General features: G+C 41.5%; 24 pseudogenes; all 24 read left to right on the forward strand.

The window, feature by feature from the left end:
• Nucleotides 1–32,072: 32,072 nt before the first annotated feature.
• Nucleotides 32,073–32,191, forward strand: LOC142672985 (5S ribosomal RNA; annotated as a pseudogene).
• Nucleotides 32,192–38,937: 6,746 nt separating this feature from the next.
• On the forward strand, nt 38,938–39,056 carry LOC142710538 (5S ribosomal RNA; annotated as a pseudogene).
• Nucleotides 39,057–46,561: 7,505 nt separating this feature from the next.
• Nucleotides 46,562–46,680, forward strand: LOC142708188 (5S ribosomal RNA; annotated as a pseudogene).
• A 17,360-nt stretch (nt 46,681–64,040) lies between these two features.
• LOC142686941 (5S ribosomal RNA) lies at nt 64,041–64,159 on the forward strand (annotated as a pseudogene).
• A 253-nt stretch (nt 64,160–64,412) lies between these two features.
• Nucleotides 64,413–64,531, forward strand: LOC142696654 (5S ribosomal RNA; annotated as a pseudogene).
• Nucleotides 64,532–65,155: 624 nt separating this feature from the next.
• LOC142684263 (5S ribosomal RNA) lies at nt 65,156–65,274 on the forward strand (annotated as a pseudogene).
• A 1,290-nt stretch (nt 65,275–66,564) lies between these two features.
• LOC142738472 (5S ribosomal RNA) lies at nt 66,565–66,683 on the forward strand (annotated as a pseudogene).
• A 67-nt stretch (nt 66,684–66,750) lies between these two features.
• LOC142692940 (5S ribosomal RNA) lies at nt 66,751–66,869 on the forward strand (annotated as a pseudogene).
• Nucleotides 66,870–70,177: 3,308 nt separating this feature from the next.
• LOC142672974 (5S ribosomal RNA) lies at nt 70,178–70,296 on the forward strand (annotated as a pseudogene).
• A 67-nt stretch (nt 70,297–70,363) lies between these two features.
• LOC142737189 (5S ribosomal RNA) lies at nt 70,364–70,482 on the forward strand (annotated as a pseudogene).
• An 8,762-nt stretch (nt 70,483–79,244) lies between these two features.
• Nucleotides 79,245–79,363, forward strand: LOC142669781 (5S ribosomal RNA; annotated as a pseudogene).
• A 253-nt stretch (nt 79,364–79,616) lies between these two features.
• Nucleotides 79,617–79,735, forward strand: LOC142708988 (5S ribosomal RNA; annotated as a pseudogene).
• Nucleotides 79,736–79,802: 67 nt separating this feature from the next.
• Nucleotides 79,803–79,921, forward strand: LOC142737976 (5S ribosomal RNA; annotated as a pseudogene).
• A 2,600-nt stretch (nt 79,922–82,521) lies between these two features.
• On the forward strand, nt 82,522–82,640 carry LOC142675046 (5S ribosomal RNA; annotated as a pseudogene).
• A 2,263-nt stretch (nt 82,641–84,903) lies between these two features.
• LOC142674542 (5S ribosomal RNA) lies at nt 84,904–85,022 on the forward strand (annotated as a pseudogene).
• A 1,371-nt stretch (nt 85,023–86,393) lies between these two features.
• LOC142736160 (5S ribosomal RNA) lies at nt 86,394–86,512 on the forward strand (annotated as a pseudogene).
• Nucleotides 86,513–101,416: 14,904 nt separating this feature from the next.
• LOC142683210 (5S ribosomal RNA) lies at nt 101,417–101,535 on the forward strand (annotated as a pseudogene).
• A 1,732-nt stretch (nt 101,536–103,267) lies between these two features.
• LOC142738164 (5S ribosomal RNA) lies at nt 103,268–103,386 on the forward strand (annotated as a pseudogene).
• An 8,825-nt stretch (nt 103,387–112,211) lies between these two features.
• Nucleotides 112,212–112,330, forward strand: LOC142706866 (5S ribosomal RNA; annotated as a pseudogene).
• Nucleotides 112,331–112,769: 439 nt separating this feature from the next.
• On the forward strand, nt 112,770–112,888 carry LOC142702173 (5S ribosomal RNA; annotated as a pseudogene).
• A 1,295-nt stretch (nt 112,889–114,183) lies between these two features.
• LOC142697284 (5S ribosomal RNA) lies at nt 114,184–114,302 on the forward strand (annotated as a pseudogene).
• Nucleotides 114,303–125,572: 11,270 nt separating this feature from the next.
• Nucleotides 125,573–125,691, forward strand: LOC142690030 (5S ribosomal RNA; annotated as a pseudogene).
• Nucleotides 125,692–131,429: 5,738 nt separating this feature from the next.
• On the forward strand, nt 131,430–131,548 carry LOC142677776 (5S ribosomal RNA; annotated as a pseudogene).
• A 4,707-nt stretch (nt 131,549–136,255) lies between these two features.
• On the forward strand, nt 136,256–136,374 carry LOC142710516 (5S ribosomal RNA; annotated as a pseudogene).
• The last annotated feature ends 7,805 nt before the right edge of the window (nt 136,375–144,179 follow it).

Here is a 144,179-nt window from a genome sequence, read left to right on the forward strand (position 1 = left end):
GAGATGTAGGAGGGCGGACGATAGAAGAAGATTATTTCACATATCGCTTTTTTTCAAAGCTGGTTTTACAAAACTCAACAGAGTTTCTATAACACTTCCAAAATATCTGCTCGTCCACACTTACATTCTGCTCAGGGGTGTAGAGTTGCAGAAATAAATTATTCAGGGAATTTATTAGCGGTCTTATTTTGAACAACCGATCCCGGTTTGCATCGGTACTTGGGGGGGCCTGTGCGTTGTCATTGAAGTGGAGGAACCTCATTATTGTCTCATAACGAGACCTGGGCATTACTGCAGAATATACTGGGGTGGCTTGGGCGGGTCTTGTTGACCAGTAAGACCTAATGGAGGGCTTTTTGACAATACCCATATTTAGGGTGAGCCCCAATTTTTTTTTTAATTCCTGCAAATTGGTGGGCGTCCAATCTCTGGCATGGGTGGATGAAGGTTTCTGCCTTATATATTGCGTGGCATATAAATTTGTTTCGTGGACAATCTGATTTAGGATGTCGTCCGTTATAAATAAATGGAAGTAATCTATTTGGACAAAATTTGTATTGTCCACGGTTATGCCAGGAGTGGTCGTAAATCCGTGGATTCTAGGCCCAAAAGATGGGGCAGGTGCCCATACAAGAGCCTGGACTGGAGGGACCAGGCTGTCCCGTGCTACAGCGCTACTTGGCCCTGCGCTTTCATGTTCTGCAGTTTCGACTGCATCAGGGACAACGTCCCCTGAAGATGAACCTGAAGTGACGCTGTCATCGTCACTACCTAAAACAGGTTCCATCTCGGACGCCATCTCTGATGCGGTCTCCGACTCAGACCACAGCATGGCGTATGCCTCCTCGGCGCTAAACAACTTCCTCGCCATAACGTAACTAACACTAACACTAACTAAACAAATTTTATTTTTTTATTTTTTTTATAAAACACACAAACTAAGGCCCCATGCACACGACCGTGCCCGCAATTGCTGTCCGCGATCGCGGGCACGGCCGGCCGCTGACTGACAGTCGCATTTTCGGGCCGTGCTCCCATACAAAGTATGGGAGCACGGCCCGCAAAATGCGAAAGAACGGACATGTTCCATAATTCCCGGAACATTTCCACGGCACTGACACCCTTCCGTAGTGCTACTGAAAGGTGTCAGCGTTCAATGAAAGTGAATGGCTCAGTTTTTGCGGACCGCAGTTGCGGTCCGCAAAAACGGAGGTTTTTTGCTGTCGTGTGCATGGGGCCTAACTGCTATATATATCTACACTACCGCTAACAAAAAAATAAACCGCTATTGCTATATATATTATATATATGTGGATATATATATAATTATATACTCCCTACCTGCCTATTCTAATAGAATAAAAGAAAGAAAGGTAGATAGATAGAAAAAAAGATAGATGGATAGATAGATTGTATAGATAGATAGAAATCTATCTATACAGAGAATGTTTTATAGTGTAACTGTTTTTTTTTTTTTCACTGTAATCTTCTGGCAGCAATTCTCCCGAGTCTCTTTTTCTCCTCAAACTGAAACAATATTTGAGGAGAAGAAAAGAGGCAGGAGATTTACTGCCAGAAAACTCAAAATAAAACAAATGTGGTCGCTGTGATTTTCACAGCGACCACATGTTCAGGGACCATCAGATTGGTCCCTGATACTCTGCCCAGTGCCCAGAGCTGTTGGTAACAGCGAGGGCACAGGGCTGTGTGCACGCGATCGCGGGCACAGGGCTGTGTGCACGCGATCGCGTGCACACTGTTTTATAAGCAGAAATGCATGTGATCGCTGTGATTGGTTGTCACAGCGACCACATGTTCAGGGACCATCAGATTGGTCCCTGATACTCTGCCCAGTGCCCAGAGCTGTTGGTAACAGCGAGGGCACAGGGCTGTGTGCACGCGATCGCGTGCACACTGTTTTCTATGCAGAAATGCATGTGATCGCTGTGATTGGTTGTCACAGCGATCACATGTTCAGGGGCCAAAAGATTGACCCCTGACATTCTGCCCAGTGCCCATGGCTGTTAGCAACAGCCAGGGCATAGAGCTGTGTGCACGCGATCGCGCGTGCACAGTCTCTGAAGTGCGGCCGTATATATACTATACGCCGGACTTTAGAGACCCTGACCGCTGGCCGTATATTTACGGCCAGCGGTCGGGAACCTGTTAAAAAAGCATGAAAAACGCATGTGGTGAAAAACAAAAATTTGCTTACAAATCGCAAAAAAAAAAATTGCATAAAAAACGTATGGAAAACGCATGAAAAACGCATGAAAAACGCATGTGGTGCAAGACAAGAATTTGCTTAAAAATCACATAAAACGCATGAAAAACACATTAAAAAAAGCATGAAAAACGCATGTGGTGAAAAACAAAAATTTGCTTACACATCGTAAAAAAAAAAATTGCATAAAAAATGCATGTAAAATGCATGAAAAACGCATGAAAAACATGAAAAACGCATGTGGTGAAAAACAAAAATTTGCTTACAAATCGAAAAAAAAAAATTGTATAAAAAAAAATTGCATAAAAAACGCATGGAAAACGCATGAAAAACGCATGAAAAACACATGAAAAATGCATGAAAAACGCATGAAAAACATGAAAAACGCATGTGGTGAAAAACAAAAATTTGCTTACACATCGCAAAAAAAAAAAAAATTGCATAAAAAACGCATGTAAAACGCATGAAAAACGCATGTGGTGCAAGACAAGAATTTGCTTAAAAATCACATAAAACGCATGAAAAACATAAAAAACGCATGAAAAACGCATGTGGTGCAAAAAAATAATTTGCTTAAAAATCACATAAAACGCATGAAAAAAGCATGAAAAAAGCATGAAAAACGCATGTGGTGAAAAACAAAAAATTGCTTACAAATCTCAAAAAAAAAAATTTATAAAAAAAAATTGCATAAAAAACGCATGGAAAACGCATGAAAAACGCATGAAAAATGCATGAAAAACGCATGTGGTGCAAAAAAATAATTTGATTAAAAATCACATAAAACGCATGAAAAACACATAAAAAACGCATGAAAAACGCATGTGGTGCAAAAAAAAAATGTGCTTAAACATCGCAAAAAAAATAAATTGCATAAAAAAGCATGGAAAACGCATGAAAAACATGAAAAATGCATGTGGTGAAAAACAAAAATTTGCTTACACATCGCAAAAAAAATTGCATAAAAAACGCATGGAAAACGCATGAAAAACGCATGAAAAACACATGAAAAATGCATGAAAAACGCATGTGGTGCAAAAAAATAATTTGCTTAAAAATCACATAAAACGCATGAAAAACACATAAAAAACGCATTAAAAAAAAAGCATGAAAAACGCATGTGGTGCAAAAAAATAATTTGCTTAAAAATCACATAAAACACATGAAAAACGTATTAAAAAAAAGCATGAAAAACGCATGTGGTGAAAAACAAGAATTTGCTTACACATCGCAAAAAAAAATTGCATAAAAACCGCATGGAAAACGCATGAAAAACGCATGAAAAACGCATGAAAAACGCATGAAAAACACATGTGGTGAAAAACAAAAATTTGCTTACAAATCGCAAAAAAAAAATTGTATAAAACAAATTGCATAAAAAACGCCTGGAAAACGCATGAAAAATGCATGAAAAACGCATGTGGTGCAAAAAAATAATTTGCTTAAAAATCACATAAAACGCATGAAAAACACATTAAAAAAGCATGAAAAACGCATGTGGTGAAAAACAAAAGTTTGCTTACACATCGCAAAAAAACAAAATTGCATAAGAAACGCATGGAAAACGCATGAATAACGCATGAAAAACATGAAAAACGCATGTGGTGAAAAACAAAAATTTGCTTACACATCGCAAAAAAAAAAATTGCATAAAAAACGTATGGAAAACGCATGAAAAACGCATGAAAAACGCATGTATTGCAAGACAAGAATTTGCTTAAAAATCACATAAAACGCATGAAAAACACATAAAAAACGCATGAAAAACGCATTTGGTGCAAAAAAATAATTTGCTTAAAAATCACATAAAACGCATGAAAAACGCATTAAAAAAGCATGAAAAACGCATGTGGTGAAAAACAAAAATTTGCTTACACATCGCAAAAAAAAAATTGCATAAAAAACTTATGGAAAACGCATGAAAAACGCATGAAAACCATGAAAAACGCATGAAAAACACATTAAAAACGCATGAAAAACGCATGTGGTGCAAAAAAATAATTTGCTTAAAAATCACATAAAACGCATGAAAAACGCATGAAAAACGCATTAAAAAAAGCATGAAAAACGCATGTGGTGAAAAACAAAAATTTGCTTACACATCGCAAAAAAAAATTGCATAAAATACACATGGAAAACGCATGAAAAACATGAAAAACGCATGTGGTGAAAAACAAAAATTTGCTTACAAATCGCAAAAAAAAAATTGTAGAAAAAAAATTGCATAAAAAACGCATGGAAAACGCATAAAAACGCATGTGGTGCAAAAAAATAATTTGCTTAAAAATCACATAAAACGCATGAAAAACGCATTAAAAAAGCATGAAAAACGCATGTGGTGAAAAACAAAAATTTGCATACACATCGCAAAAAAAAAAATTGCATAAAAAACGTATGGAAAACGCATGAAAAACGCATGAAAAACGCATGTGGTGCAAAAAAATAATTTGCTTAAAAATCACATAAACGCATGAAAAACGCATAAAAAAGCATGAAAAACGCATGTGGTGAAAAACAAAAATGTGCTTACACATCGCAAAAAAAAAAATTGCATAAAAAACGTATATGGAAAACGCATGAAAAACGCATGTGGTGCAAGACAAGAATTTGCTTAAAAATCACATAAAACGCATGAAAAACACATAAAAAACGCATGTGGTGCAAGAAAAAAAATTTGCTTACAAATCGCAAAAAAAAAATTGTATAAAAAAAAATTGCATAAAAAACGCATGGAAAACGCATGAAAAACACATGAAAAATGCATGAAAAACGCATGTGGTGCAAAAAAATAATTTGCTTAAAAATCACATAAAACGCATGAAAAACATGAAAAACGCATGTGGTGAAAAACAAAAATTTGCTTACAAATCGCAAAAAAAAATTGCATAAAAAACGTATGGAAAATGCATAAAAAACACATGAAAAACACATGAAAAATGCATGAAAAACGCATGTGGTGCAAAAAAAAAATTTGCTTAAAAATCACATAAAACGCATGAAAAACGCATTAAGGGCGGGTTCACACATGGCGGAATTGCACTTAAATTCCGCTGCGGACACTCCGCAGCGTTAATCCGCAGCGGAGCCGTTTCTACATTGACTTTCACTTTAATTTAGCAGTGTTCGTTTACACGATGCGTACAATTCCGCTGCGGAGCATAGGCTGCGGAGCGGAATTTGGTGTCCGCAGCATGCTCTGTCTGTTGCGGAGCAGTGGCGGACTCATGGCGGAATTTCTCCATTGACTTCAATGGAGATTCAAAGTTCCGCAATGAAGTCCGCAGCTGTCATGCACATGTCATGTGTGCTGCGGATGCGTCTTGCTTTTTTTACTTGACATTTCTTCATTCTGGCTGGACCTATGTATTTCTAGGTCTACAGCCAGACTGAGGAAGTCAATGGGGCTCCCGTAATGACGGGAGCGTTGCTAGGAGACGTCAGTAAATAGTCACTGTCCAGGGTGCTGAAAGAGTTAAGCGATCGGCAGTAACTGTTTCTGCACCCGGGACAGTGACTACCGATCCCAATATACATGTATCTGTAAAAAAAAATGAAGTTCGTACTTACCGAGAACTCCCTGTTTCTGTCTCCAGTCCGGCCTCCCAGGATGACGTTTCAGTGTAAGTGACGGCTGCAGCCAATCACAGGCCAAGCACAGGCTGCAGCGGTCACATGGACTGGCGCGTCATCCAGGGAGGTCGGGCTGGATGCCGAAGGAGGGACGCGTCATAAAGACAACGGGCGGTAAGTATGAATTTCTTTTACTTTCACTAGGGAAAGTGCTGTCCCTTCTCTCTATCCTGCACTGATAGGGAGAAGGGAAGCACTTTTCCCGCAGTCCGCAGCAGCTAGTCCGCATCAATTTTCTGCACATTTTGTGCAGATCCGCAGCCGTAATCCGCAACCCGGATTAGGTGCGGCATTGATGCGGACAGTTGCGGAGGAATTCCGCCATGTGTGGTCATGCCCTAAAAAAGCATGAAAAACGCATGTGGTGAAAATCAAAAATTTGCTTAAAAATCACATAAAACGCATGAAAAACGCATTAAAAAAAAAAGCATGAAAAACGCATGGAAAAAGCATGAAAAACGCATGAAAAACATGAAAAACACATGTGGTGAAAAACAAAAATTTGCTTACAAATCGCAAAAAAAAAAAATTGTATAAAAAAATTGCATAAAAAACGCATGGAAAACGCATGAAAAACGCATGAAAAACACATGAAAAATGCATGAAAAACGCATGTGGTGCAAAAAAATAATTTGCTTAAAAATCACATAAAACGCATGAAAAACGCATTAGGGCGGGTTCACACATAGCGGAATTTCACTTAAATTCCGCTGCGGACACTCCGCAGCGTTAATCCGCAGCGGAGCCGTTTCTCCATTGACTTTCACTTTAATTTAGCAGTGTTCGTTTACACGATGCGTACAATTCCGCTGCGGAGCATAGGCTGCGGAGCGGAATTTGGTGTCCGCAGCATGCTCTGTCTGTTGCGGAGCAGTGGCGGACTCATGGCGGAATTTCTCCATTGACTTCAATGGAGATTCTAATTTCCGCAATGAAGTCCGCAGCTGTCATGCACATGTTATGTGTGCTGCGGATCCGTCTTGCTTTTTTAACTTGACATTTCTTCATTCTGGCTGGACCTATGTATTTCTAGGTCTACAGCCAGACTGAGGAAGTCAATGGGGCTCCCGTAATGACGGGAGCGTTGCTAGGAGACGTCAGTAAATAGTCACTGTCCAGGGTGCTGAAAGAGTTAAGCGATCGGCAGTAACTGTTTCTGCACCCGGGACAGTGACTACCGATCCCAATATACATGTATCTGTAAAAAAAAATGAAGTTCATACTTACCGAGAACTCCCTGCTTCTGTCTCCAGTCTGGCCTCCCAGGATGACGTTTCAGTCTAAGTGACGGCTGCAGCCAATCACAGGCTAATAAAAACGCATGAAAAACGCATGAAAAACGCATGAAAAACACATGTGGTGAAAAACAAAAATTTGCTTACAAATCGCAAAAAAAAAATTGTATAAAACAAATTGCATAAAAAACGCCTGGAAAACGCATGAAAAATGCATGAAAAACGCATGTGGTGCAAAAAAATAATTTGCTTAAAAATCACATAAAACGCATGAAAAACACATTAAAAAAGCATGAAAAACGCATGTGGTGAAAAACAAAAGTTTGCTTACACATCGCAAAAAAACAAAATTGCATAAGAAACGCATGGAAAACGCATGAATAACGCATGAAAAACATGAAAAACGCATGTGGTGAAAAACAAAAATTTGCTTACACATCGCAAAAAAAAAAATTGCATAAAAAACGTATGGAAGACGCATGAAAAACGCATGAAAAACGCATGTATTGCAAGACAAGAATTTGCTTAAAAATCACATAAAACGCATGAAAAACACATAAAAAACGCATGAAAAACGCATTTGGTGCAAAAAAATAATTTGCTTAAAAATCACATAAAACGCATGAAAAACGCATTAAAAAAGCATGAAAAACGCATGTGGTGAAAAACAAAAATTTGCTTACACATCGCAAAAAAAAAATTGCATAAAAAACTTATGGAAAACGCATGAAAAACGCATGAAAACCATGAAAAACGCATGAAAAACGCATGTGGTGCAAAAAAATAATTTGCTTAAAAATCACATAAAACGCATGAAAAACGCATGAAAAACGCATTAAAAAAAGCATGAAAAACGCATGTGGTGAAAAACAAAAATTTGCTTACACATCGCAAAAAAAAATTGCATAAAATACACATGGAAAACGCATGAAAAACATGAAAAACGCATGTGGTGAAAAACAAAAATTTGCTTACAAATCGCAAAAAAAAAATTGTAGAAAAAAAATTGCATAAAAAACGCATGGAAAACGCATAAAAACGCATGTGGTGCAAAAAAATAATTTGCTTAAAAATCACATAAAACGCATGAAAAACGCATTAAAAAAGCATGAAAAACGCATGTGGTGAAAAACAAAAATTTGCATACACATCGCAAAAAAAAAAATTGCATAAAAAACGTATGGAAAACGCATGAAAAACGCATGAAAAACGCATGTGGTGCAAAAAAATAATTTGCTTAAAAATCACATAAACGCATGAAAAACGCATAAAAAAAGCATGAAAAACGCATGTGGTGAAAAACAAAAATGTGCTTACACATCGCAAAAAAAAAAATTGCATAAAAAACGTATATGGAAAACGCATGAAAAACGCATGTGGTGCAAGACAAGAATTTGCTTAAAAATCACATAAAACGCATGAAAAACACATAAAAAACGCATGAAAAACGCATGTGGTGCAAGAAAAAAAATTTGCTTACAAATCGCAAAAAAAAAATTGTATAAAAAAAAATTGCATAAAAAACGCATGGAAAACGCATGAAAAACACATGAAAAATGCATGAAAAACGCATGTGGTGCAAAAAAATAATTTGCTTAAAAATCACATAAAACGCATGAAAAACATGAAAAACGCATGTGGTGAAAAACAAAAATTTGCTTACAAATCGCAAAAAAAAATTGCATAAAAAACGTATGGAAAATGCATAAAAAACACATGAAAAACACATGAAAAATGCATGAAAAACGCATGTGGTGCAAAAAAAAAATTTGCTTAAAAATCACATAAAACGCATGAAAAACGCATTAAAAAGCATGAAAAACGCATGTGGTGAAAATCAAAAATTTGCTTAAAAATCACATAAAACGCATGAAAAACGCATTAAAAAAAAAAGCATGAAAAACGCATGGAAAAAGCATGAAAAACGCATGAAAAACATGAAAAACACATGTGGTGAAAAACAAAAATTTGCTTACAAATCGCAAAAAAAAAAATTGTATAAAAAAATTGCATAAAAAACGCATGGAAAACGCATGAAAAACGCATGAAAAACACATGAAAAATGCATGAAAAACGCATGTGGTGCAAAAAAATAATTTGCTTAAAAATCACATAAAACGCATGAAAAACGCATTAGGGCGGGTTCACACATAGCGGAATTTCACTTAAATTCCGCTGCGGACACTCCGCAGCGTTAATCCGCAGCGGAGCCGTTTCTCCATTGACTTTCACTTTAATTTAGCAGTGTTCGTTTACACGATGCGTACAATTCCGCTGCGGAGCATAGGCTGCGGAGCGGAATTTGGTGTCCGCAGCATGCTCTGTCTGTTGCGGAGCAGTGGCGGACTGGTTGCGGACTCATGGCGGAATTTCTCCATTGACTCAATGGAGAGTCACAATTCCGCAATGAAGTCCGCAGATCTTATGTGTGCTGCGGAGCGTATTGTTTTTACTACCATGATATTTCTTCATTCTGGCTGGACCTATGTATTTCTAGGTCTATAGCCAGACTGAGGAAGTCAATGGGGCTCCCGTAATGACGGGAGCGTTGCTAGGAGACGTCTGTAAATAGTCACTGTCCAGGGTGCTGAAAGAGTTACGCGATCGGCAGTAACTGTTTCTGCACCCGGGACAGTGACTACCGATCTCAATATACATGTATCTGTAAAAAAAAATATAAGTTCATACTTACCGAGAACTCCCTGCGTCTGTCTCCAGTCCGGCCTCCCAGGATGACGTTTCAGTGTAAGTGACGGCTGCATCCAATCACAGGCCAAGCACAGGCTGCAGCGGTCACATGGACTGGAGCGTCATCCAGGGAGGTCGGGCCGGATGCCGAAAGAGGGACGCGTCACCAAGACAACGGGCGGTAAGTATGAATTTCTTTGACTTTCACTAGGGAAAGTGCTGTCCCTTCTCTCTATCCTGCACTGAATAGGGAGAAGAGAAGCACTTTTCCTGCAGTCCGAGGCGGCCAGTCCGCATCAATTTTCTGCACATTTTGTGCAGATCCGCTGCAGAATCTGCAACGCAGATTCTGTGCGGCATTGATGCGGACAGTTGCGGAGGAATTCCGCCATGTGTGGTCATGCCCTTAAAAAAAAAAGCATGAAAAACGCATGGAAAACGCATGAAAAACGCATGAAAAACATGAAAAACACATGTGGTGAAAAACAAAAATTTGCTTACAAATCGCAAAAAAAAATTGTATAAAAAAATTGCATAAAAACCGCATGGAAAACGCATGAAAAACGCATGAAAAACACATGAAAAATGCATGAAAAACGCATGTGGTGCAAAAAAATAATTTGCTTAAAAATCACATAAAACGCATGAAAAACGCATTAAAAAAAAAAGCATGAAAAACGCATGTGGTGAAAAACAAAAATTTGCTTACACATCGCAAAAAATTGTATAAAAAACGTATGGAAAACGCATGAAAAACACATGAAAAACGCATGTGGTGCCAGACAAGAATTTGCATAAAAATCACATAAAACGCATGGAAAACGCATAAAAAACGCATGAAAAACGCATGTGGTGCAAAAAAATAATTTGCTTACACATCGCAAAAAAAAAAAATTTGCATTAAAAACGTATGGAAAACGCATGAAAAACGCATGAAAAACGCATGTGGTGCAAGACAAAAATTTGCTTAAAATCACATAAAACGCATGAAAAACACATAAAAAAATGCATGAAAAACGCATGTGGTGCAAAAAAAAATTTGCTTAAAAATCACATAAAACGCATGAAAAACGCATAAAAATCGCATGAAAAACGCATGTGGTGCAAAAAAATAATTTGCTTAAAAATCACATAAAACGCATGAAAAACGCATTAAAAAAGCATGAAAAACGCATGTGGTGAAAAACAAAAATTTGCTTACACATCGCAAAAAAAAAAAAATTGCATAAAAAACGTATGGAAAACGCATGAAAAACGCATGTGGTGCAAGACAAAAATTTGCTTAAAATCACATAAAACGCATGAAAAACACATAAAAAAACGCATGAAAAACGCATGTGGTGCAAAAAAAAAATTTGCTTAAAAATCACATAAAACGCATGAAAAACGCATTAAAAAAGCATGAAAAACGCATGTGGTGAAAAACAAAAATTTGCTTACACATCGCAAAAAAAAAAATTGCATAAAAACCGCATGAAAAACGCATGAAAAACACATGAAAAATGCATGAAAAACGCATGTGGTGCAAAAAAATAATTTGCTTAAAAATCACATAAAACGCATGAAAAACATGAAAAACGCATGTGGTGAAAAACAAAAATTTGCTTACAAATCGCAAAAAAAAAATTGTATAAAAAAAATTGCATAAAAACCGCATGGAAAACGCATGAAAAACGCATGAAAAACACATGAAAAATGCATGAAAAACGCATGTGGTGCAAAAAAAAAATTTGCTTAAAAATCACATAAAACGCATGAAAAACATGAAAAACGCATGTGGTGAAAAACAAAAATTTGCTTACAAATCGCAAAAAAAAATTGCATAAAAAACACATGAAAAACACATGAAAAATGCATGAAAAACGCATGTGGTGCAAAAAAAAAATTTGCTTAAAAATCACATAAAACGCATGAAAAACGCATTAAAAAAGCATGAAAAACGCATGTGGTGAAAAACAAAAATTTGCTTACACATCGCAAAAAAAATAATTGCATAAAAACCGCATGGAAAACGCATGTAAAACGCATGAAAAACGCATGTGGTGCAAGACAAGAATTTGCTTAAAAATCACATAAAACGCATGAAAAACACATAAAAAACGCATGTGGTGCAAAAAAATATTTTGCTTAAAAATCACATGAAAAACGCATTAAACGCATCACATGAAAAACGCATTTAAAAAAAAAGCATGAAAAACGCATGTGGTGAAAATAAAAAATTTGCTTAAAAATCACATAAAACGCATGAAAAACGCATTAAAAAAAAAAGCATGAAAAACGCATGGAAAAAGCATGAAAAACGCATGAAAAACATGAAAAACAAATGTAGTGAAAAACAAAAATTTGCTTACACATCGCAAAAAAAAATGGGATAAAAAACGCATGGAAAACGCATGAAAAACGCATGAAAAACGCATGTGGTGAAAAACAAAAATTTGCTTACACATCGCAAAAAAAAAATTGCATAAAAAATGCATGGAAAATGCATGGAAAACGCATGAAAAACGCATGAAAAACGCATGTGGTGCAAGACAAGAATTTGCTTAAAAATCACATAAAACGCATGAAAAACACATTAAAAAAAGCATGAAAAACGCATGTGGTGAAAAACAAAAATTTGCTTACACATCGTAAAAAAAAAAATTGCATAAAAAATGCATGGAAAATGCATGAAAAACGCATGAAAAACACATGAAAAAAGCATGAAAAAACGCATGTGGTGCAAAAAAATAATTTCCTTAAAAATCACATAAAACGCATGAAAAACGCATGTGGTGCAAAAAAATAATTTGATTAAAAATCACATAAAACGCATGAAAAACACATGAAAAATGAATGTGGTGCAAAAAAATAATTTGATTAAAAATCACATAAAACGCATGAAAAACACATGAAAAATGCATGAAAAACGCATGTGGTGCAAAAAAATAATTTGCTTAAAAATCACATAAAACGCATGAAAAACGCATTAAAAAAAGCATGAAAAACGCATGTGGTGAAAAACAAAAATTTGCTTACACATCGCAAAAAAAAAAAAATTGCATAAAAATCACATAAAACGCATGAAAAACGCATGAAAAACGCATTAAAAAAAGCATGAAAAATGCATGAAAAACGCATGTGGTGCAAAAAAATAATTTGCTTAAAAATCACATAAAACGCATGAAAAACGCATTAAAAAAGCATGAAAAATGCATGAAAAACGCATGTGGTGCAAAAAAATAATTTGCTTAAAAATCACATAAAACACATGAAAAACGCATTAAAAAAGCATGAAAAATGCATGTGGTGAAAAACAAAAATTTGCTTACACTTCGCAAAAAAAAAAAAATTGCATAAAAAATGTATGGAAAACGCATGAAAAACGCATGAAAAACGCATGTGGTGCAAGACAAGAATTTGCTTAAAAATCACATAAAACGCATGAAAAACACATAAAAAACGCATGTGGTGCAAAAAAATAATTTGCTTAAAAATCACATAAAACGCATGAAAAACACATTAAAAAAAGCATGAAAAACGCATGTGGTGAAAAACAAAAATTTGCTTACACATCGTAAAAAAAAAAATTGCATAAAAAATGCATGGAAAATGCATGAAAAACGCATGAAAAACACATGAAAAAAGCATGAAAAAACGCATGTGGTGCAAAAAAATAATTTCCTTAAAAATCACATAAAACGCATGAAAAACGCATGTGGTGCAAAAAAATAATTTGATTAAAAATCACATAAAACGCATGAAAAACACATGAAAAATGAATGTGGTGCAAAAAAATAATTTGATTAAAAATCACATAAAACGCATGAAAAACACATGAAAAATGCATGAAAAACGCATGTGGTGCAAAAAAATAATTTGATTAAAAATCACATAAAACGCATGAAAAACGCATTAAAAAAAGCATGAAAAACGCATGTGGTGAAAAACAAAAATTTGCTTACACATCGCAAAAAAAAAAAATTGCATAAAAAACGCATGGAAAACGCATGAAAAACGCATGAAAAACACATGAAAAATGCATGAAAAACGCATGTGGTGCAAAAAAATAATTTGCTTAAAAATCACATAAAACGCATGAAAAAACGCATGAAAAACGCATTAGGGCATGACCACACATGGCGGAATTCCTCCGCAACTGTCCGCATCGATGCCGCACAGAATCTGCGTTGCAGATTCTGCAGCGGATCTGCACAAAATGTGCAGTACATTGATGCGGACTAGCTGCTGCAGACTGCGGGAAAAGTGCTTCCCTTCTCCCTATCAGTGCAGGATAGAGAGAAGGGACAGCACTTTCCCTAGTGAAAGGAAACGATTTTCATACTTACCGGCCGTTGTCTTGGTGACGCGTCCTCTTTCGGCATCCAGCCGACCTCCCTGGATGACGCGCCAGTCATGTGACCGCTGCAGCCTGTGCTTTGCCTGTGATTGGCTGCAGCCGTCACTTACACTGAAACGTCATCCTGGGAGGCCGGACTGGAGACAGACGCAGGGAGTTCTCGGTAAGTATGAACTTATATGTTTTTTACAGATACATGTATATTGGGATCGGTAGTCACTGTCCCGGGTGCAGAAACAGTTACTGCCGATCGCTTAACTCTTTCAGCACCCTGGACAGTGACTATTTACAGACGTCTCCTAGCAACGCTCCCGTCATTACGGGAGCCCCATTGACTTCCTCAGTCTGGCTGTAGACCTAGAAATACATAGGTCCAGCCAGAATGAAGAAATGTCAAGTTAAAAAAGCAAGACGTATCCGCAGCACACATGACATGTGCATGACAGCTGCGGACTTCATTGCGGAACTTTGAATCTCCATTGAAGTCAATGGAGAAATTCCGCCATGAGTCCGCCACTGCTCCGCAACAGACAGAGCATGCTGCGGACACCAAATTCCGCTCCGCAGCCTATGCTCCGCAGCGGAATTGTACGCATCGTGTAAACGAACACTGCTAATTTAAAGTGAAAGTCAATGGAGAAACGGCTCCGCTGCGGATTAACGCTGCGGAGTGTCCGCAGCGGAATTTAAGTGGAATTCCGCCATGTGTGAACCCGCCCTTAAAAAAAGCATGAAAAATGCATGAAAAACGCATGTGGTGCAAAAAAATAATTTGCTTAAAAATCACATAAAACGCATGAAAAACGCATTAAAAAAGCATGAAAAATGCATGAAAAACGCATGTGGTGCAAAAAAATAATTTGCTTAAAAATCACATAAAACACATGAAAAACGCATTAAAAAAGCATGAAAAATGCATGTGGTGAAAAACAAAAATTTGCTTACACATCGCAAAAAAAATTGTATCAAAAAAATTGCATTAAAAAACGCATGGAAAACGCATGAAAAACGCATGAAAAACATGAAAAACGCATGTGGTGAAAAACAAAAATTTGCTTACACATCGCAAAAAAAAAAAAAATTGCATAAAAAACGCATGAAAAACGCATGAAAAACACATGAAAAATGCATGAAAAACGCATGTGGTGCAAAAAAATAATTTGCTTAAAAATCACATAAAACACATGAAAAACGCATTAAAAAAGCATGAAAAATGCATGTGGTGAAAAACAAAAATTTGCTTACACTTCGCAAAAAAAAAAAAATTGCATAAAAAATGTATGGAAAACGCATTAAAAACGCATGAAAAACGCATGTGGTGCAAGACAAGAATTTGCTTAAAAATCACATAAAACGCATGAAAAACACATAAAAAACGCATGTGGTGCAAAAAAATAATTTGCTTAAAAATCACATAAAACGCATGAAAAACGCATTAAAAAAGCATGAAAAACGCATGTGGTGAAAAACAAAAATTTGCTTACACATCGCAAAAAAAAAAAATGGCATAAAAAACGCATGGAAAACGCATGAAAAACACATGAAAAACATGAAAAACGCATGTGGTGAAAAACAAAAATTTGCTTACAAATCGCAAAAAAAATTGTATCAAAAAAATTGCATTAAAAACGCATGGAAAACGCATGAAAATCGCATGAAAAACATGAAAAACGCATGTGGTGAAAAACAAAAATTTGCTTACACATCGCAAAAAAAATTGCATAAAAAACGCATAGAAAACGCATGAAAAACGCATGTGGTGAAAAACAAAAATTTGCTTACAAATTGCAAAAAAAAAATTGTATAAAAAAAATTGCATTAAAAAACGCATAAAAAACGCATAAAAAACGCATGAAAAACACATGAAAAAAGCATGAAAAAACGCATGTGGTGCAAAAAAATAATTTGCTTAAAAATCACATAAAACGCATGAAAAACGCATGAAAAACGCATGTGGTGAAAAACAAAAATTTGCTTACACATCGCAAAAAAAAAATTGCATAAAAAATGCATGGAAAATGCATAAAAAACGCATAGAAAACGCATGAAAAACGCATGTGGTGAAAAACAAAAATTTACTTACAAATCGCAAAAAAAAAATGGTATAAAAAAATTGCATTAAAAAACGCATAAAAAACGCATAAAAAACGCATGAAAAACACATGAAAAAAGCATGAAAAAACGCATGTGGTGCAAAAAAATAATTTCCTTAAAAATCACATAAAACGCATGAAAAACGCATGTGGTGCAAAAAAATAATTTGATTAAAAATCACATAAAACGCATGAAAAACACATGAAAAATGCATGAAAAACGCATGTGGTGCAAAAAAATAATTTGCTTAAAAATCACATAAAACGCATGAAAAACGCATTAAAAAAAGCATGAAAAACGCATGTGGTGAAAAACAAAAATTTGCTTACACATCGCAAAAAAAAAAAATTGCATAAAAAACGCATGGAAAACGCATGAAAAATGCATGAAAAACGCATGTGGTGCAAAAAAATAATTTGCTTAAAAATCACATAAAACGCATGAAAAACGCATGAAAAACGCATTAAAAAAAGCATGAAAAATGCATGAAAAACGCATGTGGTGCAAAAAAATAATTTGCTTAAAAATCACATAAAACATATGAAAAACGCATTAAAAAAGCATGAAAAATGCATGTGGTGAAAAACAAAAATTTGCTTACACTTCGCAAAAAAAAAAAAATTGCATAAAAATGTATGGAAAACGCATGAAAAACGCATGAAAAACGCATGTGGTGCAAGACAAGAATTTGCTTAAAAATCACATAAAACGCATGAAAAACACATAAAAAACGCATGTGGTGCAAAAAAATAATTTGCTTAAAAATCACATAAAACGCATGAAAAACGCATTAAAAAAGCATGAAAAACGCATGTGGTGAAAAACAAAAATTTGCTTACACATCGCAAAAAAAATTGTATCAAAAAAATTGCATTAAAAAACGCATGGAAAACGCATGAAAAACGCATGAAAAACATGAAAAACGCATGTGGTGAAAAACAAAAATTTGCTTACAAATCGCAAAAAAAATTGTATCAAAAAAATTGCATTAAAAAACGCATGGAAAACGCATGAAAAACGCATGAAAAACATGAAAAACGCATGTGGTGAAAAACAAAAAATTGCTTACACATCGCAAAAAAAAAAAAATTGCATAAAAAACGCATGAAAAACGCATGAAAAACACATGAAAAATGCATGAAAAACGCATGTGGTGCAAAAAAATAATTTGCTTAAAAATCACATAAAACACATGAAAAACGCATTAAAAAAGCATGAAAAATGCATGTGGTGAAAAACAAAAATTTGCTTACACTTCGCAAAAAAAAAAAAATTGCATAAAAAATGTATGGAAAACGCATGAAAAACGCATGAAAAACGCATGTGGTGCAAGACAAGAATTTGCTTAAAAATCACATAAAACGCATGAAAAACACATAAAAAACGCATGTGGTGCAAAAAAATAATTTGCTTAAAAATCACATAAAACGCATGAAAAACGCATTAAAAAAGCATGAAAAACGCATGTGGTGAAAAACAAAAATTTGCTTACACATCGCAAAAAAAAAAAATTGCATAAAAAACGCATGGAAAACGCATGAAAAACGCATGAAAAACATGAAAAACGCATGTGGTGAAAAACAAAAATTTGCTTACAAATCGCAAAAAAAATTGTATCAAAAAAATTGCATTAAAAAACGCATGGAAAACGCATGAAAAACGCATGAAAAACATGAAAAACGCATGTGGTGAAAAACAAAAATTTGCTTACACATCGCAAAAAAAAAATTGCATAAAAAACGCATAGAAAACGCATGAAAAACGCATGTGGTGAAAAACAAAAATTTGCTTACAAATTGCAAAAAAAAAATTGTATAAAAAAAATTGCATTAAAAAACGCATAAAAAACGCATAAAAAACGCATGTGGTGCAAAAAAATAATTTCCTTAAAAATCACATAAAACGCATGAAAAACGCATTAAAAAAGCATAAAAAACGCATGTGGTGAAAAACAAAAATTTGCTTACAAATCGCACAAAAAAAATTGCATAAAAAACGTATGGAAAACGCATAAAAAACATGAAAAACACATGAAAAATGCATGAAAAACGCATGTGGTGAAAAAAACAAATTTGCTTAAAAATCACATAAAACGCATGAAAAACGCATTAAAAAAAGCATGAAAAACGCATGTGGTGAAAAAAAAAAATTTGCTTACACATCGTAAAAAAAAAAATTGCATAAAAAACGCATGGAAAACGCATGAAAAACGCATGAAAAACATGAAAAACGCATGTGGTGAAAAACAAAAATTTGCTTACAAATCGCAAAAAAAATTGTATCAAAAAAATTGCATTAAAAAACGCATGGAAAACGCATGAAAAACGCATGTGGTGAAAAACAAAAATTTGCTTACACATCGCAAAAAAAAAATTGCATAAAAAACGCATAGAAAACGCATGAAAAACGCATGTGGTGAAAAACAAAAATTTGCTTACAAATTGCAAAAAAAAAATTGTATAAAAAAAATTGCATTAAAAAACGCATAAAAAACGCATAAAAAACGCATGAAAAACATGAAAAAAGCATGAAAAAACGCATGTGGTGCAAAAAAGTAATTTCCTTAAAAATCACATAAAACGCATGAAAAACGCATTAAAAAAGCATGAAAAACGCATGTGGTGAAAAACAAAAATTTGCTTACAAATCGCACAAAAAAAATTGCATAAAAAACGTATGGAAAACGCATAAAAAACATGAAAAACACATGAAAAATGCATGAAAAACGCATGTGGTGAAAAAAACAAATTTGCTTAAAAATCACATAAAACGCATGAAAAACGCATTAAAAAAAGCATGAAAAACGCATGTGGTGAAAAAAAAAAATTTGCTTACACATCGTAAAAAAAAAAAATTGCATAAAAAATGCATGGAAAATGCATGAAAAACGCATGAAAAACATGAAAAACGCATGTGGTGAAAAACAAAAATTTGCTTGCAAATCGCAAAAAAAAATTGCATAAAAAACGCATAAAAAACGCATGAAAAACACATGAAAAATGCATGAAAAACGCATGTGGTGCAAAAAAATAATTTGCTTAAAAATCACATAAAACGCATGAAAAACGCATGTGGTGAAAAACAAAAATTTGCTTACACATCGCAAAAAAAAAAAAATTGCATGAAAAACGTATGGAAAACGCATGGAAAACGCATGAAAAACACATGAAAAATGCATGAAAAACGCATGTGGTGCAAAAAAATAATTTGATTAAAAATCACATAAAACGCATGAAAAACATAAAAAACGCATGAAAAACGCATGTGGTGCAAATAAATAATTTTCTTAAAAATCACATAAAACGCATGAAAAACGCATTAAAAAAGCATGAAAAACGCATGTGGTGAAAAACAAAAATTTGCTTACACATCGCAAAAAAAAAAAATTGCATAAAAAACGTATGGAAAACGCATGGAAAACGCATGAAAAACGCATGTGGTGCAAGACAAGAATTTGCTTAAAAATCACATAAAACGCATGAAAAACACATTAAAAAAGCATGAAAAACGCATGTGGTGAAAAACAAAAATTTGCTTACACATCGCAAAAAAAATAATTGCATAAAAAACGCATGGAAAACGCTTGAAAAATGCATGAAAAACGCATGTGGTGCAAGACAAGAATTTGCTTAAAAATCACATAAAAACGCATGAAAAACGCATGAAACTCATGTGGTGCAAAAAAAGAATTTACTTAAGGGCAGATTCACACGAGCGTTGCGTTTTTGCGCGCGCAAACAACGCGGTGTTTTGCGAGCGCAAAAACCATTTGACAGCTGCGTGTGTCATGCGTGTCTGATGCGCGGCTGCGTGATTTTCGCGCAGCCGGCATCATAGAGATGAGGCTTGTCGACGCCCGTCACTGTCCAAGGTGCTGAAAGAGCTAAATCTTTCAGCACCCTCGACAGTGAATGCCGAACACAACAGCGAAAAACCTGTAAAAAAAAAAAGATAAAGTTCCTACTTAGGGCATGACCACACGTGGCGGATTTCCTCCGCAACTGTCCGCATCAATGCCGCACAGAATCTGCGTTGCAGATTCTGCTGCGGATCTGCACAAAATGTGCAGAAAATTGATGCGGACTGGCCGCTGCGGACTGCAGGAAAAGTGCTTCCCTTCTCCCTATTCAGTGCAGGATAGAGAGAAGGGACAGCACTTTCCCTAGTGAAAGTCAAAGAAATTCATACTTACCGCCCGTTGTCTTGGTGACGCGTCCCTCTTTCGGCATCCAGCCCGACCTCCCTGGATGACGCTCCAGTCCATGTGACCGCTGCAGCCTGTGCTTGGCCTGTGATTGGCTGCAGCCGTCACTTACACTGAAACGTCATCCTGGGAGGCCGGACTGGAGACAGACGCAGGGAGTTCTCGGTAAGTATGAACTTATATTTTTTTTTACAGATACATGTATATTGAGATCGGTAGTCACTGTCCCGGGTGCAGAAACAGTTACTGCCGATCGCGTAACTCTTTCAGCACCCTGGATAGTGACTATTTACAGACGTCTCCTAGCAACGCTCCCGTCATTACGGGAGCCCCATTGACTTCCTCAGTCTGGCTGTAGACCTAGAAATACATAGGTCCAGCCAGAATGAAGAAATGTCATGGTAGTAAAAACAATACGCTCCGCAGCACACATAAGATCTGCGGACTTCATTGCGGAATTTTGACTCTCCATTGAAGTCAATGGAGAAATTCCGCCATGAGTCCGCAACCAGTCCGCCACTGCTCCGCAACAGACAGAGCATGCTGCGGACACCAAATTCCGCTCCGCAGCCTATGCTCCGCAGCGGAATTTTACGCCTAGTCTAAACGAACACTGCTAAATTAAAGTGTAAGTCAATGGACAAACGGCACCGCTGCGGATTAACGCTGCGGAGTGTCCGCAGCGGAATTTCAGTGAAATTCCGCCACGTGTGAACCCGCCCTTACCGAGAACTTCCCGGCCGTTGCCTTGGTGACGCGTCCTTGGTGACGCGTCCTTGGTGACGCGCCTCTCTTGACATCGGGCCCCACCTCCCTGGATGACGCGGCAGTCCAAGTGACCGCTGCAGCCTGTGATTGGCTGCAGCCTGTGCTTGGCCTGTGATTGGCTGGAGCTGTCACTTGAACTGAAGTGTCATCCCGGGAGGTCGGACTGCAGGAAGGAGACAGGAGTAATCGGTAAGTTAGAACTTCGTTTTTTTTTACAGGTTCATGTATTTTGGGATCGCAAGTCACTGTCCATGGTGCTGAAACAGTTTAACTCTTTCAGCACCATGCACAGTGAATGTCTTCGGACGTCGCGGACCGGAAATTTTTTGGCCGGGTTCGGCCAAAACGAGTTTGGCCGAACCCGGTGAAGTTAGCTTCGGTTGTCGGGGTTCACTCCTCGCAAAGACACTCCGTTTGGATGCTTGGAAACAGAAAAGCACGTGGTGCTTTTCTGTTTCCATTCATCCTTTTGACAGCTGTTGCGCAAACACGCAGTTCGTACGGAAGAGCTTCCGTGCGACCTGCCTGGTTTTCACGCACCCATTGACTTCAATGGGTGCGTGATGCGTGAAATACGCAGAGTTATTGAACCTGTCGCGTATTTTGCGCAGCGAACAAACGCTGCGCAAAATACACGGACTGTGTGTACTGCCCCATAGACTTCTATAGGGCATTGCGTGCCGCGCGAAAACCACGCGCCCTACACACTGCCAAATCACGCTCGTGTGAATCCCCCCTAAAAATCACATTAAAAAAACATGAAACACGCATGTGGTGCAAAACAAGAATTTGCTTAAAAATCACATAAAATGCATGAAAAACGCATGTGGTGCAAAAAAACAATTTGCTTAAAAATCACATAAAACGCATGAAAAACGCATGTAAAAAATGCATTAAAAAAAGCATGAAAAACGCATGTAGTGAAAAACAAAAATTTGCTTACACATCGCCAAAAAAAAATGGCATAAAAAAAATTGCAGAAAAAAAATTACAGAAAAAAACGCATGAAAAACTCATGTGGTGCAAGATAAAAATTTGCTTAAAAATCACATAAAAACGCATGAAAAACGCATGAAAAACGCATGTGGTGCAAAACAAGAATTTGCTTAAAAATCACATAAAAACGCATGAAAAATGATTGTGGTGAAAAACAAGAATTTGCTTACAAATCGCATAAAAATGCGCATAAAACAAATCTCACAAAAAACGCATGGAAAACGCATCAAAAGCGCATACAAAAACATGAAAAATGCATGTGGTGCAAAAAAAAGAATTTGCTTAAAAATCACATAAAAGTGCATGAAAAACGCATGAAAAATGCATGAAAAATGCATGTGGTGAAAAACAATAATTTGCTTACAAATCGCATATAAATAAAATCGCATTAAAAAAAAATTTGCATAAAGAAACGCATGGTAAACGCATGAAAAACGCATGTGGTGCAAAAAAAGAATTTGCTTACAAATCACAAAAAACCATGAAAACGCATGAAAAACGCATGTGGTGCAAAAAAAGAATTTGCTTAAAAAATCACATAAAAACGCATGAAAAACGCATGAAAAACGCATGTGGTGCAAAACAAGAATTTGCTTAAAAATCACAAAAAACCATGAAAAACGCATGAAAAACGCATGTGGTGCAAAACAAAAATGTGCTTACAAATCGCAAAAAAAAATAGCATAAAAAAACGCATGGAAAACGCATGAAAAACGCATGTGGTGCAAGATACGAATTTGCTTAAAAATCACATAAAAACGCATGAAAAACGCATGAAAAACGCATGTGGTGAAAAACAAGAATTTGCTTAAAAATCACATAAAACGCATGAAAAACGCATTAAAAAAAGCATGAAAAACGCATGTGGTGAAAAACAAAAATTTGCTTACAAATCGCAAAAAAAAATTGTATAAAAAAAAATTTGCATAAAAAAACGCATGGAAAACGCATGAAAAACGCATGAAAAAGGGCATGCCCCCACGTGGCGGTTTTCCTCCGCAACTGTCCGCATCAATGCCGCACCTAATCCGGGTTGCGGATTACGGCTGCAGATCTGCCCAAAATGTGCAGTAAATTGATGCGGACTAGCTGCTGCGGACTGCGGGAAAAGTGCTTCCCTTCTCTCTATCAGTGCAGGATAGAGAGAAGGGACAGCACTTTCCCTAGTGAAAGTAAACGACTTTCATACTTACCGGCCGTTGTCTTGGTGACGCGTCCCTCCTTCGGCATCCAGCCCGACCTCCCAGGATGACGCGGCAGTCCATGTGACCGCTGCAGCCTGTGATTGGCTGCAGCCGTCACTTACACTGAAACGTCATCCTGAGAAGCCGGACTGGAGACAGAAGCAGGGAGTTCTCGGTAAGTATGAACTTCTATTTTTTGACAGGTTGCTGTATATTGGGATCGGTAGTCACTGTCCCGGGTGCAGAAACAGTTACTGCCGATCGCTTAACTCTTTCAGCACCCTGGACAGTGACTATTTACTGACGTCTCCTAGCAACGCTCCCGTCTTTACGGGAGCCCCATTGACTTCCTCAGTCTGGCTGTAGACCTAGAAATACATAGTTCCAGCCAGAATGAAGAAATGTTAAGTTAAAAAAGCAAAACGCATCCGCAGCACACATAACATGTGCATGACAGCTGCGGACTTCATTGCGGAAATTAGAATCTCCATTGAAGTCAATGGAGAACTTCCGCAATGAGTCCGCAACCAGTCCGCCACTGCTCCGCAACAGACAGAGCATGCTGCGGACACCAAATTCCGCTCCGCAGCCTATGCTCCGCAGCGGAATTTTACGCCTCGTCTAAACGAACACTTCTAAATAGAAGTGGAAGGCAATGGAGAAACGGCTCCGCTGCGGATTAACGCTGCGGAGTGTCCGCAGCAGAATTTAAGTGAAATTCCGCCACGTGTGAACCCAGCCTTCCCGCTAACTCCCGGCTTCTTCCTCCAGTCTGACCTCCCGGGATGACAAGTCAGTCCAAGTGACAGCTCCAGCCAATCACAGGCCAAGCACAGGCTGCAGCGGTCACATGGACTGGCGCGTCATCTAGGGAGGTGGGGCCCGATGTCGAGAGGCGCGTCACCAAGGACGCGTCACCAAGGATGCGTCACCAAGGCAACGGCCGGGAAGTTCTCGGTAAGTACGAACTTTTTCTTTTTTTTCAACAGGTTTTTCGATAGGATGTGTTCGGCATTCACTGTCGAGGCTGTCGACTAGCCTCATCTCTAGGATGGCGGCTGCACGAAAATCACGCAGCCGCGCATCAGACACGGATGACACACGCAGCTGTCAAATGGTTTGCGCGGGCAAAAACGCAACGTCCGTCTGTATCTGCCCTAAATCACATAAATCGCATGAAAAACGCATGAAAAACGCATGTGGTGAAAAACAAGAATTTGCTTACAAATCGCATAAAAAAACGCATAAAAAAAATTGCATAGAAAAACGCATGGAAAACGCATGAAAAAACATGAAAAACGCATGTGGTAAAAAACAAGAATTTGCTTAAAAATCACATAAAACGCATGAAAAACGCATGAAAAACGCATGTGGTGCAAAACAAGAATTTGCTTAAAAATCACATAAAACGCATGAAAAACGCATGAAAAACGCATCAAAAATGAATGAAAAAAGCATGTGGTGAAAAACAAAAATTTGCTTACAAATCGCAAAAAAAAATTGCATAAAAAAACGCATGGAAAACGCATGAAAAACGCATGAAAAACACATAAGGGTATGTTCACACGGCCTATTTACGGACGTAATTCGGGCATTTTTGCCCCGAATTACGTCTGAAAATAGCGCCTCAATAGCGCTGACAAACATCTGCCCATTGAAAGCAATGGGCAGACGTTTGTCTGTTCACACGAGGCGTATATTTACGCGCCGCTGTCAAATGACGGCGCGTAAATAGACGCCCGCGTAGAAGAAGTGACCTGTCACTTCTTTGGCCGTATTTGGAGCCGCTATTCATTGACTCCAATGAATAGCAGCGCTAATTACGGCCGTAATTGACGCGGCGTTCAAGCGCCTGCACATGCCGGTACGGCTGAGGGTATGTTCACACGAGGGCGTCCGTTACGGCTGAAATTACGGGGAAATTACGGGGATGTTTCAGCCTGAAAACATCCCCGTAATTTCAGCCGTACCGGCATGTGCAGGCGCTTGAACGCCGCGTCAATTACGGCCGTAATTAGCGCTGCTATTCATTGGAGTCAATGAATAGCGGCTCCAATTACGGCCAAAGAAGTGACAGGTCACTTCTTTGACGCGGGCGTCTATTTACGCGCCGTCATTTGACAGCGGCGCGTAAATATACGCCTCGTGTGAACAGACAAACGTCTGCCCATTGCTTTCAATGGGCAGATGTTTGTCAGCGCTATTGAGGCGCTATTTTCGGGCGTAATTCGGGGCAAAAACGCCCGATTTACGGCCGTAAATAGGCCGTGTGAACATACCCTGAAATTACGGGGATGTTTTCAGGCTGAAACATCCCCGTAATTTCAGCCGTAACGGACGCCCTCGTGTGAACATACCCTAAAAATGCATGAAAAACGCTTGTGGTGAAAAACAATAATTTGCTTACAAATCGCATAACAAAATTGCATAAAAAAACGCATAACAAACGCATGAAAAACGCATGAAAAAACGCATTAAAAAAAACATGAAAAACCCATGTGGTGAAAAACAATAATTTGCTTACAAATCGCATAAAAAAAAAAAATTGCATAAAAATAAACAGCATTAAAAAACGCATGGAAACGCATGGAAAACGCATCAAAAAAACATCAAAAACGCATGTGGTGCAAAAAAAAAATTTGCTTTAAAAATCACATAAAAAACATGAAAAACGCATGAAAAACGCATGTGGTGCAAAACAAGAATTTGCTTAAAAATCACATAAAACGCATGAAAAACGCATGAAAAAAGCATGAAAAACGCATGTGGTGAAAAACAATAATTTGCTTACAAATCGCATTAAAAAAAAAATTGCATAAAAAAAACGCATGAAAAACGCACTAAAAAAGCATGAAAAACAAATCTGGTACAAATCAAGAAATTTGCTTAAAATCGCATCAAAAACGCATCAAAAACGCATCAAAAACGCATAAAAAAATGCATGAAAAACACATGTGGTGCAAAACAAGAATTTGCTTAAAATCACATAAAACGCATGAAAAACGCATGAAAAACGCATGTGGTGCAAAACAAGAATTTGCTTAAAAATCACATAAACCGCATCAAAAATGCATGAAAAATGCATGTGGTGAAAAACAAGAAATTGCTTAAAAATCACATAAAACGCATGAAAAACGCATGAAAAACGCATCAAAAATGCATGAAAAAAGCATGTGGTGAAAAACAAAAATTTGCTTACAAATCGCAAAAAAAGTAAAATTGCATAAAAAAAACACGTGGAAAACGCATGAAAAACTCATCAAAAACGAATAAAAAAAACATGAAAAACGCATGTGTTGCAAAAAAAGAATTTGCTTACAAAACGCACTAAAAAAGCATGAAAAACGCATCTGGTACAAATCAAGAATTTGCTTAAAAACGAATGAAAAACGCATGAAAAATGCATGAAAAACGCATGGGGTGAAAAACAATAATTTGCTTACAAATCACATTAAAAAAAAATCGCATAGAAAAACGCATTAAAAACGCATTAAAAAAGCATAAAAAAAACGCATGTGGTGAAAAACAATAATTTGCTTTCAAATCGCATAAAAAAAAAATCGCATAAAAATAAACCGCATTAAAAAAACGCATTAAGGGCATGACCACACATGGCGGAATTCCTCCGCAACTGTCCGCATCAATGCCGCACAGAATCTGCGTTGCAGATTCTGCAGCGGATCTGCACAAAATGTGCAGAAAATTGATGCGGACTGGCCGCTGCGGACTGCAGGAAAAGTGCTTCTCTTCTCCCTATTCAGTGCAGGATAGAGAGAAGGGACAGCACTTTCCCTAGTGAAAGTCAAAGAAATTCATACTTACCGCCCGTTGTCTTGGTGACGCGTCCCTCTTTCGGCATCCGGCCCGACCTCCCTGGATGACGCTCCAGTCCATGTGACCGCTGCAGCCTGTGCTTGGCCTGTGATTGGCTGCAGCCGTCACTTACACTGAAACGTCATCCTGGGAGGCTGGACTGGAGACAGACGCAGGGAGTTCTCGGTAAGTATGAACTTATATTTTTTTTTACAGATACATGTATATTGAGATCGGTAGTCACTGTCCCGGGTGCAGAAACAGTTACTGCCGATCGCGTAACTCTTTCAGCACCCTGGACAGTGACTATTTACAGACGTCTCCTAGCAACGCTCCCGTCATTACGGGAGCCCCATTGACTTCCTCAGTCTGGCTGTAGACCTAGAAATACATAGGTCCAGCCAGAATGAAGAAATGTCATGGTAGTAAAAACAATACGCTCCGCAGCACACATAACATCTGCGGACTTCATTGCGGAATTTTGACTCTCCATTGAAGTCAATGGAGAAATTCCGCCATGAGTCCGCAACCAGTCCGCCACTGCTCCGCAACAGACAGAGCATGCTGCGGACACCAAATTCCGCTCCGCAGCCTATGCTCCGCAGCGGAATTGTACGCATCGTGTAAACGAACACTGCTAAATTAAAGTGAAAGTCAATGGAGAAACGGCTCCGCTGCGGATTAACGCTGCGGAGTGTCCGCAGCGGAATTTAAGTGAAATTCCGCTATGTGTGAACCCGCCCTTAAAAAGCATGAAAAACGCATGTAGTGAAAAACAATAATTTGCTTACAAATCGCATAAAAATAAATCGCATGAAAAAAACGCACTAAAAAAGCATGAAAAACAAATCTGGTACAAATCAAGAATTTGCTTAAAATCGCATCAAAAACGCATGAAAAACGCATCAAAAACGCATTAAAAAAATGCATGAAAAACACATGTGGTGCAAAACAAGAATTTGCTTAAAAATTACATAAAACGCATGAAAAACGCATGAAAAACGCATGTGGTGCAAAACAAGAATTTGCTTAAAAATCACATAAACCGCATCAAAAATGCATGAAAAAAGCATGTGGTGAAAAACAAAAATTTGCTTACAAATCGCAAAAAAAATAAAATTGCATAAAAAAAACACGTGGAAAACGCATAAAAAAAACATGAAAAACGCATGTGGTGCAAAAAAAGAATTTGCTTAAAAATCACATAAAAAAACATGAAAAACGCATGAAAAACGCATGTGGCGCAAAACAAGAATTTGCTTAAAAATCACATAAAACGCATGAAAAACACATGAAAAATGCATGAAAAACGCATGAAAAAAGCATGAAAAACGCATGTGGTGAAAAACAATAATTTGCTTAAAAATCGCATAAATCGCATGAAAAACGCATGAGAAATGCATGAAAAACGCATGAAAAACGCATTAAAAGCATGAAAAACGCATGTGGTGAAAAACAATAATTTGCTTACAAATCGCATAAAAATAAATCGCATGAAAAAAACGCATTAAAAACGCATGTGGTGAAAAACAATAATTTGCTTACAAAGCGCATTAAAAAAACGCATGAAAAACGTACTAAAAAAGCATGAAAAACGCATCTGGTACAAATCAAGAATTTGCTTAAAATCGCATGAAAACGCATGAAAAACGCATGAAAAACGCATAAAAAATGCATGAAAAACGCATGTGGTGAATAAAATTTGCTTACAAATCACATTAAAAAAAAATCGCATAGAAAAACGCATGAAAAACGCATTAAAAAAGCATAAAAAACGCATGTGGTGAAAAACAATAATTTGCTTTCAAATCGCATAAAAATAAACCGCATTAAAAAAAACGCATTAAAAAAACATGAAAAACGCATTTGGTGAAAAACAATAATTTGCTTACAAATCGCATAAAAATAAATCGCATGAAAAAAACGCATTAAAAACGCATGTGGTGAAAAACAATAATTTGCTTACAAATCGCATTAAAAAAACGCATGAAAAACGCACTAAAAAAGCATGAAAAACGCATCTGGTACAAATCAAGAATTTGCTTAAAATCGCTTGAAAAACGCATGAAAAACGCATGAAAAACGCATAAAAAATGCATGAAAAACGCATGTGGTGAAAAACAATAATTTGCTTACAAATCACATTAAAAAAAAAAAAAAATCGCATAGAAAAACGCATGAAAAAGGCATCAAAAACGCATCAAAAAAACATGAAAAAATGCATGTGGTGCAAAAAAAGAATTTGCTTAAAAATCACATAAAAAAGCATGAAAAACGCATGAAAAACGCATGTGGTGCAACACAAGAATTTGCTTAAAAATCACATAAAAACACATGAAAAACGCATGAAAAACGCATTAAAAAAGCATGAAAAACGCATTTGGTGAAAAACAATAATTTTCTTACAAATCGCATTAAAAAAAAAAAAAATTGCATAAAAAAACCGCATGACAAACGCATGAATAATGCATGAAAAACGCATTAAAAAAGCATGAAAAACACAGGTGGTGAAAAACAATAATTTGCTTACAAATCGCACACAAAAAAAAAAATCGCATTAAAAAAACGCATGAAAAACGCATGTAGTGAAAAACAATAATTTGCTTACAAATCGCATTAAAAAAATCGCATTAAAAAAATTCATTAAAAAACGCATGGAAAACGCATGAAAAAAGCATGAAAAACGCATGTGGTGAAAAACAATAATTTGCTTACAAATCGCATAAAAAATAAAAAATTGCATAAAAAAAAAATCGCATGAAAAACGCATGAAAAACGCATTAAAAGCATGAAAAACGCATGTGGTGCAAAACAAGAATTTGCTTAAAAATCACATAAAACGCATGAAAAACGCATGAAAAACGCATGAAAAAAGCATGAAAAACGCATGTGGTGAAAAACAATAATTTGCTTACAAATCGCATTAAAAAAAAAATCGCATGAAAAACGCATGAAAAACGCATTAAAAGCATGAAAAACGCATGTGGTGAAAAACAATAATTTGCTTACAAATCGCATAAAAATAAATCGCATGAAAAAAACGCATTAAAAACGCATGTGGTGAAAAACAATAATTTGCTTACAAAGCGCATTAAAAAAACGCATGGAAAACGTACTAAAAAAGCATGAAAAACGCATCTGGTACAAATCAAGAATTTGCTTAAAATCGCATGAAAAACGCATGAAAAACGCATGAAAAACGCATAAAAAATGCATCAAAAAACATGAAAAAATGCATGTGGTGCAAAAAAAGAATTTGCTTAAAAATCACATTAAAAAGCATGAAAAACGCATGAAAAACGCATGAAAAACGCATGTGGTGCAACACAAGAATTTGCTTAAAAATCACTGAAAAACGCATGAAAAACGCATGAAAAACGCATGAAAAACACAGGTGGTGAAAAACAATAATTTGCTTACAAATCGCACAAAAAAAAAAATCGCATTAAAAAAACGCATGAAAAACGCATGTGGTGAAAAACAATAATTTGCTTACAAATCGCATTAAAAAAAAATCGCATTAAAAAAAATGCATTAAAAAACGCATGGAAAACGCATGAAAAACGCATGTGGTGCAAAACAAGAATTTGCTTAAAAATCACATAAAACGCATGAAAAACGCATGAAAAATGCATGAAAAAGCATGAAAAACGCATGTGGTGAAAAACAATAATTTGCTTACAAATCGCATTAAAAAAAAAATCGCATGAAAAACGCATGAAAAACGCATTAAAAGCATGAAAAACGCATGTGGTGAAAAACAATAATTTGCTTACAAATCGCATAAAAATAAATCGCATGAAAAAAACGCATTAAAAACGCATGTGGTGAAAAACAATAATTTGCTTACAAAGCGCATTAAAAAAACGCATGGAAAACGTACTAAAAAAGCATGAAAAACGCATCTGGTACAAATCAAGAATTTGCTTAAAATCGCATGAAAAACGCATGGAAAACGCATGAAAAATGCATGAAAAACGCATGTGGTGAAAAACAATAATTTGCTTAAAAATCGCATAAAAAAATCGCATAAAACAAACTGCATAAAAAAAACACGCATGAAAAACGCATGAAAAACGCATCAAAAAAAGCATGAAAACTGCATGTGGTGAAAAACAATAATTTACTTACAAATCGCATAAAAAAAAAAATCGCATAAAAAAATTTGCATTAAAAAACGCATGGAAAACGCATGAAAAAATGCATGAAAAACGCATGTGGTGAAAAACAATAATTTGCTTACAAATCGCATCAAAAAAATCGCATTAAAAAAACGCACCAGGCGACAGAGGCTACATCGACTTACCTGCAAACACCGATGCTGCTGCAGAATCAACTGTAGCCTCTGTCACCTGGTGCCGATGTGTCCTCGCTCGTCCGACACGATGCAGGACCTGGGGCAGGAAGTGACATCACAGCGTGATCTCTCGAGAACACGCTGTGTGTCTGTGCACTGCCAGAAGCTGGGTGTTAACGAAGAGAAGTGGATGATGCTGATTCGTCAGCATCATACACTTCTATTCACAACGCCCAGCTAGTAACAGAAGTAAAAACGCCCAGATGTACATACACAATACACGCCCACTTGTACATAACTTTAAACACGCCCAGTTGTACTTAAGAAAGCCTCATTTGCATAAATATAAAAATGGTCATAACTTGGCCAAAAATGCTCGTTTTTTTAAAAAAAAAACGTTACTCTAATCTACATTGCAGCGCCGATCTGCTGCAATAGGAGATAGGGGTTGCAAAATCTGGTGACAGAGCCTCTTTAAGGCCTCGCTAGTACCAGTGTGGGAGACTGTCTGAGAATCCATGGTGCAGTTGACTTTTTATTATGTCGTTTAGATTTTGTTTCACAATCGATTAAACAGGACTATGGATTAAAGCATTTAATGTCAATGGCCATTCTAAGCTGAATGTGCCTGCTCTCGTCAGGTTGCAGAAGTTACACAGCTTAAGGCCTCACTAGTACTAGTGTGGGAGACTGTCTGGGAATCCGTGGTGCGGTTGACTTTTTATTATGTCGTTTAGATTTTGTTTCACAATCGATTAAAAAGGACTATGGATTAAAGCATTTAATGTCAATAGCCATTCTAAGCTGAATGTGCCTGCTCTCGTCAAGTTACACAGCTTAAGGCCTCGCTAGTACCAGTGTGGGAGACTGTCTGGGAATCCGTGGTGCGGTTGACTTCTTATTATGTCGTTTAGATTTTGTTTCACAATCGATTAAAAAGGACTATCGATTAAAGCGTTTAAAGTTAATGGCCATTCTAAGCTGAATGTGCCTGCTCTCGTCAGATCACAGAAGTTTCACAGCTTAAGGCCTCACTAGTACCAGTGTGGGAGACTGTCTGGGAATCCGTGGTGCAGTTGACTTTTTATTATGTCGTTTAGATTTTGTTTCACAATCGATTAAACAGGGCTATGGATTAAAGCATTTAATGGCAACAGCCTTTCTAAGCTGAATGTTCCTGCTCTCGTCAGGTTGCAGAAGTTACACAGTTTAAGGCCTCGCTAGTACCAGTGTGGGAGACTGTCTGGGAATCCATGGTGCGGGTGACTTTTTATTATGTTGTTTAGATTTTGTTTCACAATCGATTAAAAAGGCCTATGGATTAAAGCATTTAATGTCAATGGCCATTCTAAGCTGAATGTGCCTGCTCTCGTCAAGTTACACAGCTTAAGTCCTCGCTAGTACCTGTGTGGGAGACTGGCTAGGAATCCGTGGTGCGGTTGACTTTCTATTATGTCGTTTAGATTTTGTTTCACAATCGATTAAAAAGGACCATGGAGGGCGTGGCCTGGCTGTTGACCGAGATGGCTGCTTGAGAGTTTAGCTCTGTGCCCGAGACCCTGTAAAAGCGACGACAGAGACAGCTACATACCTCAAAAGACGCGGTTTGTTCGTGGAAAACAGTTGCCGACATGCCCAAGAAGAAGAAGTTGACATCTAAACCGGAGAAGCTGATGGATTTCTTATTTTCTTCAGCCTCCGAGAGAAGCCAAGATGGCGCGGCCGCAGGCACAGGCGTGGGCTCCTTTCCGTCTGAGCACCCGCTACAACAGGCCTGCCGAGACGCAGCACTTCAGCGCCTCCTCGTCCTCCGGTACTATCTCCTTCAGCCGATCGGAGCCAAGAGAGAGAGGAGGAGAGGGATACCGACACAGACCTACAACTGAGACGCCATTCCAGGGAGATCTCCTCCTCTGCTCCGACGTCGCCATCCCCCACTAGCCCGAAGACCCACATACAGCAGCTGCAACCTCCGTCTGTCCTCATAACTGAGGTAAGCCAAGATGTTCTTCCAGGGCTGAGGGTTCTGGAGACTACAGATATGTTTGAGGGCATCCCTACATCTGACATGGCACTTACTGATTCCAGCATGAAACACATGTTACAAGCATTAAGACAATCCTTACAAACGGACATTGGCCATTTGATTAACCCTCTCCATGTGGCTGTGCAGGAAGTGGATCAGAGGGTTCATGTTGTAGAGTCTAAGATGGGAGAATTTGCAAGCTCACACAATAATTTAATCGATGCCCATTACCAGTTGGATACAGAGGTGCAGTTTCTCCGTACCAAGGTGGCAGACCTGGAGGATAGATCAAGGAGAAACAACATCAAATTTAGGGGTATACCTGAAAGTGTAGCCCCCCAAGAGCTGGAGCAGTTTATTCAGACGTTTATACAAATTATTCTTCCCACGTGCTTGCCATCTGATATGCTGATAGATAGAGCCCATAGGGTTCCTCGCCCTAGACATCTGGAAGAATCAGTCCCTAGAGATGTATTGGCTCGGATCCATTTTTATCAGACCAAAGAGAATTTAATGGCGGCGACAAGAAAGCTAGGAAACCTACCAGAGCCCTACCGGAAGCTGTTGTTATTCACGGATCTATCAGCGGCAACGCTTCAGCTTCGTCGACAATTGAATCCGATTACTTCAGTCTTGAGAGAAAACAAGATTGTATACAAATGGGGATTTCCAGTGCGGCTGATTATATCCAGAAACAACGAGTTCCACACTGCTAGAAATCTGGAAGAAGGGGTGGCCTTACTGCGCAAATGGAACTTACAAGTTACGAATGCAGCTTCCTCACAGCGACAATTTCCGAGACCTATATCGGATGGATGGCAGTCCGTTAAACCGCGGAGAAGGGACAAGAATTGAGGTTCCTAATCGTGATCTCGGGTGAATGGAGTGGTTACTTCCTGCAGACTCGGTACTCAGGGACAATGTTCTCTACACCCGAAGTTTTGAGGTTAGCTAATATGCTAGACCTTTTTGTTCATCTGCCCACAAGGGCATCATTCACAAATACATGTTTATCCATGGTTATGCTGTTTTATTGTTTGTCTATTTTTCCACAAGGTATGATACTACGTCCAAGCATGATGATGACACAATGCTATGTGGCAGCTCATTTGTTGATAGGTGCATCTTTAAAATATATCAAACTCGCTGTATTTTATAATGGTACTTAAAATCCTCTCCTTAAATGTAAAAGGGCTGAACAGCCCACAAAAAAGGGCATCTTTATGGGCTGAAGCTAAAAGCTTATCATGTGATGTTATATGTGCCCAAGAGACGCATTTTGTCCAGAAGGATGCATTTAGGATGAAACATCCAAATTTCAGATTTGTGTTTCACGCACACTATCATTCTAAATCTAGAGGGGTGCTTATTGCCATGAGAGATTCCCTCGCTTCCCAACTTATCACGGAGGTCTCTGACCCCCTGGGTAGATTTGTCATATTGGTCTGCTCCATCAATAATGTGATATACACAATAGCGTCTATATATGCTCCGAATAAAGGCCAAATAAGATTTGTTCATAAACTATTGAGACGGGTGAATAAGGTCAAGCAGGGGAGGCTTATCATTTGTGGAGATTTTAATACTGTATCGGACCCTGCGGTGGATGCAACTTCTTCTGCCAGAGGAAATGCTCGGTCCCTGGGCAGAGTACTGTGGCAGAGGGAGTTGTATGATGTTTGGAGAATGCATCATACCACGGAGCGAGATTATTCATATTTCTCGGCAGCACATAGAACATATTCAAGAATAGACATGTTTGTGGTAGACAAAGAAAGTTTGGTAGTTTCTCAGGCGTCCACGATTGAAACCATTACGTGGTCAGACCATGCCGCCATCACATTGTCGGTAGAGGAGACGTATAATTCCAAACAGACATATGTATGGAGAAGTAATTCGTACATTTTGAATCACTGGAAATATAGACCTATCTTTGAGACCGATTTAACGGAATATTTCGAGGCTAATGTTGACTCTGTAACTGACCCATACATCTTATGGAATGCGCATAAAGCTTTTATAAGGGGAACATTTATTAAGCTGGGGCATAGGGACAAAAAATTAAGGAATGAATAGATCTCTAAGATTCTTGAAGATATCAAACAACTGGAAGTAATTAATAAAGCTCAACAAACGTCAACACAAATAGCTGACCTTGCGAATCTTAGGCAGAAACTCCGTACTTCTCTCCTATTTCGCTATCAACATAATTTAAAAAAGGTGAAAGCCAAATACTATTCCCAGAACGATAAAGCAACTAAACTCTTGGCTTCCCGAATTAAGGTGCAGCACACTAAAAATAGAATTCCTTATCTAAAAAATAAAACAGATACTGGCAAGTTATATAGCCCTAATGACATTGCCAATAGATTCAAGGACTATTGAAGTATGCTTTATGATTTGCGCTCAGATCCTTTTTCCTTCCCAATACTAGAAGCAGATATTCAACAATTCTTGACCAAATTACACCTTAGCAAATTAACTGAAGACCAACTAGGGATGTTGAATTCTCCCATAACAAAGGAAGAGATCTCTAGGATTATTGCTTCCCTTCCTACACATAAATATCCGGGACCAGATGGCCTGGCAAATGATTACTACAAAGTATTCCAATCTATTCTTGCCCCACACCTGCAAGGGGTTTTTGATAAGGCCATGGAATCGGGTTCATTCCCGAGGGAAAACCAAAAAGCACTAATAGTAACATTGCCCAAACCAGGGAAGCCTTCAGATGTTCCACAAAATTTTAGGCCTATATCATTACTTAATTCAGATCTGAAAATTTATGCTAAATTATTGGCTGTTCGGTTAGCTCCTCTGATACCTGATCTGGTGAATCCTGACCAGGTCGGATTTCTTAAAAATAGACAAGCCCCGGACAATACAAGGTGCATCCTAAACATTCTACATTATTTGGAGACGGAGGGCATACCTTCGGTGCTGGTCTCATTGGATGCTGAAAAAGCATTCGACCGCATTAATTGGATGTACGCGTTCTCGGTCCTTAAACACATGGGATTTAGTGGGAACATATTGACAGCCATTACAGCACTGTACTCTGCACCCTCAGCCAGGGTTTTTACAAATGGAGCTCTCTCAGACGCGTTCTCCATCTCTAATGGAACCAGACAGGGATGTCCGTTATCTCCCTTGATATTTGTCCTTTCAATAGAACCACTGGCACAGGCATTACGGGAAACTCCTTTGGTTAAAGGGGTAAAGATAGGGGACCGGGAACATACCGTTTCATTATATGCAGATGATGTGATCCTAACGCTATCAGATCCGGAGGAATCTCTTGAAGCAGCAGTAGAAATCATCACAAAATTCGGATACATTTCACACTATAAATTGAATACCTCCAAGTCACAGGTTCTCCCCATGAATATTCCTGGACACTCGCTTTCTTTCATGAAAAGTCGGTTCTCTTTTGATTGGCAAACAGATGGTATAGATTATCTGGGGGTGGTCCTGACTTCATCTCATAAAGGTCTTTATACCAATGTTAAATGTTATTCAACTTGAGACTCAGAGAATTACCAAATTTGAGATTTCATGGATAGGAAGGATAGCAGCTTTTAAAATGATGTTACTTCCTAAGCTCCTGTACTTATTCCGCAACTCTCCCAATCGCGGTGCCTAGGTCATTCTTTGCTTCTATACAGAAGATTATATCGAAATTTATATGGGCGGGGAGTAAACCTAGAACTTCATATGCATTGCTAACTAAAGACAGGAAAGCAGGGGGGGTTGGTGTACCGGACATATACCACTATTATATGGCTTCTCTAATATCTCCATTGGTGTCATGGTGGCGACTGGACACCCATAAACATTGGGTACAAATTGAAAACTACGGAGCACAACCGTTTAACTTGAAACTGTTGCTGTTGGCTTCATATTGGAAGATACCTATTTCTTCATGCGTCTCTCCATTGACTAAAACTTCCATACATATTTGGTCAAAATTTCACGAGCTCTCATTCCCAAATACCGTTTTAGATATAAACACTTATCCCACAGAATTATTGGAAGTGGCGATCCCAAATTTGAATATGACACCATGGACCCGAAAGGGTATCTCTGACATCTCTAAACTCTGTGTAAATTCCCAAATTTTGCCTTTTGAAAGATTATCTGATATGTATGCTCTCACAGAGGCGGATAGATATAAATATATACAGATTAAACATTTCTTGACAGCTCGACGTCAGGAGGAGATATATGGTAATACATCTATCTTTCAGGTGTTCTCACAGCGAAACAAGGGTTTAAAACATATATACTCTCTCATTGAGGGACAGAATCTCTTTGTTAAGACATAACCGCTCCAGGAATGGGAAAAAGATTTAGGTATTACCTTTGAAAACGGGGAATGGTCCAAAGCTTTTAGATGGATTAACAAATCTCTAAGTTGTAGTTCACATTACGAATCTGCAATGAAGACTATATTGAGATGGTACTATACTCCAGAACGGTTAAGTAAAATGTATCCAATGTCTTCTCACCTGTGCTGGAGGGGGTGTGGTCAAAAGTGTACTTTAATTCATATTCTGTGGACATGCCCTTGCATTTTGAGGTACTGGCGATTAATTTTCAATCTAATCTCTGACGTTATCAAGACAAGTATCGTTGGATCGCCTCAGTTAGCTTTGTTATTTCTGGAGCTTCATGTTGTTCCCCTGAGATTCAGAGCTTTGATATGTAAGATTTTGGTTATAGCTAAAATTGTTCTGTCCAGATATTGGAAATCCATCTTAACTCCCCCTATTGAAGAGGTGATTTCAGAAATAAACAATACATATTTATATGAAAAGATAGTGGCATATGGATCGCCTGATCCTCAACCCTTTTCGAACGTATGGGACGCATGGAGAAATAATTCTAACTGTAATCCTTAACATCCTTAAATGTTTCGGGAGGTCTGGTTTCGGAGGGACACTTGGTACGGAAGAAAGAGAGGAGGAGTTAATTTAGGCTGAGACAGGAATGTTAGAGATATACGCACAATGAACATAATTGTATGCTAAAGGCTACACTGTACTGTCAACTTTGTGGAATATCTGTATGTACGTGTGTTTATTTTATATGTTTCTCAATGCGTTTTTGTTATATATTTCACTTTACTTTATGTATGACGAATTGAGTATCTTGCTTGAGAAATTAATATGCTTAATGTCATGCTTGTTATATATGAAAAACTTTAATAAAAAGATTGAACCATAAAAAGGACTATGGATTAAAGCATTAAATGTCAATGGCCATTCTGAGCTGAATGTGCCTGCTCTCGTCAGATCGCAGAAGTTACACTGCTTAAGGCCTCGCTAGTACCAGTGTGGGAGACTGTCTGGGAATCCGTGATGCAGTTGAATTTTTATTATGTCGCTTAGATTTTGTTTCACAATCGATTAAAAAGGACTATGGATTAAAGCTTTTAATGTCATTGGCCATTCTAAGCTGAATGGGCCTGCTCTCGTCAGATCGCAGAAATTACACAGCTTAAGGCCTCGCTAGTACCAGTGTTGGAGACTGTCCGGGAATCAGTGGTGCGGATGACTTTCTATTATGTAGTTTCGATTTTGTTTCACAATCGATTAAAAAGGACTATGGATTAAAGCATTTAAAGTCAATTGCCATTCTAAGCTGAATGTGCCTGCTCTCGTCAGATCGCAGAAGTTGCACAGCTTAAGGCCTCGCTAGTACCAGTGGGGGAGACTGTCTGGGAATCCATGGTGCGGTTGACTTTTTATTATGTCGTTTAGATTTAGTTTCACAATCGATTAAAAAGGACTATGGATTAACCCCTTAAGGACGCAGCCTAGTTTTGGCCTTAAGGCTCAGAGCCCATTTTTCAAATCTGACATATTTCACTTTATGTGGTAATAACGTCGGAATGCTTAAACCTATCCAAGCGATTCTGAGATTGTTTTCTCGTGACACATTGGGCTTCATGTTCGTGGTAAAATTTGGTCGATATATTCAGTGTTTATTGGTGAAAAATTGCAAAATTTAGGGAAAATTTAGAAAAAATAGAATTTTTCAGAATTTAAATGCATCTGCTTGTAAAACAGACGGTTATACCACCCAAAATAGTTACTAGTTCACATTTCCCATATGTCTACTTTAGATTGGAATTGTTTTTTGAACATTCTTTTATTTTTCTTGGACGTTACAAGGCTTAGAACATACACAGCAATTTCTCATATTTTTAAGAAAATTTCAAAAGCCTTTTTTTTAAGGTACCTCTTGAGTTCTGAAGTGGCTTTGAGGGGCCTATGTATTAGAAACTCTGATAAAACACCCAATTTTAAGAACTAAACCCCTCAAAGTATTCAAAACAGCATTTAGAAAGTTTATTAACCCTTGAGGCATTTCACAGGAATTAAAGGAACAGTGTCACCACAATTTTTTTTTTAATATGTTAAAGATGTTAGTGCTTTATTAAAAACGTTTGGATTAATTTGTGTGTTTGTGTGTTACTTTTTCTTATTTTTACACTTTTTCTTCCCTATGGGGGCTGCCATTTTTTTTTCCATTTCTGTATGTGTCGATTAGGGCCTGCGAACGGGGCCCGTTCCATCCACTAACATGTACGCCGCCGCTGTGTGGGAACGGCGCATGCGCCGCTCCCACACAGTTCAATTTGAAATGCGCGCCGTCCGGCGCCATTTTCCTGTGGACCGGAAGTCGCGGCCGGACAGTAAGATTACTACTTCCGGTCGCGGCTTCCGGACTTGTGCACATGGAGCAGCGGCAGCAGACGGAGCGGATGGACCGGAGGGAGCGGCGGCGACTGGAGCAGGTAAGGGATTTCTATGTATGTTTGTGTTCAGTGTGTGTTTACTACTGTATGTAAACCTTCTACACTGTGTGTTAGCTCAAAAAATGGTGACACACAGTGTAGGAGGTTAGACCGTTCAAACCCCTCGTTTCTCCCGGCACTAGCCAGGATAAAGGAGGGGGGGATGCTGAGAGCTCACTAGAGTGAGGGCTTTTTACCCAAATTTGCAGCATAAAGCAATGTGGTTGCTTTACCACATGCAATGCTGCAATTTTGGGAATGGCTCCATCTAGTGACCAGCAATGGGAAATATTATAAATTAGAATCCAATTGAATCCAATTTATAATATTTCCTGACTCGTGAAAAAAAATAATAAATTAGAACAATGTTTAAACACCTATACACTAATTGTTTAACTAAAAAAAAAAAAAAAACATGTTTTGCTGGCAACACATTCCCTTTAAAGCAAAGTGGAGGTGAAATTTGCAAATTTCATTTTTCTTGCTGAATTTCAATTGTATTCAATTTTTTTTCTGTAACACAGAAGGTTTTACCAGAGAAACACTACTAAATATGTATTGTCCAGATTCTGCAGTTTTTAGAAATGTCCCACATGTGGCTCTACTGCGCTCGTGGAATAAAACACAAGCCCTAGAAGCAAAGAAGCACCTAGTGCATTTTGAGGCCTCTTTTTTATTAGAATATATTTTAGGCAGCATGCCAGGTTTGAAAAGGTGTTGAGGTGCCAAAACAGTAGGAATCCTCCAATAATGACCCCATTTTGGAAACTACACCCCTCAAGGAATTCATTTATGGTTGTTGTTACCATTTTGACCGCACAGTTTTTTCACAGCACGTATTTGAATTGGGCTGTGAAATGAAAACAATTTCATTTTTTCCAATAAAATGTCATTTGTGATAATAATTTCTTATTTTCACAGGGAACAAAATACCCCATTTTGTTGCCCAATTTGTCCTTAGTACGACAATACCCCATTTGTGGTGATAAACTGCCATTTGGGCCTATGGGAGGGCTCAGAAGGAAAGGAGCGCTATGTGTTTGTTGGAGTCCAGATTTTGCTGGATTGGTTTGCGGGTGCCATGCAACATTTTTTTGCCCAATTGCTCCTGAGTGCAGCAATACCTCATTTGTGGCGATAAACTGCCGTTTGGGCCCATGGGAGGCCTCAGAAATGAAGGAGCACTGTGTGTTCTTTGGAGTGCAGATTTTGCTGGTTTGGTTTTCGGGTGCCGTGTCGCATTTGCAGAGCCCCAGAGGTATCAAAGCAATGGAAACCCACCAGAAGTGACCCCGTTTTGGATACTACATCCCTCAAGGTATTCATTTATGGGTAATGTGACCATTTAGACCCCATAGTTTTTTCACAGAACTTATTTGAATTGGGCTGGGAATGAAAACAAAATTATTTTTTTCAAATAATATGTAGTTTTGGCTGAAAATTTCTTATTTTCACAAGAAACAAAATACCCCATTCTGTTGCGCAATTTGTTCTGAGTGCCGCAATATCCCATTTGCGGTGATAAACTGCCGTTTGGGCCCATGGGAGGGCTCAGAAGGAAAGGACCACCATTTGGCCTACTGGGGATTTTGTAGTGCGAAGTAATGTTGCAGAAGCCCCTGAGGTACCAGTACAGTTGAAACCCGCAAGAAGTGACCCCGTTTTAAAAACTACACCCTTAAGGCATTCATCTAGAGGTGTAGTGAGCATTTTGACCGCAGACCTACACCCCATAAACTGTAATGTGGGTTCTCCCGGGTATGGCAATACCCTACATGTGGCTGTTATCAGCTGCCTGGGCACACAGCAGAGCCCAGAGGGGAAAGACGAGGGGGAATAAGTTGTGCGGAGTGCATCAGGGTAAGTAAAATTGGGGTAAATTATAAACCAAGGGATGTATGATAAATTTTAAAACACTCTTTCATACAGAGCTCTGGTTATTCGGGACACGTGTCACATTGATATATTGTGTCATCCCTTATCGCCCTCTTATAGCAGACTTTGAACCTCTTTTGACTTTTTCCCTTCTTGCCAGTTTGGGGAACTTCTCCTGGAAAGTGTTGCACTGGTACGATGCGTGTGGCCTTGCTTCCAGAATTACTGGGTGCCCCCTTCTTGGTCCCTAAAGATTAGGTTCTTGATAACCACCTCTTGAAATTCCAGGAAAGTTCCCCTCTGGCCTGTACATCGATGTAGCACGTACGCATTGTACAATGCCATCTGTATGATGTGCCCGGCCAACTTCTTATACCACACCGAATGGCGCTGTAGGGCTTGATCTGACAAGTCCATCCCTCCCATGTACCTATTGTAGTCCAGGATGCAGTTTGGTTTGGGGGTGGCCTTTTCTTCATATATCCTAAACCTGTAGGTATACCCTGATGCACTCTCGCACAGCTTATACATCTTCACGCCATACCTTGCCCTCTTACCCGGCAGGTACTCCCGGAATTGAACCCTCCCTTTCAAACGTACCAGGGACTCATCAATAGAAATACACTTCTCGGAGGTGTATGCTTGGGAAAACCGGGCACTGAAACGGTCTAATAGGGGTCTCCGTTTATACAAACGGTCAAAACTGGGGTCATCTCGGGGTGGGCACGGCTCATTATCAGCATAATGTAAGAAGCAAAGTATTGCCTAATTGATTTATTTTTTTGGGTTACAGTTCAGTTCTGAAGTTGCTTTGAGGGGCCCATATATTAGAAACCTCTATGAAATACCCCATTTTAGAAACTAGACCCCTCAAAGTATTCACAACAGCATTTAGAAAGTTTATGAACCCTTTAGGTGTTTCACAGAAATTTAGAGCATAGTAGAGGTGAAATGAACATTTTTATTTTTGTCAGAAAATCCTCTTTATACCATTTTTTTTTATAACCCAAAAGGATTTATCAGAGAAAAGCAACTTAATACGTATTGCCCAGATTCTGCAGTTTAGAGAAATATCCCACATGTGGCCCTAGTGCGTTAATGGACTGAAGCACCGGCCTCAGAAGCAAAGGCGCACCTAGCGGATTATGAGGTCTCCTTTTTATTAGGCACCATGTCCGGTTTGAAGAGGTCTTGTGGTGCCAAAACATTGGCAACCCCCCAAAAGTGACCCCAATTTGGAAACTAGACCCCTTGAGGAATACATTGTAGTTTTCTTGGGGTGCATGCGGCTTTTTGATCAGTTTTTATTCTATTATTAGGTGGCGTGGTAACTAAAAAACAGCAATTCTACTATTGTTTTTTTATTCTATTTTTTTTACAGCATTCACCGTGCGCTATAAATGACATATTCACTTTATTCTGCGGGGCGATACAAATACGGCAATACCAGTTGTTTATAGTTTTTTTTTATGTCTTATGGCGTTTGCACAATAAAATACGTTTTGTAAAAAATCATTCACTTTTTGTGTTACCTTATTCTAAGCGCCAAAATTTTTGTATTTTTAAATCAATAAAGCCGTGCGAGGACTTATTTTTTGCGTAACGAACTGTAGTTTCGTTCAGTACCATTTTTAGGTACCTGCGACTTTTTGATCTCTTTTTGTTCCATTTTTTGGGAGGTGAAGTGACCAAACAATTGTGATTGTGGTACGGTTTATTATTATTTTATTTTACGTCGTTCACCGTGCGGGATAAATAACTAAATAATTTTGTAGGTCAGGCCGTTACGGACGCGGCGATACCAATTATGTATAGTTTATTTGTTTGTTTATATGTTTTTATTAATAATAAATGACTGATAAGGGAAAATGGGGGATTTTAACTTTTAATACTTTTATTTTTACACATTTTTTTTCACTTTATTACTTTGTCCCACTAGGGGACTTGAGGGCAGGAGACCCTGATCGCTATTCCAATACACTGCACTACATGCGTAGTGCAGTGTATTAGAACTGTCAGCTACTCACTGACAGCAAGCATAGTGGGTACTGACTAAGTCAGGACCCAATAGGCTTCCGTCTATGGCATAGCCGGACGCCATTGTATGGTGTCCGGTTGCCATAGTCACCATCGCCGGCCGCTGTCGTGTAGCACGCCGGCGATGGCAGTTTAACCCCTAAAAAGCTGCGATCTCTATAGAACGCGGCTTTTAAGAGGTTAATCAGCGGGGACACAGCGATCGGTCCCCGCTGTAGGAGCTGTGACAGCTGCTGTACGAGACAGCAGTTGTCACAGCTCCTGTATGTGTCGGGAGGACGGCCGAAACGGCCGTTACTCCCGAGACATACTATAAGGTCATGGAGCGCGAACGATACAGCTGCCATGACCTAATAGTACGTCCAGGAGCGGGAAGGGGTTAAAGCATTTAATGTCAATGGCCATTCTAAGCTGACTGTGCCTGCTCTCGTCACATCGCAGAAGTTACACAGCTTAAGGCCTCTCTAGTATCAGTTTGGGAGACTGTCTGGGAATCAGTGGTGCGGTTGACTTCTTATTATGTCGTTTAGATTTTGTTTCACAATCGATTAAAAAGGACTATGGATTGAAGCATTTAAAGTCAAAGGCCATTCTAAGCTGAATGTGCCTGCTCTCATCTGTTCGCAGAAGTTACACAGCTTAAGTCCTTGCTAGTACCAGTGTGGGAGACTGTCTGGGAATCTGTGGTGCAGTTGACTTTTTATTATGTCGTTTAGATTTTGTTTCACAATAGATTAAAAAGGACTATGGATTAAAGGATTTGCTGTGCATGGTCTCGTCAGATCGCAGAAGTTACACAGCTTAAAGGAACAGTGTCATCACAAATAATTTTTTTATATGTTAAAGATGTTAGTGCTTTATTAAAAACGTTTATATTCATTTGTGTGTTTGTGTTTTACTTTTTCTTATTTTTACACTTTTTCTTCCCTATGGGGGCTGCCATTTTTTGTTCCATTTCTGTCTGTGTCGATTAACGACACATACAGACATGGAATACGGCAGCCACAGTCCCATAGGGACTGCGAACGGCTCCCGTCCCATTGACTTCCGTGTACGGCGTCTGTGTGGGAACTGCGCATGCGCCGCTCCCACACAGTCCAATTCGAAATTGGCGCCGTCCGGCGCCATTTTCCTGTGGACCGGAAGTCGCGGCCGGACAGTAATATTACTACTTCCGGTCGCGGCTTCCGGATTTGTGCACTTGGACCAGCGGCAGCAAACGGAGCGGACGGGCCGGAGGGAGCCGCGGCGGCAGGAGCAGGTAAGAGATTTCAATGTATGTTCGTGTTTGTGTGTGTTTACTACTGTATGTAAACCTACTACACTGTGTGTTAGCTCAAAAAATGGCGACACACAGCGTAGGAGGTTACACCGTTCAAACCCCTCGTTTATCCCGGCACTAGCCAGGATAAAGGAGGGGGGGATGCTGAGAGCTCACTAGAGCGAGGGCTTTTAACCCATTGTTGCAATGCTGCAATTTTGGGAATAGCTCCATCTAGTGACCAAAAATGGGTAGTATTATAAATTAGAATTAATTTATAATATTTCCTGACTATTTCCTGACTCGTGAAAAAAATAAAAAAAATTTGAACAATGTTTAATCACCCACACACTAAATGTTTAATTTTTTAAAAAAAAACATGTTTTTCTGGCAACACATTCCCTTTAAGGCCTCGCTAGTACCAGTGTGGGAGACTGTCTGGGAATCAGTGAAGCGTTTGACTTTTTATTATGTCGTTTAGATTTTGTTTCAATATCGATTAAAAAGGACTATGGATTAAAGCATTTAATGTCAATGGCCATTCTAAGCTGAATGTGCCTGCTCTCGTCAGGTCGCAGAAATTACACAGCTTAAGGGCTGTCTAGTACCAGTGTGGGAGACTGTCTGGGTATCCGTGGTGCGGTTGACCTTTAATTATGTCGTTTAGATTTTGTTTCACAATCGATTAAAAAGGACTATGGATTAAAGTATTTAATGTCAATGGCCATTCTAAGCTGGATGTGCCTACTCTCGTTAGATCGCAGAAGTTGCACAGCTTAAGGCCTCGCTAGTACCAGTGTGGGAGACAGTCTGGGAATCCATGGTGCGGTTAACTTTTTATTATGTCGTTTAGATTTTGTTTCAAAATCGATTAAAAAGGACTATGGATTAAAGCATTTAATGTCAATGGCCACTCTAAGCTGAATGTGCCTGCTCTCGTCAGATCACAGAAATTACACAGCTTAAGACCTCGCTGGTGCTGGTGTGGGAGATTGTCTGGGAATTCGTGGTGCGGTTGACTTTTTATTATGTCGTTTCGATTTTGTTTCACAATCGATTAAAAAGGACCATGGATTAAAGCATTTAATGTCAATGGCCATTCTAAGCTGAAAGTACCTGCTCTCGTCAGATCGCAGAAGCTACATAGCTTAAGTACTCGGTAGTACCAGTGTGGGAGACTGTCTGGGAATCCGTGGTGCCGCTGCCTTTTTATTATGTCGTTTAGATTTTGTTTCACAATCGATTAAAAAGGACTATGGATTAAAGAATGTAATGTCAATGGCCATTCTAAGCTGAATGCGCCTGCTCTCGGCAGATCGCAGAAGTTACCCAGTTTAAGGGCTCGCTAGTACCAGTGTGGGAGACTGTCTGGGAATCCGTGGAGCGGTTGCCTTTTTATTATGTCGTTTCGATTTTGTTTCACAATCGATTAAAAAGGACTATTGATTAAAGCTTTTAACGACAATGGCCATTCTAAGCTGAATGTGCCTACTCTCATCACATTGCAGAAGTTACTCAGCTTAAGGCCTTGCTAGTACCAGTGTGGGAGACCGTCTGGGAATCTGTGGTGCGGTTGCCTTTTTATTATGTCGTTAAGATTTTGTTTCACAATCGATTAAAAAGGACTATGGATTAAAGCACTTAATGTCAATGGTTATTCTAAGCTGAATGTGCCTGCTCTCGTCAAGTCGCAGAAGTTCCACAGCTTAGGGCCTCGCTAGTACCAGTGTGGGAGATTGTCTGGGAATCCGTGGTGCGGTTGACATTTTATTATGTCGTTTAGATTTTGTTTCACAATCGATTAAAAAGGACTATGGATTAATGCATTTAATGCCAATGGCCATTCTAAGCTGAATGTGCCTGCTCTCGTCAGATCGCAGATGAATAACACTTTAAGGCCTCGCTAGTACCAATGTGGGAGACTGTCTGGGAATCCGTGGTGCGGTTGACTTTTTATTATGTAGTTTCGATTTTTTTTCACAATCGATTAAAATGGACTATGGATTAAAGAATGTAATGTCAAAGCACTTAAAGGGGTTGTCCCAAGTTGATAAATGGAGCTATAAAACTCCCCAATGTAAAAATAAGAAGAATTCTAATTACCTGTCCGTCGTCCAGCGATGTCGTTTTCTTGCTATTCTTGATTGAAGTTGCGGTCGGTCCCTCTTTGTATCCTGCTCGTTGCCTAGGTTCCCGGCCACCGCTATTTACCTTTAGCGGTGGCCGCGCATGCGTAATGACATCCTCTGCGTCCTGAGCAGAGGATGTCATTTGCTCGTGAACGCGCATCTCAGCGCTTCTCGGCGCATGCGCAGAAGATGCAGTGGAAGGCACCCGTCGCAAGGAGAAGTCTGCGCTCCGCTAAAGGTAAGTGTGTATATGTTTGTGTGTGTGTGTGTGTGTGTGTGTGTGTCTCTGTCTGTGTATATATGGGTGTGTTTGTGTATATGTGTGTGTGTGTTTATGTGTGAGTGTATATATGGGTGTATTTGTGTGTATGTGTATATGTTTGTGTAGATTTTTGTGTATATGTGTGTGTGTTTGTGTATGTGTGTGTATATATGGGTGTGTTTGTGTATATGTTTGTGTATATGCTTGTGTGTGTGTGTGTGTGTGTTTTTTGTATATGTGTGGGTTTGTGTATGTGTTTGTGTATATATGGGTGTGTTTGTGTACATATGTTTGTGTGTATATGTTTGTGTGTATATGTGTGTGTTTGTGTATATATGGGTGTGTTTCTGTATATGTTTGTGTGTGTGTGTTTGTGTATGTGTGTTTGTGTATATTTGGGTGTGTTTGTGTACATGTGTTTGTGTATATGTTTGTGTGTATATGTGTGTGTGTGTGTGTGTGTGTGTGTGTGTATATGTGTGCGTGTGTGTGTGTGTGTGTATATATGGGTGTGTTTGTGTACATGTGTTTGTGTATAGGTTTGTGTATATGTGTGTTTTTTGGAGTTTATGTGTGTGTGTTTGTGTATATATGGGTGTGTTTGTGCATATGTATATAGGTTTGTGTGTATATGTTTGTGTGTGTTTTTGTATACATGTGTGTTTGTATATATATATGGGTGTGTTTGTGTATATATGGGTGTGTTTGTGTATATATGGGTGTGTTTGTGTATATATGGGTGTGTTTGTGTATATATGGGTGTGCTTGTGTACATGTGTTTGTGTATATGTTTGTGTGTATATGTGTGTGTGTGTGTATATATGGGTGTGTTTGTGCATATGTGTATATGTTTGGGCAGATACAGACGGACGTTGCGTTTTTGAGCGCGCAAACAACGCAGCGTTTTGCGCGCGCAAAAACCATTTGACAGCTGCGTGTGTCATCCGTGTATGATGCGCGGCTGCGTGATTTTCGCCCAGCCGCCATCATAGAGATGAGGCTAGTCGACGCCCGTCACTGTCCAAGGTGCTGAAAGAGCTAACTGATCGGCAGTAACTCTTTCAGCACCCTCGACAGTGAATGCCGAACACAATATACAGCAACCTGTTAAAAAAAAAGAAAAAGTTTGTACTTACCGAGAACTTCCCGGCCGTTGCCTTGGTGACGCGTCCTTGGTGACGCGTCTCTCTTGACTTCGGGCCCCACCTCCCTGGATGACGCGGCAGTCCATGTGACCGCTGCAGCCTGTGCTTGGCCTGTGATTGGCTGGAGCTGTCACTTGGACTGAATTGTCATCCCGGGAGGTCAGACTGGAGGAAAAAGCGTGAGTTCTCGGTAAGTCAGAACTTCGTTTTTTTTCACAGGTTCATGTTTATTGGGATCGGTAGTCACTGTCCATGGTGCTGAAACAGATTAACTCTTTTAGCACCCTGGACAGTGACTATCTCCGGACGTCGCGTACCGGAATTTTTTTTGCCGGGTTCGGCCAAAACGAGTTCGGCCGAACCCGGTGAAGTTCGGTTCGATTGTCCGGGTTCGCTCATCTCAAAGACACTCCATTTGGATGTTTGGAAACAGAAAAGCACGTGGTGCTTTTCTGGTTACATTCATCCTTTTGACAGCTGGTGCGCTGTTTCAGTCGGTTCGCACGGAAGTGCTTCCGTGCGACCTGCGTGGTTTTCACGCACCCATTGACTTCAATGGGTGCGTGATGCGCGAAATACGCGGAGATATTGAACCTGTCACGCTTTTTGCGCAGCTGACAAACGCTGCGCAAAAAGCACGGACTGTCTGTACTGCCCCATAGACTTGTATTGGTCTGTGCGTGGCGGGTGAAAACCACGCGGCCCGCACGGACCAAATACACGCTCGTGTGAATCCCCCCTTTGTGTGTATGTGTGTGTATTTTTGTATATGTATATTTGTGTGTTTGTGTATATGTGTGTTTGTGTATATATGGGTGTGTTTGTGTACATGTGTTTGTGTATAGGTTTGTGTGTATGTGTGTTTTTTGGAGTTTGTGTGTGTGTTTGTGTATATATGGGTGTGTTTGTGCATATGTGTAAAGGTTTGTGTGTATATGTTTGTGTGTGTTTGTGTATATATGGGTGTGTTTGTGTATATATGGGTGTGTTTGTGTATATATGGGTGTGTTTGTGTATATATGGGTGTGTTTGTGTATATGTTTGTGTATGTGTGTTTGTGTATATTTGGGTGTGTTTGTGTACATGTGTGTGTATATGTTTGTGTGTGTGTTTGTGTATATATATGGGTGTGTTTGTGCATATGTATATTTGTGTGTTTGTGTATATGTGTGTTTGTGTATATATGGGTGTGTTTGTGTACATGTGTTTGTGTATAGGTGTGTGTTTTTTGGAGTTTATGTGTGTGTGTTTGTATATATATGGGTGTGTTTGTGCATGTGTATATGTTTGTGTGTATATGTTTGTGTGTTTTTGTATATGTGTGTGTGTGTGTGTATATGTGTGTGTTTGTGTATATATGTAGGTATAGATCAGCAGCACAGGATAAATTTTTCAAGAGGGTGCACGTCTCCTGGGTCACAGTCCGAGTGACCCCTCAGTCAAGACAAAGAAGAAATGGAGACAGCACTACCGAATTTTCAAAGTGAAGATCCTTTTATTCCACGGTGCAACGTTTCAGCTCAATACGAGCCTTTCTCAAGCATAATAATGTGACACACAGAGCGTATATATATGCAATACAGGGTCATAAAGCCAATTACATACATATAATAAACTTGTGCAATGATGCTACAACAGGTATACAAAATTTTTATATCAATAGGATCCCCTATGGATGTGCTAATACATGTATAGAAAAATAAATTACAAAACATTACATATACATAGTATAAATAGTGCATTCACTGTAATAAGGCCAATCAATCAGATGGGCTACATGTGTATAATGACATGTGATAGTGTAAGAAAGCAGGTGTATAAAATAAAGTTAAAAACATCTTACCCTCGCTGGATCGGCTGATAGCGTTGTGCACTTTCTTACTACATGAAAACTAAGCTTTGCGTAATCCTAGCACCTGTGTGTATGAGTCATCGCATGATACGTCATTATACGCATGCACATTGTCTACCAGAGGCGCTAGTCGCCATATCGAAAGAGGGCTATACACCCACAGATGTTTCCCATGGATGACGTCGGATCCTGTCCGTCTCAACTATGAGTCATTGGACATATCGTAGATTCGCGTCTGCGCAATGCCCATTAAGGATCGTCGGACCCATTTTGAAAGAGGGCAACATCACTCCATAAGTTGCACATACATCCCATCCACTATAGAGTCTAATTGGTGAAATATAAAACGATGTGAACTATATATACTATCCCTGTAAACTGAGAATAAATATTATGTCTCAGACCAATGATCCTTATACCTCATCTATAATGATGGGGATTTAGGAGCACATATGGGTATATATAAAGCTCATAATATACAGACAGAGATTTACACATCGTCTTAAAGATACTGTGGACGGAGGACATGAATAACATATATGAGAAAACTTTTCAAAAAATAGGATGCATATAATCAGGTATAAGAGTATACAGCCTCAACCGATCCTTGAGGCAAATCTTGAGAGTAATATCTAGGATAAAGAGAAAAATATATAAAATAGTTTGTAGGACACTGACAATATATATCAGACCTAAACATTGTAAATAGCATACAAAATATAATTATAATATAGATATGGTCAAATTATTTCCTATTCTCCTAATGCACAGAGGAGGGGGAGGAACAAGGGGAAGATGATAAATGCACGGGCAGATGTTCAAATCAGAATGTACCACTAGGTTATCTAGAGAAACTTGGAAAGATCTTGAAGTCTATATTAAGACCTCTAGGGGATAAGGTGTCTAATTTAAAAATCCATTCCAACTCCAATCTTTTCAGTTTGGAGATCCTATCTCCACCTCGTCTATGGCGCGGTACATGATCAACAATATATAACTTAAAGTCATTCTCGCCATGGTTATTTTCCACAAAATGTTTAGGTAATGGTAGGTCAATTTTCTTGGTACGAATGGTGGACTTATGGTTGTTTATACGTTTTCTACAATCTAGAGAGGTTTCACCTACATACAATAATTTGCAAGGACATTGGATGATATATATTACATGGTCCGATTTACATGTAAGATGATGTTTAATTTTGTAGGTAGAACCTTTAACCCCTTAGTGACCAAGCTTGTTTGGACCTTAATGACCAAGCCAAATTTGTCAAATCTGGTATGTGTGACTTTATCAGAGAATAACTCTGTGAAAGTTTTGAATATCCAAGTAATTCTGACATTGTTTTTTCGTCACATGTTGTACTTTATTTTAGTGGTAAAAGTAGACTGATACGATTTGCGGAAATAACTTAAAAAATAGAAAAATTGAAGAAATTTTGTAAAAATTATCATTTTTCCCTATTTTTAACTGCAATATGTCACATATGTACACACATACTGTACAATTTTTTTTATTAAATATATATTTCCATCTCTTTACTCTATTTTGGCAGCACTTTTGAAAAAAAAAAATAATTTTTGAGCAATTTAGAGGACTTACAAGTTAAGTAATAATTGTATAAATTTTGTAGTACATTTTGTTTTCCTGCACCAAGCCAGGTTTTCATAGGCTCATAGGTGTCAGAATGGTGGAAACCCCCACAAGTGACCCCATTTTGAAAACTAGACCCCTTAAGGTATTTATTAAGGGGTGTTGTAAGTATTTTGACCCCACAGTTTTTTTGTAAGAATTCATGCAAAGCAGGCATAAAAAAATATAATTTAACTTTTTTCATAAAAGTATCACTTTGAAGACCGATTTCTTTGTAAAGCGACCATGAGAATGAAGAAACACACCCAAAAATCTATCACCCTGTTTCTCCTGTTTTCAAAAATGCCCCCATTGTGACCCTAATGCGTTGCCTGGACACACGACAGGGCCCGAAAGGGAGGGAGCACCCGGAGGCTTTCAGGACTCATATTTTGCTTGAAAATGTTTTAGGCCCCACTGTACATTTGGAGAGGTTTTGAACTACCAGAACGATAGAAACTCCCCATAAACGACCCCATTTAGAAAACTAGACCCCTTAAGGTATTTATCTAGGGGTGTAGTGAGTATTTTGACCCCACAGTGTTTTGCTAAATTTAATGCATAGCAGGTGAAAAAAAATAAAAATTCACTTTTTTAATAAAAGTATCACTTTGAAGACCGATTTCTGTGTAAAGCGACTATAAGAATGAAGAAACACACGCCAAAATCTATCACCCTGTTTCTCCTGTTTTCAAAAATTCCCCCATTGTGACCCTAATGTGTTGCCTGGACACACAGCAGGGCCCGAAAGAAAGGGAGCACCCGGAGGCTTTCAGGACTCCTATTTTGCTTGAAATTGTTTTAGGCCCCACTGTACATTTGGAGAGGTTTTGAACTACCAGAACGATAGAAACTCCCCATAAACGACCCCATTTAGAAAACTAGACCCCTTAAGGTATTTATCTAGGGGTGTAGTGAGTATTTTGACCCCACAGTTTTTTGCTAAATTTAATGCATAGCTGGTGAAATAAAATAAAAAAAACACTTTTTATATAAAAGTATCACTTTGAAGACCGATTTCTTTGTAAAGCGAACATGAAAATGAAGAAACACACCCCAAAATCTATCACCCTGTTTCTCCTGTTTTCAAAAATACTCTCATTGTTGCCATAATCTGCTTATTAGACGTGTGGCTGGGCCAAAAAGAGAGGGAGCACCCTTTGGCTTTCAGGGCACAATTGAATAAATTCTAGGCCCCATATCATGCATTTAGAGGCATTGAGCTGCCTGAACAAAAAAAAACCACGCAGAAATGACCCCATTTTAAAAACTAAACCCCTAAAGGTATTCATCTAGTGGTGTAGTGGGCATGCGGACCAAAAATTTTTTAAAGGAGGAAATAATGGGTATCATTTCAGACACTATGGGTATATAATGTTTTCTTCAAGCTTTTATTACGTTTCCACATGAAATAGAGGAGACGTGGTAGAAGGTTATTTTGTTAGAAATATGCCACATTAATAAATTTGTGCGGCACAGAATAGAAGTGAAGCCGTGTATTCATAACGGATACATGTTGCTATAGACGTATTTGCCTGTACTTATGACTATGTCTTGCTGAAGAAGCAGTTGGTGCCATTATGATGTCATTGTGGACAGAATTCTGTCCTAATATAAAATCAGTCAGAGAGGAAAAAATAAACTGTACTGGAGTGACGGGCAATATCTTCAAACAAATGGAGGAAAATGTATCCAACTATGTTGCAAACTCGAGTCTGTTCACTAGATAGAAGAACACCTGCAGGGCTGTCATGACAAGGATTTTTTTTTTCAGTGACTGGTTGTACAACGTCTCTTTAGCTCCATCAATCCTTATGAGGGACGAATGTGCCAAGTGACGCGGTACACCATAACAGACCCCTGCCCGGCAAGGTAGGAACCGCTATGTGCACAAAACAACCAATCACCTACAGAATATATAAAAGGACAGTGTCCAAAACCATCTATAGGAACAGTAAAGGATCACTAATCCCCAAAATGAGTATTTCCAGAAGAACCGTAACAAAGCCCATGGTGTATTGATAAAGAACAGCTCGATTATTAGAGATCCTCCAAATAAAAAAAAAAGATCATGCCCGTATCACGGTACAGAATTAGGAATGTAACAGCCGTATGTGGCAGGACATAGTCATAAGAACAGTCAAAATAAAAAAATTGTGGATGTGGGATTTTGTACTGGACAATTAATTCCAGCACTTGATCACCCACAAATAAATAAAAAAAATCATAAGGGGTAAAATTAGTTTCACGGTCTGAAAAAAATGTGCTCTACAACCTCTCCCACAAGAAATAATCCCTACTTGGAAAGCCCACGAACTAAAAAGAAAATATAAAGAAATTGACTCCCTAAAAAGGCCCCCAACCCATTATTTTTTTTTGTGTTAAATTCTAGTAATTTGCAACCGTGTGAAAGGTTTCGAAACAGGGATAGTTACAAAGGGCTGGTTTTGATGGACACATGGGGCAATAAAAGCAGGTATCCCTCCTCCTGCCATGCCTGCTACATACCCGACACCTTTTTTGGGGATATTTTTGGGTCTCAGTGGAGGGAATAGGGTGTAAAAAGTGGCGCTCTGAAAGCCTGCGCACATCCTCAGATTCGCAGGATTGTGCCGGTATAGTGGACTCAAAAAGGAGATGCTCAATGACCTTCTCCTGAAATTGAAGGAAAGTGAGCGTTCCTTGGGCTTTTTTGAAAATAACAAAACTGTTATAGGTAGCAACCTGGATGAGGTAGATTGCTACCTTTTTGTACCAGGCCTTATTTTTGCGCTTCACCAGGTAAGGCTGAAGCACCTGGTCGGAAAGGTCTACACCCCCCATAAATTTGTTGTAGTGTGTTACACAGACCGGTTTCTGCTTTGCAGTGGTAGCCCCCCTCTCCGTAATTGCCACAGTGGTGTCCGTGTGTACGGTGGACAGCATGTAGACATCCTTCTTGTCGGCCCACTTCACTGCAAGCAATTCCTGACTTGCAAGGGCCATGGATGTTCCCTTTCCCAAACGCCTGGACACCAACTGTTGTGGGAGTCCCACTCTGTTCTTCCGTACTGTCCCACAGGCCCCTGTATTTGCAGCATGGAGGGCTTTATAAAGGGCAACGCTGGTATAAAAATTGTCTGTATAGACGTGGTACCCCTTGTGCAGAAATGGCTCCATTAGGTTCCACACAATTTTGCCAGAGGTGCCAATAGTTTCTGGGCAGCCTGGGGTATAAATTTGGCAGTCCCTGCCTTCATAGATTTTGAAACCGCAGGTGTAACCCGTTGTGCTCTCGCAAACTTTGTACAATTTCACCCCATATCTGGCTCGTTTGGAAGGGATGAATTGACGAAAGGAAAGACGCCCTTTGAAGCTCATGAGCGATTCATCTACTGACAAATTTTTGTCAGGGGTGTACAACTTTAAAAATAAATCATTTAGAAGGGTGATTAATGGCCTTAATTTATTAAGCCGATCATAAGCTGGGTCACTTCTTGGGGGGACTTGGGAATTATCAGTAAAATGCATGAATCGCATTAGGGCCTCATAGCGGTTTCTGGACATCACTGCTGCAAATACAGGGGTAGCGTGGACAGCACTACAAGTCCAGTAGGACCGGACAGAGGGTTTTTTAACCAAACCCATATTGAGGGTAATGCCTAAAATTTTTTTTATTTCTGGGACACTTGTGGGGCTCCACATTCTGGAGTACATAGATGCAGGCTTTTGTAGAACAAACTGCCTAGCATACAGATTAGTCTGCTGGACTATCAAGTCTAGGACCGTATCACATATAAATAAATTAAAAAAATTATAGGGGGTAAAATTTTGGACGTCGACACTAATTCCTGGGGTCGCTTCAAATTGGGGTACTTGGGGGGAAAATGATAGTGCAGGATCCCACATCACGGGAGGGACTGCAACACTCGGCCCTGCACTTGACACCTCTACAGCGACTGACGTATCCACCACCATAGGACTATGGGGTTCAGCGGTGGAATTAGAATCGTCACTGTCACTGTCTGGAACAAATTCTGAAGCGGTGTCTGTTTCGCTTTCAGAAGTGTCGGAACATAGCAAGGCGTAGGCTTGCTCCGCGCTGTACATACGCTGAGACATATTTATAGATGTGTATGTATATATATATATATATATGCCCTATAAGTCCTAACCCTAAAGTAAACCTAAAATCCTAAAAACGACACAAATTTTTTTTTTTTTATATATATATATTTTTTTTATTTTTATATAACAGACGTAAAATTAATTCTAAACGGCCCTAAACACGAACGCTAAACTAGCCCTAACCCTAAAGTAACGCTAAACTAACGGTAAACTAGCACTAACGCTAAACTAGAACTAACGCTAAACTAGCACTAACGCTAAACTAGCGCTGACGCTAATCTAGCGCTGACGCTAATATAGATTTGATATATTATATATATATATATGTATGTATATGTAACGATGATTTTTTATCACTTTTTTTCTTTCTTCACAGCACAGGACTTAGACTGATTTCTCTCTCCTCTCAGAACAACTACAATGGGAGGAGAGAGAAACACAGCCCATGTCCTGGCTGTGTTTTGAAAATAACTGTCAGTGATCTCTGTGATAGGTTTTATCACAGAGATCACCTGATCAGGGACCAGTCACAACGGTCCCTGATTGTTGCTGTGCCAGATGACGACACAGGTAAGTTATGCAAAGCGCACTCGGGCGCCATTTTGGGGGGGGGGGGGAATCGGACCGTGGGGGGGGGATCGGACCGGGGGGGGGGATCGGACATGAAGGGGAATCGGACGGGGGGGGGGGCGCACTATTTACCCGTTCTCTCTCCTCTCTAAGGAGTTATTCCATGAGAGGAGAGAGAAATGGCGATTATCCGCCGGTTTAGCGTGAACGCCGTGAAATAGCGATTCACGGCGATCACGTGACCAGAGACCACTCGTTATGGTCTCTGGTCGTTGCCCCGAACTCTCAGCTACCTCCGGTAGCTGAGAGAACGGAGCCCCGATCATTAATTTCGGCGCTACTTTAGGCTAATGCGATCACGTTAAAAGGCGTCGCATTAGCCTAAAGCCCATTAGTGAGGAACGTAAAAAGGCGTACTGTTGGTCACTAAGGGGTTAACAGGATGGGTGAACACCTCGCTCTTAACCATATTCCTACAATTATTACAACCTAAACACGGGAAGCAACCAAATTTTTGGGGGGCTAAAAAAGACTGATAGTTCTTAGTCAAAGAGCCCACATCGGCATGTACTAAACGATCTCTCAAATTTTTGGTCCTGCGATAGGCTATACGTGGTGGGACCTCAAATTCCGGGATTTTATCAAAAGAACGCCTAAGTATCCCCCATTCTTTTTTAATGATGTTGGCAATATCATTGCTCTTATGAGAGTATGTAGACACCAGTGTTAGTCTATGGGAGGGCGATTGTTTACGATTTTGCAGAAGATCATATCTCGAAATCCCCTCCACTTTAGATTTTTTATTGTCCAATAGTTTTTTAGGGTACCCCCGATTCCTGAATTTCTGAGACATATCACTCAACCTGACGTCGAGAGTTGAAGGATCCTGCACAATCCTTTTCACCCTCAACATCTGGCTATAGGGGAGAGAAGCGATCATAGGGTGGGGGTGACAGCTTTCAAACCTCAGTAAATTATTACGATCCGTAGGTTTACTGTACAAATCTGTGGTAAGTTTATGTTCCTGAATATAAACTCTATTGTCAAGAAAATTTAGAGATGTTGTTGAAGAATCCATAGTGAATTTAATATCATCATCTATGTTATTCAGAAAGCTAAAGAAACACTCCAACTCCACTTGAGTGCCTGTCCAGATGACGAAGACGTCGTCTATGTATCTCCACCACCTCAAAACCTTAGTGAAGTGGGGAGAGACATAGACGGCGCCTTCCTCCAAAGCTGTCATAAACATATTTGCGTATGTGGGAGCCACGTTAGATCCCATGGCCGTACCCCTCCTCTGTGCATAGAAGGAGTCACCAAATAAGAAGTAATTTTCTGTAAGAACAATTTCCAAGAGACACATAAGAAGGTTAATACATTCATGGGTATAATTAGACTGTTGTAACGCTTCAGATACAGTATGAAGGCCTCTCGTGTGGTTGATTGAGGTATAGAGACTGCACACATCAAATGATACAAGTGTGCAGTCCCCCGTCAACTCAACCTCATTCAATTTAGTCAAAAAGTCAGTGGTGTCCTGAATATATGATTTAGCATTGGTGGCAAAATCACGTAACATTTTATCTAAAAAAAATGGCTATCGGTGAAAAAAATGGAACCGCAACCCGATATAATCGGTCTGCCCGGAGGGTCTACCAATGACTTGTGGATTTTTGGAAGACAGTACAGCACAGGAACCACCGGATGCCGCACCGTCATGAAATCCAACAGGTCACCATCAATGATACCCGCATTATGGGCCTCAACCAATATTGTATCAATGGTATTTTTGATTCTAAATTTAGGATCCCCGGGAAGTGGCTCGTAAACATTAATATCTGACAATTGTCTAGCTAATTCAGCCAAATAGCGCGATGTGTCCATGACCACCAAGGCACCACCCTTGTCCGCGGGCTTGATGGTCAGGGACACATCACGAGAAAGGCCATCAACCGCCACTTTGTGTATATATGGGTGTGTTTGTGTATATGTGTGTGTGTTTGTGTATGTGTAGGAGAGTATGAGTATCGGTAATCTTCACATTGATAACTTTTTTTTATGTTGTTGCAGATTTTGATGTACCGATTGGAATACATCTTCGATTCGTTGGACTACTGCGTAGATCTACGTTTTTTGAAAATTTTAATAAAATGGTTAACGAGGGTTTTGTTGGGAATTTCTTATTTCAATAAAAAAAAAATTGTCTGTGTTTTTTTTTCAAACTTTATTAGTGCCTAGATAATGGTAGTTGGCTGATTGACAGCGTCCATTATAAAGGCGGTACTTAGTGTTAGCCGGTGCAGAGGCTAGCACTAACCACCCATTATTACCCCGGTACCCACCACCACCAGGGGTGCCGGGAAGAGCTTGGTACGATCCAGTACCGGACCATCTGTTGTGATGGTCAGGTACTGGGGCGGCCGTAGGCTGGTATTATGAGGCTGGGAAGGGCCAAAAACAGTGGACCTTCCCACCCTTGTAATGCTAGGCTGCTGCTGCTGTGTTGTATCGTGCTGGTTATAAAAATGTGGGGGATCCCCACTTGTTTTTTTTTTTAAATTTCACAATAGACGTTGGGTCCCCCACATTTTTAATAACCAGCCATATACAAGGCCGCAGCAGCCTGGCATTACACGGGTGGGAGGGGCCACTGGTTTAGTACATTCCCAGGCTAATAACACTGTGTTGTTTGTGGCTAGTTATGATAAATTGGGTGGAACCCCATGTCTTTTTGATAAAAATAATAAATAAATAATTAAAAAAAATGACGTGGGGTCCCCCCCATTTTTATAACCAGCCGGATACAACACAGCAGCAGCAGCCTAGCATTACAACGGTGGGAAGGTCCACTGTTTTTGGCCCTTCCCAGCCTCATAATACCAGCCTGCGGCCGCCCCAGACCCCGACCATCACAATAGCTCTTCCCGGCACCCCTGGTGGTGATGGGTACCGGGGTAATAATGGTGTTTAGTGTTAGCCTCTGTACCGGCTAACACTAAGCCTCCCCTTAGTAATGGACCTTGTCACTCAGACAGCGGCCATTACTAAAGTGATAGTAATAAAACTTGAAAATAAAATACAAAGATATAGATAAAATATTTTATTGAAATAAAACACCCCAACACAACCCTCATTAACCATTTTATTGATGGAAAAAAAGCGTCATCTAAGTAGTCCTCGAAACCAACGTATTCCAAACACCAAACCTGTAAAAAAATAAAAAATATAAAAAAAATAAAATAAAACATGTCGTAGGCTTATTTTCACTTTCATGTGTGATACTGACTGTTATACCATGTATAGAAGCCTGCGTCAAAGTTGGCTTAGATACAGGGCGCCAGCAGACAGTATCATACATGGCCATACAGACATTTATACAAACATACATACATGCATGCAAACATACATGCATGCAAACATACATACATGCAAACATACAAGCAAACATACATACAAGCAAACATACATACATGACAACATACATGCAAACATACATACATGCAAGCAAACATACATACATGCAAGCAAACAAGCAAACATACATACATACATGAAACCATACATACATGAAAACGTACATGCACATATACACATACAAACATGACAACATACATACAAGAAAACATACATACATGCAAACATACATACATACATGCAAACATACACATACAAACATGACAACATACAGGTACATATACACATACAAATATACAAGCAAACATACATACATACAAGCAAACATACATACATACACATACAAACATAACATACATACAAACATACAAGCAAACATACATACACACAAACATACACATACAAACATGACAACATACATGCAAGAACACACACATGCAAACATACATACAAGCAAACATACATGCAAGCAAACATACATGCAAGCAAACATACATACATGCAAGCAAACATACATACACATATACACATACAAACATGACAACATACATACAAGAAAACATACATACAAGCAAACATACATACATACACATACAAACATGACAACATACATACAAGCAAACATACATACATGCAAACATACAAACATGACAACATACATACAAGAAAACATACATACAAACATACAAGCAAACATACATACATGCAAGCAAACATACATACATGCAAGCAAACATACAAGCAAACAAGCATACATACATGCACATATACACATACAAACAAGAAAACATACATACATGCAAGCAAACATACATACATACAAGCAAACATACATACAAGCAAACATACATACAAGCATTCAACCATACATACAAACATGTACATATATACATACAAACATGACAACATACATACAAACTGTAAAAGGGCTCTATATACATATAACTAAATATAATATATATATGCTCACTTTCTTACTACACACTCACCCACGTGTGTACAAGGGCTGGTATAATAGCTGGGTTTCACCTACTTGGTCGCCCACTATTACTACCGCCTTTATAATCAGGGTCACTAGGGTTATGCCTAGTTCCCCTACCTTTTCCTTATACTAACGTTGATCTAATTGCTTTAGCGGCTACTCAAGGGAATAGGACCGTACAATAAATACAATTGTATAGTAAATAAAGGGTAATATTTATTACTAACAATAATCACACTTGCATATAAAATGCACCAAACACAGAACACATTAACTGATCACAGTATAGTGTCAGTATACCCGAATACACATAACACGTTAATATATACGGAGTATACTCACACTATACGTAGTACAGTATAAACACGGTATCCTATGTTATGCCTCCACCCACATACCTAAACATACACATGAATACAGTTACGTTACAATCCAATACACGCTAACTATTTCTGTATCACTCCCTCCTAATATAGCTTTCCCTATACTCTAAGGGTTAATAGCAAGGGTTACCAGGGACAGCAGGAGGATAAAGGGTTAGGGGGAGAACATAACGTGTAGCTGCTGCTACACGTGGATACTTAGCAGTCCATGTGGTACACGTTGGTGTGGTCTCTCAGCAAGGGCCATGAGCAGGCCAGGAGGGAAGAGGAGACCCTTAGTGGAGTTGGGGAGCAGGAACAAGAGAGTGAGCTTTGGGAAAGATTGTCCTTTTAAACCTCCCCGTGCACTCCTGTGTGACCTCACAGGCTCATGCACGTGAAAGGGAGGGGCCTGGGCCACATGGAATACCATTATCTAATAGGGGGATGGGTATACACCTTTCTGGAGGGACAAATCTATATATATCTACACTCACATGTATATAGATATAAATGTATAAAACACTTCCCTTTACAAAAACATACATACAAACATACATACATGCAAACATACCTACATGAAAACATACATACAAGAAAACATACATACATGCAAACATACATACATACATACATGAAAACATACATACATGCAAACATACATGCACATATACACATACATACATGAAAACATACATACAAGCAAACATACATACATGCAAACATACATACATGCACATATACACATACAAACACGACAACATACATACAAGAAAACATACATACATGCAAACATACATACATACATGCACATATACACATACATACATACATACATACATACGACAACATACATACAAAAATAAACTCACCTAAGACGTTCCCACGAAGAGCTGAACGGTCCCGTCACTTTTCTTCTCCCATTCACAATAACAGAGCGGTGGGCGCAGATGACGTAATCATGTAGGCCTGATATGATTACGTCATCTGCGCCACAACGCATTATTACTATGAATGCGAGCGGCGCCAAGAAGAAGGAAGATGGCAAGTGACGGGACCGTTCAGAGCGCCGTTAGAACGTCTTAGGTGAGTTTATTTTTTTTATATATTTTTAGTTGTTCGCCGGGTGCTGATGCAGCACCGGTACGGCGGCTACAAACATTACATGTATTGACAGGGTTGGGGGGGGGGGAGAAGTTGTTTGCCGAAACGGGGTGAATGTAGTGTAGTGTAGTGTACAGTACATTCACGGTAAGTTCGTCTCAATCGGGCTTACCATGCCCGCTTGAGACGAACATTCTCCCGCTGTTGCTAGAACTACAGTATCTAGCAACATCGGGAGCGCGCACACTGCAGAGCGGAGCGGCTTGATTGACATCAAGCTGCTCACGCCCCTTTTTAGAAAAGATAACCAGCACTTGCTGAGTTATCAAGTGTAAGAAAAAGGCACTTAGGAAATGAATTTTTAAATTTTTTTAACAGCAAATGTTTTCAAATTCATTTCCTGCTTAGAATGTTTTAAAAAAAAAAATTTGAGTCAACTTGGGACACCCCCTTTAATGTCAGTGGCCATTCTAAGCTGAATGTGCCTGCTCTTGTCAGATCGCAGAAGTTACACAGCTTAAGGCCTCGCTAGTACCAATGTGGGAGACTGTCTGGGTATCCGTGGTGCGGTTGAATTTTTATTATGTCGTTTAGATTTTGTTTCACAACCGATTAAAAAGGACTATGGATTAAAGAATTTCATGTAAATGGCCATTCTAAGCTGAATGTGCCTGCTTTCATCAGATTGCAGATGTTACACTTCTTAAGGCCTCGCTAGTACCAGTGTGGGAGACTGTCTGGGAATCCGTGGTGGGGTTGCCTTTTTATTATGTTGTTTCGATTTTGTTTCACAATAGATTAAAAAGGACTATGGATTAAAATATTTAATGTCAATGGCCATTCTAAGCTGAATGTGCCTGCTCTCGTCAGATTGCAGAAGTTACACCGTTTAAGGCCTCGCTAATACCAGTGTGGGAGACTGTCTGTGGAGCTGTTGGCTTTTTATTATGTTGTTTAGATTTTGTTTCACAATCGATTAAAGAGGACTATGGATAAAAGCATTTAATGTCAATGGCCATTCTAAGCTGAATGTGCCTGTTCTCATCAGATCACAGGCGTTACACAGCTTAAGGCCTCGCTAGTACCAGTGTGGGAGACTGTCTGGGAATCCAAGGTGCGGTTGACTTTTTATTATGTCATTTAGATTTTGTTTCACAATCGATTAAAGAGGACTATGGATTAAAGCATTTAATGTCAATAGCCATTCTAAGCTGAATGTGCCTGCTCTCGTCAGATCGCAGAAGTTACACAGCTTGCGCCCTCGCTAGTACCAGTGTGGGAGACTGTCTGGGAATCCGTGGTGTGTTTGACTTTTTATTATGTTGTTTAGATTTTGTTTCACAATCGATTAAAAAGGACTATGGATTAGTGTATTTAATGGCGATGGCTATACTAAGCTGAATGTGCCTGCTCTCGTCAGATCGCAGAAATTACACAGCTTAAGGCCTCGCTAGTACCAGTGTGGGAGACTGTCTGGGAATCCGTGGTGTGGTTGAATTTTTATTATGTCGTTTAGATTTTGTTTCACAATCGATTAAAGAGGACTATGGATTAAAGCATTTAAAGTCAATGGCCAGTCTAAGCTAAATGTGCATGCTCTCGTCAGTTCGCAGAAGTTATACAGCTTAAGGCCTCGTTAGTACCAGTGTGGGAGACTGTCTTGGAATTCGTGGTGCGGTTGACTTTTTATTATGTCGTTTAGATTTTGTTTCACAATCGATTAAAAAGGACTATGGATGAAAGCATTTAATGTCAATGGCCATTCTATGCTGAATGTGCCTGTGCTCGTCAGATCACAAAAGTTACACTGCTTATGGCCTTGTAGTACCAGTGTGGGAGACTGTCTGGGAATCCGTGGTGCGGTTGCCTTTTTATTATGTCGTTTAGATTTTGTTTCACAATCGATAAAAAAGGACTATGGATTAAAGCTCTTAAAGTCAATGGCCATTCTAAGCTGAATGTGCCAGCTCTCGTCAGATCGCAGAAGTTACACAGTTTAAGTCCTCGCTAGTACCAGTGTGGGAGACTGTCTGGGAATCCGTGTTGCGGTTGACTTTTTATTATGTCGTTTAGATTTTGTTTCACAATAGATTAAAAAGGACTATGGATTAAAGCATTTGATGTCAATGGCCATTCTAAGCTGAATGTACCTGCTCTCATCAGATCACAGAAGTTACACAGCTTAAGGCCTCGCTAGTGCCAGTGTGGGAGACTGTCTGGGAATCCGTGGAGCTTTTGACTTTTTATTATGTCGTTTAGATTTTGTTTCACAATCGTTTAAAAAGGACTATGGATAAAAGCATTTAAAGGAACAGTGTCACCAAAAAGTTTTTTTTAATATGTTAAAGATGTTAGTGCTTTATTAAAAACGTTTGGATTAATTTGTGTGTTTGTGTGTTACTTTTTTTTATTTTTACACTTTTTCTTCCCTATGGGGGCTGCCATTTTTGCGATTAACGACACATACAGACATGGAATACGGCAGCTCCAGTCCCATAGGGACTGCGAACGGGGCCCGTTCCATCCACTATCGTGTACGCCGCAGTGTGGGAACGGCGCATGCGCCACTCCCACACAGTTCAATTTGAAATGCGCGCCGTCCGGCGCCATTTTCCTGTGGACCGGAAGTCGCGGCCGGACAGTAAGATTACTACTACCGGTCGCGGCTTCTGGACTTGTGCACATGGAGCAGCGGCAGCAGACGGAGTGGATGGACCGGAGGGAGCGGCGGCGACTGGAGCAGGTAAGTTATTTCTATGTATGTTCGTGTTTCAGTGTGTTTTACTACTGTATGTTAACCTTCTACACTGTGTGTTAGCTCAAAAAATGGCGACACACAGTCTAGGAGGTTAGACCGTTCAAACCCCTCGTTTCTCCCGGCACTAGCCAGGATAAAGGAGGGGGGGATTCTGAGAGCTCACTAGAGCGAGGGATTTTTTCCCAATTTTGAAGCATAAAGCAATGTGGTTGCTTTACCACATGAAATGCTGCAATTTTGGGAATGGCTCCATCTAGTGACCAGTGCTGGGAAATATTATAAATTGAATCCAATTTATAATATTTCCTGACTCGTGAAAAAAATAATAATAATTAGAACAATGTTTAATCACCTATACACTAACTGTTTAACTAAAAAAAAAAAACATGTTTTGCTGGCAACACATTCCCTTTAATGTCAATGGCCATTCTAAGCTGAATGTGCCTGCTCTCGTCAGATCGCAGGAGTTACACAGCTTAAGGCCTCGCTAGTACCAGTGTGGGAGACTGTCTGGGAATCCGTGCAGTGGTTGACTTTTCATTATGTCATTTAGATTATGTTTCACAATCGATTAAAAAGGACTATGGATTAAAGTATTTAATGTCAATGGCCATTCTAAGCTGAATGTGCCTGCTCTCGTCAGATCGCAGAAGTTACACAGCTTAAGGCCTCGCTAGTACCAGTCTGGGAATCCGTGGTGCGGTTGACTTTTTATTATGTTTAGGTTTTGTTTCACAATTGATTAAAAAGGATTATGGATTAAAGCATTTAATGTCAATGGCCATTCTAAGCTGAATGTGCCTGCTCTCGTCCGATCGCAGAAGTTACACAGCTTAAGGCCTCGCTAGTACCAGTGTGGGAGACTGTCTGGGAATCCGTGTTGCGGTTGACTTTTTATTATGTCGTTTAGCTTTTGTTTCACAATAGATTAAATAGGACTATGGATTAAAGCATTTAACGTCAATGGCCATTCTAAGCTGAATGTGCCTGCTCTCGTCAGATCACAGAAGTTACACAGCTTAAGGCCTTGCTGGTACCAGTGTGGGAGACTGTCTGGGAATCCGTGGTGCGGTTGACTTTTTATTATGTCGTTTAGCTTTTGTTTCACAATCGATTAAAAAGGACTGTGGATACTGTGAAAAAATATTTTATTGAAATAAAAAAAAAACCCACACAGCCCTCATTAACCATTTTATTAATAATAAAAAAAAAGCTGTCATCGAAGTAGTCCTGGAATCCAACGTAGTCCAACGACCGAACCTGTAAGAAAACACACAAAAAAATTATTAGTAACACATGTGTTAGGCTTAGATACAGGGCCCATGTGTGATACTGTCTGTGGGACCCTGTATCTAAGCCTACCACAACGTAGGCTTAGATACAGGGTCCAGCAGACAGTAATCTTATACAGTATAAGATTACTGTGTGCTGGGGCCCTGTATCTAAACCTACAGTGTGGTAGGCTTAGATACAGGGCCCAGCAGACAGGATCACACATGGGCCCTGTATCTATGCCTAACACATGTGTTACTAATAATTTTTTGTGTGTTTTCTTACAGGTTCGGTCGTTGGACTACGTTGGATTCCAGGACTACTTCGATGACAGCTTTTTTTTTATTATTAATAAAATGGTTAATGAGGGCTGTGTGGGTTTTTTTTTTATTTCAATAAAATATGTTTTCTATGTATTTGTGTTTTTTTTTTAAACTATATTACTACCACCTTAGTAATGGCCGCCGGCTGATTGACGACGTCCATTGCTAAGGCGGGGCTTAGTGTTAGCCGGTGCAGAGGCTAACACTAACCCCATTCATTACCCCAGTACCCACCGCCACCAGGGGTGCTGGGAAGAGCCGGGTACAATCCATTACCTGACCATCTGTAGTGATGGTCGGCCACTGGGGTGGCCGCAGGCTGGTATTATCAGGAGGGGAAAGGCCAAAAACAGTGGCCCTTCCCACCCTGGTAATGCTAGGCTGCTACTGCTTTATTGTATCTGGCTGGTTATGAAAAATGAGGGGGAACCCACGTCATTTAAAAAAAAAAATAAAAAATTGGAAAGAACTATGTGGGGTCCCTCCCAATTTTCATAACCAGCCAGATACAACACAGCAGCAGCAGGCAGCATTACCAGGGTGGTAGGTGCCACTGTTTTTGGCCTTCCCCAGCCTAATACTATCAGCCTGCGGCCACCCCGGTGCCTGCCCGTCACTACAGATGGTCGGGTACTGGTTCGTACCCGGCTCTTCCCAGTACTCCTGGTGGCGGTGGGTACTGGGGTAATAATGGGGGTTAGTGTAGCCTCTGCACCGGCTAACATTAAGCCTCGCCTTAGTAATGGAGGTTGTCAATCAGCCAGCGGCCATTACTAAGGCGGTGATAATAAAGTTTAAAAAGATACAAGCACATAGAATTTTTTTTTTATTGAAATAAAAAAACACAACCCTCATTAACCATTTTATTGAGAATAAAAAAAACGCCATCATAGAAGTCCTCGTATCCGAAGTCCAACAACCGAACCTGTAAAAAAACACAAACACACAAAAATAATCAGTAACACATAAAGAAGCAAAATTATTATTATTCTTACCTGCCACAATGTCAGCGAGCTGGGCCCTGTATCTAATCCAATCATGTGTGATACTGTCTGCTGAGCTGTGTATCTAATCCAATCATGTGTGATACTGTCTGCTGAGCTGTGTATCTAATCCAATCATGTGTGATACTGTCTGCTGAGCTGTGTATCTAATCCTATCATGTGTGATACTGTCTGCTGAGCCACTGTATCTAATCCTATCATGTGTGATACTGCCTTCTGAGCCACTGTATCTAATCCTATCATGTGTGGTACTGTCTGCTGAGCAACTGTATCTAATCCTATCATGTGTGATACTGTCTGCTGAGCTATGTATCTAATCCTATCATGTGTGATACTGTCTGCTCAGCCACTGTATCTAATCCTATCATGTGTGATACTGTCTGCTGGGCCACTGTATCTAATCCTCTCATGTGTGATACTGCCTTCTGAGCCACTGTATCTAATCCTATCATGTGTGATACTGTCTGCTGAGCCACCGTATCTAATCCTATCCATAGTTTATAGGGTCGTAGTGCTATAGATATGCTATACACACACTTTTTTTTGGACGGACACATATGTATTGGGGCTATTTTCCCTGACATTTTAAGCCCTGAGGGTATGTTCACACGGCAGCGTCTGTTACGGCTGAAATTACGGTGCTGTTTTCAGGAGAAAACAGCACCGTAATTTCAGCCATAATGGCATGTGCAGGCGTCTTTCGCTGCGTCCATTACGGACGTAATTGGAGCTGTTTTTCTATGGAGTCCATGAAAAACGGCTCCATTTACGTCTGAAGAAGTGACAGGCACTTCTTTGACGCGGGCATCTTTTTTTCGCGCCGCCTTTAGACAGCGGCGCGTAAAAAAAATGACCGTCGGCACAGAACATCGTAAGACCCATTCAAATGAATGGGCAGATGTTTGCCAACGCTTTTGAGCCGCATTTTCGGACGTAATTCAATGCCAAAACGCCCGAATTACATCCGTAAATAGGGTGTGTGAACCCAGCCATAGTGACGCCCCCGGCTGCTAGTGCTGCATTGTTGGGTCACTTAGGAGACCCAGCGATTCAGCTGAAAGCTGCGGACCGTCGGCCATGAGAAGTTTGCAGGGGGGGGGGGCCCAGTAAGAATTCTTGCATCGGGGCCCATGAGCCTTTAGCTACACCCCTGGCTGTATGTGTCTGCTCTCGTCAGAAGTTACACAACTTAAGTCCTCGCTAGTACCAGTGTGGGAGGATGTCTGGGAATCCGTGGTGCGGTTGACTTTTTATTATGTCGTTTAGATTTTGTTTCACAATCGATTAAAAAGGACTATGGATTAACGCATTTAAAGAGGCTCTGTCACCAGATTTTGCAACCCCTATCTGCTATTGCAGCAGATAGGCGCTGCAATGTAGATTACAGTAACGTTTTTATTTAAAAAAAACGAGCATTTTTGGCCAAGTTATGACCATTTTTGTATTTATGCAAATGAAGCTTGCAAAAGTACAACTGGGCGTGTTGAAAAGTAAAAGTACAACTGGGCGTGTATTATGTGCGTACATCGGGGCGTTTTTACTTCTTTTACTAGCTGGGCGTTCTGACGAGAAGTATCATCCACTTCTCTTCAGAACGCCCAGCTTCTGGCAGATCACGTTGTGACGTCACTTCCCCAGGTCCTGCATCGTGTCAGACGAGCGAGGACACATCGGCACCAGAGGCTACAGATGATTCTGCAGCAGCATCGGCATTTGCAGGTAAGTCGATGTAGCTTAGATTTTGTTTCACAATCGATTAAAAAGGACTATGGATTAAAGCATTTATTGTCAATGGCCATTCTAAGCTGAATGTGCCTGCTCTCGCCAGATCGCAGAAAGTACGCAGCTTAAGGCCTCTCTAGTACCAGTGTGGGAGACTGCCTGGGAATCCGTGGTGCGGTTGACTTTTTATTATGTCGTTTAGATTTTGTTTCACAATCGATTAAAAAGGACTATGGATTAAAGCATTTCATGTCAATGGCCATTCTAAGCTGAATGTGCCTGCTCTCGTCAGATCGCAGAAGTTACACAGCTTAAGGCCTCGCTAGTACCAGTGTGGGAAGCTGTCTGGGAATCCGTGGTGCGGTTGACCTTTCGTTATACAGTTTAGAGTTTGTTACACAATCGATTGAAAAGGACTATGAACTAAAGTTTTAAAAGTTAATGGCCATTTTAAACTGAATGTGTCTGTGTTCGTTAGATCACAGTAGTTACCTGGCTTAACCCCTTAATGACCGGGCCATTTTGCACGTTAATGACCAAGGATTATTTCTTGTTTTTTCACGGTCGCATTCCAAGAGTCGTAACTCTTTTTTTATTCCGTCGACATAGCCGTATAAGGGCTTGTTTTTTCCGGGACGAGTTGTATTTTGTAATTGTACCATTTTTAGATGCTTACAATATATTGATTAACTTTTATTAACTTTATTTTAGGAGAGAATTGAAAATAAGCAGCTATTCCAGCATTAATTTTCACGTTATAAATTTACGCCGTTTACTATGCAGCGTAAATAACATGTTAACTTTATTCTATGGGTCGGCACGATTACGGGGATACCAAATATGTAAAGGTTTTATATGTTTTTTCTACGTTTGCACAATAAAAACCCTTTTAGAAAAAAATTACTTGTTTTTGCATCGCCGCATTCCAAGAGCCGTCATTTTGTTATTTTTCCGTCGATGTGGCCGTACGTGGGCTTGATTTTTGCGGGACAATGTGTAGTTTTCATTAGTACTATTTTGGGGTACATAGGACTTATAGATTAACTTTTATTTTATTTTTTATGGGGGGAATGGGAGAAAAGAGAGAATTTTGCCGTTGTTTTTTGCGTTTTCTTTGGACGCCGTTCATCCGGCAGTTTAATTAATGTGTTCATTTTATTGGTCAAGTTGTTACGATCGCGGGGATACCATATATGTGTATGTGTGATTTGTTTTGACCGTTTTATTAAATAAAACCACTTTTTGGGGCAAAAAAGTAGTTTTATTTGACTTTGACTGTAATTTTTTTTTTTTTTTTTTTTAACAAACTTTATTTAACTGTTTTACATTTTTTTTTTTTGTCCCACTTGGGGACTTCACTATGCGATGTGCCGATCGCATATATAATGCTTTGGTATACTTCGTATACCAAAGCATTATTGCCTGTCAGTGTAAAACTGACAGGCAACCTGTTAGGTCATGCCTCTGGCATCGCCTAACAGGCAGATGCTGAAGACAGACCTGGGGGTCTTTGTTAGACCCCCGGCTGTCATGGAAACCTGACGGCGACCCGCGATTTGTTTGCGGGGGCGCCGATCGGGAGACAGAGGGAGTTCCCCCCTCTGTCAAACACATTAAATGCCGCTGTCACTATTGACAGCGGCATTTAATGGGTTAAACTGCCGGAATCGGCGCGCGCTTCGATTCCGGCAGTTGCAGCAGGAGCCAGGCTGTGTAGAACAGCCGTGCTCCTGCCGCTGATCGTGTGGGTACAGTCATAGTACCCGCGCCATCACAGGACGGATATATCCGTCCTCCTGCGCGAACTAGCAGCTGCTGAGGACGGATATATCCGTCCTTCGGCGTTAAGGGGTTAATACGTTGCTAGTAGTAGTGTGGGAGATAGTGTGCGGATCCATGGTGCTGTTGACCTCCAACTATGTTGTTCAGATTTTGTTTCACAATCGATTAAAAAAGGACTATGGACTAAAGCTTTAAATGTCAATGGCCATTCTAAGCTAAATGTGCCTTCTCTCGTCAGATCGCAGAAGTTACACATATTAAGACCTCGCTAGTACCAGTTTGGGAGGCGGTCTGGGAATCTGTTTTGCTGTAGACCTATTGTTTGACGTTTAGAGTTTTTTTCACAATCGATTAACCCCTTAATGACCGGACCATTTTGCACGTTAATGACCAAGGATTATTTTTTGTTTTTTCACGGTTGCATTCCAAGAGTCGTAACTTTTTTTTTATTCCGTCAACATAGCCGTATAAGGGCTTGTTTTTTGCGGGACGAGTTGTATTTTGTAATTGCACCATTTTTAGATGCTTATAACATATTGATTAACTTTTATTAACTTTATTTTAGGAGAGAATTGAAAATAAGCAGCTATTCCAGCATTAATTTTCACGTTATAAATTTACGCAGTTTACTATGCAGCGTAAATAACATGTTAACTTTATTCTATGGGGCGGCACGATTACGGGGATACCAAATATGTAAAGGTTTTATATGTTTTCCTACGTTTGCACAATAAAAACCCTTTTAGAAAAAAATTACTTGTTTTTGCATCGCCGCATTCCAAGAGCCGTCATTTTTTTATTTTTCCGTCGATGTGGCCGTATGTGGGCTTGATTTTTGCGGGCCAATGTGTAGTTTTCATTAGTACTATTTTGGAGTACATAGGACTTATAGATTAACTTTTATTTTATTTTTTATGGGGGGAATGGAAGAAAAGAGAGAATTTTGCCGTTGTATTTTGCGTTTTTTTTGGACGCCGTTCATCCGGCGGTTTAATTAATGTGTTCATTTTATTGGTCAAGTTGTTACGATCGCGGGGATACCATATATGTGTATGTGTTATTTGTTTTGACACTTTTACTGAATAAAACCACTTTTTGGGCAAAAAGTATTTGATTTTGACTGTAATTATTATTATTTTTTTCTACAAACTTTATTTAACTGATTGACATTTTTTTTTTTTTAAGTCCCACCAGGGGACTTCACTATGCGATATGCCGATCGCATATATAATGCTTTGGTATACTTCGTATACCAAAGCATTATTGCCTGTCAGTGTAAAACTGACAGGCAATCTGTTAGGTCATGCCTCCGACATCGCCTAACAGGCAGATGCTGAAGGCAGCCTGGGGGTCTTTGTTAGACCCCCGGCTGTCATGGAAACCCGACGACGACCCGCGATTTGTTTGCGGGGGCGCCGATCGGGTGACAGAGGGAGCCCCCTCCCTCTGTCAAACACATTAGATGCCGCTGTCACTATTGACAGCGGCATTTAATGGGTTAAACTGCCGGAATCGGAGCGCGCTTCGATTCCGGCAGTTGCAGCAGGAGCCAGGCTGAGTATAACAGCCGTGCTCCTGCTGCTGATCGCGTGGGTACAGTGACAGTACCCGCGCCATCACAGGACGGATATATCCGTCCTCCTGCGCGAACTAGCAGCTGCTGAGGACGGATATATCCGTCCTTCGGCGTTAAGGAGTTAAAAAAGGACTATGGATAAAAGCTTTTGAAGTCAATGGCAATTCTAAGCTGAATGTGCCTGCTCTTGTCAGATCGCAGTAGTTTAATGGCTTAACTCTCTAGTATCACTGTGGGAGACTGTCTGGGAATCTGTGGTGCTGTTGACCTATTGTTATGCAGTTTAGATTTTGTTTCACAATCGATTAAAAAGGACTATGGACTTAAGTTTTAAAAGTCAATGTCCAATTTAAAGGAACAGTGTCACCCAAATTTTTTTTTTAACCCCTTAATGACCGCCGATATGTCTTTTTACGGCGGTCATTAGTGGGCTTTATTCTAGAGCGCCGCCAAACTACGTCGCTGCTGTAGAATAAAGTAAACAGAGCAGGGAGCCGTGAAATCTCCCTGCTCTCAGCTGCCAGAAGCAGCTGAGGGCTGGGGGCGTCCCTGCTCTGCCGGGTGAGATCGATATTAGTATCGATCTCACCTGTTTAACCCTTCAGATGCGGTGCACAATAGCGAGCACCGCATCTGAATGGTTTTGGAGAGAGGGAGGGAGCGCCCTCTCATCTCACTGACACCCGGCGATAAAATCGCCGAGTGTCTGTGTCTTCTATGGCAGCCGGGGGTCTAATAAAGACCCCCAGGTCTGCCTGCAGCGAATGCCTGCTAGATCATGCCGCAGGCATGACCTAGCAGATGCCTGTCCGTTTTAAACGGACAGGCAGTAATACACTGCAATACAAAAGTATTGCAGTGTATTATAATAGCGATCGGAGGATAGTGAAGTCCCCTAGTGGGACTAGTAAAAAAGTAAAAAAAGTTTAATAAAGTTAATAAAAAAAAAAAGTGAAAAAAAAAAAATGAAAAACCCAGCTTTTCCCCTTACAAAATGCTTTACTATTAAAAAAACTACAATAAAGCAAAAAAGTTACACATATTTGGTATCGCCGCGTCCGTAACGACCCCGACTATAAAGCTGTTACGTTATTTAACCCGCACGGTGAACGCCATAAAAAATAAAATAAAAAACAATGGAAAAATTGCTGTTTTCTGTTAATCCTGACTTAAAAAAAATGTGATAGAAAGTGATCAAAAAGTCGCATCTACTCTCAAATGGTACCAATAAAAACTGCAAGTCGTCCCGCAAAAAACAAGACCTTATACAGCTATGCTGACGCAAAAATAAAAAAGTTACAGCTCTTCGAATGTGACAATGGAAAAATCTAAAAAATGGCTTGGACATTAGGGCCCAGAATGCCAGCAGGGGGAAGGGGTTAATATCAGTTTGATGTTAGTGTTTTATTAAAAACGTTTGTATTAATTTGTGTGTTTGTGTGTTACTTTTTTTTATTTTTACACTTTTTCTTCCCTATGGGGGCTGCCATTTTTTTTTCCATTTCTGTATGTGTCGATTAACGACACATACAGACATGGAATACGGCAGCTCAGTCCATAGGAGTCAATGAACGGGACCCGTCCCATTGACTTTGCACTATGGCTCTGTCCTGCGCAGACGCAGGTCAGAGTCAGACAGAGCAGAGCAGCTGTTTGCAGGGAGAGAGCAGGCGCCATCTTGAAGACCAGCTGCACTGCAGGTAAGATGTGTGTCTCTGCATGTCCCACTCTCTACCTCACAGACTCCCGCTCTCGTGACCCCCGACGGGCACCCCCACCCGACGCCCCCCTCCCTTGTGTGAAGCCCGTCTATCCAGCCCTTTCTTGGTTATATCTGCGTCTGGGAAAGCTGGGTGACCACCATTACCCCTCCTACTGGAGTGTTTAGGGATGTGACTAATGAACCTCTCACACTCCAGTAGGAGGGGTAATGGTGGTCACCCAGCTTTCCCAGACTCCTGAACGGTAAATCCCTCTAGTTGTTCTGAGACTATTTGGGGATGTGACTAATGAACCTCTCAGTCTCAGCACAATTAGACAGATTTACCGTTCAGGGGTCTGGGAAAGCTGTGTGACCACCATTACCCCTCCTACTGGAGTGTGAGAGGTTCATTAGTCACATCCCTAAACACTCCAGTATGAGGGGTAATGGTGGTCACCCAGCTTTCCCAGACGCAGATATAACCAGGAAAGGGCTGGATGGACGGGCTGAGGGTGCACAGGGTTTTTGGTGACCCCCTCTGTCATGTGATCGGACCTAGGTTACCGGTTCATCAGACGGGGTTCATGTGACTATAACTCTGTCCATAACAAGAGACAGTGCACTCAGGACAAGCCCTGCCCTCATGCCATAGTTGTGTGGTTCTGTCTACGGTGATGGCGGTGGGTGGCTCTGACACCCGCCTCCCCCGTCGGGTCATCTCAGGACAGAAGGGGTGTCCGGATTGGAGACACAGCGCCGCACCTGTCCTCAGGTTGTGTCTGGTATTGCAGTTCACCTCCATTGAAGTGAAAAGGACAGAGCTGTAATACCACACACGACCTGAGGACAGGTGCGGCGCCATGTTTTCCTGGACGACCCCTTTAAGACTTTTCCCGTGTGTGTGTGTGGCAGAGTGGAATGTGCACGGGCGCCGCTGATACTTCATAGCCGCTTATCAGCTGTTTTGAAGAATCAGCGGCGAGAACACACACACACACATCCCCCAAACACACAAAATCAAGTGTAATCAAGCGTTTTTTATGTGTTTTTTTTTGCACGTAAAATGTGCAAAAAAAAAAAACATGTAAAATACACTGCGTGTGAACCGGTCAACTGAAAAGTCATTCACTTCACTTTCATCATTCTAAGGCTGGGTTCACACGACCTATTTTCAGGCGTAAACGAGGCGTTTTACACCTCGATTTACGCCTGAAAAGACGGCTCCAATACGTCGGCAAACATCTGACCATTCATTTGAATGGGTTTGCCGACGTACTGTGCCGATGACCTGTAATTTTACGCGTCGCTGTCAAAAGACGGCACGTAAAATAACAGCCTCGGCAAAGAAGTGCAGGACACTTATATACATTATATGCAGGACACTTCTTGGGACGTAATTTGAGCCGTTTTTCATTGAATTCAATGAAGAACAGCTCCAAATTACGGCCGTAATTGACGCCTTGCAAAACGCAAGTACGAGCAATTACGTCTGAAATGACGGAGCTGTTTTCTCCTGAAAACAGCTCCGTCATTTCAGACGTAAATGCAGTTAGCGTGTGCACATACCCTAGGGGTATGTTCACACACAATGTTTTCATCTGAAAAATCGGAAGCAGAACGCCTACAAGCATCTGCCCATTGGTTTCAATGGGAAATACGGCGTTCTGTTCCGACAGGGCGTTTTTTACGTGGCAGTTTTCCAAAAACGGCACGTAAAAAGACGCCCGACCAAAATGAAGTGCACATCACTTCTTGGGACGTTTTTGGAGCCGTTTTTCATTGACTTTATAGAAAAACAGCTCCAAAAACGGCCGTTAAAAAACGCGAGTTTGATTAAAAAATGGCTGAAAATCAGGAGCTGTTTTCCCTTTGTTTAGTAAGCGTGTGAACATACACTTAGCCTTTTGGTGTGTCCTATAAGGCCTCATTCACACGAGCGTGGCGTTTTTGCGCACGCAAAAACGCGGCGTTTTGTGTGCGCAAAAGCCACTTAACAGCTCCATGGGGCAGCAGCATATGATGCGCGGCTGCGTGCTTTTCGCGCAGCCGCCATCATTATGACACTCCATTTGGATGTTTGTAAACAGAAAAGCACGTGGTGCTTTTCTGTTTTCATTCATCCTTTTGAGAGCTGTTGCGCGAATCATGCTGTTCGCACGGAAGTGCTTCCGTGCGACATGCGTGGTTTTCACGCACCCATTGACTTCAATGGGTGCGTGATGCGTGATGCGCGAAAAACGCCCAAAGAACGGACATGTTGTGACTTTTTTTCAGCGGACTCACGCTGAGTAAAAATCACGGACATGTCAGCACGGCCCCATAGACTAATATAGGTCCGTGCAACGCGCGTGCAAATCACGCGCGTTGCACGGACGTAATTCACGTTCGTCTGAATAAAGCCTAACTTCTTCCAGCTGCAGAATCACACCCAATATGGCTGCCAGACACTGCTTAGCAATTTGAAGACACCTTTACCTGGCTTGTGAGAGGGGGGGTGAGGTTCCCTCCCACATTTACAGCAGCTGTGAGTCAGGTTGCTTTGCCTTATTCACCTTGCTGTAATTCTGGGAAGTGCTCCCTCTGGTGGCCAACATTGGAAAACATGTCAAATTATTATTTAATTTTTAATACTTTCCACCATACGGAAAAAATAAAAAATACAGCAAAAAACTTAAAAAATATAATAGAAATAAGTAACGACACTTAAAAAAAAAGGTTTCATTTGCGACACATTCCCTTTAAGCTGAATGTGCCTGCTTTCATTAGATCACAGTAGTTACCCGGCTTAAGTCCTCACTTGTACCAATGTGGGAGACTGTCTAGGAATCTGTGGTAGTGTTGATCATAAGCTATGTCATTTAGATTTTGTTTCACAATCGATTAAAAAAGGACTATGGAATAAAGCTTTAAGGCTGGATTCATACGACCATGTTATGTCCGTAATGGACGGAACGTATTTCGGCAAGAAGTGACCGAACACAGTGCAGGGAGCCGGGCTCCTAGCATCATAGTTATGTACGATGCTAGGAGTCCCTGCCTCGCTGCAGGACAACTGTCCCGTACTGTAATCATGTTTTCAGTACGGGACAGTAGTTCCACGGAGAGGCAGGGACTCCATGGTCGTGTGAATCCAGCCTAAATGTCAATGGCTGTTCCAAGCTGAATGTCCCTGCTCTTGTCATATCGCAGAAGTTACACAGATTAATATCTCGCTAGTACCAGTATGGGAGGATGTCGGGGAATCCTTTTTGCTGTAGACCAATTGTTTGCCATTTAGATTTTTTTCACAATCGATTAAAAAAGGACTATGGATTAAAGCATTAAATGTAAATGGCCATTCTAAGCTGTAAGTCCCTGCTCTCGTCAGCTGGCAGAAGTTATATAGCTTAAGCCCTTGCTAGTACCAGTGTGGGAGACTGTCTGGGAATCCGTGGTGCAGTTCACATATTTTTGTGTTGTTTAGATTTTGTTTCACAATCTTTTAAAAAAGGACTGTGGGCTAAAGTTTTCTGTCTGTGGCTATTCTAAGTTAAATGTGCCTGCTCTTGTCACATCGCAGAAGTTACACGGCTTAAGACCTTTCTATTACCAGCGTGGGAGACTATCTGGTTATCCATGGTGCTGTTGACCTATTGTTATGCAGTTTAGATTTTATTTCACAATCGACTAAAAAGGACTAAAGTTTTAAAAGACACAGGTCATTCTATGCTGAATTTACCTGCTCTCCCTGCTCTTGTCTGATTATAGAAGTTACATGGCTTAAGACCCTGCTAGTACTCGTGTGGGAAACCATCTTGGAATCCGTGGTGCTGTTGACCTATTGTTATGCTGTTTAGATTTTGTTTAACAATCAATTAAAAAAGGACTATGGATTAAAGCATTTAAAGTCAATGGCCATTCTAAGCTTATTTTACCTGCTGCTGTCAGATCACAGAAATTACACAGCTTGAAGCCTCGCTAGTACCAGTGTGGAAAACTGTCCGGGAATCCGTGGTGCGGTTGACTAATTATTATGTCGTTTAGATTTTGTTTCACAATCGATTAAAAAGGACTATGGATTAAAGCATTTCATGTCAATGGCCATTCTAAGCTGAATGTGCTTGATTTCATCCGATCCCAGAAATTACACAGCTTAAGGCCTCGCTAGTACCAGTGTGGGAGACTGTCTGGGAATCCGTGGTGCGGTTGACTTTTTATTATGTAGTTTAGATTTTGTTTCACAATCGATTAAAAAGGACTATGGATTAAAACATTTAATGTCAATGGCCATTCTAAGCTGAATGTGCCTCCTCTCGTCAGATTGCAGACGTTACACAGCTTAAGTCCTCGATAGTACCAGTGTGGGAGACTGTCTGGGAATCCGTGGTGCGGTTGCCTTTTTATTATGTCGTTTCGATTTTGTTTCACAATCGATTAAAAAGTACTATTGAATAAGGCATTTAATGTCAATGGCCATTCTACGCTGAATGTACCTGCTCTCGTCAGATCGCAGAAGTTACACAGCTTAAGCCCTCGCTAGTACCAGTGTGGGAGACTGCCTGGGAAGCCGTGGTGCAGTTAGCTTTTTATTATGTCAATTAGATTTTGTTTCACAATCGATTAAAAAGGACTATGGATTAAAACATTTAATGTCAATGGCCATTCTAAGCTGAATGTGCCTGCTCTCGTCAGATCGCAGAAGTTACACAGCTTAAGGCCTCGCTAGTACCAGTGTGGGAGACTGTCTGGGAATCCGTGGTGCAGTTAGCTTTTTATTATGTCGTTTAGATTTTGTTTCACAATCGATAAAAAAGTACTATGGATTAAAGCCATTAATGTCAATGGCCATTCTAAGTTGAATGTACATGCGCTTGTCAGATCGCAGAAGTTACACAGCTTAAGGCCTCGCTAGTACCAGTGTGGGAGACTGTCTGGGAATCCGTTGTGAGGGTGACTAACTATTATGTCGTTTAGATTTTGTTTCACAATCAATTAAAAAGGACTATGGATTAAAGCATTTAATATCAATGGCCATTCTAAGCTGAATGTGCCTGATTTCGTCAGTTTGCAGAAGTTACACAGCTTAAGCTCTCGCTAGTACCTGTATGGCAGACTGTCTGGGAATCCGTGGTGCAGATGACTTTTCATTATGTCGTTTAGATTTTGTTTCACAATGGATTAAAAAGGACTATGGAATAAAGCATTTATTGTCAATGGCCATTCTAAGCTGAATGTGCCTGCTCTCGTCAGAATGCAGACATTACACAGCTGAAGTCCTTGCTATTACCAGTGTGGGAGACTGTCTGGGAATCTGTGGTGCGGTTGGCTTTTTATTATGTCGTTTAGATTTTGTTTTACAATCGATTAAAAAGGACTATGGATTAAAGCATCTAATGTCAATGGCCATTCTAAGCTAAAACGTGCCTTTTCTCGTCAAATTGCAGAAGAATAACACTTTAAGACCTGGCTAGTACCAGTGTGGGAAACCGTCTGGGAATCCGTGGTGCGGTTGACATTTTATGTCGTTTAGATTTAGTTTCACAATCGATTAAAAAGTACTATGGATAAAAGCATTTAATGTCAATGGCCATTCTAAGCTGAATGTGCCTGTTCTCGGCAGATTGCAGGAGTTACACGGCTTAAGGCCTAGCTAGTACCAGTGTGGGAGACTGTTTGGGAATCCGTGGTGCTGTTGACCTATTGTTATGTTGTTTAGATTTTGTTACACAATCGAATAAATATAAAAATAGACTAAAGCTTTAAAAGTTAATGGCCATTCTACACTGAAATGTGCCTTTTCTCGTCAAATCGCAGAAGAATAACACATTAAGACCTCGCTAGTACCAGTGTGGGAGACTGTATGGGAATCCGTGGTGCGGTTGACTTTTTATTGTCGTTTAGATTTTGTTTCACAATAGATTAAAAAGGACTATGGATTAAAGAATTTAATGTCAATGGTCATTCTAAGCTGAATGTGCGTGCTCTCGTCAGATCACAGTAGTTACACAGCCTAAGGCCTTGCTAGTACCAGTGTGGGAGACTGTCTGTGGTGCTGTGGACCTATTGTTATGCAGTTTAGATTTTGTTTCACAATCGATTAAAAATAAAAATAGACTAAAGCTTTAAAAATTAATGGACATTCTAAGCTGAAATGTGCCTTTTCTCGTCAAATCGCAAAAGAATAAGGGTATGTGCACACATACTAATTACGTCCGTAATTGACGGACGTATTTCGGCCGCAAGTACCGGACCGAACACAGTGCAGGGAGCCGGGCTCCTAGCATCATACTTATGTACGATGCTAGGAGTCCCTGCCTCGCTGCAGGACAACTGTCCCGTACTGAAAACATGATTACAGTACGAGACAGTAGTTCCACGGAGAGGCAGGGACTCCTAGCATCTTACATAAGTATGATGCTAGGAGCCCGGCTCCCTGCACTGTGTTCGGTCCGGTACTTGCGGCCAAAATACGTCCGTCAATTACGGACGTAATTAGTGTGTGTGCACATACCCTAACACTTTAAGACCTCGCTAGTACCAGTGTGGGAAACCGTCCGGCAATCCGTGGTGCGGTTGACTTTTTATTATATCGTTTAGAATTTGTTTCACAATCGATTAAAAAGGACTATGGATAAAAGCATTTGATGTCAATGGCCATTCTATGCTGTATGTGTCTGCTCTCGTCAGATCTCCAGAAGTTACACAGCTTTAAGGCCCCGCTAGTACGAGTGTGGGAATCCGTGGTGCAGTTGACTTTTTATTATGTCGTTTAGATTTTGTTTCACAATCGATTAAAAAGGACTATGAATTAAAACATTTAATGGCTATGGCCATTCTAAGCTGAATGTGCCTGCTCTCGTCACATCGCAGAAGTTACACAGCCTAAGGCCTCACCAGTACTAGTGTGGGAGGCTGTCTGGGAATCCGTGGTGCAGTTGACCTTTTGTTATGCAGTTTAGACTTTGTTTCACAATCGATTGAAAAGGACTATGAACTAAAGTTTTAAAAGTTAATGGCCATTTTAAGCTGAATGTTCCTGTGTTCGTTATATCACAGTAGTTACCTGTCTTAATACGTTGCTAATAGTAGTGTGGGAGATAGTGTGTGGATCCATGGTGCTGTTGACCTACAACTATGTTGTTCAGATTTTGTTTCACAATCGATTAAAAAAGGACTATGGACTAAAGCTTTAAATGTCAATGGCCATTCTAAGCTAAATGTGACTTCTCTCGTCAGATCGCAGTAGTTACACATATTAAGACCTCGCTAGTACCAGTGTGGGAGTCTGTTTTGCTGTAGACCTAAAGCTATGTCGTTTAGATTTTGTTTCACAATCGATTAAAAAAGGATTATGGATAAAAGCTTTTGAAGTCAATGGCCATACTAAGCCGAATGTGCCTGCTCTTGTCAGATCGCAGTAGTTTAATGGCTTAAGGCCTCTCTAGTATCAGTGTGGGAGACTGTCTGGGAATCCGTGGTGCTGTTGACCTATTGTTATGCAGTTTAGATTTTGTTTCACAATCGATTAAAAAGGACTATGGACTTAAGTTTTAAAAGTCAATGTCCATTTTAAGCTGAATGTGCCTGCTTTCATTATATCACAGTAGTTACCCGGCTTAAGTCCTCACTTGTACCAATGTGGGAGACTGTCTAGGAATCTGTCGTAGTGTTGACCTAAACCTATGTCGTTTAGATTTTGTTTTACAATCGATTAAAAAAGGACTATGGAATAAAGCTTTAAGGCTGGATTCATACGACCATGTTATGTCCGTAATGGACGGAAAATATTTCGGCCGGAAGTCCCGGACCGAACACAGTGCAGGGAGCCGGGCTCCTAGCATCATAGTTATGTACGATGCAAGGAGTCCCTGCCTCGCTGCAGGACAACTGTCCCGTACTGTAATCATGTTTTCAGTACGGGACAGTAGTTCCACGGAGAGGCAGGGACTCCTAGCAACGTACATAACTATGATGCTAGGAGCCCGGCTCCCTGCACTGTGTTCGGTCCGGGACTTCCGGCCGAAATACGTTCCATCCATTACGGACGTAACATGGTCGTGTGAATCCAGCCTAAATGTCAATGGCTGTTCCAAGCTGAATGTGCCTGCTCTTGTCATATCGCAGAAGTTACAGAGATTAATATCTCGCTAGTACTAGTATGGGAGGATGTCTGGGAATCCTTTTTGCTGTAGACCAATTGTTTGCCGTTTAGATTTTTTTTCACAATCGATTAAAAAAGGACTATGGATTGAAGCATTAAATGTCAATGGCCATTCTAAGCTGTAAGTGCCTGCTCTTGTCAGCTTGCAGAAGTTATGTAGCTTAAGCTCTTGCTAGTACCAGTGTGGGAGACTGTCTGGGAATCCGTGGTGCAGTTGACATATTATTGTGTTGTTTAGATTTTGTTTCACAATCTTTTAAAAAAGGACTGTGGGCTAAAGTTTTCTGTCTATGGCTATTCTAAGCTGAATGTGCCTGCTCTCGTCACATCGCAGAAGTTACACGGCTTAAGACCTTTCTATTACCAGCGTGGGAGACTATCTGGTTATCCATGGTGCTGTTGACCTATTGTTATGCAGTTTAGATTTTATTTCACAATCAACTAAAAAGGACTAAAGTTTTAAAAGACACAGGTTATTCTATGCTGAATTTACCTGCTCTCCCTGCTCTTGTCTAATTATAGAAGTTACATGGCTTAAGACCCTGCTAGTAGTCGTGTGGGAGACGGTCTTGGAATCCGTGGTGCTGTTGACCTATTGTTATGCTGTTTAGATATTGTTTAACAATCAATTAAAAAAGGACTATGGATTAAAGCATTTAAAGTCAATGGCCATTCGAAGCTTAATGTACCTGCTGCTGTCAGATTGCAGAAATTACACAGCTTAAGGCGTCGTTAGTACAAGTGTGGGAGACTGTCCGGGAATCCGTGGTGCGGTTGAATTTTTATTATGTCGTTTAGATTTTGTTTCACAATCGATTAAAAAGGACTATGGATTAAAGCATTTAATGTCAATGGCTATTCTAAGATGAATGTGCCTGATTTCATCAGATCGCAGAACTTACACAGCTTAAGGCCTCGCTAGTACCAGTGTGGGAGACTGTCTGGGAATCTGTGGTGCGGTTGAATTTTTATTATGTCAATTAGATTTTGTTTCACAATCGATTAAAAAGGACTATGGATTAAAGCATTTAATGTCAATGGCCATTCTAAGCTGCATGTCCCTGCTCGTGTCATATCGCAGAAATTAGACAGCTTAAGGCCTCGCTAGTACCAGTGTGGGAGGCTGTCTGGGAATCTGTGTTGCGGTTGACTTATTATTATGTCGTTTAGATTTTGTTTCACAATCGATTAAAAAGGACTATGGATTAAAGCTTTAAATGTCAATGGCCATTCTAAGCTGAATGTGCCTTCTCTCGTCAGATCTCAGAAGTTACACAGCTTAAGGCCTCGCTAATACCAGTGTGGGAGACTGTCTGGGAGTCCGTCGTGCGATTGACTTTTTATTATGTCGTTTAGCTTTTGTTTCACAATCGATTAAAAAGGACTGTGGATTAGCACACTTAATGTCAATGGCCATTCTAAGCTGAATGTGCCTTCTCTCGTCAGATCTCAGAAGTTACACAGCTTGAGGCCTTGCTAATACCAGTTTGGGAGACTGTCTGGGAATCTGTGTTGCGGTTGACTTATTATTATGTCGTTTAGATTTTGTTTCACAATCGATTAAAAAGGACTATGGATTAAAGCATTTAATGTCAATGGCCATTCTAAGCTGAATGTGCCTGCTCTCGTCAGATCGCAGAAGTTACACAGCTTAAGGCCTTTCTAGTACCAGTATGGGAGCCTGTCTGGGAATCCGTGGTGCGGTTGACTTTTTATTATGTCGTTTAGATTTTGTTTCACAATCGATTAAAAAGGACTATGTATTAAAGCATTTTATGTCAATGGCCATTCTAAACTGAATGTGCCTGCTCTCGTCAGAATACAGAAGTTACACAGCTTAAGGCCTCGCTAGTACCAGTGTGGGAGACTGTCTGGGAATCCGTTGTGAGGGTGACTAACTATTATGTCGTTTAGATTTTGTTTCACAATCAATTAAAAAGGACTATGGATTAAAGCATTTAATATCAATGGCCATTCTAAGCTGAATGTGCCTGATTTCGTCAGTTTGCAGAAGTTACACAGCTTAAGCCCTCGCTAGTACCTGTATGGCAGACTGTCTGGGAATCCGTGGTGCGGTTGACTTTTTATTATGTCGTTTAGATTTTGTTTCACAATCGATTAAAAAGGACTATGTATTAAAGCATTTAATGTCAATGGCCATTCTAAGCTGAATGTGCCTGCTCTCGTCAGATCACAGACATTACACAGCTGAAGTCCTCGCTATTACCAGTGTGGGAGACTGTCTGGGAATCTGTGGTGCGGTTGGCTTTTTATTATGTCGTTTAGATTTTGTTTTACAATCGATTAAAAAGGACTATGGATTAAAGAATCTAATGTCAATGGCCATTCTAAGCTAAAACGTGCCTTTTCTCGTCAAATTGCAGAAGAATAACACTTTAAGAACTGGCTAGTACCAGTGTGGGAAACCGTCTGGGAATCCGTGGTGCTGTTGACATTTTATTATGTCGTTTATATTTAGTTTCACAATCGATTAAAAAGTACTATGGATAAAAGCATTTAATGTCAATGGCCATTCTAAGCTGAATGTGCCTGTTCTCGGCAGATTGCAGGAGTTACACGGCTTAAGACCTCGCTAGTACCAGTGTGGGAGACTGTTTGGGAATCCGTGGTGCTGTTGACCTATTGTTATGTTGTTTAGATTTTGTTACACAATCGAATAAATATAAAAATAGACTAAAGCTTTAAAAGTTAATGGCCATTCTACGCTGAAATGTGCCTTTTCTCGTCAAATCGCAGAAGAATAACACTTTAAGACCTCGCTAGTACCAGTGGGGGGGACTCTCTGGGAATCCGTGGTGCGGTTGACTTTTTATTATGTCGTTTAGATTTTGTTTCACAATCGATTAAAAAGGAGTATGGATTAAAGCATTTAAAGTCAATGGCCATTCTAAGCTGAATTTGCCTGTTCTCGGCAGATTGCAAGAGTTACACGGCTTAAGACCTCGCTAGTACCAGTGTGGGGGACTTTCTGGGAATCCGTGGTGCGGTTACCTTTTTATTATGTCGTTTAGATTTTGTTTCACAATCGATTAAAAAGGAGTATGGATTAAAGCATTTAAAGTCAATGGCCATTCTAAGCTGAATGTGCCTGCTTTCGTCAGATCGCAGAAGTTACACAGCTTAAGGCCTCGCTAGTACCAGTGTGGGAGACTGTCTGGGAATACGTGGTGCGGTTGGCTTTTTATTATGTTGTTTAGATTTTGCTTCACAATCGATTAAAAAGGACTATTGATTAAAGCATTCAATGTCAATGGCCATTCTAAGCTGAATGTGCCTGCTCTCGTCAGATCGCAGAAGTTACACATCTTATGTCCTCGCTAGTACCACTGTGGGAGACTGTCTGGGAATCCGTGGTACAGTTAACTTTTTATTATGTTGTTTAGATTTTGTTTCACTGTCGATTAAAAAGGACTATGGATTAAAGCATTTACTGTCAATGGCCATTCTAAGCCGGATGTGCCTGTTCTCGTCAGATCACGGAAGTTACACTGCTTAAGGCTTCGCAAGTACCAGTGTGGGAGACTGTCTGGGAATCCGTGGTGCGGTGGACTTTTTAGTATGTCGTTTAGATTTTGTTTCACAATCGATTAAAAAGGACTATGGATTAAAGCATTTAATGTCAATGGCCATTCTAAGCTGAATGTGCCTGCTCTTGTCAGATTGCAGAAGTTATACAGCTTAAGGGCTTTCTAGTACCAGTGTGGGAGCCTGTCTGGGAAACCGTGGTGCGGTTGACTTTTTATTATGTCGTTTAAATTTTGTTTCACAATCGATTAAAAAGGACTATGGATTAAAGCGTTTAATGTGGATGGCTATTCTAAGCTGAATGTGCCTGCTCTCGTCAGATCGCAGAAGTTACGCAGCTTAAGACCTCGCTAGAACCAGGGTGGGAGACTGTCTGGGAATCCGTGGTGCGGTTGCCTTTTTATTATGTAGTTTAGATTATGTTTCGCAATCAATTAAAAAGGACTATGGATTAAAGCATTTAATGTCAATGGCCATTCTAGGCAGAATGTGCCTGCGCTCGTCAGATCGCAGAAGTCACACAGCATAAGGCCTCGCTAGTACCAGTGTGGGAGACTTTCTGGGATTCTATGGTGCTGTGTTTTTTTTTTTATTATGTCGTTTAGATTTTGATTCACAATCGATTAAAAAGGACTATGGATTAAAGCATTTAAAGTCCATGGCCATTCTAAGCTGAATGTGCCTGGTCTTGTCAGATCGCAGAAGTTACACAGCTTAAGGCCTCGCTAGTACTAGTGTGGGGGACTTTCTGGGAATCCGTGGTGCGGTTGCCTTTTTATTATGTCGTTTAGATTTTGTTTCACAATCGATTAAAATGGAGTATGGATTAAAGCATTTAACGTCAATGGCCATTCTAAGCTGAATGTGCCTGCTCTCATCAGATCGCAGAAGTTACACAGCTTATGTCCTCGCTAGTACCAGTGTGGGAGACTGTCTGGGAATCCATGGTGCGGTTAACTTTTTATTATGTCGTTTAGATTTTGTTTCACAATCGATTAAAAAGGACTATGGATTAAAGCATTTACTGTCAATGGCCATTCTAAGCTGAATGTGGCTGCTCTCGACAGATCACAGAAGTTACACTGCTTAAGGCTTCGCTAGTACCAGTGTGGGAGACTGTCTGGGAATCCGTGGTGCGGTTGACTAATTATTATGTAGTTTAGATTTTGTTTCACAATCGATTAAAAAGGACTATGGATTAAAGCATTTAATGTCAATGGCCATTCTAAGCTGAATGTGCCTGATTTCGTCCAATCGCAATAGTTACACAGCTTAAGGCCTCGCTAGTACCAGTATGGGAGACTGTCTTGGAATCCGTGGTGCGGTTGACTTTTTATTATGTCGTTTAGATTTTGTTTCACAATCGATTAAAAAGGACTATGGATTAAAACCTTTAATGGCAATGGCCATTCTAAGCTGAATGTTCCTGCTCTCGTCAGACCGCAAAAGTTACATAGCTTAAGGCCTCGCTATTACCAGTGTGGCATACTGTCTGGGAATCCGTGGTTCGGTGGACTTTTTAGTATGTCATTTAGATTTTGTTTCACAATCGATTAAAAAGTACTATGGATTAAAGCATTTAATGTTAATGGCAATTCTAAGCTGAATGTGCCTGCTCTCATCAAATCACAGAAGTTACTCAGCTTAAGGCCTTGCTAGTACCAGTATGGGAGACTGTCTGGGAAACCGTGGTGCGGTTACCTTTTTATTATGTCGTTTAGATTTTGGTTCACAATCGATTAAAAAGGACTATGGATTAAAGCATTTAACGTCAATGGCCATTCTAAGCTGAATGTGCCTGCTCTCATCAGATCGCAGACGTTACACAGCTTAAAGGAACAGTGTCATCACAAGTTATTTTTTTATAGGTTAAAGATGTTAGTGCTTTATTAAAAACGTTTATATTTATTTGTGTGTTTGTGTTTTACTTTTTCTTATTTTTACACTTTTTCATCCCTATGGGGGCTGCCATTTTTTGTTCCATTTCTGTATGTGTCGATTAACGACACATACAGACATGGAATACGGCAGATACAGTCCCATAGGGACTGTGAACGGCTCCCGTCCCATTCACTTGTGTGTACGGCGTCTGTGTGGGAACTGCGCATGCGCCGCTCCCACACAGTCCAATTTGAAATTGGCGCCGTCCGGCGCCATTTTCCTGTGGACCGGAAGTCGCGGCCGGACAGTAATATTACTACTTCCGGTCGCGGCTTCCGGACTTGTGCACTTGGACCAGCGGCAGCAGACAGAGCGGACGGGCCGGAGGGAGCCGCGGCGGCAGGAGCAGGTAAGAGATTTCAATGTATGTTCGTGTTTGTGTGTGTTTACTACTGTATGTAAACCTACTACACTGTGTGTTAGCTCAAAAAATGGCGACACACAGTGTAGGAGGTTACACCATTCAAACCCCTCGTTTATCCCGGCACTAGCCAGGATAAAGGAGGGGGGGATGCTGAGAGCTCACTAGAGCGAGGGCTTTTTACCCAATTTTGCAATGCTGCAATTTTGGGAATAGCTCCATCTAGTGACCAGAAATGGGAAATATTATAAATTAGAATTAATTTATAATATTTCCTGACTCGTGAAAAAAATAAAAAAAACTTGAACAATGTTTAATCACCCACACACTAAATGTTTAATTTAAAAAAAAAACAACATATTTTTCTAGCAACACATTCCCTTTAAGTCCTCGCTAGTACCAGTGTGGGAGACTGTCTGGGAATCCGTGGTGCGGTTGCCTTATTATTATGTCGTTTCGATTTTGTTTCAAAATCGATTACAAAGTACTATTGATTAAAGCTTTTAATGTCAATGGCCATTCTACGCTCAATGTGCCTGCTCTCGGCAGATCGCAGAAGTTACACAGCTTATGGCCTCGCTAGTACCAGTGTGGGAGACTGCCTGGGAATCCATGGTGCGGTTGCCTTTTTATTATGTCGTTTAGATTTTGTTTCACAATCGATTAAAAAGTACTATTGATTAAAGAATTTAATGTCAATGGCCATTCTACGCTGAATGTGCCTGCTGTCGTCAGATTGCAGAAGTTACACAGTTTAAGGCCTCGCTAGTACCAGTGTGGGAGACTGTCTGGGATCCGTGGTGCAGTTGACTTTTTATTATGTCATTTAGATTTTGTTTTACAATCGATTAAAAAGGACTATGGATTGAAACATTTAATGTCAATGGCCATTCTAAGCTGAATGTGCCAGCTCTCGTCAGTTCACAGAAATTACAGAGCTTAAGACCTCACTAGTACCAGTGTGGGAGACTGTCTGGGAATCCGTGGCGCGGTTGACTTTTTATTATGTCGTTTAGATTTTGTTTCACAATCGATTAAAAAGTACTATTGATTAAAGCAGTTAATGTCAATGGCCATTCTACGCTGAATGTGCCTGCTCTCGTCAGATCGCAGAAGTTACACAGTTTAATGCCTCGCTAGTACCAGTGTGGGAGACTGTATGGGAATTCGTGGTGCGGTTGCCTTTTTATTATGTTGTTTCGATTTTGTTTCACAATCGATTAAAAAGGACTATGGATTAAAGCATTTAATGTCAATGGCCATTCTAAGCTGAATGTGCCTGCTCTCGTCAGTTTGCAGGAGTTACTCCGCTTAAGGCCTCCCTAGTACCAGTGTGGGAGACTGTCTTGGAATCCGTGGTGCGGTTGACTTTTTATTATGTCGTTTAGATTTTGTTTCACAATCGATTAAAAAGGACTGTCGATTAAAGCATTTTATGTCATTGGCCATTATACACTGAATGTACATGCTCTCGTCAGATTGCAGAAGTTACACAGCTTAAAGAGAATGTGTTGCCAGAAAAACATGTTTGTTTTTTTTTAATTAAACATTTAGTGTGTAGGTGATTAAACATTGTTCAAATTTTTTTTATTTTTTTCACGAGTCAGGAAATATTATAAATTAGATTCTAATTTATAATATTTCCCATTGCTGGTCACTAGATGGAGCTATTCCCAAAATTGCAGCATTGCAAAATTGGGTAAAAAGCCCTCGCTCTAGTGAGCTCTCAGCATCCCCCCCCTCCTTTATCCTGGCTAGTGCCGGGATAAACGAGGGGTTTGAACGGTGTATCCTCCTACACTGTGTGTCGCCATTTTTTGAGCTAACACACAGTGTAGTAGGTTTACATACAGTAGTAAAAGTACACAAACACGAACATACATAGAAATCTCTTACCTGCTCCTGCCACCGCGGCTCCCTCCGGCCCATCCGCTCCGTCTGCTGCCGCTGGTCCAAGTGCACAAGTCCGGAAGCCGCGACCGGAAGTAGTAATCTTACTGTCCGGCCGCGACTTCCGGTCCACAGGAAAATGGCGCCGACGGCGCCAATTTCAAATTGGACTGTGTGGGAGCGGCGCATGCGCAGTTCCCACACAGACGGCGTACACAGAAGTGGATGGGACGGGAGCTGTTCGCAGTCCCTATGGGACTGTGGCTGCCGTATTCCATGTCTGTATGTGTCGATAATTGACACATACAGAAATGGAACAAAAAATGGCAGCCCCCATAGGGAAGAAAAAGTGTAAAAATAAGAAAAAGTAAAACACAAACACACAAATAAATATAAACGTTTTTAATAAAGCACTAACATCTTTAACATATGAAAAAAAAAATTGTGATGACACTGTTCCTTTAAGGCCTCATTAGTACCAGTGTGGGAGACTGTCTGGGAATCCGTGGTGCGGTTGACTTTTTATTATGTCGTTTAGATTTTGTTTCACAATCGATTAAAAAGGAATATGGATTAAAGCATTTAATGTCAATGGCCATTCTAAGCTGAATGTCCCTCCTGTAGTCAGATCACGGAAATTACACTTCTTAAGGCTTCGCTAGTACCTGTCTGGGAGACTGTCTGGGAATCCGTGGTGCGGTTGACTTTTTATTATGTCGTTTAGATTTTGTTTCACAATCGATTAAAAAGGACTATGGATTAAATAATTTAATGTCAATGGCCATTCTAAGCTGAATATGGCTGCTCTTGGTAGATCGCAGAAGTTACACAGCTTAAGGCCTCGCTAGTACCAGTGTGGGAGACTGTCTGGGAATCCGTGGTGCGGTTGACTTTTTATTGTCGTTTAGATTTTGTTTCACAATAGATTAAATAGGACTATGGATTAAAGCTTTTAACCCCTTAAGGACGCAGCCTAGTTTTGGCCTTAAGGCTCAGAGCCCATTTTTCAAATCTGACATATTTCACTTTATGTGGTAATAACGTCGGAATGCTTAAACCTACCCAAGCGATTCTGAGAATGTTTTCTCGTGACACATTGGGCTTCATGTTCGTGGTAAAATTTGGTCGATATATTCAGTGTTTATTGGTGAAAAATTGCAAAATTTAGAGAAAATTTTGAAAAAATTGCATTTTTCCGAATTGAAATGCATCTGCTTGTAAAACAGACGGTTATACCCCCCAAAATAGTTACTAGTTCACATTTCCCATATGTCTACTTTATATTGGCATAGTTTTTTGAACATAATTTTATTTTTCTTGGACGTTACAAGGCTTAGAACAAATTTTTTTTAAGGTACCTCTTGAGTTCTGAAGTGGCTTTGTGGGGCCTATGTATTAGAAACCCATATAAAACACCCCATTTTAAAAACTAGACCCCTCAAAGTATTCAAAACAGCATTTAGAAAGTTTTTTAACCCTTCAGGCATTTCACAGGAATTAAAGCAAAAGTGGAGGTGAAATTTGCAAATTTCATTTTTCTTGCTGAATTTAAATTTTATTCATTTTTTTTCTGTAACACAGAAGCTTGTACCAGAGAAACACTACTAAATATGTATTGTCCAGATTCTGCAGTTTTTAGAAATGTCCCACATGTGGCTTTACTGCGCTCGTGGACTAAAACACAAGCCCTAAAAGCAAAGAAGCACCTAGTGCATTTTGAGTCCTCTTTTTTTATTAGAATATATTTTAGGCAGCATGCCAGGTTTGAAGAGGTGTTGAGGTGCCAAAACAGTAGGAATCCCCCAATAGTGACCCCATTTTGGAAACTACAACCCTCAAGGAATTCATTTATGGTTGTTACCATTTTGACTGCACAGTTTTTTCACAGCACGTATTTGAATTGGGCTGTGAAATGAAAAAAATGTCATTTTTTCCAATAAAATGTCATTTGTGATCAAAATTTCTTATTTTCACAGGGAACAAAATACCCCATTTTGTTGCCCAATTTGTCCTTAGTGTGGCAATACCCCATTTGTGGTGATAAACTGCCGTTTGGGCCCATGGGAGGTCTCAGAAGGAAAGGAGCGCTATATGATTGTTGGAGTCCAGATTTTGCTGGATTGGTTTTCGGGTGCCATGTCGCATTTGCAGAGCCTCAGAGGTATCAAAGCAATGGAAACCCACCAGAAGTTACCCTATTTTGGAAACTACACCCCTCAAGGAATTCATTTATGGTTGTTGTTAGCATTTTGACCACACCGTTTTTTCACAGCACCTATTTCAATTGGGCTGTGACATTAAAAAAATGAAATTTTTTCCAATAAGATGTAATTTTTTATCAAAATTTCTTATTTTCACAGGGAATAAAATACTCAATTTTGTTGCCCAATTTCTCCTGAGTGCAGCAATACCCCATTTGTGGCAATAAACTGCCGTTTGGGCCCATGGGAGGCCTCAGAAGGGAAGGAGTGCTGTGTGTTCTTTGGAGTACAGATTTTGCTGGTTTGGTTTTCGGGTGCCATGTCGCATTTGCAGAGCCCCAGAGGTATCAAAGCAACGGAAACCCATCAGAAGTGACCCTATTTTGGAAACTACACCCCTCAAGGAATTCATTTATGGGTAATGTGACCTTTCAGACCCCATAGTTTCATCACAGAACTTATTTGAATTGGGCTGGGAATTTAAAAAATATATATTTTTTCCTATAATATGTAATTTTAGCTCAAAAATTCTTATTTTCACAAGAAATAAAATACTCCATTTTGTTGCCCAATTTGTCCTGAGTGCGTCAATACCCCATTTGTGGTGATAAACTGCCGTTTGGGCCCATGGGAGGGCTCAGAAGGAAAGGAGCGCTGTGTGTTCTTTGGAGTCCAGATTTTGCTGGATTGGTTTTCGGGTGGCATGTCGCATTTGCAGAGCCCCAGAGGTATCAAAGCAATAGAAACCAACCACAAATGACCCCATTTTGGAAACTACATCCCTCAAGGAATTCATTTATGGGTGTTGTGACCATTTTGACCCCATAGTTTTTTCACAGAACTTATTTGAATTGGGCTGGGAATGAAAACAAATTTATTTTTTTCAAATAATATGTCGTTTTGGCTGAAAATTTCTTATTTTCACAAGAAACAAAATACCCCATTCTGTTGCAAAATTTGTTCTGATTGCCGCAATACCCCATTTGTTGTGATAAACTGCCGTTTGGGCCCATGGGAGGGCTCAGAAGGAAAGGACCACCATTTGGCCTACTGGGGATTTTCTAGTGCAAAGTCATGTATGCAGAAGCACTTGAGGTACCAGTACAGTTGAAACCCGCCAGAAGTGACCCCGTTTTAATAACTACACCCTTAAGGCATTCATCTAGAGGTGTAGTGAGCATTTTGACCAGAGACCTACACCCCATAAACTGTAATGTGGGTTCTCCCGGGTATGGCAATACCCTCAATGTGGCTGTTATCAGCTGCCTGGGCACGCAGCAGGGCTCAGAGGGGAAAGACGAGGGGGGGATAAGCTGTGCGGAGTGCATCAGGGTAAGTAAAATTGGGGTAAATTATAAACCAAGGGATGTATGATAAATTTTAAAACTGACTTTCATACAGAGCTCTGGTTATTCGGGACACGTGTCACATTGATATATTGTGTCATCCCTTATAGCAGACTTTGCACCTCTTTTGACTTTTTCCCTTCTTGCCAGTTTGGGGAACTTCTCCTGGAAAGTGTTGCCGCCTTGGTACGATGCGTGTGGCCCCGCTTCCAGAAGTACTGGTCCCTAAAGATTAGGTTCTTGATAATCACCTCTTGAAATTCCAGGAAAGTTCCCGTCTGGCCTGCACATCGACGTAGCACGTACGCATTGTACAATGCCATCTGTATGATGTGCCCGGCCAGCTTCTTATACCACACCGCATGGCGCTGTAGGGCTTCAGGATTTGATCTGACAAGTCCACAACTTCCATGTACATATTGTAGTCCAGGATGCAGTCTGGTTTGGGGGTGGCCTTTCCTTCATATAGCCTAAACCTGTAGGTATACCCGGATGCACTCTCGCAGCTTATACATCTTCACGCCATACCTTGCCCTCTTACCCGGCAGGTACTCCCGGAATTGAACCCTCCCTTTAAAATGTACCAGGGACTCATCAATAGAAATACACTTCTTGGGGGTGAATGCTTGGGAAAACCGGGCACTGAAACGGTCTAATAGGGGCCTCCGTTTATACAAACGGTCAAAACTGGGGTCATCTCGGGGTGGGCACGGCTCATTATCAGTATAATGTAAGAAGCGAAGTATTGCCTCATTTATTAATTTTTTTAGTTTCCAGTTCAGTTCTGAAGTGGCTTTGAGGGGCCCATATATTAGAAACCCCTATCAAACACCCCATTTTAGAAACTAGACCCCTCAAAGTATTCACAACAGCATTTAGAAAGTTTATGAACCCTTTAGGTGTTTCACAGAAATTTAGAGCAAAGTAGAGGTGAAATTTACATTTTTTTTTTGTCAGAAAATCCTCTTTATACCATTTTTTTTATAACACAAAAGGATTTATCAGAGAAACGCAACTTAATACGTATTGCCCAGATTCTGCAGTTTTGAGAAATATCCCACATGTGGCCCTAGTGCGGTAATGGACTGAAGCCCCGGCCTCCGAAGCAAAGGAGCACCTAGTGGATTTTGAGGCCTCTTTTTTATTAGGCACCATGTCCGGTTTGAAGAGGTCTTGTGGTGCCAAAACATTGGGAACCCCCCAAAACTGACCCCAATTTGGAAACTTGACCCCTTGAGGAATGCATTGTAGTTTTCTTGGGGTGCATGCGGCTTTTTGATCAGATTTTATTCTATTTTTAGGTGGCGTGGTGACTAATAAACAGCAATTCTACTATTGTTTTTTTATTCTTTTTTTTTTACTGCGTGCACCGTGCGCTATAAATGACATATTCACTTTATTCTGCGTGGCGATACGATTACGGCGATACCAGAAGTTTATAGTTTTTTTTTATGTCTTATGGCGTTTGCACAATAAAATACGTTTTGTAAACAATCATTTACTTTTTGTGTTGCCTTATTCTAAGAGCCATAACGTTTTTATTTTTCAATCAATAAAGCCGTGTGAGGACTTATTTTTTGCATAACGAACTGTAGTTTCGATCAGTACCATTTTTCGGTACATGCGACTTTTTGATCTCTTTTTATTCGATTTTTTGGGAGGTGAAGTGACCAAACAATTGTGATTGTGGTTCGGTTTATTATTATTTTCTTTTACGGCGTTCACCGTGCGGGATAAATAACGAAATAATTTTGTAGTTCAGGCCGTTACGGACGCGGCGATACAAATTATGTATAGTTTATTTGTTTGTTTATATATTTTTATTAATAATAAATGACTGATAAGGGAAAAAGGGGGATTTTTACTTTTAATACTTTTAAATCTTTTATTTTCTTATTTTTACACAACTTCTTTTAACTTTTTTTTTACTGTATTACTTTGTCCCACTAGGGGACATGAGGGAAGGGGGCCCTGATCGCAAGTCTAATACACTGCACTACATGCGTAGTGCAGTGTATTAGAACTGTCAGCTACTCACTGACAGCAAGCATAGTGGGTCCTGACGTTGTCAGGACCCACTAGGCTTCCGTCTATGGCATAGCCGGACGCCATTGTTTGGTGTCCGGTTGCCATAGTCACCATCGCCGGCCGCTATCGCGTAGCAGGCCGGCGATGGCAGCTTAACCCCTAAAAAGCCGTGATCTCTATAGAGCGCGGCTTTTAAGGGGTTAATCAGCGGGGACACAGCGATCGGTCCCCGCTGTAGGAGCTGTGACAGCTGCTGAACAAGACAGCAGCTGTCACAGCTCCTGAATGTGTCGGGAGGATGGCCGAAACGTCCGTTACTCCCGAGACGTACTATTAGGTCATGGAGCGCGAACGATACAGCTGCCATGACGTAATAGTACGTCCAGGAGCGGGAAGGGGTTAATGTCAATGGCCATTCTAAGCTGAAATGTGCCTTTTCTCATCAAATAGCAGAAGAATAACACTTTAAGACCTTGCTAGTACCAGTGTGGGAAACCATCTGGGAATCCGTGGTGCGTTTGACTTTTTATTATGTCGTTTAGATTTAGTTTCACAATCGATTAAAAAGTACTATGGATAAAAGCATTTAATGTCAATGGCCATTCTAAGCTGAATGTGCCTGTTCTCGGCAGATCGCAGGAATTACATGGCTTAAGGCCTTGCTAGTACCAGTGTGGGAGACTGTTTGTGAATCCGTGGTGATGTGGACCTATTGTTATGCTGTTTCGATTTTGTTTTACAATAGATTAAAAAGGACTATGGATTAAAGCATTTAATGTCAATGGCCATTCTAAGCTGAATGTGCCTTCTCTCGTCAGACTGCAGAAGTTATACAGCTTAAGGCCTCGCTGGTACCAGAGTGGGAGACTGTCTGGGAATCCATGGTGCGGGTGAATCTTTATTATGTCGCTTAGATTTTGTTTCACAATCGATTAAAAAGGACTATGGATTAAAGCATTTAATGTCAATGACAATTCTAAGCTGAATGTGCCTGCTCTCGTCAGATAGCAGGAGTTACACAGCTTAAGTCCTCGCTAGTACCAGTGTGGGAGACTGTCTGGGAATCCGTGGTGTGGTTGCCTTTTTATTATGTCGTTTAGATTTTGTTTCACAATCGATTAAAAAGGACTATGGATTAAAGCATTTAGTGTCAATGGCCATTCTAAGCTGAATGTGCCTTCTCTCGTCAGATTGCAGAAGTTACTTAGCTTGAGGCCTCGCTTGTACCAGTGTGCGAGACTGTCTGGGAATCCATGGTGCGGCTAGCTTTTTATTATTTCGTTTAGATTTTGTTTTACAATCGATTAAAAAGGACTATAGATTAACACATTTAATGTCAATGGTGATTCTAAGCTGAATGTGCTTGCTCTCATCAGATCTCAGAAGTTACGCAGCTTACGTCCTTGCTAGTAACAATATGGGAGACTGTCAGGGAATCCGTGTTTCTGTTAACCTATTGTAATACTGTTTAGATTTTGAATAAAAATAGACTAAAGCTTTAAAAGTTAATAGCCATTCTAAGCTGAAATGTGCCTTTTCTCGTCAAATTGCAGAAGAATAATACTTTAAGTCCTCGCTAGTACCATTGTGGGAGACTGTCTGGGAGTCCGTGGTGCGGTTGCCTTTTTATTATGTCGTTTAGATTTTGTTTCACAATCGATTAAAAAGGACTATGGAATAAAGCATTTAGTGTTAATGGCCATTCTAAGCTGAAATGTGCCTTTTCTCGTCAAATTGCAGAAGAATAATACTTTAAGTCCTCGCTAGTACCATTGTGGGAGACTGTCTGGGAGTCCGTGGTGCGGTTGCCTTTTTATTATGTCGTTTAGATTTTGTTTAACAATTGATTAAAAATAAAAATAGACTAAAGCTTTAAAAGTTAATGGCCATTCTAAGCTGAATTGTGCCTTTTCTCGTCAAATTGCAGAAGAATAAGGCCTCATTCACACGACAGGGTCCGAGTGTCGGCCGGGAAAATCGGCCGTTTTTGGCCGATTTTCCCGGCCGGTTTGCATCCGATTTGCATCCGTTCCGATTCCGTTCCGGGCCGAGTTGCCGTTTTTACCGGCCGATTTGGACCCGATTTGCATCCGTTTTTTTCCCTGTCCGTTTTAAAATCGGATGAATTTCATTTAAATTTGTTGCCACACACAGCCCTTTGTAGATAATGCCACAGCCCCCCTGGTAGGTAATGCCACCCAGCCCCCTGTTGGTGATGCCACACAGCCCCCTGTAGGTAATGCCACCCAGCCCCCTGCAGGTAATGCCACCCAGCCCCCTGTAGGTGATGCCACACAGCCCCCTGTTGGTGATGCCACCCTGCCCCCTGTAGGTGATGCCACCCAGCCCCCTGTAGGTAATGCCACCCAGCCCCCTGTAGGTGATGCCACCCTGCCCCCTGTAGGCAATGCCACCCTGCCCCCTGTAGGTGATGCCACCCTTCCCCTGTAGGTGATGCCACCCACCCTGCCCCCTGTAGGTGATGCCACCCTGCCCCCTGTAGGTGATTCCACCCTGCCCCCTGTAGGTGATGCCACCCAGCCCCCTGTAGGTGATCCCACACAGCCCCCTGTAGGTTGCACCCATCCCCCTTCCAGGAGAAGTCACTGACTTCAATGTCCATATATGGCCAGTGTAGTCACTGACTTCTCCTGAAGAGGAATTCCCTGCCACAGGTCGGGAATTCCGCTTCAGAAGTGAGTGACGTCACTGTGTCCATATATGGACAGTGTAGTCACTCACTTCTCCTGTAGCGGAATCCCCGGCCATAGAGTCGGGGATTCCGCTGCAGAAGTACGTGACTTTGCTGTGTCCATATATGGACAGTGTAGTAATGCACTTCTCCTGTAGCGGCATCCCCGGCCATAGAGTCGGGGATTCCGCTGCAGAAGTGCGTGACTTCGCTGTGTCCATATATGGACAGTGTAGTCACTCACTTCTCCTGTAGCGGGATCCCCGGCCATAGAGTCGGGGATTCCGCTGCAGAAGTACGTGACTTTGCTGTGTCCATATATGGACAGTGTAGTCACGCACTTCTCCTGTAGCGGCATCCCCGGCCATAGAGTCGGGGATTCCGCTGCAGAATTGCTGACTTCGCTGTGTCCATATAAGGACAGTGTAGTCACGCACTTCTCCTGTAGCGGCATCCCCGGCCATAGAGTCGGGGATTCCGCTGCAGAAGTGAGTGACTTCGCTGTGTCCATATCTGGACAGTGTAGTCACGCACTTCTCCTGTAGCGGCATCCCCGGCCATAGAGTCGGGGATTCCGCTGCAGAAGTGAGTGACTTCGCTGTGTCCATATCTGGACAGTGTAGTCACGCACTTCTCCTGTAGCGGAATCCCCAATCCCCGGCCGGGGATTGGGGATTCCGACTCCTACAGCGAGCAATAAAAGACCCTCCTCCTCCTCCTCACATGCACTCTGCACTGTGAGGAGGAGGAGAGAGAGTGCGCGAGCGACGGTAGACCCGGCCATCACTCGGGACACATTCCGGTGATGGCCGGGTATTACCCGGCCCCATAGACTTCTATGGGAGCCGGGCGGCCGGGCACCCGGCCGAAAATAGAGCATGTCCTATTTTTTGACGGCCGGTTTTCCCGGCCGTCAAAAAATCGGTCGTGTGAATAAACCCATTAGGGGTCTATTATTCCTAATGCAGCCGGGTGCCGGCCGATTTATGAACGGCCGGCACCCGGCCGGGAAACCCTGTCGTGTGAATCCCGCCTAATACTTTAAGTCCTCGCTAGTACCAGTGTGGGAGACTGTCTGGGAATCTGTGGTGCTATTGACCTATTGTTATGCTGTTTAGATTTTGTTTCACAATCGATTAAAAATAAAAATAGACTGAAGCTTTAAAAGTTAATGGCCATTCTAAGCTGAAATGTGCCTTTTCTCGTCAAATTGCAGAAGAATAACACTTTAAGACCTCGCTAGTACCAGTGTGGGAGACTGTCTGGGAATCCGTGGTGTGGCTGGCTTTTTATTATGTCGTTTAGATTTTGTTTTACAATCGATTAAAAAGTACTATGGATAATTGCATTTAATGTCAATGGTCATTCTAAGCTGAATGTGCCTCCTCTTGTCAGATTGCAGTAGTTACACAGCTTAAGGCCTTGCGAGTATCAGTGTGGGAGACTGTCTGGGAATCCGTGGTGTGGTTGACTTTTTATTATGTCATTTCGATTTTGTTTCACAATCGATTAAAAGGTACTATGGATTAAAGCATTTAATGTCAATGGCCATTCTAAGTTGAATGTGCCTGTTCTCGCCAGATCATAGGAGTTACAAGGCTTAAGGCCTCGCTAGCACCAGTGTGGGAGACTGTCTGGGAATCCGTGGTGCGGTTGACTTTTTATTATGTCGTTTAGATTTTGTTTCACAGTCGATTAAAAATAAAAATAGACTAAAGCTTTAAAAGTTAATGGCCATTCTAAGCTGAAATGTGCCTTTTCTCATCAAATCGCAGAAGAATAACACATTAAGACCTCGCTAGTACCAGTGTGGGAGACTCTCTGGAAATCCGTGGTGCGGTTGACTTTTTATTGTCGTTTAGATTTTGTTTCACAATAGTTTAAAAAGGACTCTGGATTAAAGCATTTAATGTTAATGGCCATTCGAAGCTGAATGTGCCTGCTCTCATCATCTCACAGAATTTACACAGCTAAAGACCTTGCTAGTACCAGTGTGGGAGACTGTCTGGGAATCCGTGGTGTGGTTGACTTTTTATTAAGTCATTTAGATTTTCTTTTTCACAATCGATTAAAAAGGACTATGGATTAAAGTCTTTAATGTTAATGGCCATTCTAAGCTGAATGTGCCTGCTCTCATCAGATCACAGAAGTTACACAGCTTAAGGCCTTGCTAGTACCAGTGTGGGAGACTGTCTAGGAATCCGTGGGGCTATTGACCTGTTGTTATGCTTTTTAGATTTTGTTTCACAATCGATTAAAAATAGACTAAAGCTTTAAAAGTTAATGGCCATTCTAAAATGAAATGTGCCTTTTCTTGTCAAATCGTAGAAGAATAACACTTTAAGACCTCGCTAGTACCAGTGTGGGAAACCGTCCGGGATTCTGTGGTGCGGTTGACTTTTTATTATGTCGTTTAGATTTTGTTTCACAATCGATTAAAAAGTACTATGGATTAAAGTATTTAATGTCAATGGACATTCTAAGCTGAATGTGCTTGCTCTCATGAGATCGCAGAAGTTGCACAGTTTAAGGCCTCGCTAGTACCAGTGTGGGAGATTGTCTGGGAATTCGTGGTGCTAATGACCTATTGTTATGCTGTTTAGATTTTGTTTCACAATCGATTAAAAATAAAAATAGACTAAAGCTTAAAAAGTCAATGGCCATTCTAAGCTGAAATGTGCCTTTTCTCGTCAAATTGCAGAAGAATAACACTTTAAGACCTCGCTAGTACCAGTGTGGGAGACTGTCTGGGAATCCGTGGTGCGGTTGACTTTTTATTATGTCATTTAGATTTATTTTCACAATCGATTAAAAAGTACTATGGATTAAAGCAATTAATGTTAATGGCCAATCTAAGCTGAATGTGCCTGCTCTTATTAGATCGCAGTAGTTACGCACCTTAAGTCCTTGCTAGTACCAGTGTGGGAGACCGTCTGGGAATCCGTGGTGCGGTTGACTTTTTATTATGTCGTTTAGATTTTGTTTCACAATCGATTAAAAAGTACTATGGATAAAAGCATTTAACGTCAGTGGTCATTCTAAGCTGAATGTGCCTCCTCTCGTCAGATCGCAGTAGTTACACAGCTTAAGGCCTTGCTAGTATCAGTGTGGGAGACTGTCTGGGAAGCCATGGTGTGGTTGACTTTTTATTATGTCGTTTAGATTTTGTTTCACAATCGATTAAAAATAAAAATAGACTAAAGCTTTAAAAGTTAATGGCCATTCTAAGCTGAAATGTGCCTTTTCTCGTCAAATTGCAGAAGAATAACACTTTAAGACCTCGCTAGTACCAGTGTGGGAGACTGTCTGGGAATCCATGGTGCGGTTGCCTTTTTATTGTCATTTCGATTTTGTTTCACAATCGATTAAAAGGTACTATGGATTAAAGCATTTTATGTCAATGGCCATTCTAAGATGAATGTGCCTGCTCTCATCAGCTCACAGAAGTTACACAGTTAAAGACCTTGCTAGTACCAGTGTGGGCGACTGTCTGGGAAGCTGTGGTGTAGTTGACTTCTTATTAAGTCATTTAGATTTTCTTTTTCACAATCGATTAAAAAGGACTATGGATTAAAGTCTTTAATGTTAATGGCCATTCTAAGCTGAATGTGCCTGCTCTCATCAGATCACAGAAGTTGCACAGCTTAAGGCCTCGCTAGTACCAGTGTGGGAAACTGTCTGGGAATCCGGGGTGCTTTGGACCTATTGTTATGCTATTTAGATTTTGTTTCACAATCGCTTAAAAATAAAAATAGACTAAAGCTTTAAAAGTTAATGGCCATTCTAAGCTGAAATGTGCCTTTTCTCGTCAAATCGCAGAAGAATAACACATTAAGACCTCGCTAGTACCAGTGTGGGAGACTGTCTGGGAATCCGTGGTGCGGTTGACTTTGTCGTTTAGATTTTGTTTCACAATCGATTAAAAAGGACTATGGATTAAAGCATTTAATGTCAATGGCCATTCTAAGCTGGATGTGCCTGCTCTCATCAGCTCACAGAAGTTACACAGCTTAAGGCCATGCTAGTACCAGTGTGGGAGACTGCCTGGGAATCCATGGTGCTAATGACCTGTTGTTATGCTGTTTAGATTTTGTTTCACAATCGATTAAAAATAAAAATAGACTAAAGCTTAAAAAGTCAATGGCCATTCTAAGCTGAAATGTGCATTTTCTCGTCAAATTGCAGAAGAATAACACTTTAAGACCTCGCTAGTACCAGTGTGGGAGACTGTCTGTGAATACGTGGTGCTGTGGACCTATTGTTATGCTATTTAGATTTTGTTTCACAATCGATTAAAAATAAAAATAGACTAAAGCTTAAAAAGTCAATGGCCATTCTAAGCTGAAATGTGCATTTTCTCGTCAAATTGCAGAAGAATAACACTTTAAGACCTCGCTAGTACCAGTGTGGGAGACTGTCTGCGAATCCGTGGTGCGGTTGACTTTTTATTATGTCGTTTAGATTTTGTTTCACAATAGATTAAAAATAAAAATAGACTAAAGCTTTAAAAGTTAATGGCCATTCTAAGCTGAAATGTGCCTTTTCTCGTCAAATCGCAGAAGAATAACACTTTAAGACCTCGCTAGTACCAGTGTGGGAAACCGTCTGGGAATCCGTGGTGCGGTTGACGTTTTATTATGTCGTTTAGATTTTGATTTACAATCGATTAAAAAGTACTATGGATTAAAGCGTTTAATGTCAATGGCCATTCTAAGCTGAATGTGTCTTTTCTCGGCAGATAGCAGGAGTTACACGGCTTAAGGCCTCGCTAGTACCAGTGTGAGAGACTGTCTGTGAATCCGTGGGTGTTGTTGACCTATTGTTATGCTGTTTAGATTTTGTTTCACAATCGATTAAAAATAAAAATAGACTAAAGCTTTAAAAGTTAATGGCCATTCTAAGCTGAAATGTGCCTTTTCTCGTCAAATCGCAGAAGAATAACACATTAAGACCTCGCTAGTACCAGTGTGGGAGACTGTCTGGGAATCTGTGGTGCGGTTGACTTTTTATTATGTCGTTTAGATAACGTAGTTTAGATGTAGTTTAGATTTTGTTTCACAATCGATTAAAAAGTACTATGGATTAAAGGATTTAATGTCTATGGCCATTCTAAGCAGATTGTGCTTGTTCTTGTCACATCGCTGTAGTTACACAGCTTAAGGCCTTGCTAGTACCAGTGTGGGAGACTCTCTGGGAATCCGTGGAGCTGTTGAACTATTGTTATGTTGTTTAGATTTCACAATCGATTAAAAATAAAAATAGACTAAAGCTTTTAAAGTTAATAGCCATTCTAAGTTGACATGTGCCTTTTCTCGTCAAATTGCAGAAGAATAACACTTTAAGACCTCGCTAGTACTAGTGTGGGAGAAAGTCTGGTAATCCGTGGTGCTGTTGACCTAACGCTTTGTTGTTTAGATTTTGTTTCACAATCGATTAAAAAGGACTATGGATTAAAGCATTTAATGTCAATGGCAATTCTAAGCTGAATGTGCCTGCTCTCATCAGATCGCAGTAGTCGCATGGCTTAAGGCCTTGCTAGTGCGAGTGTGGGAGACTGTCTGGGAATTCGTGGTGCTGTTGACCTATTGGTATGCTGTTTAGATTTTGTTTCACAATCGATTAAAAATAGACTAAAGCTTTAAAAGTTAATGGCCATTCTAAGCTGAAATGTGCCTTTTCTCGTCAAATCGCAGAAGAATAACACTTTAAGACATCGCTAGTACCAGTGTGGGAAACCGTCTGGGAATCCGTGGTGCGGTTGACTTTTTATTATGTCGTTTAGATTTTGTTTTACAATCGATTAAAAAGTACTATGTATTAAAGCATTTACTGTCAATGGCCATTCTAAGCTGAATGTGCCTGTTCTCAGCAGATAGCAGGAGTTACACGGCTTAAGGCCTCACAAGTACCAGTGTGAGAGACTGGCTGGGAATCCGTGGGTGTTGTTGACCTATTGTTATGCTGTTTAAATTTTGTTTCACAATCGATTAAAAATAAAAATAGACTAAAGCTTTAAATGTTAATGGCCATTCTAAGCTGAAATGTGCCTTTTCTCGTCAAATCGCAGAAGAATAACACTTTAAGACCTCGCTAGTACCAGCAGGGCCGGCCTTAGGGTAGATGGCGCCCCGTGCGAAATTATTTTTCGGCGCCCCACGCCATTATAAAAAATGCCCCATAAAAAAGCATAATTCCTCCCCACAGTATAATGCCCTATATAGTGCCCCCACACAGTGTAATGCCCCTTTAGTGCCCCACACACAGTATAATAATAATATTTAATAATGTAATATATTATAACGCCTTCAAGGACACAGTATTTTGTCCTCTAATTGTGCCCACACAGTGTTATGCCCCCTAAGTGCCACACACATTATATTGCCCCCTGTAGTGCCCCTACACAGTATGATGTCCTCCACAGAGTATAATGCACCCACAGCCCCCCTAGTAGAAAGTGCCCCCTGTAGATTGTGCTGTACAGCCTCCCTGTAGACAGTGCCATAATCCCCCACCTCCTCCTTGTAGACAGTGCCATACAGCCCCCATCTGCCCCTTGTAGTGTCATACAGCCCCCATCTGCCCCTTGTAGTGTCATACAGCCCCCATCTGCCCCTTGTAGTGCCATACAGCCCCCCCATCTGCCCCTTGTAGTGCCATACAGCCCCCCATCTGCCCCTTGTAGTGTCATACAGCCCCACCTCCCTCTTGTACACAGTGCCCCCCACCGCCGCCTTGTAAACAGTGTCATACAGCACCCACCTCCCCATTGTAGAAAGTGACATACAGCCCCCACCTCCCCCTTGTAGACAGTACCATACTGCCCCCCACCTCCACCTGACAGGATCCTTGCGTAGGCCGGCTTGATCCAGAGATGTCATCACGCCGACTGCGCAGGTATCCTGTCCCTGCGCCTCATAGGCTGCAGGCGCCGCTGTAGCCTGCTACAGAGTTTCCCAACCTTTTCGGACTTGAGCCACCCCTGGAAAAAAAAATTTCCTCAGGGTCCCCCTACCAAAAATTGTTTAGAGAAAGACAGAAAATAGATAAAAATAAGCACTACATTCTTAGGGTATGTTCACACAGCGTTTTTTGTAAGGCAGAAAAAATCTGCTTTTGAATTGACAGCGTTATTTGATGGGTTTTTTTTAGCGTTTTTTTTTTTAAGCCGTTGAAGCGAATGCAAAAGACGCAGCAAAAAAAGCTCCAAACGAGCGCCACAGCTATTTTCTTCCTACTATTAATTTCAATTGGAGGTCAGAGGTGGAAACCACCTGTGGGGGACTCACAGTAAAATGACCATCAGCCCCTCCACCCACAGTAAGGCTGGGTTCACACACACTATTTACGGACGTAATTACGTCCGAAAATGCGGCTCAAAAGCGTCGGCAAACATCTGCCCATTCATTTGAATGGGTCTTACGATATTCTGTGCCGACGGTCATTTTTTTATGCGCCGCTGTCAAAAGATGGAGCGTAAAAGAGACGCCCGCGTCAAAGAAAAGCCTGTCACTTCTTGAGACGTAATTGGAGACGTTTTCCCTTGACTCCATGGAAAAACAGCTCCAATTACATCCGTAATGGACGCAGCGAAAAGCGCCTGCACATGCCATTACGTCTGAAATTCCGGAGCCGTTTTCTCCTGAAAACAGCTCCGTAATTTCAGCCGTAACAGACGCTGCCGTGTGAACATACCCTAAAATGACCATAAGCCCGTCCACTCACAGTAAAACGACCATTAGTCCCCCACTCAGAGTAAAACTACCATTAGCCCCCCACTCACAGTAAAACTACCATCAGCCCCCCACTCACAGTAAAACTACCATCAGCCCCCCACTCACAGTAAAACTACAATCAGTCCCCACTCACAGTAAAATGACCATCAGCCTGCCACTCACAGATGCCCCCTGTAGATAGTACCACACAGCCCATTGTAGGTAGTGCCACACAGCCCCCTTGTAGGTCGTGCCACACAGCCCCCTTGTAGGTCGTGCCACACAGCCCCCTTGTAGGTCGTGCCACACAGCCCCCTTGTAGGTCGTGCCACACAGCCCCCTTGTAGGTCGTGCCACACAGCCCCCTTGCTGCACAGCCCCCTGTAAGTAGTGCCACACAGCCCCCTTGTAGTTCGTGCCACACAGCCCCCTTGTAGGTCGTGCCACACAGCCCCCTGTAGGTCGTGCAACACAGCCCCCTGTAGGTCGTGCAACACAGCCTCTTTGTAGGTAGTAGGGATGTCACGATACCTGAATTTGGACTTCGATACCGATACTTTGTGTAGTATTGCAATTTCGATACCAAAACGATACTTTGCCAACAGTAATAAAAAAAAGTTCTTCCATTTTCAGATGTGAGGCGTGGGGTGTGATGATGAATTTAACCTCCACGTGCCTCAAATTAATAGTAATTAACCCCATCATGTTTCTCAGTCATAATGGGTTAATGTGTGAGGTACATGATGGGGTTAATTACTATTAATTTGAGGCACATGGAGGTTAAATTCATCATCACACCTCGTGCCTCACATTAATAAGTGAAAGAAGCTTTTTTTTATTGTTTTTTTACAGAGTACACATCATAAATGACGCAAAAAAATTGTTGTGCAGGTTATTACGGCCGCGCCAATACTGAATGTGTATGTTTTATGTGTTGAGACTTATTTTAATGCTTATTGTAAAAAAGGCGTATGTGTATTTTTTTAAATTTAACATTACTTTATGTTTTTACTTTATTTTTAAACTTTAATATACTGGCATATATCAGCTATATGCCAGTATATTAGCCTGTGTTTGTATAGCACACAGGCAGTTGTTAGGACATACCTAAGTATGCCCTAACAACAGGAAATATGGTAAGACGGCCCTGGGGTCCTTCAATGGACCCTGGGCTGTCTGCCCATATATGGTATGACCCTCAATCGCGTCACAGGAATTCCCTGTGACGCGATCCAAGGGTAATCCCCCCTCCTCACTTTCCCCTGAATGCTGCAGTCAGCGTTGATCGCAGCATTCAGGAGAATAGCGGCGGAGATGAGCGGTTTCTCTGATCTCCGCCGTTATAGAGCGGGGCTGCGGCTGTGTAATACAGTCATTGCCCCGCTCCTGACAGAAGTGCGTGCGCGGTCAGCATGAGGTAATGCGGCTGGCGCTGCACTAATGAACGGCGGCGCAGACACCGAAGACAGAACATGGGGGTGTTTTGCAGTGCAGCCGCCATGTTCTGTCTTCAGTGCCGCCGCTCATTAGTGCATCGCATCATCCTCGCGGCGCGCTCTTGTCAGGACTCAGGAGCGGGGCAATGGCTGTATTACACAGCCGCAGCCCCGCTCTCATTCATCATGTATTACTATACTTAGCTGTGTGGCTCGAACCATTTGGGGATGCACAGTATCGAAGTTTCGATGCATTGTGCATCCCTAGTAAGTAGTGCCACAAATCCCCCCCTTGCCGCACAGCCCCCTTGTAGGTAGTGCCACACAGATCCCTTGTAGTGCCACACACACCCTTGTAGGTAGTGCCACACAGCCCCCATGTAGGTAGCACTCCCTTCCTGTAGATAGCGCCACTGTAGCTCCCTGTGGCTGGGGATTCCGCTCCTTGACGGAGTGCTTGATGTCTCTGTCCATATGTGAACAGTGACATCGGGCAACTAACTCCTGAAGCGGAATCCCTGTCCTCAGCGTTGCCGACACTGTGACCGGGGATTCCACTCCAGGAGAAGCCCCTGACGTCTCTGTCCATTTAGTCGGGGGTGCCATCTACAGGAGTTCTGCAAAAAAATCTCCTCCTCCTCCTCACATCCACTTCGCGCTATGAGGAGGAGAGAAAGCACATCCGTGGCAGTTGTCCAGAGGAGTGTCGCGGCACCCCTGGAGGGTTCTCATGGGAACCTCATGTTGGGAACCACCAGCCTAGTAGATCGCAGAGCAGGGAGATACCTCCCTGCTCTGCTATAGTGTTGAATAGTATCTGCGTCTTTAGCAGAGCCATATTTACAACTCACGCTGCCCTAGGCTCTAAGCCTGAATATACCCCATTACAGGCCTATTTAGTTTAGCCAATTATCATCATGATTCGCCAGTTTCTGACCAATTATAATGATATTTGGTCAGTGTTAACAAAGGGGTAGATCAATGATAAAAACTTTGCTTATCGTTAATCTCTAATGAGAAAAAAAAAGGGTAATACACCCGGCCGTAGTCATAGCGATGCGTATTCTGTTCTGAGCGTAGCCCAGCCTCCAGGGATGACGATGCATCCCATGTGACAGCTGCAGCCAATCAAAGGCTGCAGCGGCCACATGGACTACAGCGTCATCGCAGGAGGCGGGGCTACGCTCAGAGAGAGAGAGGGACTACGGCCGGGAGTATTAGCTTTTTCTTAAATTTATTTCTGCAGTCTTTCCGCCCAAAAAACGACACCAAAATTTGGTGCTGTTTTTCAGGTGAAATTCCCTGCGGTTCTCAGGATGTATACACTGTGTGGTTTTACGTATCCGCCCTGTGTGTTCCTACCCTTATAATCAAGTTGCTCTCCCCCACAAATATTATCTCTAAGGGCTTATTCAGACGAACGGGAATTACGTCCGTGCAACGCGCGTGATTTTCATGTGCGTTGCACGGACCTATATTAGTCTATAGGGCCGTGCAAACATGTGTGTGATTTTTACGCTGCGTGAGTTCGCTGCGTAAAAGTCACGACATGTCCGTTCTTTGAGGGTTTTTTGCGCATCACGCACCCATTGAAGTCAATGGGTGCGTGAAAACCACGCATGCCACACGGAAGCACCTCCATGCGAACAGCGTGATTCGCGCAACAGCTGTGAAAAGGATGAATGAAAACAGAAAAGCACCACGTGCTTTTCTGTTTACAAACATCCAAATGGAGTGTCATAATGATGGCGGCTGCGCAAAAAGCACGCAGCCGCGCATCATACGGGGCTGACACACGCAGCTGTCAAATGCATTTTGCGCAGGCAAAACGCCACGTTTTTTGCGTGCGCAAAAGGCACACGCTCGTGTGAATCCAGCCTAAGGGTAAGGCCACACAGAGTGGCCCTGACACGGTCGCAATGCAGCTAACAACCACGCCGGCACCATGTTCAGTGCGGCTGTCAAACAGCCTGTTAGTGGCCGCACGTATTCCGGTTACATGCTCATGCGCACTGCCGCTCCATTCATTCTCTATGGGAGCGCCGGAGATAGCCGAGTGCAGTGTTCTGCTTTTTCCGGCGCTCCCATAGAGAATGAATAGGGGGTAAGTTGTTGTAATTTGCAAAATCGTGCGGCCATAAAGGGTATGTTAATTCATGGCCGCACGATTTTGCAGATAAAGGGACGGTTTACCCGCGTTAACGTGCGGCCATGAATTAATACACCCTTTATGGACGCACGATTTTGCAAATTACAACAACTTACCTCCTATTCATTCTCTATGGGAGCGCCGGAAAAAGCTGAACACTGCACTCGGCTATCTCCGGCGCTCCCATAGAGAATGAATGGAGCGGCAGTGCGCGTGCGAATGTAACTGGAATACCCCTTAACGAGGTATTGGACAGCCGCTCCTACATAGTGCCAGAGCGGTTGTTGGCTACGTTGCGACAGTGTGAGGGCCGCTCCGTGTGGCCGTACCCTAAAGAATCCTTTCTCCCCATACATAACGCTAAGTTTCCCTCCCCCATGATTCATAATAAGCTCCTACACCACTAAATAAACTATACAGAAGTCCCCCTCCCCACAAAATACATTTATAAAGAATCCCCCCACACTCCTATAGCATTTAGGGCAATTTCCCCTCACCCTCAAAATCGATCTGTAAAAAATACACACTCAAATCACCTATAACCTAGTCTCCCCTCCCCCACAAAATCGATCTTTACAAAAAAAACATCCTGTTACACATCACATAAAGCCCCCTCTCTCCCCCTCCCTCACACAGCACATAAATAGACATAGATAAAGCTAAAGCTGCTGCACTTACCTGACTCTGGAGCTCCGTGGAGGAGTCTTCACTGGGGCAGCAGCACAGTAAGGGTATGTGCACACACACTAATTACGTCCGTAATTGACGGACGTAATTCGGCCGCAAGTCCCGGACCGAACACAGTGCAGGGAGCCGGGCTCCTAGCATCATACTTATGTACGATGCTAGGAGTCCCTGCCTCGCTGCAAGACAACTGTCCTGTACTGAAAACATGATTACAGTACGGGACAGTTGTCCTGCAGCGAGGCAGGGACTCCTAGCATCGTACATAAGTATGATGCTAGGAGCCCGGCTCCCTGCACTGTGTTCGGTCCGGGACTTGCGGCCGAAATACGTCCGTCAATTACGGACGTAATTAGTGTGTGTGCACATACCCTAAGAAGGAGCTGCGTGAGGTGCTGAGTGTGTGTGAAACTGCAGTACAGGCTGTGCCGATTGGTGGAGCAGACAGAAGCACCTGCTGCTGCTCCTCCAATCAGCGCTCACTTCACGCAGCAGTGCAGAGGGAGGAACATTTCTCCTCTCTTCTGCTCATACCCACTGGCGCCCCCCCTTACAGCATGGTGTCCGGCGCCCTGTGCGACCGCACGTGTCGCACATAGCTAAGGCCGGCCATGAGTACCAGTGTGGGAGACTTTCTGGGAATCTGTGGTTCGGTTGACTTTTTATTAAGTCGTTTTGATTTTGTTTCACAATAGATTAAAAAGGACTATGGATTAAATCATTTAATTTCAATGGCCATTAAAAGCTGAATGTGCCTGCTCTCATCAGATTGCTGGAGTTACACAGTTTAAGACCTCGCTAGTACCAGTGTGGGAGACTGTCTGGGAATCCATGGTGCTGTTGACCTAATGCTTTGTTGTTTAGATTTTATTTCACAATCGAGTAAAAATATATATAGATTAAAGCATTTAATGTCAATGGCCATTCTAAGCATAATGTGCCTGCTCTCATCAGATCGCAGTACTTACACGGCTTAAGGCCTCGCTAGTACCAGTTTGGGAGACTGTTTGGGAATCCGTGGTGCTGTTGAACTATTGTTATGCTGTTTAGATTTTGTTTCACAATAGATTAAAAAGGACTATGGATTAAAGCATTTAATGTCAATGGCCATTTTAAGCTGAATGTCCCTGCTCTGGTCAGATTGCCAAAGTTACATGGTTTAAGGCGTCGCTAGTACCAGTGTGGGAGACTGTCTCGGAATCCGTGGTGCTGTTGACCTATAGTTATGCTGTTTAGATTTTGTTACACAATCGATTAAAAATAAAAATAGACTAAAGCGTTAAAAGTTAATGCCCATTTTAAGCTGAATTGTGCCTTTCTCGTCAAATCGCAGAAGAATAACACTTTAAGACCTCGCTAGTACCAGTGTGGGAGACTGTCTGGGAATCCGTGGCTCGGTTGACTTTTTATTATGTCGTTTAGATTTTGTTTCACAATCGATTAAAAAGGACTATGGATTAAAGCTTTTAATGTGAATGGCCATTCTAAGCTGAATCTTCCTGCTCTCGTCAGATCGCAGAAGTTACACAGCTTAAGGTCTCGCTAGTACCAGTGTGGGAGACTGTCTGGGAATCCGTGGTGCAGTTGACTTTTTATTATGTTGTTTAGATTTTGTTTCACAATCGATTAAAAAGGACTATGGATTAAAGCATCTAATGTCAATGGCCATTCTAAGCTGAATGTGCCTGCTCTCGTCAAATTGAAGTAGTTACACGTCTTAAAGGGAATGTGTTGCCAGAAAAACATGTTTTTTTAAAAAAAATTAAACATTTAGTGTGTGGGTGATTAAACATTGTTCAAATTTTTTTTATTTTTTTGCACGAGTCCATGTAATATTATAAATTATTTCTAATTTATAATACTACCCATTTTTGGTCACTAGATGGAGCTGTTCCCAAAATTGCAGCATTGCAACATTGGGTTAAAAGCCCTCGCTCTAGTGAGCTCTCAGCATCCCCCCCTCCTTTATCCTGGCTAGTGCCGGGATAAACGAGGGGTTTGAACGATGTAACCTCCTACACTGTGTGTCGCCATTTTTTTAGCTAACCCACAGTGTAGTAGGTTTACATACAGTAGTAAACACACACAAACACGAACATACATTGAAATCTCTTACCTGCTCCTGCCGCCGCGGCTCCCTCCGGCCCGTCCGCTCCGTTTGCTGCCGCTGGTGCAAGTGCACAAATCCGGAAGCCGCGACCGGAAGTAGTAATATTACTGTCCGGCCGCGACTTCCGGTCCACAGGAAAATGGCGCCGGACGGCGCCAATTTCGAATAGGACTGTGTGGGAGCGGCGCATGCGCAGTTCCCACACAGACGCCGTACACTGCAGTCAATGGGACGGGAGCCGTTCGCAGTCCCTGTGGGACTGTGGCTGCCGTATTCCATGTCTGTATGTGTCGTTAATCGACACACACAGAAATGGAACAAAAAATGGCAGCCCCCATAGGGAAGAAAAAGTGTAAAAATAAGAAAAAGTAAAACACAAACACACAAATGAATATAAACGTTTTTAATAAAGCACTAACATCTTTAACATATAAAAAAATAATTTGTGATGACACTGTTCCTTTAAGACCTCGCTAGTACCAGTGTGGGAGACTGTCTGTGAATCTGTGGTGCTGTTGACCTAACACTTTGTTGTTTAGATTTTGTTTCACAATTGATTAAAAATAAAAATAGACTAAATCTTTAAAAGGTAATGGCCATTCTAAGATTAAATGTGTCTTTTCTCGTCAAATCGCAGAAGAATAACACTTTAAGACCTCTCTAGTACCAGAGTGGTAGACTGTCTGGGAATCCGTGGTGCGGTTGACTTTTTATTATGTCGTTTAGATTTTGTTTCACAATTGATTAAAAAGGACTATGGATTAAAGCATTTAATGTCAATGGCCATTCTAAGCTTAATGTGCCTGCTTTCGTCAGATCGCAGTAGTTACACGGCTTAAGACCTCGCTAGTACCAGTGTGGGAGACTGTCTGGAAATCCGTGGTGCCATTGACCTATTGTTATGCTGTGAAGATTTTGTCTCACAATCGATTAAAAATAAAAATAGACTGGGGGGCGTGGCCTGGACATGGAAGGAGTCGCATAACTGCCGAGCTCCTGAGGTGAAAGCCTAAACCAGCTCAAATAGGCCTGTTACTGGCTCCCTACCTGCTCCCTATCCGGTGGAGTGGACTGCTGCACGGTTCGGGGACCAGTCCAGTGCATCAGGGAACGGCTCCAGCGCTGGTGAACTGCTCGGCCCTTACATCTTACATCTTGGAGGTCGAGGCCGGAGGTGGCCATCTTCTTCTTCTCCTCCTCCTGATGGTGCGGAAGCTCAGGGACGGCTGTTGCTGCAGTGAGCGGCAATTTGACGGGGTGAGTGAGGAGTGATCCGGGTGAATCTTGGGGTGCTGGCCATGAGGAGAAGATATAGATCTAGGTCTCCTGAGGATATAACGACACTCCCTCCCCCAGCGGCCATCTTAAATCAGGTCTCCATGTGCAAAGAAGTGCAGGGCTTGGAACAGCAGCAATAGAGAAACACAGTACAGCAACGATAGTGAGGCACAGCTCAGCAGTTTCCCTGTCACTGATTAACCCTGTTGGAGAAATTAAAAGCGATAAAGAGCATATCTGAGGAAATACTTGTAATACACTGGTCTTTTGTGGAGGACATTTCATTAACATTGCAGCTTAGAATCAAACAGCGATTTTCCCCTTGTCACAATGGGGGGCACATCTAAAAGAAATACTAAAGCAAAGCCGGCTAAGCTCACAGAGTTTTTCCCCTCTTCCTCATCTCAACAAGTGGTGGTGAACCGCCGAATATCCCTCCCTCCCTCCTCCCCTGCTCCATCTTCTAGGGATGCATCTGTAGAACGTGACATGCAGGAGGACATGGAATCTCAGCCTGTTTCTGAGCATATGATAAAACGTCTTTTAAACTCATTGAGAGACTCAATTCAATCAGATTTACGGCAAGTTATTGGAGACTTAAGAGTAGATATACAGGCTATTGACTTGCGGACCGATCATGTGGAGCATAAGTTGGAAGAATTTGTGAAATCTCATAACTCGCTCATTGATGCGAACTCCACACTGGAGGAAGAAGTTATGCGTCTGCCTACCAAGGTTTTAGATCTAGAGGACAGATCCAGAAGAAATAATGTCCGCATTAGAGGTTTACCTGAATCGGTTACACCAGATCTATTAGCGAAATACCTTACAGACCTCATGGGCATCGTTTTACTGCAAAAATCGGCTCTGGATCTCACCATAGATAGGATTCACAGAATCCCTAAACCTAAACACATTGCCGCTCACCTACCAAGAGATACAATTGCTCAAATCCACTTCTTTCATATAAAGGATGAATTTCTTAGAGGAATGAAGACCTCTCCTGACCTAACTGACCGCTTTAAGGACATTACTTTATTCCCGGATTTGTCAGCGGCGACCATGCTACGTCGAAAGGAGTTTGCAGTGATGACAAAACTTCTGAGAGATAACGGCATATTGTACAAGTGGGGATTCCCAGTAAAATTAATAGTCACCAAGAATGGCACTCAACATGTCTGTCTCTTACCGACCTCGGCGAAATAACTTTTGCTCTCTTGGGGTCTCCTGTCGTCCCAGTCTTCAAATCCTCGTCTCAGGAATCCTTCTAAGCCAGAGATGATATCGCCGTTGTGGTCGGATTCGAGGAGTTGGCCGGAACGGAGACCTCCTGACTGAAAGCTGGGGCTTTCAGGGTACGAACGGTACATCAAGGCTTTCGGAGTTCTCAGGTGGACGGTTCTTTTCCTGTCTACATTTCTTAGGCTGAACTTTTGCCTTCATTTTTCTTTTCCCAGCAAGAGGAAATCTCCTGGTTGAAGTGAATGTGCTATATAGCATACTCATATTGGATGTTTTTTCCAGTTTCTTTTTTTGTGATGTTCTATGTTGGTTCTCCATTGCTATGCCATAACCCTAATTACTTTTCTCATATGTCTTAATGGGTCTTACAATACTTTCTGTTAATGCTCATGGCTTGAACTCTCCCTTCAAGAGATCTTCACTTTGGAAAAAAGCGTTCAATTCCAATGGAGATTTATTATGTGTGCAAGAGTCACATTTGTCCTCCAAAGACTGCCACCTATTTAAACATAAAAAGTTTCCCCATGTATACTATGCCTCTAACAGTGGAAAGAAGGCAGGGGTAATTATTGCTGTGAAAGAGTCGCTTTCTTTCAAATGCATATCTGTTGTTTCTGATCCACAGGGTAGATTTATTATTTTAGTATGTGAAATTGATAACCTCTCATACACGTTGGTATCTGTATATGCCCCTAATGTAAGACAACTTCCCTTCCTTAAAAAGGTACTGTCAAAGGCTAAGTCTGTGCAGAAAGGGGGATTAATATTATGCAGCGATTTTAATATAGTGGTAAACAAAGATATAGACCAATCTGGGGGAAGTAATAGATTGTCTCATGACTTGAGTTCCTGGGTGTTGGAGGAAGACTTGCATGACGTTTGGCGATACCAACATGCTTCTGAAAGGGATTATACGTTCTTTTCTTTCCCACATAAGGTGTACACTAGGATTTACTATTTTCTGGTGGATAGAGAAGTTTTAACAAATTCGGTGACCTCTTCCCTTGGCCTGATTACTTGGTCAGATCATGCGCCAATTACTCTTCAACTTTCAGACCAATATATCGCACCCCGGAACACTTCTTGGAGGTTAAACACATTCTTATTAAATTCCCCGGAGCTCCAAGCCACCATAGACTCAGCTTTGAAATAATTTTTTGAGCTTAATGGCCCATCAGCCTCATCACCTGAACTCCTCTGGTGTACACATAAGGCTTTTGTACGAGGTTTGTTTATTCAGGCTGCTGCTAGAGCAAAGAGGGCGAGAAATAAAGAATTTGAATTTCTTATTGATAACATACGGAAATTGGAGTCAAAACTTAAAGTTTCTCCTTCTCCTACCATACGAGAAGATTTAAGACATGTTAGGGACAAACTGCGTACTCACCAACTTTTCCTATATGAGAAAACTTTAAAAAAAACTCAAATGGAACTTTTATGTCCAAGGTGATAGACCCAGTAAAATTCTGGCAAAAAGAGTAAAACAATACGTTGCTAAATCCAAAATTCCATGGTTGAACACAACAGAAGGGACAAAAGTATATGATCCTCAAGAGATTACCGATACATTTGCGTCTTATTATAGTACTGTAATGCTGGGGGTAGGGAAACGGACAAGTGAGCCCTAATCTACCCGCCACTCTGTCCCTGCCTACTTGCAACGACCCGCCCTAGGCGACGGGGTACAACTGGGCGGCGGTCCCTACGCTCAGTAAGTGCACGAGACAAACAGACAAGGGTACACAAACCTAAGGGAAATGGGGCAGTTGCCCACGGCAACACCGTGAGCAACAAGAGTGGTGAACGAGCCGAGTCAAACCAGGAGTGTACGAGGTACCAAACGCAGAGCAGGAGAGTAGTCAGTAAGCCAGGGTCAGTATGGAGCATCGAATAGTCAGAAGCTGTAGCTGGGCCAGGAAACCACACGAGAAGAATCGCAAGCAAAGGAGGAACAGGAAAGGCAGGTATAAATAGACAGAGGGCGGGAGCTAGCTCCGTCTGGCCAGGCTGCGATAGGCTCTCCCACTCCTAAGCCTGCCATCCTGAGTGGTGGAAGATGGAGTCAGTCTCAGAGACATAGACTAAGGTGCAGACTGATTACCAATGGGCGTATACACCGAAGTTGTGCCTGGCAGATCCTTTACAGTACCCCCCCCCCTTTTATGAGGGGCCACCGGACCCTTTATAAGTGGACCTGGTTTATTGGGGAAACGAATGTGGAACTTCCTGACCAATACCCCAGCGTGAACATCCCGGGCGGGTACCCAAGTCCTCTCCTCAGGCCCGTAACCTCTCCAATGGACCAGGTACTGGAGGGAGCCTTGGACCATCTTGCTGTCCACAATCTTGGCCACCTCGAATTCCACCCCCTCAGGGGTGAGAACGGGAACAGGAGGTTTCCTCGAGGGAGCCAAGGACGGGGAGCAGCGTTTAAGGAGGGAGGCATGAAACACGTCGTGTATTCGAAAAGATGGGGGCAACTCCAGTCGGAAGGAGACAGGATTGAGGATTTCAATTACCTTATACGGCCCAATAAACCGGGGAGCAAACTTCTTGGACGGGACCTTAAGGCGCAAGTTCCTAGACGATAACCACACCAGATCCCCGACCATAAACAAGGGGTTAGCAGAACGTCTTCTATCAGCCTGAGTTTTTTGTACGCTCTGGGATGCCTCTAGGTTCTTCTGAACCTGGGCCCAGACTGTGCACAGTTCCCGATGAACGACATCTACCTCGGGATTGTTAGAACTACCAGGTGAAATGGAGGAGAACCGTGGATTAAACCCAAAATTACAGAAAAAGGGGGAGACCCCTGACGAGTTACTGACCCGGTTATTAAGGGAAAATTCGGCGAGGGGAATGAATGAGACCCAATCATATTGACAGTCAGAGATAAAACACCTTAAATATTGTTCTAGAGATTGATTAGTCCTCTCAGTTTGGCCATTAGTTTCAGGATACAGTAAAAAGGAAAAAAGGTCGGAGAAATCCAAGGGCGCAGCCGTATAAGGATGAGATACTTTAATTGTACATGAAACAACAACAAAATACTGTGTTTCGAAGCCGTACCGGCCTCTTCGTCAGGTACTCGGACCTGACGAAGAGGCCGGTACGGCTTCGAAACACAGTATTTTGTTGTTGTTTCATGTACAATTAAAGTATCTCATCCTTATACGGCTGCGCCCTTGGATTTCTGCGACCTTTTTTCCTTTTTACTGGATTCATTCAGCGGATTTTGTGCACTCCAAATCTCCGGATCGGGAACTGTGGCTGCAACCGGCTCTGATAAGGACACCTTTGAATACACCTTTTGGGATGTTGTGCTCCTAGCATAACATCACCAGGTCAGTATATTTGACCCCTTTTCTTTTTCCTCCACACCTATACAGATTCAGGCACGATGTGCGCTTTGTTTTTACTTTTATCTCCATAGCGTGATTAGTTTCAGGATGGAAGGCAGAGGAGAAGGACAGATCAATCTCCAACTTTTTACAGAAGGCTCTCCAAAACAACGAAACAAATTGTACCCCTCTGTCAGAAACAATATTGACAGGGACCCCATGGAGACGCAGGATGTGTTTGACAAACAAGGTAGCTAACGTCTTGGCATTGGGTAGTTTCTTGAGGGGCACAAAGTGGCACATCTTACTGAAGCGGTCTACTACAACCCACACCACCGACTTGCCTTGAGATGGAGGCAAATCGGTGATAAAATCCATGGAGATATGGGTCCAAGGTCTCTGGGGAATGGGCAAAGAACGTAGTAAGCCCGCTGGTCGGGACCTGGGAGTCTTGGACCTAGCACAAACCTCACAAGCGGCGACGTAGGCCTTAACGTCTTTAGGCAACCCAGGCCACCAATAGTTTCTGGCAATGAGGTGTTTGGTACCCAGGACGCCTGGATGACCAGATAGTGTGGAGTCATGATTTTCCCTAAGTACCCTTAGCCGGAATTGCAGGGGAACAAACAGCTTGTTCTCAGGAAGGTTCCCGGGAGCTGAACCTTGATCAGCCGTAATTTCAGAGACTAAATCAGAATCAATAGAAGAAATGATTATACCAGGAGGCAAAATAAAAGCAGGATCTTCCTCCGAAGGAGGGCTAGCCATGAAGATACGTGACAGTGCATCGGCCTTAATATTTTTAGACCCAGCCCTATAGGTAACCAAAAAGTTTAATCTGGTAAAAAATAGCGCCCATCGAGCTTGTCTCGGATTTAGCCTCCGGGCAGATTCTAGGAAAACCAGATTCTTGTGGTCGGTAAGGACCGTTACCTGGTGCCTAGCCCCCTCCAGGAAGTGGCGCCACTCTTCAAATGCCCATTTAATGACTAAGAGTTCGCGGTTGCCAATATCATAGTTACTCTCAGTGGGCGAAAACTTCCTGGAGAAGTAGGCACAGGGACGGAGATGGGTGAGGGACCTGGTACCCTGGGACAAGACAGCCCCCACTCCCACCTCGGATGCGTCAACTTCCACGATAAATGGCTCCATTTGGTTGGGCTGAACCAGCACCGGGGCCGAGATAAAGCACTTCTTAAGGACCTCAAAAGCCTGGACAGCCTCAGGAGGCCAGTGGAGGAGATCAGCACCTTTGCGAGTGAGGTCCGTAAGAGGCTTAACGATGACCGAGAAGTTAGCAATAAATCTCCTGTAATAATTAGCGAACCCCAAGAAACATTGTAACGCCTTCAGGGAGGCAGGTTGGACCCATTCCGCCACAGCCTGGACCTTGGCGGGGTCCATGCGGAATTCATGAGGAGTGAGGATCTGACCCAAAAATGGTATCTCCTGTACCCCAAACACACATTTTTCGGTTTTCGCAAACAGTTTGTTTTCCCGAAGGACCTGGAGCACCTTCCTGACATGCTCAATGTGGGAGGACAAGTCCTTGGAAAACACCAGTATGTCATCAAGGTACACTACAAGAAATACCCCCAGGTAATCTCTTAAAATCTCATTTATGAAATTCTGGAAGACCGCAGGAGCATTACACAACCCAAAGGGCATGACGAGGTATTCGAAATGACCTTCGGGCGTGTTAAACGCAGTCTTCCACTCATCCCCCTCTTTGATGCGGATAAGGTTATAGGCCCCCCGTAGATCAAACTTAGAGAACCATTGGGCCCCCTGAACCTGATTAAAGAGATCAGGAATCAAAGGAAGGGGATACTGGTTCCTTACAGTGACCTTATTCAAGTTACGGTAGTCAATGCATGGCCTAAGACCACCATCCTTCTTCCCTACGAAGAAGAAGCCAGCACCTACCGGAGAAGTAGATGGGCGAATGTAACCCTTGGCCAGGCATTCCTGGATATACTCTCTCATGGCTTCACATTCGGGACAAGAAAAATTAAATATCCTACCCTCAGGGAGCTTAGCTCCTGGTACCAATTCGATTGCGCAATCGTATTCTCTATGAGGAGGTAATGAGGAGCCAAGGAGAAGGCTCACTCTTGGGGCCCTTCCTGGAGCCGGGACATAATTATACCCACCTGCTGGCTCTCAGAACCTGAGGAGTGAGGCTTTAAGCAAAAGTAGAGCCTGCAACTCTCCCGAAAGGAGAGAAAAGTCCTCCGGTCCCCTGAGAACCGGTCAGGCAGCTTGAGGTGGGGTTCAAGAGGTGAGGTGAGGGGCACTACCATGGTAGCGTCAGGCTGGTTGACCCTCTGAGCCAGGGTCTTTACCTGTAGGGAGAGACCCTGCATTTGCTGGGCCAGGGTCTCAAGGGGGTCCATAGTAGTGTCAGGGACCAGGGTAGACTAGGTATATGGGCTTGTGATTATGTAATGCTGGGGGTAGGGAAACGGACAAGTGAGCCCTAATCTACCTGCCACTCTGTCCCTGCCTACTTGCAACGACCCGCCCTAGGCGACGGGGTACAACTGGGCGGCGGTCCCTACGCTCAGTAAGTGCACGAGACAAACAGACAAGGGTACACAAAGCTAAGGGAAATGGGGCAGTTGCCCACGGCAACACCGTGAGCAACAAGAGTGGTGAACGAGCCGAGTCAAACCAGGAGTGTACGAGGTACCAAACGCAGAGCAGGAGAGTAGTCAGTAAGCCAGGGTCAGTATGGAGCAGGATCGAATAGTCAGAAGCTGTAGCTGGGCCAGGAAACCACACGAGAAGAATCACAAGCAAAGGAGGAACAGGAAAGGCAGGTATAAATAGACAGAGGGCGGGAGCTAGCTCCGTCTGGCCAGGCTGCGATAGGCTCTCCCACACCTAAGCCTGCCATCCTGAGTGGTGGAAGATGGAGTCAGTCTCAGAGACATAGACTCAGGTGCAGACTGATTACCAATGGGCGTATACACAGAAGTTGTGCCTGGCAGATCCTTTACAAGTACCCTATACAATCTCAAACAGGATAAATACCTTCCTGAAGTGTCCGAATCTGTGGTGAATGATTTTTTAGAACAAATATAACTGCCAGCATTATCGGAGGCCCAAATTAGGCAATTAAATACCCCTTTTACGGTTGAGGAAATTAAATTAGCCATTCTTCGCTCCAAACATAATAAATTCCCGGGGCCAGATGGGCTGCCAAATGAGTATTACCGAACTTTCTCAGACTCGCTGATTCCATATATGCAAGCTACTTTCATGGATATTGCGAATAAGCAGGCCCCTCCCCCTGAAATGTTACAGGCCACTATAGTTACACCTCCTAAGCCGGGCAAATCCCCTGATTCCCCTGCCAATTTTCACCCAATATCGCTATTAAACTGCGATATAAAATTATATGCCAAACTATTGGCGAATAGATTGAATGAGTGCTTACCATCCCTAATAGCGCTAGAACAAGTAGGGTTTGTCAAGGGCCGTCAAGCCTGAAACGGTACGCGCAGGATGTTAGATCTTATACAGATAGCCGGAGAGTCTAAGAGTGCCTCCCTCTTTATTTCCCTAGATGCCGAAAAGGCATTTGACAGAGTTAACTGGCAATACCTGGAAGGTACTTTGGACAAATTTGGTTTTCATTCCTTTATAAAATCAGCCATACTTTCTCTATATTCCTCGCCATCGGCTAAGGTTCTGTCTTCCTGTATTCTTTCTAGATCTTTTAACATCACTAATGGGACTAGGCAGGGGTGTCCTCTATCCCCATACATTTTTACCCTATGTATGGAACCATTTGCGGAAATGTTTCGAAATTCTGAAAATATCTCGGGTATACAGGTGGGTGGAAAAGAACACAAAAGAGGATTATATGCGGAGGATGTTATTGTGACTTGCACCTCTCCCCTCTTATCTTTGACAGAACTACTCTGCATCATCTCTAAGTTTTCAGAAATATCATATTATAAGTTAAATGTCTCTAAGTCCATGATGTTACCAATACATATAGAGCCTCAATTGAAACATACTTTGTCCAACTTTGATATGGCATGGGCAGACTCAGGGTTGGTATACTTGGGGATAAAACTTTACTCTTCGCTGTCTCTTGTTCTGCAAGAAAATTACTCATGGCAGATTTGAGATTGGAGTGTGAAAGACTGAATAGGTTCCAGTTATTGCTTCCCAAATACTTATATTTTTGCAGGACTATTCCACTGTTGATACCTACTAGTATCTCCTCTCAGATTCAGAACCTGTTTCTCCAGTTCATTTGGAATAATAAACGAGCGAGGGTAGCCAGAACTTTATTGTATCAGAAGGTTAAGGAAGGGGGTTTGGGAGTCCCAGATGTAACGGCATATAATGTAGCTGCCACCATGGATCAGTTAGGTTCGTTATGGAGCTCCACAGCTCCGTCACTTTGGGCCCAGTTGGAAAATGGGATGTTTCCCCGCTCTTCCATACGCAATCTGATGGCCGCGACATATGTGGGGACAGATAGGTCTAGAATGTTTTTGGTAACCACATCTGATGCACTGAAATGCTGGAAATTAAAGGTATGCGCAAATCATTGGGTGTACCTATCTCATGAACATATACCGTTGCAAGCATTTCAACCTTTAGTCCCACATGTTTTTTTGCAGACATGGGAATTGTTAGGTGTAACAGCCCTTTCAGATTTATATGAGGGAAAACACTTGAAATCATTTGAGCAGTTGGTAAAGGAATATGGCGTAACTAAATCCATGTTTTACCAGTATCTCCAGATACGGCATATGATACAAACAATTGCTATCCCGGCTCAACCTACAAATCTTTCCTCATATCACAAATTCCTGTTTAAATGACATGGACACAGTAAGGGCTTAGCTTTTAGCTATGATCTCCTTTTGATAAAACAGTCCTCGGGGAAGACAGAGCATATACTACGATGGGAACGTGAGATGGGTTCTACGTTTTCTATGGCACAATGTTTGAAGGCCTCTAGTTGGATTACTCGTCATTCCAAATGTGTTAACCATATTGAACTCACCTGTAAAATTCACCTGAGATGGTACCTAACACCATCCAGATGTGCACATATATTTCAAAGCAGTTCCAATGGCTGCTGGAGGGGGTGTGGCTCCTTGGGATCCACCTTGCATATGTGGTGGACCTGTCCTACGGTGGAAGAGATGTGGAAGGAGGTCTTTCGCCTATTACTAGAAATCACAGGAAGATCTATTCCTTTCTGGACGGAATTGGCTATCCTAGACATTGGTTTAGAAGACATAATGGCAAAGCATCAGGTACTAGTGCACCATGTCTTCATTGCTGCTTGAACGGCAATTGCCAAGTCCTGGAAGTCTCCTATTTCCCCTTCCCTGTCGGAAGTGATAGGCAGGGTAAATGTAGCATGTCACCATGAATCCATGCTATTACAATCTCCCTCTGGTTATACCAAGAATGCAAGTTATTGGGAGCTTTGGGTAAAATCGAAATATTATACCTAAATGAAGAGATTTATCTGGTACCATGACATAATTTGTATTAACATTTGATTGAATATGGCATAGCAAAGTTGTCTGTTGTTTCTTGTTTATGTATATCCTTTCACTGACATATCACATGTATGTATTAATTCTATGCAGGTCCATGTTCTAGGACCAAGGATGGTTTATACTGTTGGAAAAAAATTGTAAAAATTGTAAATAAAAAATGTATTGATTTAAAAAAAAAAAAAAAATAGACTAAAGCTTTAAAAGTAAATGGCCATTCTAAGCTGAAATGTGCCTTTTCTCTTCAAATCGCAGAAGAATAACACTTTAAGACCTTGCTAGTAACAGTGTGGGAGACTGTCTGGGAATCCGTGGTGCGGTTGACTTTTTATTATGTTGTTTAGATTTTGTTTCACAATCGATTAAAAATGACTATGGATTAATGCATTTAACGTCAAAGGCCATTCTAAGCTGAATGTGCCTGCTTTTGTCAAATTGTAGTAGTTACACAGCTTAAGGCCTCGCTAGTACCAGTGTGGGAGACTGTCTGGGAATCCGTGGTGCTGTTGACCTATTGTTATGCTGTTTAGATTTTGTTTCACAATCGATTAAAAATAAAAATAGACTAAAGCTTTAAAAGTTAATGGCCATTCTAAGCTGAAATGTGCCTTTTCTCGTCAAATCGCAGAAGAATAAAACTTTAAGACCTCGCTAGTACCAGTGTGGGAGACTGTCTGGGAATCCATGGTGCTGTTGACCTATTGTTATGCTGTTTAGATTTTGCTTCACAATCGATTAAAAAGGACAATGGATTAAAGCATTTAATGTCAATGCCCATTCTAAGCTGAATGTGCCTGCTCTCGTCAGATTGCAGTAGTTACACAGCTTAAGGCCTCGCTAGTACCAGTGTTGGAGACTGTCTGGGAATCCGTGGTGCTGTTGACCTATTATTATGCTGTTTAGATTTTGTTTCACAATCGATTAAAAAGAAAAATAGACTAAAGCTTTAAAAGTTAATGGCCATTCTAAGCTGAAATGTGCCTTTTCTCGTCAAATCGCAGAAGAATAACACTTTAAGACCTCGCTAGTACCAGTGTGGGAGACTGTCTGGGAATCCGTGGTGCGGTTGACTTTTTATTATGTTTAGCTTTTGTTTCACAATCGATTAAAAAGGACTATGGATTAAAGCATTTGATGTCAATGGCAGTTCTGAACTGAATGTGCCTGCTCTCGTCAGATTGTAGTAGTTACACAGCTTAAGGCCTCGCTAGTACCAGTGTGGGAGACTGTCAGGGAATCCGTGGTGCTGTTGACCTATTGTTATACTGTTTAGATTTTGTTTCACAATCGATTAAAAATAAAAATAGACTAAAGCTTTAAAAGTTAATGGCCATTCTAAGCTGAAATGTGCCTTTTCTCGTCAAATCGCAGAAGAATAAAACTTTAAGACCTCGCTATTACCAGTGTGGGAGACTGTCTGGGAATCCATGGTGCTGTTGACCTATTGTTATGCGGTTTAGATTTTGTTTCACAATCGATTAAAAAGGACTATGGATTAAAGCATTTAATGTCAATGGCCATTCTAAGCTGAATGTGCCTGCTCTCGTCAGATCTGCATCTAGGAAGAAGGAAGCGTCTCCCGCACAATACCAGATGGTCTCCGTCTATGCAGATCTTTCAGCGGCCACGTTGCAACTACGGAGGCAATTTGCGCCAATCACCTCTGCACTCAGAGATAATAAAATTCTCTACAGATGGGGATTTCCTGTGCGCCTGCTCGTCCACATGAACGACTCCTTACACATCATCAGATCCGTACAAGATGGCATCTCTCTCCTTCTCCTGTGGAATATTCGGGTCACACTAATGGAGAATACGCAGAAAGCTGCTCCCCCTCCTGTTGCTGAGGAATGGCACACGGTCCGGTCACGCAATCGTCCACGGCGTTGAGGTGGTTCACTTACTGGGATGCAGTGCCGTCCACTGTACCGGTTTTCAAGATGACTGTTTTCCCCCATTATTGTCCTGAACACAGCCGGTGTTCAGACACATTTCCTTTAATGTACATTTTTCTTTTGTTTTGGTTCGTCCTGTTTTGCCACATACATCTGCAGACCTGCCGAGGTAGCTATATGTCTCTCCATAATGCCTTTTCCTTGATTACATCTGTAATGCATTGGTATGTTCTCCTGTTCACCCAACTCGATACACGGTTATTTTCATGTGTCCGCAAGCAACAACACACCTTACATAGTCATGGTGCTTAAATTTGCTTCCATTAACGTTAATGGCTTGAACAACCCATATAAACGCTCTACTATGTGGAAAGAAGCCCTTAAAATTTCCTGTGACGTCCTCTGCGTGCAAGAGACGCATTTATTAGAAAAGGATGCCGTTCGTCTGAAACATCCTGCATTCCCCCACGTCTTTCAATCTCATCACTCAACCAAAACTAGGGGTGTGTTGTTGGCTGTGAAAAATACGGTCGCTTTCCAAACGTCTGATCTACTAACCGATCCCAATGGGAGATATATTATCCTACGGTGTTCTATTAATAATGTCCAATATACCATAGTTACAATATACGCCCCTAACCGTCACCAATTGAAGTTCTTACACAAGATGACACGCCTAATTTCTAAACACAAACAGGGTAGACTGATCTTGTGTGGAGACTTTAATTCCGTGATGGATGCGGAGCTGGACTCCTCGCAATCCCGCCATTCTCATGCCGTCATAGGTGATTTGTTCTGGAAGGAAGAAATACACGACATTTGGCGCATGCAACACAGCTCGGAGAGGGACTTCACGCACCATTCTCAGGTACACAATAGTTATGCCAGACTAGACATGTTTCTAGTAGACAAAGAAACTATTTTCCTAACTGAGTCCACGACTATTGGTGACGTCTGCTGGTCAGATCACGCTCCTCTCACCCTGACCCTCAAGGAAGCACACAATGCCCCGCCTACATACCTGTGGAGGGCTAGCCCCTTTCTCCTCTCCCATCCCACACATAGCAAAACCGTGGGGACTGACCTGGCGGAGTATTTTGCAATTAATGACACAACAGATATCGGAATTGCAGCCCTATGGAACGCACATAAGGCCTACATTAGAGGCACCTTTATCAGACTGGGCCATATGGTTAAAAAACAAAAGGCAGAGGAAGTCTTGGGCCTGACTGAGGAAATCCGGTGCTTAGACACAAAAAACAAAGTTGCTCCCACAGACGCCCAAGCGTCTCAGCTCCTACTTCTAAGACAACGCCTCAGATTGTGTCTGCTGTCAGAGTATGAAAAATCCCTTAGAAAAACTAAAGCGAAATACTATTCCCAAAATAATAAGGCAGGGAAATTATTAGCAGCGCGCCTCAAACTCCAGCACCAGAAATCCAGAATTCCGTTCCTCCGGAATCCGCAGTCTCAAGCCAAAATTGTAGATCCTAGGGACATAGCTGAACAGTTCCGCAAATACTACTCCTCCTTGTATAATATTAGAGAGGATCCTTTTGTCGAGCGGCCAATCCCCTCTGATATACAAGACTTCCTCCAATCTGCCTCTCTACCTAGCCTCACCCCAGCGCAACTTCAGATACTAAACGCCCCTATCACCGAATCGGAAATTGTAAAAATCATACAATCCCTTCCACAAGGGAAAGCCCCTGGTCCTGACGGACTCACCACCTTATATTATAAAAACTTTGCTACCCAACTGGTACCATATTTGAGAAGATTTTTCCAACAAGCCATGACCTGCGGTTCATTCCCTAGGGAAAACCAAGCGGCACTAATTGTCACACTACCCAAACCAGGTAAAGCTACTGACGCACCTCAAAACTTCCGGCCTATCTCGTTGCTAAATGCCAATCTTAAACTTTACGCAAAGTTGATAGTCAATAGACTCACCCCTATGTTAGCCACCCTGATAAGCAGTGACCAAGTCGGTTTCATCAAAGGCAGACAAGCATCCGATAACACCCGTCGGGTCTTGAATCTACTACACCATCTGGAATCAACTAAAGAGCGGGCGACACTCCTAGCACTAGATGCAGAAAAGGCGTTTGACCGTATTAATTGGACATATGCCTTTTTGACCCTACAAACGATGGGGTTGGATGGTGACATCCTGACTGCTATTCAGGCTCTGTATTCTGCTCCATCGGCCAGAGTGTACACCAATGGTGTCCTTTCTCGGGTTTTTGATATCTCTAATGGTACCCGTCAGGGCTGTCCCCTGTCCCCAATAATATTCATTCTCTCTATGGAACCCCTGGCCCAACACATCAAAAAACATAGCTTAATTCATGGTATAAAAATTGGTAACAGAGTGCATACCATCTCATTGTATGCGGATGATATCATTTTGTCCCTTTCCCAACCTGTTAGCTCACTTGAAGCGGTTATGGATGTTATTAAATCCTTTGGCAAACTCTCCTATTATAAGCTAAACACCCAGAAATCCCAGATGCTTCCCATACACTTAGATTCCGACACATTGTATTTTCTGAAATACCCATTTGACTGGAGAATAGATGGCATTCAATACTTAGGAATTACCATCTCTCCCTCCTTCCGTGACCTATACAAAGTCAACTACGAACCCCTACTTCAATCCATACATGCAGAATCTGATAGACTTCTCCAACACGACACGTCATGGATAGGACGCATAGCGGCGTACAAAATGCTCCTTTTACCCAGACTATTATACCTCTTTCGCACCCTTCCAATCAGCTTGCCCTCCAAGTTCTTTGTGACGGCACAAAAAACACTATCCCGCTTTGTGTGGTCTGGATGTAAACCCAGAACCTGCCGACATATCTTGTCCCGTGACAAAAAGTTGGGTGGACTGAGTGTCCCAAACATACATAGCTACTACACTGCCACCCTAGTGGCACAGACTGTGGATTGGTGGCAGGATAATCAAGATATCCATTGGCTTCAAATTGAATCATCATACATATCTCCGATAAGCTTAAAAACCGCCTTGTTTTTGACCTTCTGGGATATTTCGTTGATGCGTTCAATATCTCCACTAACTCAGGCGACCCTACAGTGTTGGTCCTACTTACACCGCACATCTACTGAACAAATCCCACTATTAAAGTCGTACATTCCCATTGATATCTTTTCACTGATTGTTCCCAACTTACCACTGTCTTCATGGTCCCTGAAGGGCATTACCAATGTATCTCACTTGTTTAAAGATAATTGCTTGGTGAGCTTTGAACATCTCGTGGCTCAATATTCTATTCCTGCCTCAGATTTCTTTAAATATCTCCAGATTAGAGATTGTGCTATGACGTATAATAATTTTGATGCTGTATGTCTTTTTAAAATGTTTGGGTATCTTTCTAAACATGGCAAGGGCCTGAGATTTGTGTATAACCTACTACATTCACACTCACTCTTCTCCAAAACGTATCCCATGCGGCTCTGGGAAGGAGAATTGAACTGCTCTTTTTCAGAAGAAGCCTGGGTGGCTGCATTTAAATTAATTTACAAAGCATTACCCTGTATCCAACACGTAGAAGCTGCTATAAAGACCTCACTACGGTGGTACTACACCCCTGATAGACTACACAAAATGTTCCCTGAGTCATCACCGTTATGCTGGAGAAGCTGTGGCCACACTGGCACTCTTTATCATACGTTGTGGGCATGCCCTATACTCATTCCGTACTGGTCTCAGGTTTTTGACCTTGTGTCCATAGTCTCCAAATGTAATATTGCACAATCTCCCCAGATGGCCCTGTTGTTTATAGAAATGGAGTCAATACCTGTAGCGCTTAGATGCTTGATTTGTAAAATCCTAGTCATGGCCAAATAGGTGGTGACTCGCCATTGGAAGGAAATTGCTGCCCCGCTAATAGGAGAACTGATTATACTTATCAATACGACATATGCATATGAAAAAATCATCTCATTGGGTAACTCCTCGTTCCAAAAAATTCTCAGCAATATGGAATCCATGGTCAACGAGTGTATACTACAATGCATAACATGAAGGTGCACTTGGCCTCGAAGTCATTGTCTTTCCCCAATATGGGGTATCAAGATTTGCCAAGATGATATATGTGGCTTACATGTTCTTCGTTGCATGTTTATTCTTTTTCTGTTCTTTTTTTTATGTTATGACACAATGACATCTCTCCAACCACGACTGCCTTAATTTTTGCTTTCTATAAGAGATGATTGATTGTACCAATGATATCGCAAAGTTTAAATGCGAAAATGTTGTTCTGTTTTCATGCAAAAACTAATAAAAAACTATTGAAACGAAAAAGAAAAATAGACTAAAGCTTTAAAAGTTAATTGCCATTCTAAGCTGAAATGTGCCTTTTCTCATCAAATCGCAGAAGAATAACACTTTAAGACCTCGCTAGTACCAGTGTGGGAGACTGTCTGGGAATCCGTGGTGCTGTTGACCTAACGCTTTGTTGTTTAGATTTTCTTTCACAATCGATTAAAAAGAAAAATAGACTAAAGCTTTAAAAGTTAATGGCCATTCTAAGCTAAAATTTGCTTTTTCTCGTCAAATCGCAGATGAAAAACACTTCAAGACCTCGCTAGTACCAGTGTGGGAGACTGTCTGGGAATCCATGGTGCGGTTGACTTTTTATGTCGTTTAGATTTTGTTTCACAATAGGTTAAAAAGGACTATGGATTAAGGCATTTAATGTCAATGGCCATTCTAAGCTGAATGTGCCTGCTCTCGTCAGATCGCAGAAGTTACACGGCTTAAGGCCTCGCTAGAACCAGTGTGGGAGACTGTCTGGGAATTTGTGGTGTTGTTGACCTAACGCTTTGTTGTTTTGATTTTGTTTCACAATCGATTAAAAATCGACTAAAGCTTTAATTGTTAACGGCTATTCTAAGCTAAAATGTGCCTTTTCTCGTCAAATCGCAGAAATAAAACACTTTAAAGGGGTTTTCCGGAAGTAAAAAATTACTTTTAATTAAACTAAACAATAAAAAACATTTAACTTTGTAATGTACTTACGTTTGATTTGCTGGATGTATCGTCGTATCCCCTCTTCGGTCACGTGACCGCTTGTCCATGTAAAATTTGCACTTCCTGTGCATACCCGTCCATTCGCGCCTAACTTCCGGTTTGCGGTTTCCGGTTTTCACATTGTACGGTTACGTCATAAATGACATAACTGTACCACGTGTTTTCCCCATCTGCTTAGAGCATGCGTGGTTGACACTACCACGCATGCTCTGTTAAATGATATGGCTGCGTCTTCAGCAGCAGTGTTTCATTGCGCATGCGCAAGTTTTAATATGTGGTGTCGGTGTGCACTGTGACGGCCGTGTCTGCCGTAGCTCGCTCTCTCCTTCTCCTCCTCACAGTCCGAAGCGCATGTGAGGAGGAGGAGGAGGGTGTTTATTTGCTCACTGTAGGAGCGGAATCCCCAAGCCCGGGATTGGGGATTCCGCTCCAGGAGAAGTCACAGACTTCACTGTGTCCATATATGGACACAGTGACTTTTGAAGCGGAATCACCTTCGAATTGGCCGGGGATTCCGCTCCAAGAGAAGTCACAGACTTCACTGTGTCCATATATGGACAGTGACGTCAGGGACTAATGAAGCGGAATCCCCGCCGATGTGGCCGTGGATTCCGCTCCAAGAGAAGTCACAGACTTCACTGTGTCCATATATGGACAGTGACGTCAGGGACTAATGAAGCGGAATCCCCGCCGATGTGGCCGGGGATTCCGCTCCAAGAGAAGTCACAGACTTCACTGTGTCCATATATGGACAGTGACGTCAGGGACTAATGAAGCGGAATCCCCGCCTATGTGGCCGGGGATTCCGCTCCAAGAGAAGTCACGGACTTCACTGTGTCCATATATGGACACAGTGACTTCTGAAGCGGAATCACCAGCGAATTGGCCGGGGATTCCGCTCCAGGGAAAGTCACTGACTTCACTGTGTCCATATATGGACAGTGACGTCAGGGACTTCTGAAGCGGAATCCCCACCTATGTGGCCGGAGATTCCGTTCCAGGAGAAGTACCTCACTTCACTGTTCATATATGGACAGTGAAGTGAGGGATTTCTCTAGATCCATCCCCTACAGGAAAGTAGGGGGGGTGGCATTGCCTACAGGGGGGCTATGTGACATTACCTACAGGGGGGGCTATGTGGCATTACCTACAGGGGGGGCTATGTGGCATTACCTACAGGGGGGGCTATGTGGCATTACCTACAGGGGGGCTATGTGGCATTACCTACAGGGGGGGCTATGTGGCATTACCTACAGGGGGGGCTATGTGGCATTACCTACAGGGGGGGCTATGTGGCATTACCTACAGGGGGGGCTATGTGGCATTACCTACAGGGGGGGGGCTATGTGGCATTACCTACAGGGGGGGGGCTATGTGGCATTACCTACAGGGGGGCTATGTGGCATTACCTACAGGGGGGCTATGTGGCATTACCTACAGGGGGGGCTGTGTGGCATTACCTACAAGGGGGCTGTGTGGCATTACCTACAGGGGGGCTGTGTGGCATTACCTACAGGGGGGCTGTGTGGCATTACCTACAGGGGGCTGTGTGGCATTACCTACAGGGGGGCTGTGTGGCATTACTTACAGGGGGCTGTGTAGCATTACTTACAGGGGGCTGTGTGGCACTGCCTACAAGGGGGATGTGTGGCATTGCCTACAGGGGGGCTGTGTGGCATTACCTACAGGGGGGCTGTGTGGCATTACCTACAGGGGGGCTGTGTGGCATTACCTACAGGGGGGCTGTGTGGCATTACCTACAGGGGGGGCTGTGGCAGTATCTATAGAAGGTAGTGTGTGGCATTATCTACAGAGGGCAGTGTGTGGCAGAAAATTGACAAATTAAATTAATCCGTTTGTAAAACGGACAAGGAAAAAAACGGGTGCAAAACGGGTTAAAAACGGAAGCATGGTCCGGAATGGAACAGATGCAAAACGGCCGAGAAAACGGACCAAAACCGCCGTTTTTTATAGGCCGACACTCAGACCCTCTCGTGTGAATAGAGCCTAAAGGTAGTTGATGACGCGCCGTGTCTTTACACAGTCGAAAGTGCTGTCTTAACAAAGACACGGAGCGTCATCAATCACAGAACACGCCCCCTCCTCTGACAATCTCGTTGTCCACACCTTCTCATCCTTCTAAACACTTGTAGTTCCCGCACTGTGTGTGTATATATGTGTATATATACATATATCTATAATTTTGTGTGTGTGTATGTATATGCGTGTATGTATATATATATATATATATATAATTTGTATGTGTTCATATATATGTATGTGTGTATATATATATATATACATATATATATATACACACACACACACACACATTTTATATATATATATATATATATATATATATACACACACATACACAAAAGTTTAGATATAAAAATATATATAAATAGTGAGACACACTAAGGCCTCATGCACACGACCGTAGCCATGTGCACGGCCGTGATCTTCGGGTCGGCCTGCCCCGGAGTGTCACCCGCGAGCCACCCGCAAATCGCGGGCTGTGCACATGGCCACGTCCATTATTTTCTATGAGCCTGGACCGCAGAACACGGCCGTACTAAGAAACGTCCGTTCTTTACCGCGGTCCAGGGTTCTGGGCCATACACGGACCTTGGAAACCACGGTCTTTTGCATGGGCCCATAGAAGTGAATGGAGCCGCAATTCTCTCGTGGATTTTCGGGGGAATTGCGCCCACAAAAGCACGTTAGTGTGTATGGGGCTTTACATGCATTTATAGTAAATTATGTAAAAAAAAGAAACGTTTTACCATTGTTTGGAGTAGTGTTTGGTGTTTGCTTCACTGTAAGGCCCTGTTCACACAGTTATTTGCAGGCAGAAAATTCTGCCTCAAAATTTCGCTTGAATTTTCAGGCAGTTTTTGATCTGCCTACACGCCGTTTGCCACGATTTTTGACCGCGGGCATTGAGCGCAACTTGCAAAAACGCTGCGAAAAACGCTTTCTCTGCCTCCCATAGATGTCAGAGGAGTAAACGCCCGAAGATAGGGCACGTCGCTTCTTTTTCCCTCAATGGCCGTGGGCAAAAAACTTGGCAAATGGCGTGCAGGCAGGTCAAAATCTGCCTCCAAATTCAAGACAGAATCTTGATGCAGAATTTTCTGCCAGCAAAAAAACTCAGTGTGAACAGGGCCTAATACAGGATCTATTGGAACAGATCCAGCAGCAGGTGAGGTAAATGTGCTGACTGGATTGTGTGTACCAAGATGTCTGACTTAGGTGGAGTGGGCAGACTTAGGGCATGTTCACATGGCCTATTTTCGTCCATTTTTCGGGCCGTAAACTCCCGAAAAACGACCGAAAAATCCGAAGGAGCGTTTTTTGATGTGTTTTTTTACGCATAAAAAAACCACCGCGAAAAAAAGTGCAGGAAACCTCTTGAGACGTTTTTGGAGCCATTTTCCATAGACTGTAGTGAAAAAAGCTCCAAAAACGGGCGTAAAAAACGCAGCGAAAATCGCGATTTGAACAAAAAACTTCTGAAAATCAGGAGCTGTTTTCTCTTGAAAACGGCTCCGTATTTTGAGACGTCTTTGCCTGTGAACATACCTTGACATTTATCAGGCTGTGGAAGGGGCGGGGGAGGGAGACGGGTGCCTGTACTTAGATCAGGGATAGATGGAGGCACAAAGGATAATGATGATTATTACTGTGTAAGGGCTTATTTAGACGAGCGTGTAATACGTCCGTGCAACGCGCGTGATTTTCACACGCCTCGCACAGACGTAAATTAGTCTATGGGGCCGTGCAGATTGTCTGTGAGTTTCACGCAGCGTGTGTCCGCTGCGTAAAAGTCACGACATGTCCGATATTTGTGTGTTGTTCGCGCATCACGCACCCATTGAAGTCAATGGGTGCGTGAAAATCACGCGCAGCACACGGAAGCACTTCCGTGGTACGCGCGTGGTTCGCGCAACAGCAGTAAAAAGTATGAATGAAAACAGAAAAGCACCACGTGTAATCCAGCCTCAGACAGTGTGCAGGGAGGGAGCCGTCTGCCTGTTATTTGTAATTAGAGCTGGTAAGGACCATGTGACCATAGAGGGGCGTGGCAGTATGCAAGTAGCTGAGGTGCTTTGGAGGAAGAGGGAGGATGCAACTGTCTCCTCAGATGCAGCCGGGGATAATGGGTATAGTGGGTTACAAGACAGGAAACAGCCAGTAAGGGATGTAAACAAACAGCAAGGGATGTAAACAAACAGAAAAAGCAGCAGTGATGATGGAAATCAAACAGAAACTGGTTAGAAGTTTAATAGGGGGTATTAGGGAAGGCAAATCAAGGCTGGGGGACATTTTTTAGAAACATTTTTTTTCCTGGACAACCCCTTTAAGACCTCGCTAGTACTAGTGTGGGAGACTGTCTGGGAATCCGTGGTGCGGTTGACTTTTTATTATTTTGTTTAGCTTTTGTTTCACAATCGATTAAAAAGGACTATGGATTAAAGCATTTAATGTCAATGGCCATTCTAAGCTGAATGTGCCTGCTCTTGTCAGATCACAGAAGTTACACAGCTTAAGGTCTCGCTAGTACCAGTGTGGGAGACTGTCTGGGAATCCGTGGTGCTGATGACCTATTGTTATGCTGTTTAGATTTTGTTTCACAATCAATTAAAAATAAAAATAGACTAAAGCTTTAACCCCTTAATGACCGCCGATACGTCTTTTTACGGCGGTCATTAGTGGGCTTTATTCTAGAGCGCCGCTATTCTACGTCGCTGCTGTAGAATAAAGTAAACAGAGCAGGGAGCCGTGAAATCTCCCTGCTCTCAGCTGCCAGAGGCAGCTGAGGGCTGGGGGCGTCCCTGCTCTGCCGGGTGAGATCGATATTAGTATCGATCTCACCCGTTTAACCCTTCAGATGCGGTGCGCAATAGCAAGCACCGCATCTGAGTGGTTTTGGAGAGAGGGAGGGAGCTCCCTCTCATCTCACTGACACCCGGCGATAAAATCGCCGAGTGTCTGTGTCTCTAATGGCAGCCGGGGGTCTAATAAAGACCCCCAGGTCTGCCTGGAGCGAATGCCTGCTAGATCATGCCGCAGGCATGACCTAGCAGATGCCTGTACGTTTTAAACGGACAGGCAGTAATACACTGCAATACAAAAGTATTGCAGTGTATTATAATAGCGATCGGAGGATAGTGAAGTCCCCTAGTGGGACTAGTAAAAAAGTTAAAAAGTTGAATAAAGTTAATAAAAAAAAAAAAAAAGTGAAACAAAAAAAATGAAAAACCCAGCTTTTCCCCTTACAAAATGCTTTACTATTAAAAAAAACTACAATAAAGCAAAAAAGTTACACATATTTGGTATCGCCGCGTCCGTAACGACCCAGACTATAAAGCTGTTACATTATTTAACCCGCACTGTGAACGCCGTAAAAAATAAAATAAAAAACAATGGAAAAATTGCTGTTTTCTGTTAATCCTGACTTTAAAAAAATGTGATAAAAAGTGATCAAAAAGTCGCATCTACTCTCAAATGGTACCAATAAAAACTGCAAGTCGTCCCGCAAAAAACAAGACCTTATACAGCTATGCCGACGCAAAAATAAAAAAGTTACAGCTCTTCGAATGTGACAATGTAAAAATGTAAAAAATGGCTTGGACATTAGGGCCCAGAATGCAAGCAGGGGGAAGGGGTTAAAAGTTAATGGCCATTCTAAGCTGAAATGTGCCTTTTCTCGTCAAATCGCAGAAGATTAACACTTTAAGACCTCGCTAGTACCAGTGTGGGAGACTGTCTGGCAATCCGTGGTGCTGTTGACCTAACGCTTTGTTGTTTAGATTTTGTTTCACAACGGATTAAAAATAAAAATAGACTAAAGCTTTAAACGTTAACGTCTATTCTAAGCTAAAATGTGCCTTTTCTCGTCAAATCGCAGAAGAATAACTTTTTAAGACCTCGCTAGTACCAGTGTGGTAGACTGTCCGGGGATCCGTGGTGCTGTTGACTTATTATAATGTTGTTTAGCTTTTGTTTCACAATCAATTAAAAAAGGACTATGGACTAAAGCTTAAAGGAACAGTGTCATCACAAATTTATTTTTCATATGTTAAAGATGTTAGTGCTTTATTAAAAACGTTTATATTTATTTGTGTGTTTGTGTTTTACTTTTTCTTCCCTATGGGGGCTGCCATTTTTTGTTCCATTTCTGTATGTGTCGATTAACGACACATACAGACATGGAATACGGCAGCCACAGTCCCATAGGGACTGCGAACGGCTCCCGTCCCATCCACTTCTGTGTACGCCGTCTGTGTGGGAACTGCGCATGCGCCGCTCCCACACAGTCCAATTTGAAATTGTCGCTGTCCGGCGCCATTTTCCTGTGGACCGGAAGTCGCGGCCGGACAGTAAGATTACTACTTCCGGTCGCGGCTTCCGGACTTGTGCACTTGGACCAGCGGCAGCAGACGGAGCGGATGGGCCGGAGGGAGCCGCGGTGGCAGGAGCAGGTAAGAGATTTCAATGTATGTTCGTGTTTGTGTACGTTTACTACTGTATGTTAACCTTCTACACTGTGTGTTAGCTCAAAAAATGGCGACACACAGTGTAGGAGGTTAGACCGTTCAAACCCCTCGTTTATCCCGGCACTAGCCAGGATAAAGGAGGGGGGATGCTGAGAGCTCACTAGAGCGAGGGCTTTTTACCCAATTTTGCAATGCTGCAATTTTGGGAATAGCTCCATCTAGTGACCAGCAATGGGAAATATTATAAATTAGAATCTTATTTATAATATTTCCTGACTCGTGAAAAAAATAAAAAAAATGTGAACAATGTTTAATCACCTACACACTAAATGTTTAATTTAAAAAAAACAAACATGTTTTTCTGGCAACACATTGCCTTTAAGATGTCAATGGCCATTCTAAGTTGAATGTGCCTGCTCTCATCAGATTGCAGTACTCACGTGGCTTTGGGGCTCGCTAGTACCAGTGTGGGATTCTGTGGTGCTGTTGACCTATTGTTATGCTGTTTAGATTTTGTTTCACAATATATTAAAAATAAAAATAGACTAAAGCTTTAAAAGTTAATGACCATTCTAAGCTGAAATGTGCCTTTTCTCGTCAAATCGCAGAAGAATAACACTTTAAGACCTCGCTAGTACCAGTGTGAGAGACTGTCTGGGAATCCGTGGTGTGGTTTACTTATTACTATGTCGTTTAGATTATGTTTCATAATCGATTAAAAAAGGACTATGGACTAAAGCTTAAGGTGTCAGTAGATATTCTAAGCTGAATGTGCCTTCTCTCATCAGATTGCAGAAATTACACAGCTTAACGCCTTGCCAGTACCAGTGTGGGAGACTGTCTGTTGTGCTGTTGACCTATTGTTATGCAGTTTAGATTTTGTTTCACAATCGACTTAAAAGGACTATGGACAAAAGTTTCAAAAGTTTCAAAAGCGAATGGCCATTCTAAGCTGAATTTACCTGCTCTTGTCAGAACGCAGTAGTTACAGTGTGGGAGTCTGTCTGGGAATCCTTGGTGCTGTTGACCTATTGTTATGTCTGTTTAGATTTTATTTCACAATCGATAAAAAAGGACTATGGACTAAAGTCTTAAAAGTCAATGGCCATTCTAAGCTGTATGTGCCTGCTCTCGTCAGATCGCAGTAGTTACACGTCTTTAGGCCTCTTTAGTACCAGCGTGGGAATCCATTGACCTATTGTTATGCAATTTAGATTTTGTTTTACAATCGATTAAAAAAGGAATATGGAGTAACACTTTTAATGTCAATGGCCATTCTACGCTGAAAGTGCCTGCTCTCGTCACATCGCAGAAGTTGCATGGCTTAAGACCTTGCTAGTACCAGTGTGGGAGGCAGTCTGGGAATCCGTGGTGCTGTTGACCTATAGTTATGCCATTTAGATTTTGTTTCACAATCGATTAAAGAAGGACTATGGACTAAAGCTTTAAAAGGTAACAGCCATTCTAAGCTAAACGTGCTTGCTCTTGTCATGTCTCAGAAGCTACATGTTTTAAAGCATCGCAATTTCGAGTGTGGGAGCCTGTCTGGGATGATGTGGCGCTGTTGACCTATTTTTATACTGTTTAGCATTTGTTTCACAATCGACTAAAATAGGACTATGGACTAAATCTTTAAAAGTCAATGGCCTTTCTAAGTTGAATGTGCTTGCTCTTGTCAGAGCGCAGTAGTTACACAGCTTAAGGACTTGCTAGTACCAGTGTGGGAGACGGACTGGGAATACATGGTGCAGTTGACCTTTAGTTATGCAGTTTAGATTTTGTTTCACAATCGATTAAAGAAGGACTATGGACTAAAGTTTTAAACGTTAATGGCCATTCTAAGCTGAATGTGCCTGTGTTCGTTAGATCACAGTAGTTCCTTGGCTTAATACCTTGCTAGTACTAGTGTGGGAGATAGTGTGCGGATCCATGGTGCTGTTGACCTCCAACTATGTTGTTCAGATTTTGTTTCACAATCGATTAAAAAAGAACTATGGACTAAAGCTTTAAATGTCAATGGCCATTCTAAGCTAAATGTGCCTTCTCTCGTCAGATCGCAGAAGTTACATATATTAAGACCTCGCTAGTACCAGTGTGGGAGACTGTCTGGGAATCCGTGGTGCCGTTGACTTTTTATTATGTCATTTAGATTTTGTTTCACAATCGATTAAAAAGGACTATGGATTAAAGCATTTTATGTCAATGGCCATTCTAAAATTAATGTTCCTGCTCTCATCAGATTGCAGAAGTTGCACAGCTTAAGGCCTCGCTAGTACCCGTGTGGGAGACTGTCTGGGAATCCGTGGTGTGGTTGACTTTTCATTATGTCGTTTAGATTTTGTTTCACAATCGATTAAAAAGGACTATGGATTAAAGCATTTAATGTCAATGGCAATGCTATGCTGAATGTGCCTGCTCTCGTCAGGTCGCAAAAGTTACACAGCTTTAGGCCTCGCTAGTACCAGTGTCTGGGAATCTGTGGTGTGGTTGACATTATATTGTTTAGAATTTGTTTCACAATCGATTAAAAAGGACTATGTATTAATGCATTTAATGGCAATGGCCATTCTATGCTGTATGTGTCTGCTCTCGTCAGATCCCCAGAAGTTACACAGCTTAAGGCCTCGCTAGTACCAGTGTGGGAAGCTATCTGTGAATCCGTGGTGGGGTTGATTTTGTTTCACAATCGATTAAAAAGGACTATGAGATAAAGCATTTAATGTCAATGGCCATTCTAAGCTGAATGTGCCTGCTCTCGTCACATTGCAGAAGTTACACAGCTTAAGGCCTTGCTAGTACCAGTGTGGGAGGCTATCTGGGAATCCGTGGTGTGGTTGACCTTTTGTTATGCAGTTTAGAGTTTGTTTCACAATCGATTGAAAAGGACTATGAACTAAAGTTTTAAAAGTTAATGGCCATTCTAAGCTGAATGTGCCTGTGTTCGTTAGATCACAGTAGTTACCTGGCTTAATACATTGCTAGTACTAGTGTGGGAGATAGTGTGTGGATCCATGGTGCTGTTGACCTCCAACTATGTTCTTCCGATTTTGTTTCACAATCGATTAAAAAAGGACTATGGACTAAAGCTTTAAATGTCAATGGCCATTCTAAGCTAAATGTGCATTCTCTCGTCATATCGCAGAAGTTACACATATTAAGACCTTGCTAGTACCAGTGTGGGAGGCTGTTTTGCTGTAGACCTAGTGTTTGACGTTTAGAGTTTTTTTTCACAATCGATTAAAAAAGGACTATGGATAAAAGGTTTTGAAGTCAATGGCCATTCTAAGCTGAATGTGCCTGCTCTTGTCAGATCACAGTAGTTTAATGGCTTAAGGCCTCTCTAGTATCAGTGTGGGAGACTGTCTGGGAATCCGTGGTACTGTTGACCTATTGTTATGCAGTTTAGATTTTGTTTCACAATCGATTAAAAAGGACTATGGACTTAAGTTTTAAAAGTCAATGTCCATTCTAAGCTGAATGTGCATGCTTGCATTAGATCACAGTAGTTACCCGGCTTAAGTCCTCACTTGTACCAATGTGGGAGACTGTCTAGGAATCTGTGGTACTGTTGACCTAAAGCTATGTCGTTTAGATTTTGTTTCACAATCGATTAAAAAAGGACTATGGAATAAAGCTTTAAGGCTGGATTCATACGACCATGTTATGTCCGTAATGGACGGAATGTATTTAGTCCGGAAGTCCCGGACCGAACACAGTGCAGGGAGCCGGGCTCCTAGCATCATAGTTATATACGATGCTAGGAGTCCCTGCCTCGCTGCAGGACAACTGTCCCGTACTGTAATCATGTTTTCAGTACGGGACAGTAGTTCCACGGAGAACCAATTGTAGACCAATTGTTTGCCGTTTAGATTTTTTTTCACAATCGATTAAAAAAGGACTATGGATTAAAGCTTTAAATGTCAATGGCCATTCTAAGCTGTAAGTGCCTGCTCTCGTCAGTTTGCAGAAGTTATATAGCTTAAGCCCTTGCTAGTACCAGTGTGGGAGACTGTCTGGGAATCCGTGGTGCGGTTGACATATTATTGTGTTGTTTAGATTTTGTTTCACGATCTTTTAAAAAAGGAATATGGGCTAAAGTTTTCTGTCTATGGCTATTCTAAGCTGAATGTGCCTGCTCTCATCACATCGCAGAAGTTACACGGCTTAAGACCTTACTATTACCAGCGTGGGAGACTGTCTGGTTATCCATGGTGCTGTTGACCTAATGTTATGCAGTTTAGATTTTATTTCACAATCGACCAAAAAGGACTAAAGTTTTAAAAGACAAAGGTCATTCTATGCTGAATGTACCTGCTCTCCCTGCTCTTGTCTGATCATAGAAGTTACATGGCTTAAGACCCTGCTAGTACTCGTGTGGGAGACCGTCTTGGAATCCGTGGTACTGTTGACCGATTGTTATGCTGTTTAGATTTTGTTTAACAATCGATTAAAAAAGGACTATGGATTAAAGCATTTAAAGTCAATGGCCATTCTAAGCTTAATGTACCTGCTGCTGTCAGATTGCAGATGTTTCTCAGCTTAAGGCCTCGCTAGTACCAGTGTGGGAGACTGTCGTGGTGCAGTTGACTTATGATAAGGTCGTTTAGCTTTTGTTTCACAATCGATTAAAAAAGGATTATGGACTAACGCTAAAGATGTCAATGCCCATTCTAAGCTGAGAGTGCCTGCTCTCGTCTAATTATAGTAGTTACATGGCTTAAGCCCTCGCTAGCGCTAGTGTAGGAGACTGTCTTGAAATCCGTGGTGCTGTAGACTTGTTGTTTGCCGTTTAGGTTTTGTTTCACCATCGATTAAAAAAGTACTAAGAATAAAAAATTTAAAAGTCTATGGTCATTCCAATCTGAATGTGCCTGCTCTTGACAGATAGCAGAAGATACACAGCTTAAGACCTTGCTAGTACCAGTGTGGGAGACTGTCTTGGAATCCGTGGTGCAGTTAACCTATTGTCATGCAGTTTAAATCTTGTTTCACAATCGATTCGAAAAGGACTATGGACTAAAGCATCAAATGTCAAGGGCCATTCTAAGCTGAACATGCCTGCTTTCGTCAGATTGCATAAATTGCACAGCTTAAGGCTTTGCTAGTATCAGTCCAGGAATCCGTGGTGCTGTTCACATATTGTTATGCCGTTTAGATTTTGTTTCAGAATCGATTAAAAAGGACTATAGACTAAAGACTAAAGACTAAAGCTTTAAAAGTCAAAGGCCGTTCTAAGCTGAATGTGCCTTCTGTCGTCAAACCGCAGAAGAATAACGCCTTAAGATCTCGCTAGTACCAGTGTGGGAGGCTGTCTGGGAACCCGTGGTGCTGTAGGCCTATTGTTTGCTGTTTAAATTTTGTTTCACAATCGATTAAAAAAGGACTATGGACTAACTCTTTAAAAGTCAATGTCCATTATAAGCTGAATATACCTGCTCTCATCAGTTCATAAAAGTTATATGCCTTAAGACCCTGCTTGTACCAGTGTGGGAGTCTGTCTTAGAATCCATAGTACTGTTGACCTATAGTTATGCCATTTAGATTTTGTTTCACAATCTATTAAAGAAGGACTATGGACTAAAGCATTAAAAGGTAATGGCCATTCTAAGCTGAACGTGCCTGCTCTTGTCATGCCGCAGAAGCAACGTGTCTTAAGGCCACTCTAGTACCAGTGTGGGAGACTGTCTGGGATTACGTGGTGCTGTTGACCTATTTTTATACTATTTAGATTTTGTTTCACAATCGATTAAAAAAGGACTATGGACTTAAGCTTTAAAAGTCAATGGCCTTTCTAAGCTGAATGTGCCTACTCTCGTCAAAGGACAGTAATTACACAGCTTAAATTGGCTCTGTCACCAGATTTTGCAACCCCTATCTGCTATTGCAGCAGATCGGCGCTGCATTGTAGAT

This window comes from Rhinoderma darwinii, chromosome 1 (genome assembly GCF_050947455.1).
Source record: "Rhinoderma darwinii isolate aRhiDar2 chromosome 1, aRhiDar2.hap1, whole genome shotgun sequence".
Lineage (NCBI taxonomy): Eukaryota > Metazoa > Chordata > Amphibia > Anura > Rhinodermatidae > Rhinoderma > Rhinoderma darwinii.